This window comes from Urocitellus parryii, chromosome 12, assembly GCF_045843805.1.
Source record: "Urocitellus parryii isolate mUroPar1 chromosome 12, mUroPar1.hap1, whole genome shotgun sequence".
In the NCBI taxonomy this organism is placed as follows: Eukaryota; Metazoa; Chordata; class Mammalia; order Rodentia; family Sciuridae; genus Urocitellus; species Urocitellus parryii.
Window position 1 is genome coordinate 37,650,093 of NC_135542.1, and position 111,649 is coordinate 37,761,741.

The window sequence follows — 111,649 nt, forward strand, 5'->3', positions numbered from 1 at the left end:
AACAGGATCACCTTTCTTCCCCACCCTAGGCAGTTCCCTGAGCACACACCCACCATAGGAACCAAGTAATCCAGACTTTGGGGATGGCCCCAGAAGATTGCAGAAATGATTCTCTCTCAAATTAACAAGTGAATGTCAACTCCAGACAGAGAACACACGAATGTAGCCTTGGAGTCACCTCTTTAAAAGCCCCCTGTTCCTGTTGATGAGCAGAGTCAGAGCTTTGGGACAAGGTGTCCCCTGTGTTCTCCTTTGCTAGCAAATTAATAAACCTTCTTTTTCCTTTTTCTCAAAACCATGTCCTCATTATTTGATTGGCATCGGGGACAAGGACTGAGCTTTCTGCAATACATTTTCCCGGCATCCTCCTGCCACCGAGTCCCCCCCTCTGAGGCTGACCCCGACTGGTCGGCCCACCTTTGTCAGAGCCCTGGTGTGCGCTCGGGCCAGCCTGAGACACCTACTTCCCCAGCAGCCCTGCAGTCACCTGGGGCCTCTGCCCTGCACTTAGACCTCTTCTCACACAAGCCCTATCTCTGCCTGAGTCAAGACCCTGGCTCCAAACCCCACCAGTCCTGCGGCTGGCCCTGGCCTGGCCCCAGCTGTAGGCAGAGGGGAGAGAGGACAGAAAGCGTGCTGGCTCCTGTGGAGATGGCAGCTCAGCCATGTAGATCCCTGAGCCCCGGTAGGATGGCAGGGACACAGAGACCAGGGACAGTGGCAGGGGAGAGAGCCCCACCACCACGGGGAAGGTGGGGAGCAGGGAGAGGCAAGAGGACCCCTTGCAGGCCCTGCCGTCACCCAGGGTCAACCTTCCCTGACCTTGAAGACTCCTGAAGCACCCTCAGGAGCCTGGGCTGAAAAGAGGGGAGCCGCCTCCATTCTGAACAGCCTCAAGGCTTTTCAGGACATACAGGAGACCCTCGTTCAACCCCCAGAACTATGAAGGGGAAAGAAGACAACAGCAGTGGCTGTTGGTGTCCCTGGCCCTGAGAGAGCACAGCTAGGAGCCAAAGCCTCCCAGACATGCCTGGGACTTGCCCGGTCCACCCAGCATGGGTGTGCTTGGACTTCCTCCTTCCTCCAGCAAGTCCTCCCTCTGGGACCTGGGGTGACGCAGGGCTGCTCACAGCGCCCACACTCAGTGCCCAGCCTCCAGGAGTACCTGAGAGCAGGTGCACCTGGCACAGCCCAGCAGTGCTGGGGGAGCCGAGGACTCGCCCTGACCCCAGGGACCGGGAGGGGCCTTGCATGTCTCTGCACCACATTTTGGGCTGTGGCCTGGGTTTCCCTCTGAGCTGGCTGGGGACAGGCGCAGGATGCCTGGCAGCCACCCGGCAGGTGCACACAGTCCACAACAGGTGCCGTGGCTTCTCCCACCCCAGGAGGCAGACTCCAGGGAGTGACCGGGAAGGCGGAGGAAACTGAGCAGGGGCAAAGGGGCATGCTCACGCCCACTCCACTCTACGACACTCTGCTCACCAACTCACACGCCACACACCCCCAGCCTCGCAGCCTCGGCTCCCTGGTCTCCACTTGCCCTTCAGGGCTCTGGGATGCCCCATGTTCTGGCCACTTGCTCTTCTGTGTGTGAGCTTCTTGGCAACCAAGGTGGCACCACTCAGTGACCAACGTCCTGGCATTTTAGGGGCCAGTGAGTGTTTGCTGCGCGTAGGGTGGGTGAAGCACTTCCCTTAGAGATGCTCCTGGCAGTGGCTGGGAATCCCTCCCACTGTCAAAAAGCTCATCTAAATGACATTGAAAGTAACCTTCAAAGAAGACTCAGAGCTCACCGCTGCAGGTACTCCACAAGGACTCTGTGGTCAGCAGCAGACTGCACATCCAGTGGTGGTCCTCTAGAATGGCACGCCCTGGTGACAGCAGAGCTGTGGTGTGTGTAGGTGGCTCGGCGAGGTTTGCACAACAGATGGAAGTCACCTAGCCAGGCAGGTCTCTGTGTTGTCCTGTCACTAAGGGATGCATGACTGTGACAGCCCTTCCCTTCCTTTCACAAGGAAACACTAAGCGGGTTGTTTCCAGTGTGGGGATTTGGAACGTGGCCTGCGAGGGCTTTCTTCTCTATCTGATCCTCTGTGTTTATGTTTCTGAATTCATGGATTTTCACAACAGAGACGAAAATCCTTCCCCCATCACTGCGGGGTAGGGGGCTGATGCCCTTCCCCTCTCCCCTCTCCTCACCTCTCCTAGTCACGGGCTGTGGCTGTAAAGCCTGCCTGACAAGCTAGAAGCACCACCCGACAGGTGTGGCTTCAGCAGACCGTGAGCCTCTTGAAACCTCAGTTTCCTCTTCTGTTATATATTCCTACCTCACTGGGTTTTTAAGGGAACTGAACGAATTGGCTTTATACTCTCCAAATATAAATTTATTTGATAAAATTCAAGAGTTTTTGGTGGTAGTGTTTTCGGCCCTAGGGATTGAAGTGGGGGTAGGGGTACCCACCACTGAGCTTTATACCCCCAGGCTTTAAAAATATGTTTTTGTTTATTTTGTTTAATTTTGAGACAGGATCTCACTAAGCTGCTGAGGTTGGCCTCAAATGTGTGATCCTCCTACTACAGCCTCCAGAGTAGCTGGGATTCCAAGCATGCGCCATCACGCCTGGCTGAAATTAAAGAGTTTTTAAGATAAAACTTAAGAATTCAAAGAAAGTTCAAACCTAGAGCTCACAGCTTCAGGCTTTGCTCCTAACCTCACCAAAGCTCAGCCTTTCCCCCTGCTATGGGTTGAGTTGTGTCCCCTAAAAGAGATGTTCTTAGCCCTAGTTCTATGAATATGAGTTTATTTGGAAATAGGTATTTGCAGATATAGTCAAGTTAAGATGAGGCCCTTGGGGTGAGCCCCAACCCCACGTAACTGTGTCCTCAGAGGGAGAAGGAAATGTCATGTGGACCGAGCCCCACAGAAAGAGCACCCTGTGAGGACAGGCAGAGACAGAGGCTGGAGCCACAGCCAGGGAGCACCAGGGCTGCTGGCTGCACCACGGGAGACTCTATTCAGTCTCAGAGGGACATGGCCCTGACCACACCTTGACTTTGAACTTCCAGATCCTGTTTTCACACAGTTTGTCTAGCTTATTTCAGTAGCTCTGGGAGGCCAACACATTCCCTGACCTAAGAAAGCCCTCTGGACTTGGCCTGTGTCAGACCTAGGATCAAAGCCCTTGACCCCCTCACTTGAGTCTGGCCCCATTAGATGCTCAAGCCACTGTTTATGTTTGCTACTGTCCTCCTGCTGCTAGGTGTAGGTCCCAAGTCCTGGCCATCAGCTTAGGGGGCCCGGCCTCAGGTTGAAGCTTGCAGATCCTCCCCCTCTGAGCTCTGGAGAAGGGGTGCAGCTCAGGTGCTCACCCTCAAGTGCCTAGCAGGGAGGTCACAGGGATCAGTTAGCCCAAGACCTCAGGGAAGGGGCTACCAGAGCTTCTGCTGGCCTAGGCCACCTTGGCCTTCAGCTAGTGGCAGAGGCTGCACCTAGGGTCCCAGGCCAGACCCCAGAATTTCCTGTGCTCCTGGGTAGGGCCAGCCCCTCTTAGCAGGGCTCTGGAGCACTGCTGGGGGTGAAGACCTCCCTGCTTATAAACAAATCTGGTGATGCGGGTTGGGGTGTTGGTGGGGAAGTGGGGTTTAGGCCATGCAGGGAGAGGCAGTTTTGCTGATGGGATCTGTTTACCTGTGTTCTCTGCATCACCGTCAACTCCAGGGCTGGCTCGGGTCACCCAGCCACAGGGCCCAGTGCAGAAAAGGGGAGGGGGAGTGCGAGTCACAGCTAGGGGGAGGGGAAGGGGGAGGGGATTCCAGGAGGCTGGAGCCAGGAGGAACTGTCTGAGAATGGGCATGCTCTAGGTGGCAGAGCCCAGGTAAAGGGCCATCCTGATAAAGTGGGAAGGGGGGGACTGTCAAGGACTCTCCCGCCCCATCCTGAAGCAGGTGACCCCAGGATGCTTTGAGAGGAACACCCACACTGCTGTGGCAGCTGGCTGGATGAAAGTTCCGGGAATGATCCGGCCCAGCTGCCCACAGGAAAGGACCACTGGGCAGTCTGTGCAGCTGTGTCCGCATCTTCTCCCTGGACCAGCCAGCAAGCCAGAGGGGCACCCACAGCCTGTGACTGAAGCCCACTAGGGCAGCCCTAGTCCTGGCCACCAACCTAGCCAGGGCAGCACACGAGGCTTCAAACTGTTCTCCTGGTAGTAAAGACTGCAGCCCCCAGGACCGGCTCTGCCCTCCCAAGATGAGGATGAGCCGCCTCCTCCCTGAGCCCACCCAGCAGGGAGGGGGGTGTGGCCTGGCTCCCGGGGTGCACCCTTCCTCCAGGGGCCTGGAGAGGCCGGGCCAGACCAGCGTGCCCCTGTGAAACTGCCTGGGGGACTCGGGGCAGCAGCGGGTTCCCAGTCCCTGCCTATGCCTCCCCTCTCTCCTCCCAGTTAGAAGGCCAAGTGGGGGGCGGGAGGGAAGGGGCTGAGGGGGGAGCACCTCCTTCCCAGCAGTTCTGGAAATGGCCACAGCTCCCTGGTCTCTTCCCTTCCCACCCCCAGCGGCTGATGGCAGGGGGCCACGGTGCCTCTGGAGGACGGGGCCACCCTGGGACCCTTGGCACTCAACACTTGGGTCCTTCTGAGAGGAAATGGGGAGGCGTCCCCTCTCCTGCTCTGCTGACCTGGAGGGACTTCTCACCCATCTTGCGCTGGGCCAGGATCAGGAGTTCTCATCTGACATCCTCCCCCGTCCACCCACAGACCCAGCATCTACAAAGTCCTTTCAGAGGGTGAAAAACTTCCCCTGGCAGGATGCCCTGATGCCGCGGTGGCTTCTCCTGGTGGGCTCAGGCGTGAAGGCGGAGGGTCAGGCAATCCCCCTCTTCCCACTGGAGATCTTGGACCCGGGGACTTTCCCATGGGCTGTGATGGGCGCCATGAAGGCACAGTGCCACTAGGTGGCGCCCTCGCCCCTCACTTAGGGAGAAGCACTCTGGGACCACTGCATCAATTCAGCAGAGAAGGCTCTGACTCAGGAACATCTACCTGGACCTGAGGATGAGGGGGCCTAAGTGGACGGTGATGAGGAAAGGTCCACGAAACCCAGGGAGCCCCATGTCTGAGAGTCTTGGTACCTGGCTCTGCTAGGCCTGAACCTAGATCAGCCAGAAGGTCCTGGTTTTAAATCACTGTCCCCCAGTCATCAGGGACACCTTTTTTTCCACATCCCAGTATTTTTGCTCAACAGATAGAGTCACGGGGTCTGTGGGCAAGTCTGGAGACAGGGCCTTGAACCCCAGGGTAAGGACTTTGCCTGGGACTCCTCTTAAATGCAGTGGATCACTCTGCACATGGTCAGGGAGGACCTGAGCACAAGGGCAGAGGCAGGGACACCAGCCAAGAGCTCCTGCAAGTCTCCAGGTGAGAGTGTGTCCTGCCCTGGGGCTGTGGGCAAGGAAGTGGGCAGACAGGAGGTGCCCATCGCCCATCCCCTGAAAGTGTGTTCACCCACCGCCTGACGCTTCTGCCACTGTCTTCGCTGTTTGCCCCATGTCCTCTAAATAGCCACACAAAGATGTGTCCTCCCTGGTCAACAGCCTACACTCCCCACCGGCCCGTTCTCCCTGTCAAAATTCAGCCTTCCTACATCTCATTCTCTCGAAGCTCCGAGAGACCTCAGGAGGCTTGTGGGGCCGCTGTACCCGAAGGTCTACACACGTGCGCCCCACACGCACAGTGACATCAAGCCTGCAATGCCAGTCCACAGGAGTGACCTACCATGAGATTGCGGACACCTGACAGGCCTGTATTTTGGGACGGCTGAATGTGGATAGTAGAAGTCTTCTGAAGTTCCTCAAGTCAGAGAAATGGGCCCAATGTTACCACCAGCTTCCTCTGACACTAAGCTCTTTTCAGGTCCCAGCTGGCCCAGTGTTGGCATTCAGCCCTGCCCTGCCCCAGATCCCTTACTGCAGCTAGAAGGTGGTGCTGGTTTGATTCTAAAGCCAGGGACCATTTCGTGGCTCAGGAAGATGACGTACTTACCCGAAGGCCTGTGGCAAATCTACACCTGAGTCATCCCAGAATTGTGTAAGAGCCCCAAGACTGAGGAGGTATATGTGTTTGTTTGGCTTCATGAGAGGAAGTCTCGTAGTTGATATCTCCAGAATGGTTTCGGGAAGAGGAGCAGCCAGGTGTGGTGGCCCTGGCAAAAGGCAGAGAGGTCAGGGTTCTGCTCTGGCCACTGTGGACACTCAGTCATTTAACACTTCAAACAAGGCAGAATGATGCACCATGTCCCTCCCTTCCACTTTGACAGCCCACCTGTCTCAATATGGAAGCTGATTCCCAGAGGAACAAATCCCTGGAGAGTAGAAGCAGAGGACAAAGTGAAAATGATTGAAAACCCTGGGTGAGCCTTTACTAATCCCAGGAAACAGCCCAATCTACTAAAAAAAAGTTCAGCTGAAAGGCACCGACGGGTTTCTGTGAGAAGGGTCTGATGACAACTGACGGTGACAGCCACTAAGGACAAGTAAGCCGGAGGTCAGCGAGCCCGGCTTGAGTTGGTCTCCAAACCGAAGGTGCTCCCTCCACTGTAGGCCATACCCCAGGACCCACGGTCCTCCTTCCGTCCCAGGGAGCCGTCCCTTTGCCAGGCTGGGCTGCGGGGCTGCTCCCATCAACAGGAAGATCACCTCTGGGAAGTCCGAGGGGCCTGATAACTGGGCCACGTAAGGTCGGATGGAACAGGACCTCCATTTCTCAGTGCTAAACACCTGGGAGTCTCTTCCATCACCACAACTGTTTGGAAGGTTTCATTTGGATATCCAGGAGTTACGCACATCTATGTGCCAGTAAGTGGTCCTCCTGGGCCCCTGCTTACAGAGAGGGACCAAGCTGGCCTAGGAGCTGTGAAGCTCAGAGCACACCCCTACCTCCAGGACTGGAGACTCTACTACCTACAGAGGAAGCTCCATGGGAAAAGACCATGGCTTCTACCTCTCTGTGTCCCCCACAGGGAGTAAGTGTGATCAGGGGTCAACAAAACAAAGGAAACCCAGCCACACTCTGCTGAGTTAAGTCTCTCTTTGCCCTGAGGGAGTGGTGTATTCTCCCATTCTCATTGATGAAAATCAGCAGCAGGAAAAGGCTCCGGGTTTCTTTACCGCCTCCGGCTGTTTCTTAAGGACTGTCCAGCCCCCCAGGGCCCATACTCCCTCTGCACTAGTCTGGACTAATCCTGATATCCGCCAGTCACTTTCTGGCCTCCAGGTCTGGCCTGGACTCCCTCTCCCTGGCTTCTCTTTTCCTTTTGCAGATCATGACTTATTTTCCTTTCAAAGTTCTCTTCTCAAAAGCCTTCTATAATTCCTCTGGCCAAACTTTAAAAAAAACCAAAACAAAAAACAAAACATAATCTTGGCGATATCTACTGAACTGAGCATACGCATACGCTATGACCTAGTGATTTGACTCCTAGGTTTATACCCAATTTCCAAGAGCAAGACCAATGTTCAAGGTAGCCGTTGCTTTCCAGATGTCCATCAACTACAGAAAGGGTAAATATTTATAAAATGGAGTGCTGTATGACAATGAGAGTAAGTGTGATATTTCTACACCCCATGATGTGACTTTCCCAAAAAAACTGGACACAAATGTATATTGAATTTATAAAAGGTTCAGAACCAAACAGAACCAGTCCATGGTGATAGAAGTCAGGAGAGGGTCCACTTTGGAGGGTGACGACTGGAAGGGAACCCAAGGAGGATCTAGTGGTGATAATCTTATAATCATCTGTTTCTTAACGTGAGTCATGATTTTCGTGAATATGTCCACTTTGGAAAAATTTAACAGGTTATATGTTTATGATTTGTGAGTGGAAATAATACTCAAAAGGCAAGGACCCAAAGAGTCTTCGGCATGACTTATACAATTTGACTTTTTAATAGTTGAGATGAAAAGGTGAAGGTAGGAGTGAGCCTCCTCTTTCCCTCTTCTCCCAGCTGGATGCAGAAGATGAGGGGACCCTAGAGGAGGGGAGCAAGAGGAGGGGAGCACGGATCCCCGAGTCCCGGGGTTGGGGAAGGCTGCCCACGCCTATTAACCTCTGCCTCGAAGGAGACCTGGTCGAATTCACCTGGCAACAGTGAGGCACCCAAAGACGTTTCCATGACTAGCAGCATTTTCCTGGGAAGAATTCAAGGATACGGAAATTAACAGAATATCAGAAAAGGCTTCCTGGCTGCTGGGAGTGAAGATGTTATGCCAGAGCCCAGGGACCCCTTTGGTTCCTGCCTTCAAAGTGTCTTCCACTCAGTCTGCTTCATGTGAACCATCGCACATGACGACGCGCCATTTTCCTGAAACACCATGGCGGCTGAAACTCAGACCCCGGGACTTGAGGGGCATGACTACCTCTCAGTGTGGCAGTGGGGTCCCCCCTGGCTCCTCTTCGGCAACGTTTGTCCACCAAACTTCCAAGGGAGTCCCTTAAATGTTTTCTGTTGCGGTGTTTGGCATTTGTTGTTAGTAACATTCATATATTCTGCTGGTATTTGTGAATTGAGGCTTTTAGAAGTTTCTGGAACATAGGCCTGTTACTTCTCAAGGGCCTACTTGACATAGGGTCCATCTGGATCCTGCTCTTGACAGAGTTGGGGCTCAGGGTACCCACCAGCACACATGAGCACAGAACTCCTGCCTGTGGGCCATCCGTGGTCATCCTGTGCATCTTCCTCCTCTTCCTTCACAGACCAGGAAGCCAAGTGCAGAGAGGTTAAAGGATTTTCCCAAGGTCACACAGAGGGGAATCAGTCCATACCTCATGGTCAGAAAGAAACAAAGGTGAGATCATGAGACCAGATCTAAGAGAGCCTCCAGTGAAGTCGCAGAATCAGATGCTGGCTCCTCAGGAGAAGGAGCTGCTCCTTCCTGCAACCTAGGGCACCAAGTGAGGGGTTCAGAACTCAGACTCCAGACTCAGGCGGATTCCAAACCCTAGTGTCTGCGGGATCTTGGGTAAGTTACTCAACTTCTGTCTCTTGGCTTTCTCCTTAGTAAAACCACCTATGCCCCCACAGGGCACTGCAGTGAGTCAAGCAGACAGAGGTCAGCATGATGCCAGGCACAGCGTAGGTGTAGTAAACCTGGTTCATAATATCGTGGGGAGAGGAGGGTGCAGGCCCCTACGTGCACTGCTGCTCCACTGGATGACTGAGGGCGGGGAGGGGGGTCTGAAAGCTTCTCTGAACCTCTGCCTCCTCCACCATGGCCCCTTCCCTTACCAGAAGATGGGAGAGCAAGCCCTTTGGGAAGTGCCAGGCCCAGTGGGGCGATACCCACGAGGTGGGATCTGGCCCAGCCCCTCACTGCACAGGGGAGGTGGGCAAAGCCTCGGGAGACCTGTAGCTGCAGCTCTGCTTCCACGGCGCTTCCATTGCTGTGAGATGTTAGGACAGTTACAAAGAACGGCTCCTCCCTGGCCCTGGGTCCCTGCGCTGGGCAGACCTGTGACTCCGTCTCGCAGGGGAGGAAGCTGAGCATGCACAGATGAAATGGGGGCTCAGCTGGTCGTGGTCATTTCTGAAGCTCTTTCCCTCACACCATAGAGGACTCGTCCTTGAGAGCCTCCTGGCACACACGGGGTCTAGGAGAGTCTCTTGTGGGGGCGGTGGTTGGGACCCCAGGAAAGCCACGTGCTGATGTGCCTTCATGCACAGTTGTACTGGGAAAACACGTAGGGAACAGCTGTGGCGGGGTGGGCTGGGTGCCACGCGCCCTGGAGCAGGGGGGGGCTCCTGCTTCCGGGAAGCAACCTGGGCTGGCTGGAACCACAACTGGGCGAGCTCTGGTTCCGGTGCTAACCGGCACATACCTTTGGCAAGTTGCTGCCCTTCCTGGGGCCTCAGGGTGGCCTCTGAGAAACAAGTGAAGGTGACTGGCTGCTGCCTGTGTCTCCTGGAGTCCACTTAGTTGATGAAATCTGTGGCCAGGCAGACTCGCTGGCTGGCTCTGTTCAGGTCATCGTGTTGTTTCAAGGGGCGGGAGTGAAGGCACTGCCCAGGGCTCCCCAGTCATCTCCAGTGTAAGTGTTTCTCTGGCCTGTAATTTTCCATTTTTAATAAGACTGCAGAGCACCCCTGGGCTGTGCCGGGCCCCATTGATTACTGACCTGGTGACTGGACGGCTTCTTAAGGAAGGACTGGAAGTCCTAGGAACAGCAGAGAGGAATCAGATCTAGAGCACCGGTCTCTGTGAAACCCCAGGTCTGTGGGTCATGTTTCAGGACACAGAGACATTTTTGCTCTGTTTTCAGAACTGCTCTAAGATTTGAATCAGCAGCCATGTGGTAGGTAGTGTGGGGTGACAGGGCCTCGTCCTCAAAAGGAATCAGATACAGCGTACATTTGGACAGCCCTGTGCAGTGCACAGAACATATGCACCTTATCTCAGTCCATTCTTACTACAGCCCCAGGGGAGTCAGAAAGTCAGACACCATGTGACTTGCCAAGCCACAGGCCAACTAGAGGAGGTCCAGGATTGACCCCTAGTCTTCTGACTTCGACTCAGGGCTCTTTGTACTGTGTGATGAGGTACATTTCATTATGTGTCATGAAATTATTATGAAGCAGGCTAGAAAGTTTTTTAAAAACTATGAATTTTTAAAAATGCAATCCTCTATAGGAGGTGGGATCATTGGACATAGGTCTTAAAATGGATATGATTCTTTTCATTTTTTACTATTTTAACAGATCATTACAGAAAATTTGAAAATTATATAAGAAAATGCAAACAAACAAATAAATCAGACCATTTTGTCCCAGAGTATGGGTGCTGCCTCTATAAATTCTTTACATTGTTTTACATTGTTCCTTCCATTTTATTCTTCGCTTCCCCCCCCCTCCCCCGTACTGGGGATTGAACCCAGAGGTGCTTTACCCCTGAGCCACATCCCAGCCCATTTTATTTTTTATTTTGAGACAGGGTCTCACTAAGTTGCTTAGGGCCTTGCTAAGTTGCTGAGGCTGGCTTTGAACTTGCAATCCTCCTGCCTCAGTCTCCTGAGCTGCTGTGTGATCATAAGCATGTGTCACCATGCCTGGTTGCATCTTTTTTTTTTAATTAGTTGAACTACAATCTACGTATAGTTTGGAATCTGTTTTGTTTTTAACTTGCATTTTATCATATATATTTTGAATGATTGAATTGGGGCTGTAGCTCAGTGGTTTGAATGGTGACTTCCAATAGGAAGTAGTGGCACATGATTCAGGAATTCTGGGCTTGGAACCTGTGAAGGCAAGAAAATGGAGGGTGCATTCAGGAAGCAGTGAACAGCTCTTTGAGGCTAGAACGACTCTTTGACAAACTGAGGGTTAGTGAGGAGTCTATAAAGACGTTTTATGTCAGATGGTGGAGAACTTTGAACAATAAACAAGGAATTTTAATTTATTCTACTCTCATTAGAGAATAATACCTGTCACATTGTACATATTTAGAAAAATACAAATGGTAAAAAACATTTAAAAATAATTCATAACCCAACTGCCCAGGAAAATTGCTATTAATGTTCTAATAAATGCATATAGCCTTCTAGTTTATACGCATATTTCTTTTTTTTTCTTTTCCCAAACAGAGACACAAAAACACACATTCTTTTCCAATTTGCTCATAAATTCATTGACTTCTTTCTTGGTCATTAAAAATTCTATTGCAATAAAGGTTTTAAACATTTTCTGCCCTGGAACTCGATTTTCAACAAAATCTCACTGGGAATTTCAATGTTCAAAAGGGATAAAAATAGAGCAGCTGCCATGAGAACATGCGTGGGGGCTGTGACTCCTCCTGACCCTGTAGGACACCCTGGCCCCATTCTGGAGACCACTGTTGCATAACATCGTTTTTATAGCTGCACTGTAAGAAAATGGCACCATTTACTTAATCAGCCTGCTCAGTTGTTCCCAGTTTTTCCCTTAGTAAATGGAAGCTCCATTCTTTGACCACATCCCATAATTATTTCCCAATGAAGGTTTTTGAACATGGGGTGTGACATAATCAGAGCTATTAGTGTGAGTATCAAATACAGTAAAATCCTACTTAACTGGAATTCAGCTAACCACAATCCCTAATTAACCAATTTTCTTTTGCTCAACTTTGGGAACATAAAGGAGTCTCTCTCTCTCTCTCTCTCTCTCTCACACACACACACACACACACACACACACATACACACAGAGAGTTATGAAATAGGGACAAATTTAACAAATACTTGAAATAACTGCTTTCTAAAAACTACAACATATTAATGAGAGAAATTTAAAAAGATGAGTATGGGTGACAAGATATACTACACTCATGAATTGAAAGACTCAGTTTTGTTAAAATGCCAATTATCTCCCCAAGTTGATCTCTTGATTTAACATAGAGATATTCAAAATCAGAGCTTTAAAAAAATGAGTAAGCGAATTTAAAAAATTTATCAGAATAGCCAAAATAATTTTGAAAAGAAACAAAGCTGGAAAGCTTACTTTGCCTGGTTTCAAGGCCTAGAATGAAACTAACTATAATCAATATAGTTGGTGTTAAAGGTTGACATATCGATCAGTGAGACAGAATAGTAAGTTCAGAAATAGACCACACATCGACAGGGTCAATTGATTTTCAGCAAGGGTGCCAACACAATTAAATGTGGGAAAGGGTAACCTTGACAATAAAAGACGATGGAATAATTGATTGACCATATCGACAAAAATAAACCTTAACCCTTATCTCACAATATACTTGGAAATTACCTTGAAGTGGTTCATAGGCCAAAATGTAACAGCTAAAATTGTAGACCTTGTAAAAAAACAATCAGAAGGGTTAGACAAAGATTTTAAAAGCAGGATGTGAAAGGCAAGAACTGTAAAGGAAAATAATATTTGGACTTCTTCAAAATTAAAAATGTCTTCCCTTTTAAAGAACCATTACAAAAATGAAAAGACAAGCCTCAGCCTGGGAGACTACGTTTGCAAAACACATATCCAAAAAAGGCGTATATCTACAAAATACAAAGAATTTTCACAACTAAGTATTAATAAAAGACAATTAAAATTAGGCAGAAATTTTGAGTGGGCATGTTATCAAAGAATGTCTTCAAATGCCAAATAATCATGTGAAAACATCATTAGTCATGAGGCAAAAGAAAATTTACACAAAAGTGCATTTACACTGAAGTGCATAAAATAGAAAACATTGACAATGCCAACTGTTGGTGAGACTGTGGCACAATAGGACCTCTCCTACATGTTGATGCAATCACTTTGGAAGACAGTTCAGCATTTACTTACAAAGTTAACCATGAACTTTCCATAAGACTAAAAAATCTCACTCTTGGACATTTTCTCAACTATAGTGAAAACATATTATACAAAGTTGGTATATGAACATTCAAAGTAGTTTCGCTCAGAGTGAAATGGATTTTTTAAAAATCACATTTAAATGGAACATTACTTAGCAACTAATAGTATGAACTACTGTGGATGAATCACAAAAGCATTACTGGGTAAAAAAGTCAGACATAAAGGGCTGGGGATGTGGTTCAAGCGGTAGCACACTCGCCTGGCATGCGTGCGGCCTGGGTTCGATCCTCAGCACCACATACAAACAAAGATGTTGTGTCCGCCGAAAACTAAAAAATAAATATTAAAATTCTCTCTCTCAAAAAAAAAGTCAGATATAAAAAAAACAACTTATGCATCCATTTACATAAGGTTATAGAAAAGGAAAGCCTGTAGTGACAGCAGACAGCAGGTGTCATTGACTATAATGTTCTAAGTCACATTTTGGTAGTGGTTGCACTGTTAAGGTCTGTAAATAAGTCAAAAATAACACCTGGTATTTTGCCAGAGGAATGTTGGAGTTCGTAAACAAGTCTGGATGGTGCCTGGCAAAATGTCAGAGGGAGTGGTTTGAGAAGTAACAAAAGTGAGCCATTAAGTGTGGAGATTCCTTATTGGTTGACTGATGTATCTAGTTTATGCTAATTAAGATAAGCTGTGCAAAATGTATAAATAGCTCTGTTGCCCTACAATAAACGGCTCCCATTCCTGCTGCATCAACGTACACAAGTTATTCGTCACCCCCCGGCTATTCTGCTGCAGCTGGACTGCGGCATTGCACTACTACACACACATGTCAAAACACATCACTGTACATTTAAAATTAGTTTTGCCCAGCGATGCATGTGTCTATAATCCCAGTGGTTTGGGAGGCAGAGGCAAGAGGATTGCAAGTTTGGGGTCAGCCTCAGCAATTTAGGGAGGACCTAAGCAATTTGACGAAGTCTCAAAATAAAAAAGAAAAAGGGCTGGGATATGACTCAGTGTTCCTGGGTTCAATCCCCAGCACCCAAACAAAACAAAACCAAACCAAATTGACGAGTGTTATCATAAATGAATGATATTTCTAGTGGCACTTGGATTCATCTTCTGCTTTTTAAAAGTCATTCTTCTAGCCACATGGTAGCTTCACGTTTAGTGTTTCAGAGCTGTAGTGCTGTTTCTTTCTTGAGACACTGCTCCTGAGTTCCCACAATGATAAGTACTGGCTCAGACCTCCCATAACCTCCCACTTCCTCTCCCCTATTCTTGTCAACACAAGTATAAAACAATTTCATTCAATCAACAGTCAGGTCATCTTTATTATGATCAGGCAAATGTGTTCCTTAGGGAGCCATTACACTCTGCCTAGAACACCTTTCTTATTCAGGGCTTCACTTCACTGGAGTTATTCATTTCCCCTTCCCCCCATTTATCTGATTTCCAACATACTTACCATTGTTTTGTCCTGAGAGTGTAGTAAGTCTGCCTCGATTCTGCCAATAACGTTTTCCACAACCTCGAATACCACATTCCCTTTATTCCTGGAGGTCTTCTTCTCCAAGCCCTCCTTCCTTCATGTGTTCCCATTTACACATCAAGATGGCAAGATCCACTGTGCTCATGGAGCGAAAGATTTTGGACAAAGTAGAGACAACTTCAATCTCATACTTTCCCCCCAGAAGGGCAAAGATGATCTTTCACCTACAAAACAAGAACCAGAAAGCTTTAAAATGCCCAGAAAATGGGTTGGGTTTGTGGCTCAGCAGTAGAGCGCTCATCTAGCACATCAAGATGGCAAGATACACTATGCTCGTGGATTGAAAGACTCAATTTTGTTAAAATGCCAATTATCCCCCAAATTGATCTATAGATCTAACACAAAGATATTCAGAATCTTGGCAGAACTTTAAGATAAAATTGGTAAGCAAATTTAAAAATTGTATCAGAAGAGCCAAAATAATTTTGAACAGAAACCAAGGACTCACCCTGTCTCTTACATTTTAGATAACTGGTTTTCTGGTCCCATGTGTTCTGTTCTTGATTACTTCCTGGGTTGTTGGATGACTACCTTCCTCACTAGCTCACTAAGTTAGAGTACAAGAGGGTGGGGATATAACTCACAGGTAGAGCACTTGCCTAGCACAGTGCAAGGTCCTGGGTTCAATCCCCAGTTTAAAAAAAAAAAGATACAAGAGAAGTAAATTATTTTAGTTATTAAATATCTGCAAATGCCCTACTCTCATTTGACGGATGATTTGGCTGAATATAGAAGTGTCTGATATAAATTTTTTTTTTTTGATATAAATTAAAATATTGAAGGCATTGGTTCCTTGTTCACAAGGTTCCAGTGTTATTGAGAGTCTGCTGACTCCTGATTCTCTTTTTTTTCTCTGTAAGTTTATAACTCTTGTCTGAATCTGGGGTATTGTAAAATTTCACAATGGTACACCCGACCCTGGGTCTTTTTCATTTCTTGAGCTAGGCCTTTTGATTTGGAAGCCCGTGTTTGAGTTCTGAGAAATTTTCTTCTGCTGACTCTTTGGCAAATTTATCTCCTTTTCTCTCTTTCTGGCATTTTTGGTGGTTGACTTTCACCTTCATAGGCTTAGCCTCTTACTCTATATTATCTCTTTTCTACTATTTTCCATCTTTGGGTCTTTTCTATTTTCTGGAAATTTCTCTAAGGTTTTTTTTTTTCATGTTAAATTTTTATTTGTATCTCATGTCTTTAACTTTAAAGAGATTTTTCTTCAATAGCTTTATTTTATCTGCTTATTTTTATGTGGTGCTGAGGTTGGCTGGGTACCCAGGGCCCAGCCCGTGCTAGGTGAGCACTCTACTGTGAGCCACAACCCCAACCCATTTTTCAGGCATTTTTAAAGCTTCCTGGTTCTTGTTTTGTAGATACAAGATCATCTCTGCCCTTCTGGGAGAAAGTGTTAGTTTGAAGTTGTCTCTACTTTGTCTAAATTCTTTTTCCCCATTTATTTGTCTGTTTTGTTTTCTTTTATGTTGGAAGCTTTCCTCTATTGTCTTGAGGTTCTTGGCTATCAGCTCTTGGATTTCTAGAACCTAAGAAAGCTCTTTGCCTGTAGCCAGACTTGGGTCCTAGCAGGATGGAGTTTCAAACTGGTCGTGAAGAATCCCACAGGTCAGTCTCCCAGATCTACTGCACGGAAGACCAGCTTCCTGCTGGGGCGGGGGATAAACCTGGCCCTGGTGTTCTAGAAAGGCAATACTTGGGTTTCTATTCTGCTTTCAGCTGAGCTTGCCCCTGTCCCACCCATCCACTTTCACATTCTTCTTCAACAACCACTGACCACCACCTTCTCTCCCACATCTTTGGTTCTTGAGGGCTTACTCTTTCTTATTCTACTGTTATTTTAGTATGGGTTAGGGAGGGGAAAAAATAAATAATGCATTTATTCAATCTGGCTGCCCTTTCTCAGTACTAAGGAGCCCAAATGAGGCTAAGAGGGAGCTTCCCTACCCCACAGTCCCCCCCACCTCCCGCCCCACATTCCCAAGTCTCTGCTTCAGTCTGCATCTCAATCTCTGCATCTAGAAAACGAAAGAACAGGACTAGATGAATGTTGTAAACTCTTTCTATTAGGAAATTTTATGTTTCAAAAAAGCAGAACCTGTTTTCCATGACTATTTTATTTATTTATCATTTATTTATTTATGCCCTACCAATCCTTTTGGTCATTGTTTTGAATGTCTCCACCCTTCTCCATAACCAAAGGCTCTGGGCAAGGCTGGCCCCACAGTGTATGCCTGGCAAAGCCCCAGGATTCTGCTCCCAGAAGAATCCTGCTTGGTTTAACCCTCTTGTTAGGATCTTGAAATTCCTACCGATATCTGAACAGTGGTTCCAGAATCTTCATTTTGTGCAAGGTCTCCCAAGTTATGTCACCAAGCCTCACCACTGGGTGGTCTGAAGCCAAAGTCCTCTTTCAAAGACCATGGCCAGAGTCACAGTGTCTGTGAACTCTCCTTCCTAGGCGGGAGGGAGGAGAAAGACCTCAAGACTATAAATGAATAAACCAGCCCCCCCCCGGCCCCCTGCACCCCGCTTAGGTTCTGCAACTTGCCGAGATCCCATCATTCAAGACTTGGGGAGACTCCTGATTTATTTAAGCCACATTCTGAGTATCTCTCTCTCATTTCAGGCTGTTTTGCCCTATTCCATTGGGACTGTGCCTTCACTCCCAGTCAATGTCCTTTGACAAAGCCATGTCGCAGTCAGAGCCCTTTATTCATTCATCCATTCCCTAACTAAGGAAAATTTTATAAAGCAGCTACTCCGTTAGCAGAAAGAGTAAGCTCTTTGAAACAGGCAGAACTGATCCAGATTCCCTCTCGGCTTGCCGTGTGACCTGATTTGACCTCCTGAGCCCCAGTTTCCTTTACTGTTTAATGACCAGATAATGATTACCTCCCAACTTAGTTATGAGATAACTTGGATCAGGGGCCTGGGACAGGGCTGGGTACATAGTAGGGACCTAGCAAGTGTTTATTCTTTTACCTTCTTCTGTAACACCATGCAAATCACAGAGGGGTTCTGCTTCAGCTATGGCCAGGCCAGGCCACAAGCAGGTCTTGGAGCACTCAGAGGATCCCTTTCGGGTTGGGGTGGGAGACACTCAGTACTCTCTTCTCTCCAGCAGGGAGCAAGAGGTTCATATGAATAAGGAGTGTCAAGGATGGTGTTTGTTTCTGGAATATCCCTGTGCTTTGTGATTAGCATTTAATAGGTTCCCAGAAAGCTTTGAAGATAATAATATGTCTACACCTCCCTTTCAACAGATGATCTTGAAGTGATATATTTATGTCAGTAATGAAATTGGGAGGTTCTTGTAAGGAGTCAAGACCTGTTTCTTATCTTTAGAAAACTTAAGGTCTAGTTATGAAAATTAAGCCCACAGAGAGGAGTGGCACAGGAATTTGTCCTTAGAAATGCCTCCTTGACAAAGTTGTTTTGTGGGATGATGGAGTAAATTAAACCTAATGACACATTATGGAATTTGTACCCCATTTTTCAGTTCACAAAGTTTTGAAGAAGCCCTTGCATATCTATTATCACATTTGTACCTTCCCACCTCATAAGGTGGTTTAATAAAGCTACCATCCCTATAGTACAGCAGAGAAACTGAGACTCAGAGATGTCCAGGTCATATAGCCAATGGGTAGTTGTCAGGGCCAGTATTTAAATCTACTCTCTTAATTACAGGGGCTCTGTTCTGTGGCCTCTTTGAGATAGTACCTAGCAATTCTGTACTCCACAGAACCCTTTAAACTTTTAGCTGAGTTGTCCTGGGTTCCAAGGATGGATGTTGGTAGGGCCGGGAGGGACATAAGGAGAAGGAGTTAGAACCAGCTCTAATATGGCCACATCAGCAGATCAGGGTCCCAGCCTGGTTACAAGGTGGCCACATTCCTTGAATTCCCATGACCTGGTCACAGAAGATAATGCAGCTGCTGGGGTGGCTTCATCTGGGGCCAAATCTGTTCCTCTCACCCACTCAAGGCCATCCTGTCATCCTCCCCTTCCTTTCCTGCATCACCAACATTTCATTTGCCTTAGCACACAAGATACTGCCCTAGTTTGCCTCTTAACCCCCTCCATTCACCCACGGCTCCCTTCAGCTATTGCCCAGCTATCGGCTCCTCCTGCAGGGAATTGTGGTCCCTTGCTCTCCACTTTCTTCCTCCTCTCACCTTGCCTTGAGCCCCTCCCGTCAAACTCCTCCTTCCGGCTTGACTGAAATCACTCTGGTCAAGGCCTTGCATTTGCTGAGTCCCATGCTGAGCTCCCAACACCCTTAGGCATTGGACAGTTCTTTCTCCGCACTTTCCTCACTTGGCTTCTGGTCACCACAATCCTCTGTTCTCCTTCTCCAACATCTTTCTTTGATTGTTCTGCCCTGCTTGACTTCTAAGGCTACAGTGTCTTGTGTCCCAGACTTGGGCTCCCTTTTCTCATCTGCCATCAGCTCTCGGTCCCTAGGAGTCTTCTTTCATCCCATGGCTTTAAATCCTCCTTAGACCCTGGTGACTGCTGACTTCGCACCACCAGGCAGAACCTCTCTTCACAATTCCAGTCTCGAGTGTCCGGCTTCCTGTTCAGTAGCTCCCCTAGTATTTCTAATAAACATGTCTTCCTAATAACACATCCCAAATCTTGATATACCTCCAGGCCTGCTCACAGCCCTCTCATAGATGGGCTCCAACCCACACCAGTACGTCATCCTTGATTCTCTTTTTCTCACAGCTACATCCGGTCCATCATTGGCTCTACTTTCAAAATAGATCTGTTCCTCTCGCCCCATATGGTGCCTAGTCCAAGCACCAAGTGCCACCAACTCAAAGCCATGGCAGCCCATTCCCATTCTACCCAGGTCCTCACTGGTCTAGCCTTTACACTGTAGCCTGCATGTGACATTGGAGCATAGACTAGACTATGTCACTCCTCCATTTAAGATCCTTTGATGGGTCTTGCATGGTGGTACATACCTATAATCCCCTGACTGGGGATGCTGAGACAGGGGTATTTCAAGTGCAAGGCCAACCTCAGCAACTTAGCAAGCGCCTTATGGCTAAGGGCTGGGAATGTAGCTCAGTGTTTAAGCACCCTGAGTTCAATCTCCAGTATATATATAAAAAAAATCCTTCAATGACTTCTTTTTTGTAATAATATCTTTATTTTGTTTTTATGTGTTGCTGAGAATTGAACCCAGTGCCTCACTCATGCTAGGTGAGCGCGCTACCACTTGAGCCACATCCTCAGCCCCAACTTCTTAACACATCATAATTAAATCAAAAGCCTAACTGTGGCCTCAGAGGTAATATTCAAAATACCCATATTCAACAAGTGGAGGAATATATATCCATATGTACATTTCTATGTAAGTTAAAATTTACAAATATATTCCTGAGGCTAAGGATATAGCTCAGGGGTAGATGTTTGTGTAACATATGCAAGAGGGCCTTGGGTTCCTTCTCTAGCACTAAATATATATATTCTTTATTACACACACACACACACACACACACACACACGCACACACACACTCATATTCCTTTGTATTTTCTAAGTAAACCAAACTATATCTATTTATATAATAAAACTTCTTACAAAATTATGTAACAGCATTTATCAAATCTATATAATTCCCAAGTTATTTATTAGTTTTCATAAATTATTGGCATGATCTTTTAGCTTCACATGTTCTCACTAATGAAATGACAATGCCACCAGAGCTATGATTTGACAGAGGAAAGCACATTAAACTCCTCCAGTAACATCCCTGTTCAATCAGTAGCCACTTGGTAACTTCTAGTCTAAAAACAGAGAATTTCTATTAATAACAACAATATTGTTTATGATAATGAATCAAACTTCAGCCCCCAGCAATAGAGAACAATTACATTAATTTTTTTCTGATCCCTATGATATCATCTGAGATTGTTACATATTCAACATCTCATTACCGGCTACACGCAGAAGCCTGTTAAGGAATGCCGTGTTTAGTTAGGTGGTCTCCAGTCCTTCCTGACAGAATCTAAACACTGTGGCTAACACTGTGCTTCTACCAGGCGACTTGGTTTTGACCTCTATCTCAGCTACTGCCATAAATTTTAAAAGGCCTCTTTGAGTTTTTTATCTATAAAGTGGACTGATGATGATGATGATGATATTCAAATGAGTTAATCACCTGGCTCAAAAAACAAAAAATGCTAGCTAGGCGTCAACTCTCACTTCATTAATGTTGCTAATGCCCTTGACTCCAAGGTGTGTAGTGGGTTTTAACAAACGTGTCCCCTCAAGTGGAGGCAGATTGCAGTGAGCCACAGTGAGAAGGCTGCGTGTATCCTGAGTCCCTTCCTCCCTCCGTGGCCTCCCCATCACAGGCTGCTCATTATTCCAACCCCAATGATAGGGCTGACCTGGGTGGAGCCCCCACGGGAAAGGTCTGCTTCCCCAGTCTTCCCCCATTCTCTCAGGGCCAAATTCATGAGTTGTAATCCCCACATGCGGGCACAGGGTTGGTGGCCAGGGCAGGGCTTGCTGGCTGGCTGGCTGGCATAAGTGGACCCACCAGGAGACCCTCCTCTCTTCCCTGCCAGGGGCCCATGGTGGTGGCTAAAAGGCAGGACTTGGGGGGATGCCTGGTGTTTGTATTTTAGCAAACAGATCCAGGCTGTCTGGACGTCCTAACTGGACAGGAGCCCTTTAGGCCTGAAGACCACTGGCCATTAGACCTGGGTCCAGAGGCCCCCATCGATGCCTCTCACCCTTTGCCCTCTGGCTACACTGGCCTCCTTTTGTTACTCAGCTCCCCCTGTTCTTGCCTCAGGGCCTTTTCATCTCCCCAGGATCTATTCCCCATGTTCTTTCTCTGCTCCCCCTCCCTTCCCATCTCTGCTCTAATGGCCCTTCTTCCGGAGGGTCTCACTGGTGACCCTATAAAAATTCTCTTCACTTTCCCCACCCCAGCCACCCTGTAATCATCTCTTGATTTATTTTATAGCATTTATCATTCCGTAAAGTGATATTTTATATTGATGTCTTCTACCATCCTGCCATGGTAAATATGGCTACATGCAGATAACAAATACCATAGCAAATATTTTTTTGAAGACATAGAAAACATTGCTGAAGATTTCAAGGAAACAAGTCTTAGAACAAATGACACAGGTCTGCCATTGGAAGTTGTGCTATGCAGGTGGATAAAAAAAAGAAATGCTCCCAACACATCAGTGCTCCTGCAAACTGCTCGATTCCATTTCAATAACTGGATGCAGACAGGACTTCTTGTGAGGAGCCACCAGGGATCACATAAGCTAGGCAGTAAGTAATTTCTCTGATAAAAACAGTATTTTGTGTTAAATTGTGTCTGAGTAACCACTGAAGAAATGTGTGCTTTGACTAGAATAATTAAAGGACTCTGCAGTAAGATGCCAGGAGAGCCCTCCACTGCCTCGTTCTCCAGCAGGAAGTAGCAGCAAAGTTGAAGGCAGAAGGGCACATCCTGCTGCAGAGTGACATGGTGTCATTAATTCCATAAACACAAGGCCATGCAGACATGGTGGGATCATTGCCGTCATCTGGAATGAGCTGGTGAATGTCCATGAAAGTCCTCTGCTCCCCACAGAAGGCTGGTGGATATCTCATGGCAAAGTGCTTCCAGGACATGTTAGACCCACGGATGAGTTAAGTTACCCACCTTCTTTCTTTTTAAACAGGAAGGGAAGCAGCCCTGGGATGAAGAGAGATGTCAGTATGGCAGACCTTCTGGAATTTTGAATGCACTTGATTTGTCCCTTTGGGGTAAAGGAGAAGTTTTACCAAAGTGAGCAGAAGGCCAGGAGTGCCAACTGGCTTTATCTTTCTATCTGTGGCTATGAAGACCGACGGGCCCCTGATGCTGCCAGCAGTTTCCTGGATTTCTGATTCACCTCTCTTGTTTCCAAGAGATTTTATACCTCTGACGCCTCTTCAGGCTCACAGAATCCCGCCGACCCCCACCCTCAGCTAGGACTTGCTTCACTGGCAGCAATCAGAAGAGACCTTCCACCCGGCCTCCGGGCGGCCTCTGCCTCGCTCTCCCCTTTCCTGGCCCTGCTGCAGATGAACAGCTGTGCCGGAATCCCCATCCTCTGCCAGCTCAATGACAGCCCTGAAACCCTTGCCTCTCTCTCCTGCATCTTCCCTTTCTCCCTCCAAAGGCTTGTTTCTATCAGCTGACAAACATCTTGAACAAGCAAGCCTAGAAAATAATGAGAGTCTCTTCTCACTTTACATCATCTATAGGCAACGGCTTCTCTGTTTGCAACCAAGCCCTTCGTAGAGTGGCCCACGCTCTCCTCCCCTCTGTCTTTTTGATCACATTCTCTTCAGCTTTCATTCACAACACTCCACTGAAGCTGCTCTTATCTGGGTCACTAGTGACGCTCATGTCCGGGTCTGGTGACCGGTGCCCATCTTCCTCTTACTGCGTCCTCAGGATTGTGGGAAGGGTGATGGCTTCCTGCTTTTGTGCATGGTTTCTTCGCTTGGCTTCCAGGACACCTTGTGCTACTGGTTTCACTTCTACCTCTTGGGCTCCTTTACTGGTCTCAGTCCCCCGACCTTTTTCTTTATGGACACCCACAGCCTCAGTAATCTTGTCCAGGTTCTTGACTCTCAAGTTTATAGCTCCAGTTGTGCCATTTTCCCTGAACATCAAACCATCTATTACCACGGTATTCAACACCTCCACCTGGGCCTGGGATAGGCGTCACTTACTTCAGCATATCTCAGACTGGGATCTTGTGTCTCTTTCTAAACTCTTGCATACCCACACATGGTCTTCCTGTCCAGTAAAGGCCAGCTGCCTTTTTACAGTGGGTCAAACCCAGATTTTGTAGTCATCCCCAACTCGTCTCTTTTACAGCCCACATCCAAATCACCAGGAAAGACTTTTTGCTTATACTTTTTCTTTTGCGGTTCTGGGGATCAAACCCAGGGCCTTGTGCATGTTGGGCAAGCTTTCTGACACTGAGCTACAGAGCTACACCACCAGCCCCTGCCTGTGCCTTTGAAATATACCCAGAAGTTGTCCCCTTCTCATCAGCGTCACCACCACAGTCACCTGCCAGCATCCACATCTAGACTGTTTTAGGACCCTCCTAAGGGATCTCCTGTTCCCCTTGCTTCCTTACAACCTCTTCTCCACCCACCCAGAGGCAGCCTTCTGAAATGTAAGCCAGGTCCTGTCAGTCCCCTGCTTTCTGACTCACTGAGAATAAAACCTGGAGGCCTTATTATAGGCTACCAGGCCTCTTCCAGCTCAGGGCCCAGCCCTATCACCTTTGCCTCTCCAAAACCTCTCTCTTATTAAAGGCCACCTTCCCATCTCAAGGTCTTTGTACTATGGCTGGATCCCCCACTGCTTAAGGTCCTCTCAAATGTCACCTCTGATCAGAGGAGTGTCCCCAGGCGGCTTGTCTACCGTAGCAGCCCTCACCCCCTGCCTCCCACATCTATTCTCCACTTTGTATCCTGCTTAATTTTTCTTCACAACAGTTTTTTCTCCAAAGTATTTTGTAAATATGTACTTATGTATTTATTGTGTCTCCCCAGCTGGAGCATCAGCTTCACAAGGTGGGCATTTTTGTTGTTGTTTTATTCTCTGTGTGTCAGGCACACATTAGCATTTATTTTAAGAATAAGTGCTTGCCCTAATTAAAAATATAATAATAAGTAAATAGCAAAAAGACAAGTAGAATAGAGGAAAAGGAATAGGGGGAGGGAAAGAAAGGGGAAGAGAAGTAGAAGGAACTGAATTAGAACAAATTATATATAACTAAAAAGAACCAATAAAAAAGACAATGAGTGTTTGCAAACATCTCCATTATCATGAAACATTTGGCTCTATGTGCCTTTGCAAAGCATCTTTTACTGTTGCAACTTTCAGTAAAAGTTATTAAAATGAATTGAACATAAGACCAGAACAACAAACCTCTATATGATTCTGTGGTAAATTTAAAATAATTTTTTAAAACAGTAAACTGTTTCATTATATAACTATTACTAATATTTTCATTGAAAGTCATTATGCTGACAAATTATTTAAATATTTATGTCATCATTCTAGTATTTCTAGTATGTGTATTCTAGAATATATATCACTACAACTGACCTGCACGTGTACACAAAAACACATACACATATAATAGGAATGCATGCTCAAAAAAATTTTTGGATACATTGTATGGAGAGGAGGAGATGTGAGGATAGGAATAGACTTGGACACATGTTTTTGGTTTTGTTAAATCACCCTTGACTCTAAGAACCAAATTTTACAGTTTAGCTATTACTGTGTAACAAATTATCTCAAAATTTAGCTTGTCGGTGCTTGCCTGTAATCCCAGCCACTCTGGAGGCTGAGGCAGGAGGACTGCAAATTCCAGGCCAGTCTGGACAATTTAGTGAGACCCTGTCTCAAATAAATAAATAAATAAATAAAATGCCTGGGGATGTAGCCCAGTAATAAAGCACCCCTGGGTTTAATCCCTATACTGGCAGCAGGGGGACAATAGCCAAACCCCCAGCTACTAGGGAAACTGAGACAGGGGGCTCTCAGGCTCAAGACCATCCTGGGCAACTTAGCTTGGGGATATAGCCTAGTGGAGAGCATCCCTGGGTTGAATCCCCAGTACTGCAAACAAACAAAAAACAATAGCCATTTTGTTCACTCCCAATTCTTCTGTTCCACTTAGCAACATGTAGGGTCATTCACTTGACTTCATACTGGGTTGGTCGCTCACTTGTGTGATACCTCGGTTCTCTAGTGGCCTCTCCATCCCACATGGTAGGCTTGGGCTTCCTCACAGCACCGCTGTCTCAGGAGCTGGACTTCTTGCCATGGCTGCTGACTTTCAGGAATGAGTATTCCAAGAGCAAAACCAAAAGCTGCAAAGACATTGCTTTGAAAATCACGCAAAATCATTGAAATAGCTCTCTACTGGCCAAATCTGGGGGGGACAATGGAGGTCATCTTTCAATGGGAAGAGTAGAAAAGAATTCAAGGCCACTTTTAATCTGTTACAGGCTTCTTTTGCACATTGTTATATTCATGAACTCATTTATGTTGTTGTATATAGCAGTTTTTTGTTTTTGTTTTTTCTTTGGTAAAGAATTTAACCCAGGGGCACTCTACCACCGAGTTACACCCCCAGCCCTTTATCTATTTATTTATTTAATATTTATTTTTTAGTTGTAGTTGGATACAATATCTTTACCATATTTATTTTTATGTGGTGCTGAGGATAGAACCCAGGGCCTTGCACATGCTAGGCGAGCACTGTACCACTGAGCCACGATCCCAGCCCTCATGTCTCTTTTACATGTTTAGGAGTGGAGTTGCTGGGTCATAAAGAGCATGTATTCAGCTTTACTTCCCCAATACCTCTACCAATTTATGCTTCATCATGTAGTAGAAGAGAGTCAATTTATCTATATTCTTGCCAAATCTTGATATTGCCAGTCTTTTTACTTTTAGTCACTCAGCTGTGTGTGCAGTGATTTCTCAGTGTGGTTTTAATTTGCATTTTTATGATGAGTAATGGGTGTTGAGCACTTTTTCATTTATTTATTTATTGACCATTGTTGAGCAGGCAAAAGGTGCGACATATGCAGTCAGCAGAGAGATAAAGAATATCCACGTGCTTCTGCCCTTTTCAATGTTTTATTCACTTAGATCACTTAATACGACTTCACTCTATAGGTTCTTTTTTTCTTAATTTTTTTTAGTTGTAGTTGGACACAATATCTTTATTTTATTTATTTAGTCTCGCATGTGCTAGGCATGCTAGGTGGGCGCTCTAACCGCTGAGCCACAACCCCAGCTCCATATAGGTTCTTTTATTTATTTATTTATTTATTTATTTATTTATTTATTTATTTATTTATTTATTTATTTATTTAAAGAGAGAGGGGGACAGAGAGAGAGAGAATTTTAACATTTATTTATTTTTTCCTTAGTTCTCGGCGGACACAACATCCTTGTTGGTATGTGGTGCTGAGGATCCAACCTGGGCCTCACACATGCCAGGCGAGCGCGCTACGGCTTGAGCCACATCCCCAGCCCCTCCATATAGGTTCTTAATCAAGGAAATGATAATCCTTAATGCTAGGCACTTCAGTAGATATAATCAATTCACAGCAAACAATTCTAGATTAAGTCTAAGCACTTCAAACATACACAATCATGACAGGCTTATGACAGACTTTCCCTCTGCGTGCTAACTTCAAGTGTCAGATCAAAAGTCTCAAGCCTTAGGCTTTAAGTCCAGAAGATGCACACTCACTCAGACCATGATGATCAGATCAGAAACCAAGGCAGGCTTCTCCTGGGGTGGAGCTGACGGCTGGCTGAGGAGGTGGTCATAGGGAGATGTCCTTTTCTCACCAATGTCAAGAGGCTGCTGAAGATTTTGAGATTAGTAAGAACAATGCAGAGGATCAGGCAGATGAGAAGAGTTGGGATGTCAGTCCAGGTCCTCATCAGACTCTCAGACTTGTGTGCATCAGTGTTGTCTGGCTAAATGTCTGTTCATTTGCTCCATTATTTATACCAAATTTTGGGGCTTTTGACCTCCTTTTTAATCCCTATCAGCTGCCACTGAGTCTCTCAGTTATGTCATTTACCCTGGGGTTAAAGCATCTGGTCTGGTGGTCCCACCTTGATCTTTTTGCCCTTCCCGGTTATGGGGTAAGACTAGCATGCCAGAGGCTTCACTCTGAGTTTGTCAGGGTGGGGAGAAGTGACTTGTTTGTGCCTGAGGGTCACACTGGAGGGCTCTGTAGGTGTGCCTGGTGAGACTGCAGGTTTCAAACTGGAGTTTAAAATGGAGTTGCTTAGACTCAGGCCTCAGGCCATCCTTGCAACTGTTTAGCTTTACTCTTTTGTGAAATACCTGTTCTTTTTTTCTACTTTTAATGGAAATATTATTTTTATTGATTTTTAGGAAATCTTCATCTGTGTTTTGTTGAATTTATACATTATGAATATCTCCTCAGTCTTTAATTTGCCTTGTTGATGTCTTTCGATGAACTGAAGTTCTTAATTTAATTAAATCTGATTTCATGATCTTTTCTTTCATGGGCAATTCTTCTCGTGCCCTGTTTACAAAATCTACTCCACCACAGTCATAAAGATATTTGCCGGTAGTTTTTTTCTTTTTCTAGAAGCTGTATGGTTTTACTTGCCTTATGTAGGTCTATGATCCTTTCAAACTAATTTGTGTAAGAAAGGGGTCAATAATGTTTTGTTATGGACATTCAAATGATCCAGAACCATTTTTATTTTATTTGATTTTTTTTGGGTACCAGGGATTTACCTCAGGGGTACCCGAGGTACTGCATCACATCCCCAGCCCTATTTTGTATTTCGTTTAGAGACAGGGCCTCACTGAGTTGCTTAGCACCTCCCTAAGTTGCTGAGGCTGCCTTTGAACTCAAGATCCTCCTGCCTTAGCCTCTGGGTTGCTGGGACTACAGGCATGCGTTACCACACCCAGCCCCAGAATAATTTATTAAAAAACTATTCCTTTTTTTTTAACTTTTTGTTCAGATGTAAATGGACACAATACCTTTGTTTATTTATTTTTATGTGGTGCTGAGGATCAAACCCAGAGCCTCAGCACATGTGAGGCAAGGGCTCTACCGCACAGCCACAACCCTAGCCCCTAAAAAGCTATTCTTTCCCCCACTGAATTTTAGTAGCACTTTTGTTGTAAATCAGGTTTTATATGTACTTTTGGGTCCTTTTCCAGACTTTGTATTCAATTCTGTTGATCTTTTGTTCTATCCTTCTATCTAGATTACTCTTTATCTAGATCACACTTTCATTTACCTATGTATGTATGTATGTATTTAGTGGTGCTGGGGATTGAACCTAGAGCTTACACATGCTAAGTATTTTAGTCAGTTTTTTTTTTCTGCTGTGACCAAAAGACCTGTCAAGAACAGTTTTAGATGAGGAAATGTTTATTTGGGGGCTCAGGTTTCAAGAGATCTCTTTTTTTTTTAAGAGAGAGAGAGAATTTTTTAATATTTATTTTTCAGTTTTTGGTGGACACAACATCTTTGTTTGTAATGTGGTGCTGAGGATCGAACCCAGGCCGCAGGCATGCCAGGTGAGCGGGCTACCGCTTGAGCCACATCCCCAGCCCCAGAGATCTCATTCTATAAATAGCAGGCTCCATTTCCTGGAGCTCAAGGTGATGCTGAACATCATGGCAGAAGAGGAAAGTGAGGGGAAGCGGCTCAGGCTCAGGACATGATCAGAAAGCAGAGACTCCACTGGCCAAATACAAAATATATACCCCAAAGGCATGCCCCCGAAAAGCCTACCTCTTCCAGCCACACCCTATCAGGCTTCAGTAACCACTCAATTAATCCCTGCCAGGGGATTAATGTGCTGATTGTGTTAAAGGTCTCATAACCCAAACATTTCATCTCTGCATGTTCTTATATTATATTATTGGGGGGACACCTCACATCTATATCATGATACTAGGCAATTACTCTGTCATATTTATAGTTTTTTAAAAAATTTAAGCAACCTTGCATTCCTAGGAAAAAACACAACTTGGTTGTATTGTCTTCTTTACGTATTGATGAATACAACAAAGAACAGACATTCAATTTGCTGTTTATTTGGAACTTTTGTGGCCAAGTTTCTGAGGTAGTTCTTAATTTTGACTTATCTTGAAACATCCTTGAAGAGGTTTTGGTGTCAAGGTTATGCTTGCTTCATAACATGTGCTGATAAGTTCTCTTTCCATTGCTTTGAAGAGAGTGTAAGATGTATGTTATTTCTCTATTAAAATTTGATTGAACTTACCAGCTAACCATGCCATTGGAGACTGGCATTTTCTTTGTGACAGTATTCTTTAACTTTTGGAGTTGAAATCCTAAATAGCTGTGATTATTTAGATTTTCTATTTCTTCTTTTTTTATTATCAGTGATTGAAACTAGAGGTGCTTAGCCACCCTATTCAGGTTTTATTCTTTCTTGTATACATTTTGATAACTCATGTTTTTCCAGGATCACTCATGTTTTCTTCTAAATTGTCAAGTTTCTTGGTTGTTCACAATATCGTCTTATTTGTTTATGGTATTTGTAGTGATGCCACTTTTACTGTCTCAGTGTTGGTTAATTTTGCTTTCTTCTTGTTCAGTGTTTTCAGGTTTATTGAAATTTATCAGTCTTTTCAGAGTTAACATTAGTTTGTGAATGTTCCTTTCCATTGAATGCTTGCTTTCTCTACTAATTGCTTTTTAAATTTTTCCTTTCCATTACTTTTCAATATAACCTTCTTTTTCGAACCTTTTTTTAGATGATGATGAACCTCAATTTATGCAGTGCTGAGCATCAAACCCAGTGCCTCACACATGCTAGGCCAGCGCTCTGCCACTGAGACCCAGCTCCAGCCCCAAACTTCCTGGAATGTGTGCCTAGGTCGAAGCCCTCTTCTCCTCTCGTCCAGACCTTCCTCCATGGCCCATTTCCAGTGGGACCGGCTCCTGAGTGCCCCTTCCTTGGCGCACTCCACCACTCAACGTCATCGTGTCTCCTTTTTTCTCTTCCCACCAGAACAGCATCCCCGGGAGGGCGGCCTTTTGCTCGGTCTGAGTGCCCAGGCCCTGCACCCGTTCTGTGGACGGGCCGGACCGGGACCGGGTTCAGCGGGCCCACGAGGCCGGCCGCGCGCGCCCGCGCTCGGTGAGGCCCAACCACGAGGGCCCGCGGTCGTGCCTGATTCCTACAGAGGAGGAAACGGAGGCACGGTAGGCGGGAGGGTCGCGATCAGACCTCTAACTCAAGAGCCGCGCTCCTGCCTCCGCCTCACGGCCTCTCCCAGAAAAGTGCGGCAAGGGCGGGAACCCGGCCTGGCGTCGCCTCGCCGGCGGCCTGAGGAACGCGTGGCCTGGGGCCAGCAGCCGTCAGCGGGGTGCGCGTCCGAACCGCCCTCTGGTTCGCTGCAGGGTTTTGTTCACCGCGACCCAGGAAGGAACGTGGTCCCGGAGGCGGAGGCGGAGGCGGAGGCGGAGGCGGACGCGCGATTCACGGAGCTTCGCCCGGGAGCGCCGAAGCGTCCCACCGCGCGGACGCGGGCTCCCGGAATTCAGAGTTCGGGGTTTGCGTTTCCGGCCGGAGGGCTCCTCCGGCGACTCCCGGAAGCGGCGCTGGCTGCCCTGGTAACGGGCTCTGCGCCGAGGCGGCGCGATGGAGCTGGAGGAGGCGGTAAGGAGGTGGCTCCTGGCGGGCCAGGACCGCGGGCCCCCAGGGCAGTGAGGCTGAGGAGCGGCGGTCGCGCGACGCCGTCAGGCCCAGGGCGGGGCGAGGGATGGGGAGGGCGGGCCGCGTGCGCGGCGTTCCAGGCTCGGCGCGGCCGGAGCGGGGGTGGAGGGCGATCGGCAGGGCGCGTCTGAGAGGAGGCCGCCACGCGCTCGCCGGGCCACTCCCCCCCCGCCCCCCCGGCTGCCCTCTCCCCGGGACCACGCGTGCGTTCCCCCGGCGCTGGCGTGGGTGCGGCCGAGGATCCTCGAGGCCTTGTCAGTGCGGGGTCATTGACAGCTTTACCAAGCTGCCAAAATAAATCTGGCATTCATTTTTTACATACCACCTAAAATGCTGTATCCATTGACGTTATTAAATGAGTTTTTGGTAATTAGATCAGTGATGATAAGAAGTCCAACACGGAAGAGTTGAGCGTCGGAAAGTTAGGTCTGGACGTACAGAGGCAGTGCTGTGCTAGAAGGTCCCCCAGAACAGGCTCGCGGGATTTGGTCGGGTGGGTATGGGGGATTGAACCCGGGCGCTGTGCCACAGGACAACGTTCCAGACCTATGTGTGTATCTACTATATGAGACAGGGTCTCGCTAAATTGCTTAAGGCCTCAAGAAGTTGCTGAGACAGTCCTCGAACTTGGGAACCTCCTTTTGAGTCTCTGGGATTACTGGCCTGCGCCACCATACCCCGCTCAATCAATGTTAACTGAATGGTTAATGTCTAAATGCTAAATTGATGAACTTAATCGTTACTCACCATAAGATATACATATTTGCTACCAGTAGGTTTCCAAGTCTCTTTTGCTCACCATTGACTCCCAGCACCTAGTAAAATGCCCAGTACTCATGTAGTTGATACTTTTCATACTGTTGAATGAATAAATCAAAACTAGAAACAACAAGTATGTGTTTTTAATGCCCTAGAGGAATTTCTAAATGGTACATGTAATTTTAAAGTCTTATTTATACTTTTATTTCATCATTTTTTTCTTAGCACTTTCAAGGAGTTTTATTTATTTGTCTTTATTTCAGTTTATCCCTATCATGTTTTTTTTCCTCCTCTCACAGACTGCATATTTTAGCACGTTGTCTGCAGTTGAGTTTCATACTGCTTAAGAGATTGAGCTCTTCTCCTTGTTTACAGATATCTCTGATATATTTTCTGTGACTTTTTTTTTAATTTATAGGGTAAAATTGACAGGAACCCTCCAAGTAGAACTAATAACTGCAGGGTTTAAACTGAATGTGGTTTTATATTAACACCTTTTCCCTCTTCTATAGGAAGAGTTTAAAGAACGCTGTTCTCAATGTGCTGCTGTCTCTTGGGGTCTTACTGATGAAGGCAAATATTATTGCACTTCTTGTCACAATGTTACAGAAGTAAGTAACATGTTTTTTATGAATTTTCTTAAGTTTTAAAAATTGCAGTTTCAGCCTAGTGGTTCTCAAAAAAACTGATAAACTTTATCACTCATACAGTACCTAAATTCTAAGAATTTAAGTAGTCTTTAAATTCTCACTCTTGAATGAAGGAATTTGTAAATTAGATTGAGGATGAGCTTTTGAAGTTATGTTGAGCCATTTTCATTTTATCTTTCTATTGTGCCATACAAATTACAAAGTATTTCCTTATCTATTATCTCATTTCCTTCTTGTAACAACCTGTTGTGCCTATTTTTGATGGAGCAAGTGGGGCTCAAGAGTCTCTTTTATTTCTGTCTTTGATAATTCCTTTTATTTGTTCTGGCTGATTAAATTCACTGTGATTATTTTTTTATCTTAAAAAGTCCTGATGCTTGGGCTGGGGATGTGGCTCAAGCGGTAGCGCGCTCGCCTGGCATGCGTGCGGCCCGGGTTCGATCCTCAGCACCACATACCAACAAAGATGTTGTGTCCGCCGAGAACTAAAAATAAATAAATAAGTATTTTAAAAAAAAAAAAAAAAAAAAAAAAAAAAAAAAAAAAAAAAAAAAAAAAAAAGTCCTGATGCCACTGAATAGCTCCACATTTAAATGACTGTCAATTCACATGGAATAAATTTGTCAAGAATGTAGAGTTCTTGAAAGTGGGCAGCATATTTTTTATAAAGGCCAAGAACCTAGCTCAGAGCTTCCTTCTATAAAATAGACAAAGCTCTGTTGCAGGGCTTTGGTCTTTACTCTTGGCTTTATGGCAGTGCAGATGTGTTCATTACATAGAATGTGATGTAGTTAGTGCTCCCTGGCATTGTGTAGTATGGTGTTGAAACCCAGTGGGAGGGGAATGAGCAGTGAGATAGTGGTTATACCTTTGAAAAATGGAAATCATGATACAAATTACCCAATTTTTCTATCCCTTTCATTGTCTTCCAGCTTATTCTGTGTATGAGTCTTCTAGCTCTAGGCACTCTGTGGAGTCTGAGAAAAAGATTTCCAAATTGCTAAGGAACAGGAGACTTATTGATGTGTTTTATCCAGGAAAAAAAATTTAAGGTCTTAAATTTGGCCAACTTAAATAATAGATATTTTTATGATATTCATGGATATTTAATAAAAGTGTATAGGCTGAAATTATATAAGTTTAATAGGTTTTTAAGATTATAAGAGCAATACATGTTTATTGTAGGAAATTTTGAAATTGTGAAGATGAAAGCTTAAATGAATGATCTCAACACATTTCAGAAATTTCCTTTTTTTTTTTTTTAATATATTTTTTTGGGTTATCAGTGGTCCTTTATTTGATTATGTGGTGCTGAGAATCAATCCCACTGCCACACATGCTAGGCAAGTGCTCTACCACTGAGCTACAACCCCAGCCCAAGAATTTCCTTTTTGTCTTTTTTTCCTATGTATGAGAGAGGAAAGGGGATTTGAGATCTTTTTCTTTGTGATATTCTAAACATTTGCAGATATTTTTGCTGACTCTAAGTAATTCCTTAATATAACCATTCAGTAATTTACTTACAGCTCTAATTTTAGATATTTAGCTTTTTCTAGTTTTTTTGTTGTTTCACATTTTGTATAATCTGTATTTTGAGCCTTTTTTTCCTGACTATCCTTTATAAGTTTTACTTGTTATTGCTAGATAACTGCTTTTGTATTTACTTTGACATGTCTTATGTTCTCAGTGTGACCAACCTAGTACACTAAAATTGCTTTGAAAATATTTTCTGTGACTAGATAGACTACATCCCAAAAATCCTATCATCTTTTATTTCTAATGAGAGTTAAAGATAAATTTCATTCATTTTTGGTTGTGAGAAAGCCAGAATCTTAGACACTTGATCTTGAGAGCAGTTGGAAGAAAAAGACTTTGGTATGGGGCTAGGGTTGTAGCTCAGAGCTAGACTGCTCGCCTAGCATGTGTGAGGTACTGGATTCGATCCTCAGCACCACATAAAAATTAAATAAAGATATTGTGTCCAATTTCTCTGATTTTTCAAATGTTATATTAGACAAAATATTGGCTCAAATTTAGGGAATCTGATATAGAAACATTATGAAGGTAGGGTAAGGAGGTTGATCTAAATTATTAAAAAAATCGTAATTGATGTTACACATCATTGTTTATGTGCAAACTAAAAACTCATGCAGATAAAAATTATTAGAAATAATTTAAGAGATTAAATTTATATTTGAAGTGATTCTGTAATACTGATATAAATGGACTACCATATAAACAACTACTTCCCATGTTTTCAAATATAAAAAAAAAGATATTGTGTCCATCTTTGTCTATTTTATAAAAAAAAGACTGGTATGAACTATATTAATCAGTTAATCATTCTAAAATTCTGTAAGTTTCACTAAAAACAAAGAATAGTACTTTTATAATTTTAGACATGAAAGCAGTTATAGAGTAATATTCAAACACATGGAAAAAGAGGCATCAATAGTATGGCAAATACAGAAATTGTTTTAATGCCCAAGTGTGTTTTGCATGGAGGAAAGAAAAAAGTAAATTTGACTTTTGATTTTGTTTAATAGAGTTAATCAGTGATATAAAATAAAGTTTATTCATTTAACAGACACCTCGTGGTTACTATGTTTAGGCACTGTTTTAAGAATCAAGAAATTGTTGGGGTTGGTGATTTGGCTCAGTGGCAGAGCGCTTGCCTAGTAAACACCCAAGGCCCTGAGTTCCTCTGTGTTCCATCCTCAGCCCTGGGGAAAAAAGAAAGAAAGAAAGAAAGAAATTGTTAATGAAAAAGCAACATAAGGGCTGGGAATGTGGCTCAGGCGGTAGCGCGCTTGTCTGGCATGTGTGCGGCCCGGGTTCGATCCTCAGCACCACATACCAACAAAGATGTCGTGTTCGCCGAGAACTAAAAAATAAATATTAAAAATTCTCTCTTTCTCTCCTCTTTCACTCTCTGTTAAAAAAAAAAAAGAATGATATTTAAGAAAAAAAAAAAGAGAGAGAAAAGGAACATAAAGTTTAGCCAATATGTTACAACTTATATGATTTTCCCAAGACCACGATTGGTCTTGGCATTTGCAATTTGGTTTATTATACTTTGCAGAGCATATTTGACGCTATGGGCGATGTAAAACCTTCATAAGGTCTGTGTTTGTTTCCTGTAGAGATCTAAGGAAGTCATAAACACTGATGCTATTCCTAATGCCAAGATAAAAACCATCAACAGGGGGCTTAAAAGAAAAAGAAAGCATGGTAAGCTCATTCTTCATTTGTGCTTAACTTTTTTTTTCCTTTTAATTTTTTTAGTTATTAATGGACCTTTAATTAATTAATTAATTGTTTGTATGCAGTGCTGAAAATTGAACCCAGTGCCTCACACATGCAAGCAGCACTCTGCCACTGAGCCCCAGCCTCAGCCCCACACTTAACATTCTTCATTCACATCTTTCACTGTCATGATTTGGGGGCATGGAATGGAAGTTTAAATAGATTCTAGAGAAGATGCTAGCTTTACAGCAGATATTCCAAAATTGAATTAAAATTGGTAACTATTGATGGTAAAATTGAAAGCAGATGTATTAAAGCATATCTTTTATTAAGTCCTTATTACTGTCATTGAGTTGCTTTTCCAGTGGAGCAACTATTATGTAAAAGATAATAATAGCAAAAGGAACATTTATTTTTATCTACTGGCATATGTTCTTCTGTTGCATGTCTATTATTGATTAGAAATATGATTTTCTATGCTTTTCAAGGAAAATGCTTATTGTCCACAATCATTCAACTGTAGTTAGGTGAGTTAAACACAATAAACTTTCAGAAGCCCATTTCTCATGTTGAATTTTGAGCACACCCTTTTAAAATAGGAAGATTATTTTCCCTTAAAATAGCCTCAGCATGGGTGTGCTTGGAAAGATAATCTACTTTTAATCTAATGAGTACATATAATTAACCATTATTGAGAAGGATTGGAGGTAAAGTCCACTGAAGCATTTTATTTTTGTGACTAATGACCTAGGACCAGATTCTCAAATTTGAAACCAGGGTAATGATAATAGTAGACTTTTCTACATGAGGTAGCTGTGAAGATAACACATACATAAAATATTGTGCATATATATATAAAAATATATGAAAATTAAATATTTACATGGAATACATTGACATTCTTAGATGAATAACAGAGAATGCCTAAATATTAACTCATGTTCCCTGCTTTTAATGATGACTTTAGTATGCTAACTATTTATTTTTCTCCCTTTTAGGTTAATTTTTCAGAAAAATCACAGTTAATGAAAAACATTTAAAATCTGAAATTATACAAAATTCTTAATTTTAGCACTTGTATTTTAATTGGACTAAAACCTGATTAATTTTTCTTAAATTTTATCAGAGTAAATCCTGATTAATTCATACTTGATGTGTTTAAATAGTTACAATGTGAAGTTTAATCGTAAATTCCTCAAGGAACTCTAGGTGCTTAATAAGGGGTTAAGTGTCTATAGTCAACCTTATCTTCTTAGTCTCTTCATCTCTGAAGTGAAAAGAGTGATATCATTTATTTTGTAAAATAGGAATAGACTCAGAATTTAAAATGCCATTTTATCAGTTTCTAAGTTTCTGAAACAGCATGCTGGGACAGTGTATGGATGCATCAGAAATACAAGCTTTCTGTTACACCCTGAGATCCCTTCCAGGATGGGATTGAGTTAGTCCGGGGGGGGGGGTGTTGGGAGACACTGAGACATTCAAGTAGGGGAGACGGGTTGAGTCATCTGCCACGTGTATGGGAGAAGGATTCTGGAAGACAGTAACAGGCTTCAGAAGTTATTTTTAAAGAATTGATAACATACTTATATTTATCCTGTAATGAGGAGTAAAACACATCGTGGTGTTACAATTTTAATGTTTTCTTTAACTGGTTGCCATAGTCATTTAACATTTGCTCTGTCTGTTGCTGTCTATTGTGGCGGCATATTTCTTAATAATGTCTTAGGATGGTTTTGAGGATTCAAAAAAATAATTTACTTAAAATACTTTAGTATGCACTTGGTATATAGGCAGAGATCAGGAAGAATTAGATTTCTTGCTTTCAGTTTCTCCCTATAATGTAAAATTATATCTGGAAAAGTAGAATGCCATTGAATAGCTTATTTTCTTTGAATGTTCTTTTTGCCTTTTTCACACTCTTGGACTATCAGATCCTGACATTTGTCATCTTTTGCCAAGTAATTTGCTGGGCTATTGTGAGTGATGGAAGCAATGACTGAATGCTTTCATTTAGGATTCTGTTTGACAATGTCTGGTAAAATATCATTTCAAAAACTTTTTTCACTTTTTTAGTGTGTGCTAACTACTTATTTTTCTCCCTTATAGGTTAATATTTCAGAAAAATCACAGTTGATGGAAAACATTTAAATATGAAATTATACAAAATGCTTAATTTTAGCATTTGTGTACAAATTTTCCAGACTAGAAACAAGAGAATGTAAGAATTGAAACTATTCAGGAGCACAGAAAAATTCAAGTTACAGTGTATAAACACAAATTGTAATTATGTAGTAGCATGAGTTAGTAAATTAGGAGTGCAAATGTCTAACATGTGGTTATTTGTCATTTAGAAAAAGGCTGGGATTGGTATGTGTGTGAAGGTTTTCAGTACATACTTTACCAACAAGCAGAAGCCCTAAAGGCCCTTGGAGTGGGCCCTGAGTTAAAGGTAAGTCTTCCAGTGTCTAGATGTTACCTTTACATTTCATTGCTGGAAGAGTAAGATTCAGAGTAGAATTAAAAAGAAATCATTATTAGTGCTAGGGGTTAGGGGCTTTGATCCTGACTAGAAACATAGTCGTGTATAAGTTGTTTTCTTTCTCTGATCCTTAATTAAAATGTACAAGAAAGGGTTTAATTAAGTGATCTATAATGTCCTTTTCTTCTCTGAAATGTAAGATTAAGAAGAGCTATTCCATTTTCCCTACATACCTGCTATTATGCTATCTTTCTACTTGAGGAAAAGCAGGCATTTAGGTGAAAGCAGTATATAAAGTACAAGAGGTTCTGTGGTACATATGCACCTGAACATTTGTTGTCATAACCTAAATCACCACTCATTTCCCTTCCACCTTAGAATGAAGTTTTACATAATTTTTGGAAGCGCTACCTTCAGAAGAGCAAGCAGGCATATTGTAAAAACCCAATATATACCAGTGGAAGGAAAGCTAAGGTAAGTCACAAGTCTGAGAAGTGGGATAAAAGATGTGTAGTGAGTCAGAGCTGGAAATATGGGGTTTGTGAGTAGTTTGAGTATGGGATTGTGATGTTTTAAGAGGATTTTGGTGAAGAAGCTTTCAGTTTAGTCCAGGACAGGGTCTCTGATTTAGACATCAAAATGAATTTTGACTTCTTATTAGACTAATTAATTTTTTAGATAGAAGCTTTTTAAAAAATATTTTTGTTGTAGATGGACATAATAACTTTATTTATTTATTTATTTAATGTGGGGCTGAGGATCGAACCCGGTGCTTTACAAGTGCTAGGCAGGCAGGCACTCTACCACTGAACTGCAACCCCAGCCCTAGGTAGAAATTTTAAGGAATTTCTAAATGTGCTATTATTAAAAGTTTGTTTGTTTTCTTTTTTGTGTGTTACTCTTTTTGCTTGGATTACTTATTTACTTTACCTGGCATTTCAAGATTCAGCTCAGTTATCTCTTCTCAGAAGCCTTTTTTTTTTTTTTTTTAAATATTTATTTTAGTTGTAGTTGGACACAATACCTTTATTTATTTTATTTTTATGTGGTGATGAGGATCGAACCCAGGTCCTCATGTGTGCTAGTGAGTGCTCCCGCTGAGCCATAATCCCAGCCCTCAGAAGCCTTGATGTGAGGAAAAATAAACCCACGTACCCCGTTCCCTACATCTACTAGAGCCACTGTATTTTTGGCAGCTTGTTTTTGACTGCTTTGCCGATGTGTCATGAAACGTTTGTTTGGTTTAAAGACAGTTCCACTGCTAAGAAAGGCCAGTTTGTGTTTGATATGCAGTACTTGCCCTCCAGGACTGAGAAGAAGAGATTCTTAATCTGTTTGATTCCCATTTGCTAAGAGCTTGGGAATTTGTTCCTGTGTTTCCTTGTTTGTTCTGGTCCTCAGGCTCAACATGCAGAGTTCAGTGACCTGGCACCGAGAAGCCCAGGTCTGTGTGAAAGGAAGAGGTTACAGAGGTGAGACGAGGAGGCATCTCTGAGCTGCTAGTATCTGCAGTGCTGCTGGTCCTAAGAGTGAGAAGTTTAGAGTAAGCAAGTCATTCAGGAGACGATTATAGGGGGAAGAAAAATTAAGGAATTAGTTTGAGAAACTTCTTAAAAATGTGATACCATGAATTTAAACTCAAGAAAAATAACTTGAATGTACCAGGAAAATAATATTTTATGGTCAGAGTTATGATACATTATCCTATCTTGATATAGAAGACAGGTACTTCTCAAGAAAAGCAAAAGATACTGTATGGTTCTAAGATGACAATTTAGAAAAGAAAATAGCAGTCAAACTAGTAACAACTTGATCTTAAGATTTCATAGCTGAGATTTTTTTATATTATGTTGTTTTTTTTGTTTTGTTTTGTTTTGATACTGGGGATTGAACAGGGGCTTTTGACCACTGTGCTACATCACCAACCCACCCCACTTTTTAAAATTTTTATTTTGAGACAGGGTTTCACTAAGTTGCATAGGTCCTAAGTTGCTGAGGCTGGCCTCCCATCTTGAGATACTCCATCTCAGCCTCCTGAGCTTAGCTGAGGTATTCGTTGATTGTATTTGGGACTTGTCTAACACATAGAAAATATAAAATAGAAACCTAGGGTTCTCTGTGGCATTTAAATATTTTCAAGTTAGTGTAAGATTTAAAACCAAAAAGTTTTGTTGGTTTAAGTAAACATCTGGATAAAGCAGTATTAGTGTCACACTCAAATCTTGGTAAATAAATAAGCACAAAGAAAAATTTTAAGCTAATATATAAATTGGTAGTATAATTTCATTTGCTAAAGTACAGCTATATTGTTGTGTGTTTACGTGTGTGCTTGTATGTGTGTGTTTGGGAGTAGGTGTTGAGGATTGAACTCAAGGCCTCATACATGCTAGGCAAGTACTTTATGGCTGAGCTATATCCCTCGCTCCTATACTGTCTTTTGAAAGGAAGGGGAACCCTGACTTTTGAATTAGAAGCTTGGAGGCTGGTCTGTGACTCCGTGGTAGACCTCTTACATAGCATGTTCAGGGCTCTGGATTCTATCCCTAGCATTGCAAAAGAAAGAAAGGACTTAGAAGCTTAACCTTTTCAAACACCCAATAAATATTTTTTTGTAGTGCTTTGGGTGTGACTATTTCAGAAGCAGTAGGAGGCCTGTATTTGAATCCTGGTCCTACTACCTTGAGCGGTGGAATCTACTGGAAACTTGCAAAAGAAAACCAGTAAACAAGCAAATATATATAAATCAGGGTAAGGGGAATAAGAGTGGGACTGCAGGGAAGGATGCTGTGTTGTCAGGTGGTCAGGAAGGCCTTCCTGAGGATGGAGCTTAAGGAAGTGAGAGAGAAGATACAGGGATATGGATAAGAAATGCAGAATTTCAGGCCTCACCCAGACCAAACCTAAATCTGAATTTTAACAGACCCCTAGATGCTTCCTTTATCTACTAAAGTTTGAGAAGCACTGCCCTAGGTAAGCCCTGGTGGGGGCTGGGAACAAATGGAATCCTTGGAGATAAGTGGTTGAATCCTAGATAAACTTTGAAGATAGAGCCAACAGGATTTCCTGATGGACTGGATGTGGGGTGTGGGAGAGAAAAGGGTGACTATTATAAAGTTTTGGGCCTGAGCAGCTGAAGCAAGGAATTACTATCAACTGAAATGGCAGGTGGAACAAGAACATCAGGAGTTTAGTTTGGGGCATGTTAAAAGTTTGAGACAGGTATGAGACATCCAAGAGGAAATGTCAAGTGCAGTTAGACATTTAAGTCTGTAGTTCAGGAGAAAAGTCTAGGCTAGAGATAGAAATTGAAAGCTCTCAGTTTGCACTACCATCATTAAATCTAGAATGCTATTGTTTATAAGATACACCATTATTGGAAGTACTCAGAAAAAAAAATGCTGCAGATTAAGTCATGATGTTCCACCAATTATAATCTACATCGTGATTTCAAGGATGTTAAAATAAGGGGATAAAGTATATTTCATAATTAAAGTATAATAACTAATATTTAAAACCATAAGGCTGGTGGACATCACCAGGAAGTTAATTGATTGCAGTTGGGGCATAGATAGATTGAGAGAAGAGAAATTTGAGGTAGCACTTCAGAACTTTATTGAAGAATTTTGCTGCAAAGAAGTACAGAGAAATTGTGTGGGAGCTGAGGTCAAGAGGAAGTTTTTAAAAAAGTAGTATAAATGAGGGCATATTTGTGTACTGATGGAATGATACAGGAGAGAAGAAGTATTCACAATAGAGAGAAAAAAATGGAAATGTTATCTTTGAATAGGTAAGAGAAGTAGAATCGATTGCACAAATGGAGAAATTGGCTATAGGTGGGAGTTTGGATGATCCAGAAGAATTGGGAAGAGGGCAAAGGATAATGTGAGCTGCTCATAGGTGCTTGCTGCAGGAGCCTGGGGAAGTTTGTTTGTTTTTTTTCTTATTTGTAGATGGACAGAATACTTTTATTTTATTTACTTGTTTTATTGTGGTGCTGAGGATTGAACCTAGTGCCTTGCAGGTGCTAGGTGAGTGCTCTACCGCTGAGCCACCAGCCCATTCCCAGGAGTTTTCTTCTGATTGCTTCAGTTTTCTTAGAGTCCATGCCTTACCTTTTGTGGCTTCCCCACAGGGAGGGAGGAGTTATGCTTGACAGAAAATGCCAGCATTTTATCCCATTCCCTGTTTTTTTTTTAAGTTTCATTCTCTAGTGAGCTTCTTAAATATGTCTTATCAACTTGTAATAGGATCAAGTTTCTTGACCTGAAGGGCTAATATTGATGCTTTTTGCTTGCAACCAGTTCCTCAAGGTAAGGTCAGCTAATGAGGTTGTTAGCCAGCCAGCTGACCTTCTTAGTGACACTCTGATCACTTCATTCACACTTCGTGTGTGACCTATCAACCAATGGGATGAGATGGTACATCCTTGTCGATTATATGTTATAAACAGTAAGTGCTATAGGAATTCAAAAAATGAGAAATCATAGAAGAAGAATGGGTTGGAAAGAGCATAATAGATGAAGTAATGAATTGGAGAGAGGGAGAAGAAAAGAAAGACAGTTCAAGCAGGAGAAACAGAATGAACAAGATTAGGAAGCAAAAGTTCCCCAGGTAGGTTTTGTAGAAGGAAGCCAGACAGTGTGCATGAAGCCATTATTTGCTGATGTTTTCATTATGAGGATATTAGTGCTATAAGATAAGTGTGTGTGGGGGGGGAGGAGGAGACCCTTCTGCTCTGCTGGCTGCATTTCTTCACTCATCCTTGTCTGTAGCCCTTCTTCTTCTTCTTCTTCTTCTTTTTTTTTTTAATATCTTATTTTTATTTGTTCATTTTTATGTAGTGCTGGGGATCGAACCCAGGACCTCATGTGTGCGAGGCAAGCACTCTACCACTGAGCTACAACTCCAGCCCCTGTAGCCCTTCTTTAAGAAGCATTGCTAGGGGCTATCCGGGATTGTATTTCAGAAGTAAATACTTTTCAGAGTTAGGGACTTGGCAGCTCTCTGTAATATTTCTCTTATGGTATTTATGATGGTAAAGAAGTTCACAGAAATTAGCTGTTTTAAACTCCTGTGCAATATTTTTATTTAAATTATTTTGTGAACAGATTTTGGAAGATGACCTAAGTCAGTCGGACTGGGCTAGTGAGCCTGAGCTGCTGAGTGATGTTAGCCATCTGACTTTTGTTGAAAGTGAAGCAGAGTCTCAGCCTGATGCCCAAACTCAAAAGCCTTTCCCCATCACCAAAGCATCACAACCAGGTAAAAATCAGAACTTAAACTGTTCAAAAATTTAAAGCTAGTACTGCATCTTAAAAATAGTTTAATCCTATCTTGTGATATTCTCAGAAAGGGAATTTGATCTAATGAAGAATGACTTGCTGAATCTCATGCCTGAGAAAAAGGCAAATTAAATAAAATTTTGGTGCAGTTTTTAAAAAGGTACATTATCTCCAGGTGAGTAAATTTGTATGATTTTTGAAGGGAGATAAAGAGAAAGTAGATCCAGAAAGAAGGAAGCTAGATCAAAAAAGAATGTGTGTGTGTGTGTGTGTGTGTGTGTGTGTGTGTGTGTAATGTGGGCTTAGAATTTTCAAAGAAGTTTGTAGCAGGAAAAATGTAACTTTGCATGATAATATACAGTTTCTAAGTATAGCTTAAAGCAAGCTGAATAAAATTTACTGTGTTATGTGTATGTCTTTTTAATTCTATAACTTTAAATATTTAAGAATATACTTAAGATTATGGATATAGACCTTCTCCATAAAATATTTATTTGTTTTAGTTGTTCCTTCAGTACATTTTTTTCTTTATAAAATCATGGTGGAAAACAGACCACAGAGAACTTAACCAGGCTTTTGTTACAGGTTATAACAATCTTGATATGTGCTGATAAGATTTCTTTGGGAAATAGGCTCCAACTTCTCTGGCATTAGGGGTTGTTTATTGAAATCTTGAGTTTACAGTGGTAATATAAAATTTGAAACAAAATATTTCTTTCTTTCTTTATTTTTATGTGGTGCTGAGGATCGAACCCAGTGCCTCACCCATGCTAGGCAAGTACTTTACCACTGAGCCATAGCCCCAGCTTGAAACAAAATATTTCTTGTATGGACTGTTTCTTTGCAAACCTTTACTTGCCAAAGGTTAAAAATTGTTATCAGCCAGCATATCTCCATGTCTTGCTGGACTGCACAGTGACACAGATGTCAGATAAGTTAGTTTTTGTGTCCAAATAAGTCAAGTGTTAGAATCAGAGGATGATTGGACAGCAATGACTCTTTGGAATTTTCTTCTTCATGTTTTCAGACAACCTTAAACTCAGACAGTCTCTTACATACTGTGACTCTAAAACCATGCAAGCCTTTTAAAAGAAGATGTTGATTACTTTTAAAGCATCACAATTGTTTTGTTTACCTTTGTTAAGGATTTTTTTGTTTGTTTTTTTAGTAGATGATGATTTTTAGACCTGTTAGGTTTTATGCTAAATTCATGAATGCACCTCAATACAGAACTATTAGATGAAGATACTCACAAAGAAAATAAAATCAGGGGCTGGGGATGTGGCTCAAGCAGTAGCGCGCTCGCCTGGCATTCGTGCGGCCCGGGTTTGATCCTCAACAGCACATACAAACAAAGATGTTGTGTCTGCTGAAAACTAAAAAAAAAATATATTAAAAAAATTCTCTCTCTCTCTCTCAAATAAATAAATAAATAAATAAATAAAATCACTGGTTTTTGAACCACCCAGAAATAACCACTACTGCTGTAGTTGATCATCTAAAAGTTCTTTCTTCATGTATATATAGGGAAAGGGAAAGATTTTTGTTTTGTTTTTGCAAAAATGTAAACTGTTTCTGCTTTCTTTAAATTCTTTTTTTAAAGTATTTATTTTTTAGTTGTAGTTGAACACAATACCTTTATTTTATTTATTTACTTTTATGTGGTGCTGAGGATCGAACCCAGGGCCTCCCACATGCTAGGCAAGTGCTCTATCGCTGAGCCACAATCCCAGCCCCTTTTTAAAAATTCTTAATTAAAATTCTACATGTGTGTAATTTAGATCATTTCCAAATATTGTTATGAAAAATTGCAAAAACAGCAACAACAAAAAAGTGTATAGTTCACCATCCGCCTGAATGTTCTTTTCCCAAGAGACACTGTTTTCAATTTTTTGTAACGTCCTATATCTCCGAATCACATGCCTCAAGTGTTATCTTAATTTCTGGTTGGGAAGTTAGCTATTGAATTCCCAATTGTGGAAGATGGAGTCTTAGCTCTTTCATACATCCCTGCTGCCTCTCTTCCCCAGATCATCCCCAGAACATGATTCTGTATTTCTCATTCTCCATCTTGCCAATCCAATTATACATTTCTTTTAACTAGATCAGTATTTAGTGCTAAATGATTATAAATATAAAAATGCTATTCAGAACTGAAACATATAGCTTATATGATTTTTCTGTGTATCCTTTAATATTCCTTGAGTTAATTATTGTTATTTGATTACTTTTCTATTTATTACTAATTTATAATTTTTTCTTTTTGTACTAATCTATGATTTATTACTAATGTGTCTTTATACCTTCTCCCAGTTCTTAAAAATCTCCTTTTTACCTTAAATGTTGTATTAATTTTATCTTCTGAAAGAATTCTCTCCAGCATTGTCCCAAGACCTATGGCCTGGCCGACTTTGGAATCTCTTTTACTACCATCCTGTGATTCTGTCACTTCTCTTTTGTTGATTTTCTTATTTTCTGGATTTCACTTAATCTTTTTTCCTGGTTTATTTCCTCATTTTTTTGTGGAGCACCTTTTCTTATTTCACAGAGGATATTAATGATTTTCTCTCTGATTTGATTATTTTCACTCCTGTTTTTTATGATAGAGACGTTCTTCAGATTTTTAGTGAATCTATGGTGGCTCTTCTTAGTTAAGAATGGAGGAGGGGCTGGGGTTGTGGTGCAGTGGTAGAGCGCTTGCCTAGCATGAGCTAGGTACTAGGTTCAATCCCCAGCATCACAGAAAAATAAAGAATAAAGGATTTGTGTCAAACTGCAAATAAAAAAAAATAGAAATAAAAAAGAATGGAGGAAACAAAAGAGCTGGGGAGATTTTGATCAATAGAGGCCCTGATTTTGATGCCCAGCACCAATACAAATAAAAACAGTCCAGAAAGAGAGACACACACGAAAGTTTTGTGCATGTGGTGAGTCTTGTCAGCTCTGTTCTGTACACAGGGGTGATCTAGATGGGTTATTTTCTTAGTGAACCTCCATTGTTATCTTTAAATCTCTACCCACTTACCCCACCCCCAACAAGTTGATCAGATTCCCCAGAGAAATATCTTTGAGTCTTCTCTTTAGCAAGTGTATAATCCTGGCAATCAGTGTTCTGGGAACTGGGCAAGAAGCAGCCTGGAGGGGGTTGGGAGTTTGTTACAGTACTCAGCACATGGACTTTCACTTAATTCTCCAGTTTTGATTTTCCACCATGCAATGTTAGTGACTTACCTTATTCTAGAGACCCTTTGTTTTACTCTGTAGAGGAGAGACTTCCAATTTTATGCCAAGATTGGGGAGGGGCAGTCACATGGCTGTATAGAGTTGGGGTAAGAATCTGGGTGTGTGGGCATCTTCCTCTTTCCCTTCTTTGCATTTATTGTTAAATGCGGCTGAAGCCAGGGCCTCTTGCATGCTGGACAATTGCTGTACCACTGTAACCATGAGCTACATCCCCGAGCCTTAACTGTTTTTAAATCAAGAGTTTCAAGCAGTCCTCCTGGTGTTATCCCTGCCCTCATCCAGTTTCTAGGGGTATCTAATTTAATCAATTCCTGAGCTGCCTTTAGCGATCTCTAGTGAAAAATTAGATTGCTTTTTGGCTTTTCTGCTGCTCACTTTGGATCTAGTTTTCACTAACTGCCAAGGCAGTCATTACCTAGCCATATGCTTTCCAGCTTCTAAAATTTTATTGCTGTTATCTCCTTTTCCATGTTATTTGTTCTTGGATTTTTATAGTTTTAACAATTACTAATTGTTGTAGTGGGAGAGAGCAGAAGCTAAAGTATTTTTAATCTGCCATCTTAACTGGAGGTCCTTACATGATGAAAGGACTATATGAAAAGTGTGTGTGTGTGTGTGTGTGTGTGTGTGTGTGTGTGTGTGTGTGTGTATGTATCAGTATTTTGAGGAAATCTGCATTCTACTTCTTTTAAAGCAGTGGTCCTCAAATGTTGGCATTTGGCAGAATCTTCTGGAGAACTTTTTAAAATACAGTAATTTAAGTTTCTGTTAAGTTCTCAGATGACACTGATGCTCCTATTTCAGGGACTATACTTTGAGAATTGCTGAGCTAAAGCATTATGGAAATTATTATGGAGTATACAGTTGTGTGGAATTACTTAATTAAGTTTCTATTCTTGGTGCTTAGGTTGTTCTAAATTTTTTCATATTATTAGTAGTGCTGCACAATATTCCTTCACTTTAAATCTGTGTGAGTTTGTTTTTTTTGGTATTAGGGATTGAATCCAGGGGCACTTTACCATTGAGTTATATCCCCAAACCTTTTTATTTCTTATTTTGAGACAGGGTCTTGCTGAGTTGCTTATAGCCTCACTAAGTTGCTAAGGCTGTTCTCTGTCTTGTGATGCTCCTGCCTCAGCCTCCTGAGTCCCTGAGATTACAGGTGCTTGGCAAACATTTGCATGTTTCTGAGACCATTTCTTTAAGACAGAATCTTAGAAGTGTTGAACAGTTTGTTGCTGAATATTTTTTTTTTTTTTTTTGGTTCTACTCTGTTCTGGGCTCTGGGGACAGAATGGTCAGCAAAACTATCTGCCTTTGAGGTGTTTATAGTATAGTAAGAGGAGATAGATAATAAATGCACAGATAAAATGTTTGGTTACTGATAAGTTCTCTGAAAGAAGAATTTATAGAATTTGAAAAAGGGGTTTTTGAAAAATTATTTTCAGAGTTTCTGTTCAAGAAAACTTGGAGTTTCTTAGAGCCATTCCTAGCCCTGCTTCTCTACCCTCACCCCTTAGGTGACATCCACTAATACTATGGCTTGATCAACCACCATCATATCCTGAAAGTAAAACATTCCCTATCTTTAGTCTTTCCTCTATACTACGTTTATATTCACCTGCCTACTTACTATTGAAGATCTCACACTGAACATTGCAATTCTGACATCTTGATTTCTCTTGTCAAATCTCTTTGCCATCTCCCTTATCTCAGTAAATGGGATCTTCATTTTGTTGCTCAGGCCAAACACCTTAGATTCATAACTTGTCTTCTCCTTCTCTCTCATGAACCTTACATTCAGTCTATTACCAAGTTCTTTTGACTCTGCTTTCAGAATTGATCTAGAATCAGCCACTCTTACCATCTGCAAGTGCTTAAGCCCAAGTCTCTACCATCCTCCTCATAGGAGAATGACCAATTCCTATTCCTGCCCTCCTGTAACTCCATATAGCAGACAGAGTGAGCTTTCCAGTACGGAAATGAGATCATGTTGCTCCTATGTTCAAAACTCTCCAGAAACTTATCATACTTAGAATAAAAGCCAACATACAACTCATGGCCAACAAGGCCCTACCTGCTAGCTTTTTCCCTCTCAGCTTTCATCTCTTCCCACTTTCCCTAGTGACTGATGCCTCTCCCCACTGTTCTTGCATGCTTGCTCCTGCTGAGGCACTTGTTGTTCCTCCTGAGATCCTTAGTCTCTTCTCTGAATTCAAGTGGGTCTCTGATCAGGTGTCATCTTCTCAGAGAGGTCTCTCTGACCACCAGCATAAAATTGCACATCTCCTCCCTTCCCATCAAGGCAGACCCTGCATGGCTGTTTTCCTATATAGCACCACCGTCCGTCAGTTGCCTTTTTTGTTTATTGCTCTGTTTCCCATTACTAAAATGTAAGTTCAGAGAGAGGCATTTCCTGAGACACAAACAATTAGATGAATAAGTATTTGCTTAATGAAGGATAAGGACATAGTAATGTATGTGGTGGAGGGTACCTGGAGGATGGGATGGGAGGAGGTACTGCTTTAGCTCAAGAGTTTGGGAAGGTATCTCTGAGAAGAGGACATGCAATTTGAGGCCTGAATTAAAGGCGTTACACATTTTTTCTTTGCTTTGTTATTGTTCATCCTTAATTATTTTAAAAATCATAGACTAAGAATTTAATCCAGGGCCTTTTGAATGCTAGGCAAGCTCATTGCTGCTGAGTTGTACCCTTAGACCCAGCCCCTCCCTCCCTTTTTGTTTTCTTTTCTGAGACAGGGTTTTACTAAATTGCCCCGGTTGGTCTTGGACTTGTTTTTTTTTTTTTTTTTTTTTAAAGAGAGAGTGAGAGAGAGAGGGGGACAGAGAGAGAGAGAGAGAGAATTTTTTAATATTTATTTATTTTTTCTTAGTTCTCGGTGGACACAACATCTTCGTTTGTATGTGGTGCTGAGGATCGAACCCAGGCCACACGCACGCTAGGCGAGCGAGCTACCGCTTGAGCCACATCCCCAGCCCCCGTCTTGGACTTGTGATCCTCTTGCCTCAGCTTCCCAAGTAGCTGGGATTATAGGTGCACACCATTTCGCCTGACCTCAATTACATTTCTGGCTGATTTTCTTCTAAACTTTGATTGCTTTTTATTGTCAAATTGATCTTTGTAAAGATTATCAATTATAACTTCATTTTAGGATATTTAAAATGCCTTTTTGATTTTTTACTCCAAAATAGTTAACTTACATTTTAAAAACTCTTGCTTAATCTCCTAAGAATCAGCATCTATCTGTTCTGGATCTCTTGACGGAGTTGAATATTCAGAACGAAAGGAAAAAGGAGTTGTGAAGATGACTGTGCCGAGGACACTTGCTTTCTGCTATCTGTCCTTACTTTGGCAGAGAGAAACAATTACTCTTTCTGATCTTTTGAGGTAAGCTGAATTTATCATGTAATAATATCGATGTCAGTTATTCATGCATTTGAATATTTGAAATTTTTTGAGGAGGGACTAGATTTGGGGTTTTGATTCTGAAGTTTACTCTCCCCTAGACCAGTAATTCATCTTTTGGTTCTTTTTCTTTTTTCTTTGCAGTACTAGGGATTGAGCCCAGGGTGCTTTGCCACTAAGCTACACCTCTGGCCCTTTTTATTTTTTATTTGGAGATAGGGACTTGGTAAATTGCCCAAGCTGGCTTCTTGACTTGCAATCCCTTGCCTCAGCCTCTTGAGTCGCTGGGATTATAGGCATGCGCCACCATGCCTGGAAGGTTTTCTTACTTATATAGTGGAAATGATAGATTTTTCCTCATATGAGATACTGGAAAATTAATTATCTAAAATAAAATACTTTGAAGAGAAAAAAATGACATTAAAATACCTGAATAATAGTATTAAGTATTTTCTAAGAAAAGATGAACAGATGATCTTTACATTAACAAACTAGTAGTTACACAAAAATGTGTGTTGTTGTTGTGAGAGCTAAAATAGAGGTTATCTGTTTGTTTATTAAGAAAAGTTGAAAACAAAGCTATGGGGAGAACCTGTTAATACAGAGAGTAGGCATTTACATTTTCCAATGGCCTATGGATTTTATGTTAATGAATTGAGTAAATTAGTGTAAGAATTTCTCAATAGGTATGTCAAAATCATTAATATGTTAATTTTTTTTCTTTTTTATGTGTTCTGAATAATAATATTTGGGTTTAGTCAGTGTGTAAGGTATTTATAACAGCACAGACTTGGAACCAGACTCCTGACACTGCCACTTATTATGTGACCTTATGTAAGTGACTTAACTTCTCTCTGCTTCAGTTTCCTCACTGGTAAAGTGAGGCTAATAATAATAACTACCTCATAGGGTTGTAACTACTTTCAGTAATTAGTCTACATGAGAAGGACTTAGAACAGTGTCTGGCATGCAGTGAGAACCCAGTGCTGTCATGTTGTTTTTGTTTTCATCATCACCATCATTGTTGTCATCACCATCATCATTGGCACTAGTCCCTTTTATTAAGTAGAATGTTTCCAGTAAATAATGGTAGTGCCTTTGAATTTGGCCACATCAACCAAATAACAAGGCTTTTCCCAGGTGTGATTAACTCAGCATACAGATAGCCCATGAATCAGTGAATTTTACTCTTAAGTTGAAAACCTCATCGTGCTTTGTATGCCCTCGTTGGGTGATGTCATCTTCTCCCAAGGCTTTAATTACCATCTATATGCTGATGACTCCCAAATTTATATCTCCAGCCCAGACTTGTCTACTGAGGGCCAGACCCAAATATTCATCTATACAGCTGCCTTCTGGACACACTACCTGGATGTGTCTATGGTATCTCAAAATCAGCAGGACTAAAAAAGAGGCTTATCTTCTATCTCCTTAATGCAAATCCTTCTCCAATGTTTCCTATGTTAGTAAATGCCATGCACCCTGTTCTGCAGAGACCAAGGAATCATCCTTGGTTCTTTCCTCTCTCTACATATAGTTAGTCACTATGTCCTATCAACTATATTTCCAAAATAACTCTCAAAACCATTCTTTTTTTTTTTTTTTTTTTAGAATTTTTAACATTTATTTTTTAGTTCTCGGCGGACACAACATCTTTGTTGGTATGTGGTGCTGCTGAGGATCGAACCCGGGCCGCACACATGCCAGGCGAGCACGCTACCGCTTGAGCCACATCCCCAGCCCCAAAACTATTCTTTTTTCTATTCTCTGTGTGTCTATTGTCTCTCTCCTCACCTGGATTACTTAATAGTTTCACAACTTTTTGTCTGCAATCTTGTATCATTCCTATTCATTTTTATCCTTATAACCAGAAGCATCTTTCAAATCCACAAATATAACCATGTTTTTCAAGCTGGACAAAGGCACTAGGCATCCCACCCAAGACACTTTATCATGGGGTAACAGAACTCTCCTAAAAATCTTAGAGGTTGAAGAAAATATTTATGTGAAGTTCTGCTCAGGAAGAATCTAATGAGGGTTGAAGAATGGGAGTGAGATCCTCTTCCCCTTCATTCCCTCATCTCCCTTCCCTTCTCCTTCCTAACCAACAGGAATTCTAAAATGCCATCAAGGAGATTTGATCTAGTTGGCTGGAGGCTTTTATTTTGCTGTGAGGGGTTTACAAGTTTGGAAACAGAGCTTGGAGCAATAGGAGAAGGGGCCGTCACCATTTGATCCTAGTTCTCTTTTCTCCTAGAAAGAGCTCTGTCCAGGGTTCTCCAAGTGTAGCTTCCTGACCAACAGATTCACCATCACCTGGGAATTTACAGAAATGCAAATTCTTAGACCCATTCTAGATCTTCTGAATTTGAAACTCTGGGGGTAGGGGTGGGTAGGGCATGATAATCTCTTTTCATAAGCTCTCCAGGAGGAGGAGATTATATATGTGTGTGTGTATGTATGCATATTTGTACATGCATACATTATAATAATATAATTTGGTTAATTTTGTTCCTAGTAGGGATTCTTATGAATGCTAGGTGTGAGAACGATGGCCAAACTTAAAAAATATTTTAGTACTGTGATTTGAAGGGAGTTGTTATTACCCTGGCCAGAACACCCATATATTGTACACTGATTGTGCATGCCACTCCCTATTTAAATCTCTTCTAGCATCATTGCATAGTCTTTAGGTTAAATTCATAAGTCTTCAGATAATTTACAAGGGACCCTGCTTACCTAGCATTAATGACAACAACAATAAAAAATAGCCAACATGTATTTTTCCCACAAATGCTTATTGAATATCTACTATGTTCATGTATTGTTCTAGAGTTAGACCCCTGAGATGCAATTGTTAATCATATATGTAGGGCAAGTCCATGCTCTTATGAAGTCTCATACTAGTGGAGAAAACAGATGAGCAAGTACATAAATAAACTAGAAATGATTGGACAGATTCAGAGGATTGAAATGAGATGATGTGATGGAGAATGACTACTTGGCTACCTTAGATTGGTTATTAGGGAAGGTATAATTTGAGCTGCACTTTGAATGAAAGTGGATCCGACTGGTGAGGATGGGAAGTACTGGCATTCCAATTAGAGGGAGGTTGTTAGTGCCAAGTCCTAAAACAAGATCAGTGATTAAGGAACAGAAGGAGGATCTTGTAAGTGAAGGAACTGAATTTGAAGGAGGAATGGGAGGCTTGAAGGCCAAGAGACTTGATAAGCAGGGTATAGGCATGCCTTTATAAGTCAAATCAGAAATAGGATTTTTGAAAATTGAGGTATAGTTTATAAATTATAAGGTTCAACCTTTAAAAATATGTAATTCAGTGGTTTCCACTATATTCACAAAGATGTGGAGCTATTACTTCTCTATCAACTCCCCGTTCATACTCATCACTCCAAAGGAGACCCCATACCGATTAGGACTTTGGTCCTAATTTTTTAAAAATTTTTTAATTTTTATTATTAGTTGTTCAAAACATTACATAGCTCTTGACATATCATATTTAATACATTTGATTCAAGTGGATTATGAACTCCCATTTTTACCCCATATACAGATTGCAGAATCACACCGGTTACACATCCACGTTTTCACATACTGCCATACTAGTGTCTGTTGTATTCTGTTGCCTTTCCTATCTTCTACTATCTCCCCTCCCCTCCCCTCCCCTCCCCTCCCATCTTCTCTCTCTACCCCATCTACTGTAATTCATTTCTCTCCCTTGTTTTTTTTTTCCCCCCAAGATTAACATTAAACAGGGACAAGAGGTGGGAGGGAAAGGGAGAGAGAAGGGAAATTGCATGGAAATGGAAGGAGACCTTCATTGTTATACAAAATTACATATAAGAGGAAGTGGACCTAATTTTTAAGTATGATAGTAAGCCACTGAAAGATTGCAGCAGGAGAGACTGGTCTGATTTATATTTTTTAAAAGATTATTTAGGTAGCTATGTAGAAAATGGATTCTATAAAAGTAAGGGTGAAAACAGGGAGACCACATGGTCTTTTGCTATACTTAAGACAGGAGATGGTAATTGGGTTAGGGTGGTGGTAAGGGAATAGAAAGTGGGAATAAGTTCAGGACCCGGCTCTAATGTGTTTCTCACATGATCTGCAACCAAGAACCAGTTTATTAAATTTCCAGTCCTTCAGTTTGAAACTTCAAACAATGCAGTAAAACTTTAAATAGAAACAGTGTCCAGGGGATGTGGCTAACATAGTACTATTGGTCAGGAGAGTCATACAGGAAGATTTTAGTCTGTGCGAATTCTTCTTCAACTTCCTAGGTTGATCCAGAGAAACAGCTGAGGAAAATAGATTGTTCAGAATTTTGATTCAGTAGCTATCCTTAGTTTTTTCTGCATCTGTAATTTCAGCAACTTGGGAGGCTAAGGCAGAAGGATTGCAATGCAAGTTCAAGGCTAGCTTCAGTAACTTAGCAAGGCCCTAAGCAACTTAGTAAGACCCTGTCTCAAAACTTAAAAAAAAAGGACTGGGGATGGGGCTCAGTGGTAAAAATGCCTCTGGGTTCAGTCCCCAGTACCAAAAGTATGTATGTATGAATGAATGAATGAATGAATGAATGAATGAATGAATCAAAATTCAAATTTGAAAAGAAAAACAAACTTTTGAAAGAGGCTAAGAGCAGCCCTGTTTACAAATGGTGACAAACTGTTAAAACTCCAGACACTCAAGATCTGCTTGGGGAGTGCATGTCTGCTTCTCCTGGGCAGGTTTCTCTTTCCTCTGCTCCTAAGAGGCTGAGTGTTCCCCTCTGGTGGCACTTATGGTAGCGTGCTTCCTGGCTTGTCTGCAGGCTGTCTGACATTTGGGGGTAGGCAGACCATCTCTTCCTATTCATCTCTCAGCTCCTAACCATCCACAGAGTACTAGCATGTATTATCCCATGAGGTGAAAACTAAATAAATTATCACTATATTACCATGATGAAATTCTAGGTAGTTTTAAAAGTGGTAGGCATACATTACACTTTGAATATAAAATAATTTCAAATCAAAAATATAGATCCAGATTAATATGAATACAGATTATTATGCACAAATATTTTTATGTAAACTAAAGAAACTAATGAAAACCTAATTGGGGGAGCTTTACACCATTTTTACATAAAATATTTAATTCTCAATTTTCAGTAAACTAAAAAGTTAAATCACATTTTTAATTTGAAACTAAACTTGGACCAGTCTTTCTTCAGCTGCTGGAAGGTGACGGATGCCAGCTCTGCTCCAGCAGCAGCACTGAGGCCATGGATTTTGTGTGCTCATTCCTCACCTGGCCTTACTTCCCTAACAGTTTCCTTGTTTAGGAACCTGACATCTAAGACCCCCATTCCCACTCCCTGTGCTCCTGCCAGGCTTTATTTTTCCCCTTAATACTTTCTCCTACCTAACATACTGTAGATTTTATTGATTTTTATGCTTGTCATCCTTTACTAGAGTGTAAAAGAATTGGAAAAGAATTTTTGCCTGTTTTGTTCACTGCTGACTTTCCATAGTCAAGGGTGGCGTTGGATATACAGTACCCAATACATTTCTGTTGAATGAATGAAAGAATTATAAATAAAAATACATATAAATAACAAATATATATATGTGTGTATATATGTATATATATATATATATGTGTGTGTGTGTGTTTATATATATATATATGTACATATGTATGTTTATATATGTGTGTGCTTTTTTCGTCCAGTTCCGTCTTCCTGCTATTTACCAGACAGTGGGATGCAGTGGTGAGCAAACTGACAAGGTTCCTTCCTTAATGGTCTCCTTCAGCGACTAGCATCTGCCATGCACTGGGATAGGTGTTAGGGACAGAAGGTCAGATAAGGAAAACAGGGGGCAAGGAAGGTCTCCCTAAAGAAGTGATTGACAAGATGAGCAGGAACTAGGGATTAAGGAATGCTAGGCTGGGGAGGCTGGTGGTAAGCTGACAGAGAAGACCCATATTTCCTAGATGTATTAAATCTATTTCATAAGTTTTAAGAGACTCAGATAATTGGCTAAATAGTCTCACACATGGATACAAAGAATAATAGATATCATCGGATTTATCCTTAACAAATATGTGGGAGACAGAATATGTTTAGCTAATTCTTTCCCTTTGAAATAAGAGACTTTCAGAAAAAGTTCAAGTCAATACCGAGTTCTAACGGAAATGTTTTCTTTTAAAAAAATATAGATTTGTTGAAGAGGGCCATATTCCCTACATAAATGCATTCCAGCATTTTCCAGAAGAGATGAAATTATATGGGCGTGACAAAGGAATTTTTGCTATAGAGGTAAGTTATTTTACTTTTAGTTAGTAATAAGACACAGTGATTTCTCTTCTTTGTCTGACTTAGTATTTGGTGTTGGAGTTTTTTAAATTTCTAAAATCTTGTTTTGTCCAAACATGTAATATTAACTTTAATTTAATGAAGAGTAGGATTATTATTTATTTTTCTTATGTAGCTTGTTTGAAAAAGATGTTTTTTGATGTTATTTGTACATTATGTTGCTTTGAGGAAAGAAAAGAAAGCTAAACCTTATTTCAAGAGGCATTATGTTAATTCTAATACTTTCTAGGCCAACCTGAGTAACTTAGTGAGATCCTATCTCAAAACAAAATTTAAAAATGGATGGAAATTTAGCTCAGAGGTAGAATGCTCCTGGTTTTGATCCCTAGTAGCTCAAATAACACCGAAAACAACCAACAAAATCATTATTATTATTTTTCTGTGTCACAGTGGATTCTCATTCTCTTGTAAATACTATAGTCAGGAAGAGGTCCAGCTTCTAGAGATGGTGGAGTAAAGAAGCTGCAAATCTTCTTCCTCAAAAACAACTCAGGTCTTGGGAAATTGACCAGAGGCAAATAATAAATTGAGAAGTATTCATTAAAAACTCTTGAACTTTGGGTAAGAACTGTGAGTCTGTGGTATTATTACTTAAATTTGCTCTCATCTGTCACCCCAACCTTACTCCCAACTGGTGCTTCCAGGAAAGGGTGGCTGTTACTGTAGTACATTAGAAATGAGTATCTGACAGAATTAGTGTAGGCACTCTGTCTGTGGCTGCTGTTACCCATAGTTAACTATAGTCCAATATTAAATGAAAAAAAAAAAAGAAAGGAAACCTCATACATTTTAAATAGCATACCACTTTGAATAATGTGATAAAATCTCAAGCCATCCTGCTTATACCCCCAACCCCCTGCATAGGATGTGAATCCTTTGTACAGTGTACCCATAGTCTTTATGGCCTACCCACAGGATAGTCACTTAGTAGCCATCTTGATTATCAAATCAACTATTGGAGTATCAGTATGCCAATGCTTGTGTATCAGTATCAGTATGCCTTACTTTAAATGGCCCCAAGTCACGAGTTCAAAGCCAGCCTCAGCAAAAGTGAGGCACTAAGCAACTCTGACACTGTCTTGAAATAAAATACAATAGAGCTGGAGATGTGGTTCAGTGGTCAATAAGATATTTTGAGCAAGACTGCATTTACATTACTTTCATTACAGTATATCATTCTATTTTATTATTAGTTATTATTAACTTTACTCTGCCTAATTTATAAACTAAACTTAATGACAGGCATGATGTATAGGAAAAACACAATATATATTGAGTTTGGTTCTGTCAGGGGTTTCAAGGCATCTACTGAGGGTCTTGGAACATGACCTCTGTGGTAAGAGGGACTGTTGTAGTTTATGTTGGAAGAAAAGCAAGTTAATAAGAGGGACGCTATCAGTGATTAAAAAGAGGAAATTTGAATGCCAAAGAATTAAGAGAGTTCCTGGCAAATCGGATGTAGCTCTTCAATAGTTTTGTAAAGCGATTGATTCTCTTTCTAATTGTGTTATCATGTTTGTGTTGGATACCAGTTTTGTCTTGGTTAATAAAAAAAAAAAAATTATTCTCAGGGCCTGGCAAAGTGTTGTACACCGGTAATCCTGGCTACTTGGGAGACTGAGGTAGGACAATCACAAGTTCAAGGCTAGCCTGAGTGACTTGATGAGATCCTGTCTCAAAATAAAATGTTTAAAAAAAGGGCTAGGGGGTGTAGCTTAGTGGTTGAATGCTTATGCAGGGGTCAATGAGTTCAATCCCCAGTACTGAAAAATGAAAAAATAAAAATCTCCCTCTCTTATGTGTCTATCCCTGCTTTCTTCCCCTACTTTCTTCCTCCTTCCTCTCCTGTAATTGCCAGCATGTTCTGTATCTCATATCCTGACGGACTGGGGTTTAATGTGATTTTTCACAGCCATTTACTACTCAAGTTATATGGATAATTTTTGCTTTATTAAGGTTATTTGTATGTTTTGCTGCTACCTGACAGTATTTTGTTGTCTTTAATTCCCTAACCAAATTGTATGCTTCTCAGGAATAGATACCCAAATCTTTAATGTAGAATCATGCACTATTAAACATGGAAGGAGCCAGGAGCAGTGATTCACACCTGTAATTCCAGCTACTGGGGAGGCTGAGGCAGGAGGATCTCAAGTTCAAGGCCAGCTTGGGCAACTTAGCAAGACCCTATCTCAAAATAAAAAATAAGAAAGAGCTAGGGATATAGCTCAGTGGTAGAGCAGCCTTGGATTCAGTCACCAGGTGGGTCCCCAACTCTCCCTTACCACACACACACACACACACACACACACACACACACACACACTAAAAGACAACTGGAGGGAAATTTGGATTTGGAGATCAGTTAGTCTGCTTTTTTAATTTTTCCAATAAGGAAACAGACCTAAGAAGAACTATGATTTGAGAATGACTAAATCTGTCCTTCATTAGAAATGTCCTTCATTTTCAGGAGAATTATGTGAGGTAATATAGGCAAAATGCAGGCGCATCATGGATATTCAAATGATAGCATCTCCCTTTTAGGCCCTAGGATGGAGGAACTTTTCCCCTGAGGTGGGGATTAAGTTGCTTGTAAAAAAAAAAAAAAAAAAATCTATGATTTTTGAAAAGTAAAGGTTTCATTTTAAAATTCTGTTAACTTGGGGCTGGGGATGTGGCTCAAGCGGTAGCGCGCTCGCCTGGCATGCGTGCGGCCCGGGTTCGATCTTCAGCACCACATACCAACAAAGATGTTGTGTCCGCCGAAAACTAAAAAATAAATATTAAAAAAAAAAATTAAAAAAAAAAAATTCTGTTAACTTTTTAATGTGTCCATTTCTAAGTTTTCTCAAAGAAAATTCCAGAAAATCCATGGATATACAAAGGGATGGTATATCTTGCTTCTTATTATGGTATTTTATACTTTGACTTATAAAGGATATTGCTTCCTAAGCTGAATTTATATACTTGGGATTGGCATCTAACTGGCAGTTTCCTTTGTAATTAGGAAATTTAGTTTTATTTTCTGTATACTCACCTAGAAGCTCAAATTTTACTCTGCAAACATAATTATTTTCAAAAATTATTTTCCTTGTCCTTTCAAATACTTATAAATCCATTGTTGCTAAATATTTAATTGTAAGAGTGACTTACAATACACAGAATCAAGAGATTGTTTCTGTAACAGCCATTGTGGCTCACATTTCTCAGTAGCCTAGCTTAATCCTTTAGTAAGATTTATACTTTTCTCTAGTATGGTAAGCAGTACCATTGGGTATTTTAGTCACATTTATTTTTGGTGATGATTCAGGATTTCAGACTGAAATATTATGTTCTCAGTACTCCATTACATCTAAGCTATTCTCTCCCCTTCCTTTAACAATTTGAGACTTAATTTTATAAATTAAGAGGTGAAATGAGTTATTTTTTTTTAATATTTATTTTTTAATTGTAGTTGGACACAATACCTCTATTTCGTTTATTTATTTTTATGTGGTGCTGAGGACGGAACCAAGGGCCCTGCACGTGCGAGGCAAGCGCTCTACCGCTGAGCCACAACCCCAGCCCCCTCTTGTTTATTTTTGTTCTGAACAAATATTCATTTTACTTATCATATTAATTATAGTTGGTTCTCCTTGTCCTCAGTTCTCACATCGTAGATCAAAACTATTCTAAAAAGAATTGAGTCGTTCCCTATGCAATATAGTATACTAACTATTTACAAAGCATTTATATTCTGTTAGGTATTATAAGCAATCTAAGGATGATTTAAAGTGCTATAGAAGGTGTGCATATATTATGCAAATCACTGCACCATTTTATATAAGGGACTTAAGCTCCACAGATTTGGAATCCACAGGGGTTCCTAGAACTAACCCCGCTACCTTAAAGAGATGACTGTACTGAGAGGAATGTTGAATTCTCCACATATGATGGCAACTTTTTCTTCACATTCTCTCAGTTTTTACTTCAAAAATTGGACCTTTTGTTACATGTATAATACTTAGGATAATTTGTCTTCTTAATGAATTGACTCTTATCATAATGTAATGTCACTTCTCCCCCCAGTTATATTTCTTTTTTAGATATCTACGTTGTCTAATATTAACATAACCACAACTACTACTACTACTACTACTACTACTTCTACTACTTCTACTACTACTACTACTACTACTACTACTACTACTTCTACTACTTCTACTACTACTACTACTACTACTACTACTACTTCTACTACTTCTACTACTACTACTACTTCTACTACTACTACTACTACTACTACCTCCTTCTTCTTCTTCTTCTTCTTCTTCTTCTTCTTCTTCTTCTTCTTCTTCTTCTTCTTCTTCTTCAATGTTTCTACTCTGTATTTTTTTGAATCTTTTATTTTTAACCTCTGTGTCCCTATATTTAAAGTCGATTTCTGGGAGAATTTATATTTTTTTAGTTGTAGATGGACACAATACCTTTATTTTATTCGTTTATTTTTATGTGGTGCTGAGGATTGAACCCAGTACCTCACACATGCTAGTTAACTGCTCTACCACTGAACTACAACTGCAGCCCCAAGGCTTGACCTTTTATCCAGTCAGATAACTTCTGCCTTTTAATTAGAAAATATAAGCTTTTTACATTTGATGTAATTACTAATATATATGGTCATGTTTGAATCTACCACATATTATTTATTCTTTCTGTTCCTTATTCCTTTTTTCCTGTTTTTTTTGCTTTCCCTTGGATTAACTAAGAATGTTTTATAATTCTATTTTATCTTTACTATTGATTTATTAACTGAATCTCCTTGTTTTCTTTTTTTCGTAGTTGCTCTAGAGTTTACAGTATCATCATTAACTTATTACCGTCTACCTCAACTAGTGGTAAACACTTATGGGTATAACCTAAGACCCTTACAACAGGATCATTCCACTATTTGCCTTCATCTTTTAGCAGCAAATATTTCACTTTGTTATAAATCCTCTAGTGCTTTGGGATTATTTTTCCTTTAAACAATTATTTGTCTCTTGAAGAAATTAAAAATGAAAAAGCATTTTATATTTACATACATATTTGCTATTTCTGGCTTCTTTTTGTTTAAACCCATATTTCTGTGTAGAAAATGACCTTTATATTTTGTATAGTAGAAATTTGACAATTCTTCTGTTTTTTCTTGGTCTAAAAAGTCTTGCCTTGGGTCTGGGGTTGTGGCTCAGGAATAGAGCGCAGGCCTGGAGGAGCTGGGTTCATCCTCAGCACCACATAAAAATAAAGAAAGAAAGATAGATATTGTGTTCAACTACAACTAAACAAACAAACAAAAAAAAAAACTCTTGCCTTACTTTTGGAAAGACATTTTCACTAAGTGAATTCTGGACTTATGTTTTTCTTTCAGTTTATTTGATAAATATGTCATTCCATTGTTTTCAGGCTTGATTTCTTTCTTTTTAGTTAACTCATAAAGGGTACCTGGCCAGCGCAGTCAGTAGAGTATAAGCCTCTTAATTGACATGATATTTGTAAATTCTTATAGGTTACAGTGTAATATTCTTACACATGTATCCAGTGCATATGGTAAGTTCAGGTAGTTGGCATACCTGTCACCTCAAACATTTACCTTCTCTTCAGTTGAGAACATTCAAGTATACATCTTTACTAACTATTTTAAAATATTTGATCATTTTTCATCAGCCATAATTACTCTACTGTGGCACAGAACATTAGAAATTATTCTTCCTTCCCAGCTGCACCCCTGAACCTGTTAATCATCCTCTTTCCATCTTCCTTTCCCCAGTACCCTTCCCAGCCTCTGTTAACCACTCTTCTACTCTACTTCTGTGAGTTTATCTTTTTAGCTTCCACAAATAAATGAGAACATGTGGAATTTAACTTTGTGTGTTTAACTTAATCCAGTGCCTTCTCAGCTTATCTCTGTGTCATGCACTATAGGATTCCATTCTTTTTTTACAAGTGAATAATATTCTTTTGTGTACTTGTACACATTTTCTTTATCAATTTATCTGACAATGGACATCTTGGTTGATTTCATATCATTCTAACTGAGGGTAGATGCTATTTTGGGGGGGGGGTTTGATTTGCATTTCTTTGATGATTAATGATGTTGAGCATTTTTTAATATACTTGTTGGCCATTTGTATATCTTCTTTTGAGAAATGTCTGTTTAGATCACTTTCTCACTTTTAAATTGGTTATTTGGAGGTTTTTTGTTGTTGTTGTTTGTTGTTGTTAAGTTCCTCGTACTATCTGTGATATCGTCATTTGTCAGTTGAGTAGCTTGCACACATTTCATCCCATTCTGTAGTTTGTTTGTTAGCTCTGTTGATTATTTCCTCTGCTGTGTGGAGGCTTTTCAGTTTGATGTAATCCCATTTGTCAACTTTTGGCTTTGTTGCCTGAGTCTTTGGGGTCATATATATATAAAAAAAATCACTGTTCAAACCATTGTCCTAGAGCATTTTTCTTATTTTCTTCTAATAGTTTCATAATTTCACATTTTATAGTTAAGTCTTTGCTTTTTGTTAATGATGAGAGATAAAAATCTAGTTTTTTCCTTTGTATATACATCTCCATTTTTCCCAGCATCTGTCATTTCTCCAGAGTTTGTTCTTTGTGCCTTTGTCAAAAATATGTTTGCTATAAATTTCTGGACTTACTTCTGGCTTCTGTATTCTGTTCCATTGATCTTTGTGTCTGTTTTTTATGCCATTATCACACTTTGGGCTACTGTAACTTTGTGTAGTATGTTTTGAAGTCAGGTATTGTGATGCCACCAATTTTGTTCTTTTTTCTCAGGATTACTTTGGTTATTTGGAGGTTCAGTGGTTCCATATGAGTTTTAGTAGTGATTTTTTCTGTTTCTGTGGAAACTCATGTGTGTCTGTGTGTGTATGCGCGTGAGCTAGAGATTTAATCCAAGGATGCTTTGCCACTGAGCCACATCCCCAGCCCTTTTCATTTTTTATTTTGAGACAAGGTCTCACTAAATTGCTTTGGTCTCACTAAGTTGCTGAGGCCGGCCTTGAACTTGGGATCTTTCTGTCTCAGCTTCCTGGGTTGCTGAGATTATAGACATGCACTATCAAACCTGGCTATAATTGGTATTGTGCTAGAGATTACATTGAATGTAGATGACTTTGGGCAGAATCTGTAGATCACAAATGGACATTTTAACAAATTTAATTCTTTTAGTACATAGATATGGGATGTCTTTCTTTTCTTTTTTTTTTTTTTCTTTCAGTGTTGGGGATTAAACCTAGAGTCTCCTGCATGTTAGGCCAAGTATTCTACCAGTGAGCTACCACCCTAGCCCATGTCTTTATTTAGTTTTTAAAATGTATTCAGCTAGTCTATATTTTAATTCATTTATATTCAGGTGTTTTTGTTTTTGTTGGTACTAGAGATAGAGCTCTGGGCACTCAACCACTAAGCCACATCCCCAGCCCCAGACTTATTACTGATAGGTAATAATCTACACTTGTCATTTTAATAAGTGTTTTCTGGTTGTACATTGTTTATACAGTAGTTTGTATATTTTTTATTCCTTTCTTCTTATTGTTAATCTTTGTGGTTTGGTGCTTTTCTGGAATGATATGGTTTGGTTCCTTTTCCCTTTCTTGTTTGTGTGTCCACTCTACCAGTGAGTTCTATACTCATGTGTTTTTCGGGATGGCAGTTATATCCTTTCACTTCTAAATCCTGGACTCAATCCTAAGTCCTTCTTAAACAAGGGATGTAGTGGTGATGAATTCCTTCAGCTTTTGCTTGTCTGATTATGATGTAAGTGCCTTGGAGAGCACCTCCTTGGGGTTGAGTTCTTTGGGGTTTTCTTTGAACTCCATGGATTTGGATATCCATATCTCTACCCAGATGTGGGAAGTTTCTAGCTCTTATTCTTTAATATGCTCTCTGTGCCTTTCTTGGTCTCCTCTCCCTATGAGACTCCCATGAGGAGGACATTTGGTTGCTTAGCGGTGTCACAGGAGGCTTTCTTCACTCACCTTCATTCTCCCCGCCTGCTCCTCTGATGAGTTTCCCCTCCAACTTTCGAGTTAACTCAAAAGACCTGTCTTCAAATTTAGGAATTCTTTCTCCTGCTTGATCTAGCTTGTTGTGGCTCTCACATTTTTATTTCATTCATTGAATTCTTCAGTGGTAAGATTTTTCTTTGGTTCTTTTTTATAATATCTCTCTCAGTGTTGTATTTCTCCTTCAGATCATGAATTGGTTTCCTTCATTGAATTGTTTGTATTCTCTTTATCTCACTGAACTTCCTTAAGATCATCATTTTAGATTTTTTTTCTTTTTTTAACATTTTATAAATTTCTTTCTTTCTTTCTTTTTTTTCTGGAGTGCTATTTCTGGGGAATTATTTTGTTCCCTTTGCAAGTGTCATGCTCATTTGCTTTCTCGTGTTTCTTGTGCAGTAGTCACCTTGTCCAATTTTATAGTGGCACCTCCCCCAACTTCCCCCAACCTCACCAGGAGAGACTTATTCCTAGGAATGCTCGCTAGGGTACTGTTTGGTAGGTATGTTAGTTTTGATTGTGGATGAACTCAGTCGTGTGGTCTCTGTGCAGGAGTCCTTGTCAGTGGTCTCTGGTTTTATTCGTGGTGTGCAGCTTTGGGAGTTTGTGAGAGCGGTGGTGTAGCAGTTTTGCTGGGGCAGGGAAGCTGCTTAATCAATGTCAGGCTGACCTGCAGCTGCTGCTGACTGACTGTGCAGCAGACCCTCTGGTGGGTAGGACCACTGTCCAGCTGGCTTTTAGCTGGACTCCACCTTATGGGGGCACTGAGGGCTGACCAGCTGTGTGCTCCTAACCAAAGGGCAGGGACCACCACCTAGATGACTGTCAGGTAAAGCTAGTGTGTGCAGGTATTATAGTCCAATTGACTTCTTGTGAGTTCTTGGGAGAAGAGCAGGGATGCCACTTGATTGGCTGTGGGTACATGGGGGCCTGTCAGGCCAACCAGCTATGTAGTGGGCTTGCTGGGGTGTGGTAGGTCCACCACTGAGATGGCTTTCAGGCTGGGCTTGGATGCTTATGGGTGCTATGAGCTGTTAGCCAGGTTCACCTGCTGACCTTCTGATGGAAAGTCATTCTGCTGTCATTCCTGTTTTTGCTTTTCTCAATGTAATATGCCTTTATTTCTTCTAACTACTTTTAAGATTGGATTGTCCTGTGCCTTGTCGTAGTTTTCTTTATGTTTCTTCTGATTGGGGTTCATTTGCCTTAGGGGGTTTTGTTGTTGTTGTTGTGTTAGTACTGGGAATTGAAACCAGGACTTTGCACATGCTCGGCAAGCACTGTACCACAGAGCTACATCCCCAGCACTCATTTTTTAGATTGATGGGTGTATAATTCATCAGATTTGGAATTTTTTTATCCATTATTTTTTGAAAGATTCTTTCTGTCCTCCTCTTGCTTTTTTCTGGAATTCCAGTTAAATGTTAGACCATTTGACGTTGTCCCACATGCATTAAGGCTTCTTGCTTTTCTTTTCTCACTTCCTTTTCTTTCTTTCACTTGTTTTGTTTTTGTTCTTAGTTTTCTTGTTAGTGTGTTTCATTTTGATTATTTCTATTAACGGTCTTCAGATTCACCTATCTCTACCTCTTGAATGAGTATTTAATCCATTGTTAAATGGATCCAATGTATTTTTTAATTTAAATACAGTAGTTTTCATTTCTAAAACTTTTAATATTGTTTTTTTTTCTATTTCTCATTATTTCGTGTTTTCTTTTATATCCTTGAGTGTATTGATAGTATGATAGATGTTTTAAGGATTTTGTCTACTATTTTCATTGTATTATTTCTAGGTCTGTTTCTATGGATTGGTTTTTCTAAAGCGCTTGTCTAATGACTTCAGTATTAGGACGTTCCTGTAGTCTGGCTGTTGGCTTTTGTGAACTCTCGACTTTTGAACTATTGCTTTCCCCCCTCTTGCCTTAGTTTTTTCTCTCATTTGCATAAATCAATACTCACCTGAAGACTTGAGAGGACCCTTTTGCAGATCTCTGGAGCTCTTTCTACATCCAGCTTTATCCTCTCAGGTACTCTGCCTGCACATCTTAGCCATCTCAATTTCCAGGAATCCAGGCTCTGAATCTCCACTGTACCACTGAGCTGTTTCACGCCCACTGCCTTCAGGCAGCAAGATGGGGTTGTTTGTTTCTCTTCTATGAAGATTTGAGTCCTGTGCTGCCTATGTCATGCCGGAAACCTTTTAGACACGTTCTATACAGTGTGTTAGTCGGCTTTCCATCACTGTGACAGAATACCTGAAACAATTTAAAGGAGGAAAGATTTATTTGGACTTAGGGTTTTGGCCCCACTACTGTGGGCGTGGAGTGAGGTGGAAAATCATGGTGGGAACGGGAGGCAGAACAGAGCTGCTCATTTCATGCAGCAGGGAAGCACAGAGATAAGAGGAAAGTCCAGGGACAGAATGTGTCTTTCAAAGGCATGCCCGGAGTGACCTACCTCCCCAGGTCTCCACCACCTCCCAACAGCTGGAGGGCAAGCCTCAGCCCATGAGCCTTTGGGAATATTCCACTTCCCCACTTATGACACCAGTTCTCTATTGTTTATGGTGGAATGGTGCTTTCCATTGTAATTAATCTTTGGTGGGCAGAAACAGAAGAATTTAAATACTAATTTTTAGGCACTTGTAAATAGGTTAGTATTCAAACGCTTTTTAAATGTTACCTAAACAATTCTTTCTCAATTGCCTGAAAGTATCTCATTACTTATTCATTCACAGATTTTTTTAATTGTAGTCTATTTATTAATATTATCACTAGTCTGATCTTTGCTGAAATTTTTGCCCCCAGATAGAACATGTTATTGGAGGGTCCTGGTTTTGTTTATACAAAATACTTGCCCTAGTAGTAATCCCTTTTGTTGACTATTTTTTCTTTTGTTGTTAGCAGATTTTAATTGATAATTCATAGTTGTATACACTTACGGGATACATTATATATATATGTAGCATATAGAATGATTAATCAAGCTAACTAACATACATATTGCATTGCTTTACCTGTCATTTTTATGGTAAGACATCTGAAATTTGCTCTTAATTATTTTGAAATAACAGTACATTATTATTGACTACTCCCATTGCTGCACATAGATCTCAAAACTTATTTCTCCTGTGGGTCTGAAACTTTGTATCCTTTCGCCAACAATGCTGCATTTCCTCCCACCCTGCCTGCATCCACCAAACTCGGTAACCATTGTTTTACTATACTTCTATAAGTTCATCTTTTTATAAGTGAGATCATTTAGTATTTGTCTTTCTTTGCCTGACTTATTTCACTTAGCATAATGTCCTCTAGGTTCATCCACATTGTCACAAATGACAACATTTTCTTCTTTTTAAAGGCTGAGTAGTATTCCATTTTAAATGTGTATCACATTTTCTTTATTTATTCATAATTAATGGATTCTTTTTTTTTTTTTAAAGAGAGAGTGAGAGAGGAAGAGAGAGAAAGAGAGAGAGAGAATTTTAATATTTTATTTTTTAGTTATTGGCAGACACAACATCTTTGTTTGTATGTGGTGCTGAGAATCGAACCCGGGCCGCACGCATGCCAGGCGAGCGCGCTACCGCTTGAGCCACATCCCCAGCCCCATTAATGGATTCTTGACTCTGTATCTTAGCTATTGCACACAGTGCTTCAGTGAATATGGAAGTCCACCTTTCCTTCAGCATATTGATTTCAGTTCTTTTGGATATATATACCCCATAAGAGAATTGCTGTTTTTTTGAGGAACATCCACACCATTTATCATGATGGGTCTACTGATTTATATTTCCTCCCACAACTCTTTGAATACTTGTTATTTTCCATCTTTTTTAAATTAATCTTGAATGAAGGCAGAGATAAAATAAGATTTCTTATAGAAATTTTGATGGAAAGTACAAATACGAGAGTACGTCTTGAAACAACCATTGCTGTTTGCTTTTTTCATTTATTTTTTGAGGCTTTTTTAAATAAACTTTATTTTGGAATAATTTAAAATTCACAGAAAAGCTGCAGTAATCAAAATAGTTATGTAGCCTTCTCCCAGATTTAGTTATTGTTAGCATTTTTTTCTCTTTTGTTTTAGTATTTTGCCGTTCTTCCTGTCTACTTATAAATCTACATAATTGTATTTCTAAGTCACTGAGGTTTAGCCTTTTTACACAGAATACTTCAGCAGATGTTTCCTAAGAATAGAAATATTCTCTTACATAATATCACAATTGACTTAACTAGTTCTTTACTGATAGTGGTTTTGTGATTAAGGAGAAAAGGCTAAATAAGGTACCTAGGTAATCAAACATACAAAAGTAGAAAGAATTCAAATGTCTATAACAGAAAAATGAATAAAATGTGTTATATTCATACAGTGCTACATTAAACGACTACAAAAAATGAACTGCTGCAAGCACTGTGAATGACATCATGTTGAATGTGAAAAAGAGTGCTCCGAAAACTATGCAATGGGGTGCCATTTTGACACACAAGCAAGTTAATGATGGTGGAAATCCAGGATACTCTGGAGGGGCGGATGAGTAGGAAAGGAGTACATTAGGTAGGTACATTTCCTCAGTCAGGTTGTTCCTCAGATTTAGGGTTGTTATTGAATATCATATTTTAGAACTTACAAATGTGTTAAATATATTCTGTATTTTTCAAAATTTTTAGGGTAGCTAGAGGATATCGTTTAAGTAGAATTTCTAAACAAGAATAGTAAAAGGCAGTATGTGATGGGAGAGTTTTTGCATGAGTATTGTACCCCCAAACAAAAGGTTTTTTTGTTTTTGTTTTTGTTTTTAAAGAGAGAGAGAGAATTTTTTAATATTTATTTTTTAGTTTTCGGTGGACACAGCATCTTTGTTGGTATGTGGTGCTGAGGATCAAACCCAGGCCGCACGCATGCCAGGCGAGCGCGCTACCACTTGAGCCACATCCCTAGCCCCAAACAAAGTTTTAAACTCTTTCAGAGTGGGGACTATATTTAATGATTCTGTTTTATGATCTGTATTCCCTAATGTACTTGTTAAGGATTCAGTTTGTGTGTATTGATTAAAAGATTTAAAATAGTTATCAAACAATAAATATATTTTTATACTCGTGGGATTTTTCAAATTGATTTCCTGGAATTCTTTCCACCTAAGTAGGAAGTATCCAGACCTGCCTCTGAAGTAGTCATGTAATAGACTGAGGGCCATGAAATAATGGTATTTGACTAAAAATGAAAAGCATTTTGTCAAATTTTAATGGTAGATGTATAAGGGATATTAATTCTGTTTATAAGCAAGGACTTTAATAATAAGAGTTATGGGTGTGCCAGTATCACTCATATGAAAATCAATGTATGAAATAAATAATCTTATCAGTTAATTTGTATTCTCCACCAGTATACTGAAACCAATAGTCAATTACTCAGGTTAGAAAAAATGTATCTGTGAGGCTACATTTATGTAGGAGAACCGTACTTCATATTCTCACGTGGATTTGGTATCTGTAATTTAGTTTGATCCTGGGCTAGTACCCTGTACCTAACCCAGCATTCTCAGCCTACAGTTTCCCTCCCCAACTTACTAGGAGAAGAGAATGGAAACTTGGTTTTACAGTAATCTAAGCACAACCAAATATTGACAGTGGTAAATCTGCTGCTAAAATAATTGGATAACCCTTCCAAAATCAAATACAAATTGGTTGGAGATTATCTACTCTTCTGGACAGCATCTTTTAATCTCCTGTAGTATTAATCTGTAAAATTGAAACATAGTTATAGATCAATCAGCAGAATCTTTGGAGAATAGACAAATATTAAGGAGGTCTTCAAAAGGTTTTTCCCAACTCTGATCCTGGGGCCAAAAGAGATTACCGTCTTCTATTCAGTTGGCAAGTCCTTAATGGTCTTTATTTCATAATTCTGCATTTGTTCATAAGGCTTTTATTTGTCTGTATAAATTAACAATATGCTTGTAAATATTTCTCACCCTCAAGACCAAGACTGTGTTTCACATAAAGTAATGTGTTTAACACAAACTGAAACCAGACTTTAGAAGTAAAAAAGTATTTTTTGTTACTACATGGCAGATTTACAATCATTAAGATAATTCTTTTTAAACAATATTTTTAGTTGTAAGTGGACACAATACCTTTCTTTTTCTTTCTTTCCCTCTCTCTCCTTCTCTTTCCCTCTCCCTCCCTTTCTCTCTCCCCCACTCTTTCTCTCTCTCTCCTATGCCTCATACATGCTAAGCAAGTGCTCTACCACTGAGCTACAACTCCATTCCTCATTGAGATTATTCTAACAGAATAGGTATTCAAGATAAATCATAATATAAATGGAATTTATCCTTCCATAAATAATATATTACAGTGCTTTGTTATCATTATTATAGTTTTATTCATTTTCAATTTTCCTTTTAATAAAGAAGTTGTGATGGTTTGGATTAACAGGTGCATAATGCCTTAGCTTTTCAGCTGAATTGCTTCAAAACAAAAATAAGAAGAAGGGTGCGGCGTGCACTTTTTTTTTTTTTTTTTAATAGCTCAGCAGGAAGTTTGCCTCTGACAGGGTATTGTAATCTGCTTTATCACAGGAGCCTGCTGTTGTGTAACAGAAACTCTAGCTTGTCCTTGCCTGTCTTAAAGCATTGCTTCATGAAGGAAAATAAACTCCCTGGAATATTTGTGATATTCAATTAAAATGCTTTCCCAAGCACTCCATTTTAAATGCATGCTGGAACAATTTATTATAGCTTTGTGGTCTTTTACATAACATATTATACTTGTGATTTCTTACTGTTGTAATTAAATGGATCTGTATCACTCTAGGAACCCTATGTATCATATTCATTGTATCTTTTATTTATTTTTATTTTTTAAAGAGAGAGAAAGGAGAGAGAGAGAATTTTGATATTTTTTATTTTTTAGTTTTCAGCAGACACAACATCTTTGTTGGTATGTGGTGCTGAGGATCGAACCCGGGCCACACGCATGCCAGGCGATTGCGCTACTGCTTGAGCCACATCCCTAGCCCTTCATTGTATCTTTTAGATACATCTGTAGCCAAGTGGAGTAATAGTCCCTCCTTCCCCACCCTGCTTTTTTATAGAAAAAGGGGAAGGTTTGAGATGCCTTCAGTCAACTATTGATTTTATTAACAGGCAGCCTTTCTTCATTGTGTGCATTCACTGTTCTATAGTATGTTGAAACTTTTAAATGGAAATGGCTTTTCATTAACAAAGAAAGCATTTTCTTACCCCCTTCCATGTCTTTACCTTCTCCACTAAGTCTTGGCTTCTTGGGCAGCTGTACCTCCACCAGAAATGACAAAAGGTGCAATTGTGCTCAGAGATGGCCATGAAGATAATGCCAGGGGAGGGGGGGCTGTTCTTCTATCTCTGTTTATTTTTGTTATTCCATAAAGCTGAGCACACCTTGAAAACAACCCCCTCCTCCAAGAAAGCTTTAAAACCCCTCTCAAACCTTATCCTGGGTAAGCCATCTCTTTCCCTTAAGTTGTTCTGTAGTATTTAAGAGGGCACCTATGTCTCAGTAACCACAAAGCTATCAAAATTCACCTAAAACGGGACGGAGAACAAAGTACAGAAGATGTTAGTTATCCTCCTTTCCACACAGGCCAGGAGGTTTTTCAGTCGGTCTCCTGCCCAGCAGTCAGGAGAGGAGGTGGGTGGTACGCACGAAGCTTCAGGTTCTCCCAGGCGTGTCCTCTTCTGTGCTGTGACTTCCAGCCCAGTGGACAGCCTTTGCATTTTGTTTATTTGTTCATTTAATTTGAAGGTGATCTCCTTCTGCTCCTTTTTCTGCCTCTTATGCTTCTCTCTCTCTCTCTCTCTCTGTAAACAGTGCCCGGGATCAAATCCAGAGCATTATATATTTGCTGCTTCACTTTTTGCTTCTAGTAAAAATCTTTTGGTCCATGTGGTAGACCAAGCTGAAAATCTAGTCTCTTTCATAGTCTCTTTCAGGGGTACCATTTCTATCAAAGGGTTAAATCACTGGTAGAACCAAAGTATTGGGCTTAAATACACTTGTCTCTATTAAATACAATTTATTCTGTCAATGATAGGCAGGAGGGCTACTTTGGAGTTCAGTCATGATTTTTCTTTATTTTTGTAGATTTTAAACCATCAGACCAATTTCTAAATGAATAATATGTAGCGTATTATTCTACAACAATCCTTGGCAGTGTTTCCAAATTCTCTCAGAAATTAGTTATTTCATCATCTCTCTCCAGATTCGTCAAGAAGGGATAAAGAGGAAACTGGAAGTTCATTCTGAAGCACATCTCCAGTATTTCAAATGTTGATAAACAACATTCTGATCTTCTCTCTGAATGAGTAAAATGTAAAGACACGGAGCTGGCTCAGCCAGATCCACTGAGCGGGCACTTTGCCATGATGATTCATTTTGCCTCAAAGCAGTCTTACAGCCTTTGTGAAACTGGGTCCCTTTTGGCTGAAGGAAGAAAAAGACTCTTCCAGAGTTGTCAGTCATATCTTAAGCACCTCCAAATGAAGGTCTTATTGGATCAAGTTTTAAAACACTCTTAGACTTCAAACTGTACTCTAGATTTGTCTGTCATCTTAACTCTGTGGGCCACTGGAAATCCTTGGGATTGTTTGTGCAATCTTAGAATAATAATCTGACAGTTTAAAATCTACCCGAGGGAAATTAAGGTGAGTATAATGATAACAGGTGTTCTCAGTTCCTCTGGTTCCCACTCCTCCCTTCCAGAATTGCTACTGCCAGATGGCACTAGTAGAAACCAGTTGATGTTGTCTTTTGTTCCTGGCCTTTCTTGACATCTTAACCATCACTGCAATGCATGTGTGTGTTTCTCTTTTCAAGCTCACAATGTAAAACCATCTGAGGGTTTCTGCTAATCTGTAAGAAAAATAAAGATGGAAGGCCCCTATATTTTCACTTACTTTTTGCTTCCCTCAACTGATACATTCTGTTCCCTGGGATTCACAGCAATATCATTAACCCTACAGGTTCTCAAGCTTTAGTATACCTAAAAATATACTGAAGACTCATTTAACTTGCAGCTTTTTGGACCCAGGGTCAAAGACAGATTTAGGAAGTCTGGTATAGTGTGGGATCTAAGAAGAGGTGTTCTTAATAAGTGTCTTGCACATGATTCTGAGGGGGATGTTGTGTTGCTTCTGTCTTTCCTTTGTTATTCCACCTTGTTTTTTGAAAGATTTGAGGTAGTAGTAGACTCATTAGCCCACGGGTCAATATAAAGCAAAATGCTGTTGTACTTTACTAAACATGCAAAGTTTTAAACAGGACTCTGTGAGACTCTTATTTTACCAACTACATCAGATTCCATTTACTTAGTGAAAATATACTGCAAATCCACACAGCTTCTAAAATCCTTCCCTTGAGTGTGTTTTTATAAGACAAATGCATTTTCTACAAGTCAGTCTAAAATAGTCACTGAAAATAGTTATCTTATGTGATAGTTATCCATGTTTTAGAATCTTGTAATTTTTTAGTTGTCAATGGCCTTTATTTTTATTTATTTATATGTGGTGCTGAGAATCGAACCCAGTGCCTCACACATGCTAGGCAAATGCTCTACCACTGAGCCACAACCCTAGAATCTTAATCTTTGTGAGATAGTTATCTATGTTTTAGAATCTTATCAATATTAGAAACTGACTCTCCACTCTAGACTAAGAACAGTTTGACAGAGACAAAAATGTTTCACAGTCCTCTTATTCTCTAAAACCATGCTAAGCAGCCTGCCCCAGGCCTTGTGCCAAAGGTCAGATATTTTGATGAGCAGGCAATGCAGGCCCCCTAACTGGCCTGGCTCAGTTATACTGGGTGCACAAGTGGCATGGGGGATTTCCATAGCCAGGCCCTATAGGTATAATCGAGATATGTGCTATTGGTGGCAGGAGGTAGCATTCTGATGCTTTTGATGACATCCCCTGGGACAGAAATAATGTGCAGTGGTGATATCCAATCATAAATATCTAACTTTATTTGAGGCATTAAAAAACAAAGCCCTTTGGTCTTATATTAGAATCACTAAGTGGTAGGTATAATTTCTGGGCAAGAGATTCTACACATACTATATTATCTTTCTGCTCAGTAAGTTTTGTCTTCTGGGAAAGGCAGACCCATATCTTGGTGATATATACTTAATAGTTTAATAACTCCATCTCCCATTCCCTGTTACTAAGAGATTTTATATGAAATAAAGGTAGATATGAGCAAGTAATGTAGATTTTAAATGTATATAGATTTTATGTATGTTCAATTTTTTAAAAATCTTCAGCTTTACTTAACTTTTTTTTTTCCTGGTACTGAGGATTGAACTCAGGGGCACTTTGCCACTGAGGTACATTCCAGCCCTTTTTTGTGTTTTATTTAGAGACAGGGTCTCCCTGAGTTTCTTAGAGCCTTGCTAGGTTGCTGAGGCTGACTTTGAACTCTCCCTAGCTGCTGGAATAACATGCATGCCCTACCACATCCAGCTTTACTTACTTTTAATTGTGACTGTTCAAATATATTGTGAGTTTTTTCCCCTTTAGGCAAATATTACTTAGGTTCATTTTTTATACTTTTTTATTATGCAAAAATATGCATAACATGGAATTTAACATTTTCATCATTTTTCAGAGTGCAGTCCAGTAGCATTGAGTATATCACATTGTCGTGCAACCATCACCACCATCTATCACCCAGGCTTTGCCATCTTCCTAAACTGAAACTCCACACCCATTTCATAGCACTGATTTCCTATTCCTCATATGCTCCAGCTCCTGGAAATAGTCTACTTCCTGTCTCTGAATTTGACTACTCCAAGTAACCCATATAAAGGGAATCATATAATATTTTTCTTTTCATGTTTGATTTATTTTACTTAACGTAATGTCTTTAAGGAATATCCATGTTGTAGTTCTGTCAGAATTTCATTCTTTTTTAAGAGTGAATAATCCTGTTGTAGGGATATGCCACATCTTGTTTATCCATTTGTCCGTGGACATTTAGGTTGTTTCCACTTTTTAGCTATTATGAATAATGGTCCTATAAATGTCAGTATACAGATATCTGTTCGAGTTATCTGCTTTCAATTCTGTTGGGTAAATATCCAAAGAAGTGCAATTGCTGGATGATATGGTGGGTCTATTTTCAATTTTTTTGAAACACAACAATATACTTTGTTTTTGTGGTGTTAGGAATTAAAGTCAGGGCCTTGCACACACTAGGCCAGCTCTCTACCACCAAGCTGTGTAATGTTTTTGAATATTATTTGTTCTTATTGTAAAAAGTAATATGTTCAGAATGATTAAGAAGAATGTTGAACATAATGAGAAGTGTGATAAGATAAAAATCATCCCCAATCCAATTTCTTATGGTTACCATTAACATTGGGTATTTTTAAAAATATTTTTTAATTATAGGAAGACAATACTTTTATTTATTTTATTTTTATGTGGTGCTGAGGATCAAACCCAATGCCTCACACATGGGAGGCAAGCACTCTACCATGAGCTACAACCCCAGCCCAACATTTGGTATTTTTTATTGTCTTATTTAATATTTATAACATATTTACAAAATTAGGATTGAAGACTATACACAAATTTGTCTACCCTTATTTAAACTCAGTATTTGATATAAAATATGTATTTTCCTAAGTCACAGAACAGCCTAGCAGAATACTTTCTAATAGCTATTTAGTATGATATGTATAACATCTAGTGTAGAAGTTCAGTAGTGAAGAATTCATAGAGGGAAATATTTTCCAGTTACTGAAAACTATATATTCACAGATTATCTAATAAAATTAGAAAATTTTCACAAAATGTGTCATGTAAAAATGCAGAAGATAAAACTACCTAATTTACCTTGTAAAAAAGCCATGAACCAAGGCTGGGGTTGTGGCTCAGTCATAGAGCACTTGCCTTGCATGTGTGAGGCACTGGGTTCAATTCACAGCACCAAATATAAATAAATGAATAAAATAAAGGTCCATCAACAATTAAAAAAAAAAAGCCCTCAGCTAGAGGGGAGTGGTCTAAGAATAATGTAAACTATTAGAGGGATTTTTTTTTTCAGAGAGAGAGAGAATTTTTTAGTATTTTTCAGTTTTTGGCGGACACAATATCTTTATTTTATTTATTTATTTTTTACGTGGTGCTGAGGATTGAACCCAGCGCCCCACGCATGCCAGGCGAGTGCGTTACCGCTTGAGCCACATCTCCAGCCCAATTAGAGGGATTTTAATCCGGTAGTGACATACCAGATTTACATTTAAAATCTCACTCTGGGTTGAAAAGAAGCAAAAGTGCATCTGGCGCTATCCATTAGGAGATTGGTTGTCCATGTTGGGGAGGCAGTTTGGAGGCTTAAAGTAGTAGTGGAAGTAGGGAGAAATAGTAGCATTTAAGACCAAGCCTTGACCATTGTGGAAAACACTGTGTGGAGGTTCCTAAAGAAATTAAAAGTAGAATAGCCATATGACTCAACAGTCCCTCTGAGGGTCTATACCCACTACCTCATAAAGATGTCCCTACTCCCATGGTCACAGCAGCCAATGTACAGAAACACCATCAGACAAATGAATAAAGAAAATGTGGTTTACAGTATTGTTCAGACTTAATAAGGAGACCTTGCTATTTGCCACAACATAAATAAACCTATAGGATATTTTGCTAAGTGAAATAAGCCAGTCACATAAAGGAGAAATTATATGAACATACTTATGTGTGGAATAGTTTTTAAAAGAGCTTAAAAACACCCACATGAGGTGAATAGAGAGCCTACAGAATGGGAGCAAACTTATACCATATGCACATCAGATAGGCACTAATCTCTCGGATGTATAAGAACATAATAAAATTTATTTTAAGAAGACCAAAAAACTTAACACCAAAAAACAAATAACCCAATCAATAAATGGGCCAAGGAACTGAACAGGTATTTCTCAGAAGATGATATACAATCAGTCAACAAACATATGAAAAATGTTCAACATCTCTAGCAATTAGAGAAATGCAAATCAAAACTACTCTAAGATTTCATCTCAATCCAATCAGAATGGCAGCTATTAAGAATACAAACAACAATCGGTGTTGGAGAGGATGTGGGGGGAAAGGCAGTGGGACTGCAAATTGGTGCAGCCCCAGTGGAAAGCGGTATGGAAATTCCTTGGAAAACTGAGAATAGAACCATATTTGACCCAGCTATCCCACTTCTCAGTCTATACCCAAAGGATTTAAAAACAGCATACTACAGGGACACAGCCACATCGATGTTTATAGCAGCACAATTCACAATAGCTAAACTGTGGAAGCAACCTAGATGCCCTTCAGTAGACAATGGATAGAGAAACTGGTATATATACACAATGGAATATTTCTCAACAATAAAGGAGAATACAATCATGGCATTTGCAGGTAAATGGATGGAGTTGGAGAATATAATGTTGAGTGAAGTTAGCCAATCCCAAAAATCAAATGCTGAATGTTTTCTGTGATATAAGGATGCTGATTCATGGGCTGGGGATGTGGCTCAAGCGGTAGTGCGCTTGCCTGGGTTCGATCCTCAGCACCACATACAGAGATGTTGTGTCCGCTGAAAACTAAACAATAAATATTAAAATTCTCTCTCTCTCTCTCTCTCTCTCTCTCTCTCTCTCTCTCTCTCTCTTTAAAAAAAATATTCATTAAAAAAAAGGATGCTGATTCATAATGGGGATGGGTGGGGAGCATGGGAGGAATGAAGGAACTTTAGATAGGACAAAGGGGAGGGAGAGGGCATGGGGGTAGGAAAGGCAGTGGAATGAGGTGGACATCATTATTCTAAGTACATGTATATGTATAAAGACACAAATGGTGTAACTACATTGTCTACAACCAGAGATATGAAAAATTGTGCTATATATGTGTATTATGATTTGTAATGCATTCTGCTGTCATATATAACAAATTAGAATAAATTTTAAAAAAACATAGACAATAAAACAGTGATTATTATGGGGGGGGTGGTAAAATGTAGGTCAAAGGATACAAAATAACAGGTATGTAGAATGAACCAGTGTAGAGATCTACTTACAACAGGAAGACTAGAGTTAATAAAACTAGTATATTTGGGATTTTTGTTAATTAAGTAGATTTTAGCTGCCATTGTCACACATATTTTAAAAAATGATGTGAAGTGATAGATATGTTACTGTGCTACACCATGGGAACCATTTCACTGCCTACCTATATCCTGTAACATAATGTTGTAGTCTTCAAATATATATAATAAAATTTATTTTAAGAAGACCAAGCTTTGTTGGGTGTGATGGTGTGTGCCTGTAATTCTAGCTATTTTGGAGGCTGAGGGAGACGGATCACAAGTTCGGGCAACTTAGTGAGACTGTGTCTCAAAATAAAATAAGAAGGGCTGGGGATGTAACTTAGTGTTAGAGCATTTGCCCAGCATCAGTGAGGCCCTGGATTCAATGCCCAGTGCCACAAAAACAAAACAAGTTTTGAGGTAGAATATGCAGTCTATATAATGGAATATGTGAAAAATTCGTGATATGTGAAAAAGAAGATGTGTCAAAGATGTTCCTAAATGTTTGGGTTTTGGCTGGGTAAGGAACGTCATTGGTAGGGTAAAAATAAAATAAAGATATTGTGTCCACCTACAACTAAAAATGTATATATTAAAAATTAATTTAAAAAGAGGTCTTCTCTAAGTTGTGGTCTATTTTTATTAAATTCTGTATAATTTATATTTCATACATTTTAATATGTACTACAAACATATATTGCTAAAATACATTCACAACTTAATATATAATACTGATAGAAGACTGGTTTAAAAAATTAATGGAATGATATTGAAAACCCTTTGGCTACATTTTTTTAATTAATTTTTTTTTTTTTTTAGTCATTGATAGACCTTTATTTTATTTATTTATATGCGGTGCTGAGACCCGAACCCAGTGCCTCACACATGCCAGCCAAGTGCACTACCACTGAGCCACAGCCACAGCCCACCTTTGGCTACTTTTAAAACAATATTTTTAGTTATTCATTAAGGGAAAGTTAGCTCTTTTTAAAAATAAATGAAAATTTTATAAGCAAAGTCTATAATACTGCATTGAGAGGAGGATAATCTAGAATCCAAGCCTTGGGATAAATGTGTTGATTTGTTATTAATAACTATTTTCCCCTCAACATTTGAAAGAATGATGTCCTACTTGTCACCAGAAGCCTAGTTTGATACACCAGCTTTTAGTGTGGCAGTTTTGAAAACATACTGAATCTTATTAAACTACCAGATTGCTATTTATTAATGATTCACTTTTCATGAATTTATCATCCATTAAATCATTTTTTGAGATAATTATTCTTCTAAAGGAATATTAAATGCTCTCATGTTTTATTTATTTGCACATAGAAATATGTAATTTCATCTCTCATTTGCACTATTTTAAGGGATTAGGGCTGCCGTAAATCTCATTAGTAATATTAAAATTGTCTTCCTTTGATGGATGCTTCATGTTCTATCTAAATGAACAAAGTTTATAAAGAAAAAGGAAAGCTGGGTTCTGTATTTCCCAGCTACTCAGGATTTTGAGGCAGGAGGATAACAAGTTTGAGACTAGCTTCCACAATTCTTTTTTTTTTTTTAAAGAGAAAGTGAGAAAGGAGAGAGAGAGAGAGAGTGAGAGAGGAGAGAGAGAGAGAGAGAGAATTTTTAATATTTTTTTTTTTTTTTAGTTCTTGGCTGACACAACATCTTTGTTGGTATGTGGTGCTGAGGATCGAACCCGGGCCGCACGCATGCCAGGCGAGCGCGCTACCGCTTGAGCCACATCCCCAGCCCTAGCTTCCACAATTCAATGAGACCCTGTCTCAAAAATTTTTAAAGGACTAGAGGTGTAGCTCAATGGTAGAGTGCCTCCTAGGTTCAATCCCCCATATGAAAAAAAAAAAAAAAGGAAGACCTTCCAAAATTGCTGAGAATTTGTTTGCCTTTTTTCCCTTTTAAGTTCACAGATTAGAATGTAAGTAATAATATTTAGTGTACAAGTAGAATTTATGTCAGTATTAAAACAAACTTTTAATTTTGTATTGACACAGATTTCCTTTGTATTCTACAGGTATAAATTAATCATGTTAACATAGCATAGATTAGAATGCCTTTTTTACTAATAACTCCATGGGGCTGGGATTGTGGCTCAGTGGTAGAGCACTCACCTAGCATGTGCGAGGCCCTGAGTTCGATCCTCAGAACCACATAAAAAAATAAATAAATCAATAAATAAGTTTTTTTAAAAAAAGCCCTCCAGAGTCTAGATTTGAAATAACTATATCAAAATATAGTTATAATATATATCTATAAGACAGAGAGCTGGTAGCTTCATGCAAAGCAGAATTAAATTCTAGATTAAAAAATTTAAAAATTCTGGAAAATAGTAGTATGATTGTTTCCTGTAAACATATATATTCTTGTAACATTATAAAGCATATCCCTGTTCTTTATTTTTGCCTATTAGCTAAATTTAAGAAAATGAAATTTTACAGAGAAATAATAATTTCCTTCTTTTGGCTCCCAAACATAGTCACACATTTAGCAGATGGTGAGACATGACTTAACAGCAGTATTTTCCAAAACAACTTGGGGGTTTCATTGACTGTAAGCTCAAACTGGGAAGCAACTTTTCCTTAGACTAAGGAAGAACTTTTTAATGATTAGAACTATTAAAAATGGAATGACTAAGGTGGAGGTATAGCTTAGTGATTGAACTTGAATGTAGGGTGTGCATCATGCTGGGTTCAGTCCTGCATATACACAAGAATGACTGGCTTTGGGGGGATTGTAGTAAATTCCTGTCACTAGAGATTTACAAGAAGGACCAGACATGTTCCTGCCAGGGACTTTGTATAGGGTGTAGACCACATACTTCTCAAGATCTACCCAATTCTGTTAACAAGTTAGATTATTTCTCTCATAAAAGTGATACACAAACAGTTACTTAACCTGTGATGCCCTTCCTTTCTCGCATTCCCTCTTTTTTATTGGTTATTGAAATAAAGTGGACATCTGGAAACATGCACATATCATAACTGTCAGCAGCATGGTGAGTGTCACAGCCTGAAGAGTCATGCATCCAGTCCCTCACTGCAGGAGCATCCAGCGGTTCCACTGAGTGCTCCTTCCATTCACGAGCCACCCCACCCTGGAGCCATGGCCGTCCTGACTTCTAACAGTACTCAGGCTTGAGACTGAGCTGCTTTATAAATGGAATCATTCTTTTTTTTTTTTTTTTTTTTGGTACCGGTGATTGAATCGAGGGCACTCGACCACTGAGCCACATCCCCAGCCCAATTTTGTATTTTATTAGAGACAGGATCTCACTGAGTTGCTTAGCACTTCCCCTTTTCTGAGGCTGGCTTAGAACTCACGATCCTCCCACCTCAGCCTCCTGAGCAGCAGGGAGTACAGGCGTGTGCCACCGCTTCCAGCTGGAATCATTCTCTTTTGTGTTTGGCTTTGTATGTTGTATCTTGAAGATTCATACCATCACATGTAGAGCTTTCATTTCATTGCTGATGTGAAACTATCAGAATTGATTTAATGGGCATTTGAATAGTTTCCTGCTTGGGGATTTTTTTTTTTTTTAACAAATAGTATGTTGTTATAGACAGTGACACACCTCACCATATGCACCATGTATGCATGCTTCTTTGGGGCTCATACAGCTAAGAGTAGAATTGCTTTGTTATTGAATGTGCACATACTCAACTTGCAGTTACTACCAACTGATTTAAAAGCATTTGTATTCAGGACCAATTCTTTGTGTGTGCGTTGTACTGAGGATTGCCCAAGGATGCTCTATCTCTGAGCTACATCCTCAGCCATTTTTATTGTATTTTGAGACAGAGTCTCACCATGTTGCCCAAGGCAGCCTTGAACTTGTGGTCAGTTGACTCAGGACCAATTTTAACAGGGTCTTACCATATCAGAAATGTTAATTTTCCTGAAATTTATGAGCATTTTTTATACCTTACAATATTTTGATAACTTTGTATTTTGAACTATGGTTGTTTTATACATACACCTTATCTCCCTTTCTACATTGTAAGCTTCTTGAGAGATCTATCTCATTTATCTTTGTATTTTCCAAAGTATCTTGCACAGTACCTTGCCTAAACTAGGCTCCAAACCTGATATTTTTATGCAGGTGGATGAATAAATTAGGAAAAGTATATGTAGTATTGATTTTAGGAATGTTCATACATTGAAAAAATATAAACAGAAGATGCAAAAACAACAAGGGCAATTTTCAAGGACTGAACAGAGTTAATTTATTGATATTTATTCCTATTTTTCTGAATTTTATAAGCTTTTATATGTGAGAAATTACTATGAAGTTGAGTTGTGGATATCAACTAGTAGAATTAAAGCCTGGTGTTATCTTCCACATATGCTGCATTTGTGGAAATGGATTTGAAGATTAATGAGAGGATGCAGAAGAGATGAGAGTTGTGTGTTAGAGTAGTACTGACAACACCATAACCCTGGTTGAGTCTCAACTTTATCCTTCCTCTAGATCCTTCTGAGGCAAGAAGTAATGATTTCATTAGATATGGTAGGAAGGCCAAATTTTATGAGCCAAATAGAATTTTAGTAGCTTTTTAATGAAATATGTTAATGTTGAAAATTGTTAAGTTAGAATAGTAAAGATTTACAGGTGCTTTCCCTTTTCATATTTTTCTCCATATTCCAGATTCTATTCAATTAATACATATTACTTTTAATTCAGAAAACTTTAAAAATAATTTTTGTTACAAGAATTGCTTTTCTAACTGCCTTTCATTTATTTCAGTCTTGGCCTGACTATGAGGATATCTATAAAAACGTGATTGAAGTTGCCACATTTTTAGATTTGCCTCGTTTTCCAGACATAACTGAAGCCTGCTACCTTCATCCCAATGTCCTGAGTATGAAATACCTAATGGAAGTGAATCTCCCTGGTAAGGTGTGGTGTCTATGGTGAGGTGTGTCACTGCTGAGATTGTGAGAAGTAGAATGTAGAATCCCTTTGCAGTCATAGACTACTTAGAGCCACCTGAAAGGGTCCATAGTACCTTGAGGCTTCATTACAAAATCCTTTCTTAAAAGAATTCAGAAATTTAAAATGGTTAAAGGACAACTCTTAAGAAACAAAGGTCGGGCTGGGGATGTGGCTCAAGCGGTAGCGCGCTCGCCTGGCATGCGTGCGGCCCGGGTTCGATCCCCAGCACCACATACCAACAAAGATGTTGTGTCTGCCGAGAACTAAAAAATAAATATTAAAAAAAAAAAGAAACAAAGGTCTATCTTAGTGTGAGAGATTTATGCTTGAGAGAATATATGTGGTATTTATAGCAAGTTTGCTGAGTGCAAGCAAAGTAGCAAATATTTTAGTATGTGTCATTAATGACCTGCTTTTAAAAAATGTAGCACTTCTTTATTTGCACGAAGCATTATTACTACATAATGAGTTCTAACTTTAAAAAAATCCCCGAAGTTAATCTGTGGTAACGTTTTTGTTGTTCGATAGCATTTGCTATTTCCAGTCTCTAAAGTAAACAAAGATGGGAGTCTGGTCAGATCACAATGAACTCTCTGAGGCACTGACAGCCTTTAAAGAGAGCCTCACTGTGCCTTGCTCACAGTACACCAAGACACAGGTAACCCTGATGGAATCTGCTGATGGAAGCCAGCCCTGAATTTCTTGCTAGACTAGAAATGTGAGAAATTCAGGACTTTTATTAAGAGAAAATGCAAACATGTTATGATTACATCATTGTTTAAGCAATATCAGAAATGTGATTCAATGTATTTTTGTTTTAAAATTGGGTCTTATGGGTTGCCCAGAGTGGTCTTGCATTTGTGGGTTCAAGAAATCCTCCCACTTCAGCCTCCTAAATAGCTAGGAAGATAGGTGTGTGCTACATTCGCAGTTGGAATGCATTTTAGAGGAAGGAAAATGCATATGTGAAAAAAATGCCTATAATCAACAGTCTATATACATTAGCTAGCTATGAAAGTAGAAATGTTAGTAACAAATATCAATGTCTATAATTTTAAAATATTTTTTAAAACAGGAACAAAAATAATTTAAGCTTTCCAAATGTATCATTTATAAAGCTAAGAAATGTGATTTAAATGAGATTTGAAAAGACACTATTTGATCAGAACTCCAGAATTTGGAAGATCTTATTTCTGTATTTTGATGTGTAACACAGATCAAATTACTCTTTGGCACTGTTTTGTAAATATTTCTTCGATGGTTCTCACAGGGATGGAAAGTTTTTGTGTTTTATCACATATTCTAAAAAATTTGAACTTATAAAAATAGGTTATGGAAGGGACACATGGATTACCAAAATATGATAGTCTGGTTAATAGCTAGTGTAGTTCTCATGTTTGTTGTGCAGAAAGAGGGTAACAGTGTTTTCTGGATGCTATTGTATAAAAGTATTTCTTACCTGAATCTTCCTGAGAAGAATGAGTAAAATTAAATATACTTTAGTATATGCAGAGAGACATTATTGTCATTTGGTATTTATTAATTGATTTTGGTGGCAGTATTTTAAAGAACCAGAGAAGAGAAATTTCACTTCTTGAAATCTGTTCAACAGAAATAATTTGAAATATGGGAAAAAATTATATATAAATGTTACTGGTCTCCTTATTTATAATACTGAAAAATCAGAAACAATTTAAAAATCCAACAAAAAGGTAGTATTTACATAAATGATATGTATATATAATTATTGCAACATTATCTAGCTTTTAAAACAATGTTTATGAAGAGTTCATAAAAGATGTTTGTTATTATAAAAAAAAAAAGCCAAATTATAAAATAACATGACCACAGCTACATGAAATGAAAATATTCATAAAACACCAAAATGTTAAAGGGGATATTTCTAAGTTATATTTCATGATTTTGTTCCCTTCTTCCACCTTTAATATCCTACAAATGTCCTATATTGAGTTTATTTTATTACTTAGCAGGGGAAAGTAGTTAGCAATTTTTTTAAACAAAATAGATCTACAAAATAAGATGTGATAATCCTTGAACTTTAGGATTGAGATTTAAAAATGTCTGAAATTGGTCGCAAATCACCCATTCTTAAGATTATAAGAGGACCTCTGCAGTGTGTTCAGAATTCATAAATACTCCTCTCAATAGTGCATTCGGTTGTATGATGCCATTGACCAAAAACCAGAGAGCTATGAATTTGGTGCTGTTACATAGACACACTCCTGGGCCCCTGGAGGTGACTTAAGTATGCTGAGGCAACAAACGCCCTTCATTTGTTTCAATATTGATTGACTGATTATCTCAAGTAATGGTTGCTTATATGGATACACATGTTAACTACAATCTAGTTAGCCAAAGAATTTAATTCACATCTTATTGTTTTGTTCTTCAACAGATGAAATGCATGGATTAACCTGCCAAGTGGTAAAAATGACTGGAATAGGAGAAGTAGATTTCCTAACATTTGATCCCATAGCTAAAATGGCAAAAGCTGTTAAATACGACATAGAAGCTGTCGCTGTCATTGTGGTTGTATTGAAACTGCTCTTTTTATTGGATGACAATTTAGAATGGTAAGTCTGTGTCAGTCATACAGCAAGTAATGCTTTCTTATGCCAATCTTAGCTTTTCTTAAGTGGTAGGATAAACATTGCTTTTACCTAATAATTCAAAGTAGAGGATTCCATGTGTTATCTCAGTGAGAAACTGTAGATACTGGCTAGTACCATGTAGTGACACATTCTCAGGTAGTGCTTTGGCTTCATTGATGTCAGTCATTTGACCATATTTCATTCATATTCTTTAGGTAGCAGCATTTCTCATTATCCATACTTCTGAGTTTTAAAATATTATCATAAATCCTAAAGAATCATTTCAGCACTTCATCTAGATACCTTTAGGCTTCTGGCATTGTCTCTTAAAGATTGTTTTAGAACATAGAGGAATTTTACAGTGTTACTCCTTCCAAATGCCAACAGAGAGTAATAGTGTTCATAGGGTCTTCTTCCCTGCTTCAGTGACTGCTTCTCCACGAAGATTTGACATCAGTTTCAAATTACTGTTTTATACTTTTCTTTAAGAAGAATTCAAAATTTAACTGTCTAAATACATGATTTCTAAGTAAATTGATTTATTATTATCTCCAGGTCTTTGTCTGATCTTGCTGAAATACATAATGAAGAGAACAAGCAAGGTACTTAATTTATCAGTCAAATGCCAAGTGAATGTAGATGATGGATTAAAAGATGAAAGAAATGTAGGCGAAACTTGAATAATACACATGTGCACATATTCGTCTATACAAATGCACCTTGTTTACCAGGGTTATTTTTTCATAATTATCTAATTATATCTGTGGACTACTAAGAAATTTCAGTGACTCTTTACTTTCAACTTCCCCTCTTTAGCCCGGCTAGACAATGAACTTACCATCAACTTTCTGACAGACCACCCTGTCTGTTCTGAGGCCTCAGCCTTTGCTCCTGCTTCTCCCTCTGCCTGAGTGCTCTTCCTTCTTATCACTCCGTGGTAGTACTCACTGTATATTCTTCCTAGAATGTGTGCAAAATAAAACACTTCTTTCTGTACAGTGCACATGTTGGCATCTATATAAATTGAAAGATGGAACTAGATGTTTTCTAATGTCCTTTGTAATGCTAAAGGTGATCCACCGACTGTGTAATGTGGGGGTAAAGAAAGCACTCAAACCTGTCTTCCTTAGAGGCCTCAGAATCATTACTGTCAGCAGGGCAAGGATTATTGTTCCCATGTCTCTGTTCCCCTGTTGTCCTCCATTCCCTTCCTCCCCTCATTGAGGAGGAGACTGAGAGTCAGAAAAATTGTGATTTACTAAGGTCAAAGAACTTTGAGTTGTATTAATTATTACAGTTGTCCTCTATGCTCAGTTCTTTTGGTAGTTTGCTTTCCCCTCTGGCTGTATACCTACAAGGCCATATTATTTTAGGTCAAAAATGTTTTTAGACATTAAAGACACTGTCTTTGTTGGAGAATAGTGGAGAATAATCCCCCTTTATCCTTGACTGTGCTTAATGCTGTTGTACTTAATGTTGCTGCATTTTGAACACACACCAGTACAGTCCATTTTCTTCCTTTTCTCTAGAATCTGAATTAGGATTAGAAAGAACAGAAATAGTTGCTGATGAAACTAGAAGTCTGTATTCAGCTGTTATAGCACATTTCACACATTTATCATTTGCTTTTCAATTCATGTGTTTGCTGAACATGTTGGAGCAGCGTCAGACTGTGTGTGTTGGCTATTGGAATTGGGGTGGGGAGGAGACCTGATTGGGTAGTGACAAACAAAATGTTCCATTCTCAAGGAGGTAACAGTCAAGTGTAGGAGAAACTGACACTTCAGAAGATGGTTACAGTGTAATATTGGGGTGGGGGGCACAGTACAGGTAGGAACTTAGAGGAGGAGTGACAAACTACTCAGGAAAGTCACATTAGAGTATGGCAACAGTGACTCCATTCATCATTTCCAAGTGCTATTATGTAAATCTTTCATTAAACATCAGTGAATAAAGACCCAAATGAACAGTGTATGTTATTATTATGTGATTTATTTTGCTAATAATCATGGATTTCATTTATTTCAGATAAGCCATGGTTTGAGTTCAGAAAGTGGTATCAAGTCATGAAGAAAGCCATTGATGAGAAAAGACAAAAATGGGAGGAAACAAGAGCAAAGTATATTTTCTTCTCACTTTAGATTCACCTACTTTATTTCTGTGTCAGTTACTTTACATTTGAAAGCTGAAATTTCTATACTTTTCAGTACTGTGACTTTTTTTCCTAGAAATATCATTGTAGCCCTATACATTCTAGTTAACTTTTTTTTTTTTTTTTTGGCAGTCCAAGGAACCAATCCAAGGGCCTTGGGCATGCTGCTCATGCCCTACCACTGAACTATACCCCAGGCCCTATTTTCTCCATTTTTCTATTACTAATAACTAGTAACCAACATACACTCCCCTTTTATTTTTTATATTTCGCCAGTTTTTCATTGAAATCCACAGGGTACCACATTGTCCTTAGTACTTTGCTTTATACAGTTTGCATGAGTCTTGCTTGTGTTTCTAATACTCCTCCCTCTTCCCCTTCATCAAATTAGTGATTTCCCATCTATGCCTCCCGTTATTACAAAGGTTACAAATGAAATGAAACCCTGTGATATATTTACTTGGAATGTTTCCCCAAAATAATGATCTCAGTGAAAATCAAAAACAAAGGGAAGAAGACAGCAAGTATATTTAATTCAGTTAACCTTGTTGCTTGATTTCTCTTTGATCTGTCATTCAGAGGTAGGTCCATTGTGATAGAAAGGAAAAAGCAACCCTTTAGGGCTAGATAGTGCTGGGTTTGAGTGTGACTACATTATAGACTAGTGTGACTCCACTTTCTAGCCTCAGTGAACTGAAATTCTAAACACTATCATATAAAGTACATTTCCATTTATCTCTCACATGGTTTCATATATATTCCTAGAACTTTAAATATTTATGAGATGTTGAAGAAAATGTCAACATCTCTGTTGTTTATGTAAATGTATACTAGTACTAATTCTATCAAGTAATTATGTCCTTTGGGAAATATTTAAATTCCTCAAATTATTTAAAAGAATAATTTACTCAGCTTTAGTTTCCTTATCAGTAAAATAGGGCTCTTCAGCTTTCATAGCAGGTATGCTTCAGAAGACCACTGGTCTTGTGGGACTAGCTGAATGTGAGAGTCCTTGCAAGAGGCAAAGAATATTGTACACAAAGATTCTTGATGTTCTTGATCAAATTTCTAAAAATGCAGCCATGTAGAAAATATACAGAACAGGTTACAAATGAGAAGCTGGGTTTGATTAAAGCAGAACCAAATGTTAAAAAATTAGAAAGCCAATTTCGGTTTACCTGCTTTAAGCTGGAAATGAACTAAGTCCGGCAAGAAAAACAGTACAGTGGCAGTCATTAGTGGAAGTGCCTCCCCGCAACTAGTGGGCATGACTAGTGTAATCCTCATTACATGTCTTTGATTGCTTGATGGGAAACTAATATAATTAAATGTATTATATTAAAAATATTTCCATATTATTGACATCTTACAATCAAGAAGACTGATATAGGACATGTTTAGGAAACTTGTTAAAATTAGTGGTTATGGTAATGGGGTCTTTGGAATCAGTTTTTTTTTTTACTTGATCATATTCACTCAGATTATTTCAAAGATGGTAGTTCTCTGAATAGAAAGGTTATAGGAAGTTTTGAAAGTTAAGTAAAATTTTTCTACATATTTTCATAAAGAGGACATAATTGAAAGATGAAGTTTCTTTAGTACTATCTTTAGCATGTTACTTTTTTAAAAAAAATTGTTATTATCTTGAGAAAAAAAGAAAAGGTACTTTAATGTAGTTATTATCTAAACAAATTTGTTGGTCACTGTTTGAGTGAAGATACTCAGTTATGAGAAAAATGGTAAAAATAGTTTGTGATTAAAATTTTAAAATATGGTTAATCTCCTTGGCTATAATCCTGTGTGTAAAATAAAATGGGTCTTAGTAGTTACGAGAGCAGCAGCAAGAGCAAGAGACCATCTTGGAGAGTCTTTGTTCCTTCTGTGGTGTGTATTGGGCCCAGTCCTGATGATTCTGAGGGCCCGGAGCTCGAAGGCCATGCTGCCCAGTGTCTTGGTGGTACTGAGGTATTACTTACCCAACCCACTTCACACTTCAAACATGGCCCTGTTCCTATTGTACTGTTACAGTCAGTGTAGACTTACAGACATTTTGCTACTTCAGGGGAGAATTTAATAACTAAAAAAAGTAAATCTGTGTATAAAATGCCATTTTCCCTGGGGACTCCAAGCCCCAGGGAGGTTGTCCAAGGGCTGTCTTACCACAGTCCTCCTTCATAGTGTGTGCTGCCGACTAATCCACACGTGTGGTGTGAACACCACTGACTGATTTTAATCACCACCACCTAATGCTGTGCAGTCACCTCCTGTACCTGTCTCTTCTTCCCCCTCTCTCTCCATTTTAAAATATCAATTTCTTTTTTCCTTTCCTTTTGTAGTTTGTTTGTTTTCAGTGCTGACAACTCTAAATTTCTAATTTTTCTTTCTGTTCCTCTGGATATCATCTTCCATGTTGTCAGATGAAAATGATTAAAACACTTTCTTCAGCTAATCATGGGTCCCTATGCATGAGGTGATTAAAAAAAAACACTAGTAAACAATAGTTGGAAACCCCAAAAAGATTACTAAGCTGCTTTAGTGACTTATTTGTCATAGGATGTATTGAGAAGAACATGGAGGAACATTTTAAAGCATGTAGAAGAGCCCTGTGGCCTTTTGGGTTAGGCAGAACTTTCTTATATGATATCAGAATCATAATTTATGAGTGAAAAATATTGATGAATTGGACTTTATCTGAAGAAATTTTCCTCAAAAGACACTTAAGAGAATAAGAAGCCAGATATTGAAAGAAATTATGTACAAATCACCTATCTGATAAAAGATTTTTATCTATAATATAATAAGAAAACAGCTCAGTTTTTAAATAAACAGACCAAAGGTGATGTATTGATGGCACATGAAAAAATACTCAGTATTATCAGTTAGTAGGAAAGTACAAATTAAAACCACATACAATATCCATTACAACAGATTAGAATGACTCAAGACAAAACAAAAACAAAAACTAATCATACCAAGTGTGGGATTGCAAAATGGTACAGCCATTTTGGAACATTTGGCATTTTCCCATAAAGTTAAGCATACATTTAATTACAATATCAAACACTTTCCACTCCTAGATGTCTACCCAAGTGAAATGAAAACTTATGTTCATACAAAAAAACTGTACAGAAATGTTTATAGTGGATTCATTCATATTCATCCCAAACTGGCAGCAATCCAAATGTCCTTCAGCTGGTGACTGGATGAACAAACTGATATTTCCATACAATGCACCACCCTTGAGTAATGCAAAGGAACAAATCTACATCCAACAGTGTGAAAGACTCTTAAATGCATTACACTAAATGAAAGACTCAAAAAGTTACCCTAGCATGATTCCATTTATATTATATTCTGAGCAAGGCTGAACTTATAGGAACCAAAAAAGCAGACTGATCATTGCTCAAGGTCAAGGTATAGGAAAGGACCTGGAAGATTTTTGGAGTGATGGAATGTTCTGTATGTTAATTGTAGTGGTGATTATATAACTATATGTGTGTGTTTGTTTTATTTTGATACAGGATCTCACTAAGTTGACTTAGGGCCTTGCTAAATTGCTGAGGCTAGCTTTGAACTTGCAATCTTCCTGCCTCAGCCTCTCCAGCCACTGGGATTACAGGCACTCAGTAATGTGTGTGTTAATGCTAATCATAAGTACACTGAAAAGGATGAGTTTACTATATGTGAATTATATTTAATTTTTATAGTTATAGATGGATAGAATGCCTTTATTTTATTTGTTTATTTTTATGTGGTGCTGAGGATTGAACCAGTGTCTCATGCATGCTTGACAAGCGCTCTGCCACTGAGCTACAGCCCCAGCCCTAATTATTTTTTTAAATAGGAAAACAAATCACATAGAGATGAAGAAAATATGCAAGTGTCTTCCAGCTAGAAAATCCTAAGGCCTTTGTGGCATTTTTTTTTTTTTTTGGTAGCTTTATGTAATGGGAAGAGGTAGGTACAGTATAGCAAAGTTTTGAAGAAGCTGTAGTTTCAGAGGGGTTGTCCAGACAGTTGAGCATTGTTATCTTAAGTCTCCTTTCCTATCCTCTGGGCATGTGACTCTAAGGAAGTAATAATGCCTCCTTGATTCTACTTGTGGAGGTGTTTATTATAAATGAATAAGAAGCACCTATCTGGGCTAGGCATTCTTAAGAAATGTTTACAGTGAGTACACCCATGGACTGCGATTAGACTGTTGAGTTTAGGAAACTTCTTTATTACTCTAAGTTTTGTTACTTTTATCATTTAAGAAAATAAAAAAAGTGAAGACAGACTCAGCTACCATAGGGTTCAATGACAAGCTCTCGGATTTATTTTATTTTTTTAATATTTATTTTTTAGTTATAGGTGGGCACAATATTTTATATTTATGTGGTGCTGAGGATCGAACTCAGTGCTCCACGCATGCTAGGCAAGTGCTCTACCTCTGAGCCACAACCCTAGCCCTCTCTGATTTATTTTAAATGTGGTATGCTTCACCAAATTTTAGTTTATACATAATTTTAGGAAGATTATCTCCTATGTTATATTGATTACAAATCTCTACTGCTTCCTGATATTTAGAGAAATTCATTTCTTTTCTTCTTTCTCTCTTGTTTTTTTATTTGTTTTTTTGTTTTGTTTTGTTTTGTTTTTGTACTGGGAATTAAACCCAGGGACACTTTACCATTGAGTTACATTCTAGTTTTTACTTTGAGATCGAGTCTTGCTAAGTTGCTGAGGCCATCCTTAAACTTTCACTCCTCCTGCCTCATCCTCCTAAGTTGCTGGGGTTATAGGCATGTGCCACTGCATCTGGCCTAGAGAAATTTTATTTCTGTTCTTAACATTTTAAATCACTGTGGAAATTTAAAGTAAAAAGTTAACCTCTCTCTTTTATGTATAGTCATGATTATACTGATTTGATTAAGTATTTCTTAAATCCTTGAAAATTTTCAATTTTTCAATTCATTAAAGCAATCATTTGCTATCATCGTATTGTTAAAACCCCTACTTTTATGAATATTTTCTTTCCCTTGTTAAAAAGAATGGTAAAGGGACTGGGGTTGTGGCTCAGTGGTATAGCACTTGCTTGGCATGTTCGAGGCACTGAGTTCAATCCTCAGCACCACATAAAAATAAATAAATAAAATAAAGATATTGAAACCATCTACAGCTTAAAAAATATTTAAAAAATAAAAAGAATGGTAAAAATTACCAATTGTAAGATACCACAGGTAGATAAATACAAATCCTTCTATTTCTGACTTCTTATTTCTTATCATCTTTTCCAGAAAGTCCACAGATAAGAAAGTGCCTACTAGCCAGGCAGTTAAGAAATATCTAGTTGCATGTAGTGGCACACACCTGTAATCCCAGCAGCTTGGGAGGCTGAGGCAGAAGGATCACAAATTCAAGGCTATCCTCAGCAACAGTAAAACCATATCTCAAAAAATAAAAAGGGTTGGAATGTAGTTCAGTGGTAGAACACCACTGGGTTCAAGCCTAGTACCACAATGAAAGGAAAGAGGGAAGATCTAGATAATAAAAGGATTTAAAGAACCTGTACGTGTATTGTCTAAATTATTCCTCACAACAGTTCTGTAGTAAACTAATTAGAGATGTTAAATTAATTTGCTTATTCATTTATTCAATAACAGATATTTAAATGAGTCCCTATTGTATGCTATTCCTTCTCAACACTAGGGACATAAAGAAAATTGAGGTTGTCTGTGCCTTTGAGAATCTCCATCATTTGTCACTTAAGGTCCCTAGACGTTTCACTAGAAAGTGGCAGAGCCAGGTCCTCTGATTCAATGTTCTTTTCATTGCCACAGGTTATGAAAGTCCTTCACTTCAGGGAACTCAGAATGAAAATGAGATTTTTAAATGAACATTGTTATCTTTGTTCCAGAGCTGCAGCATCTGCTTGGCAAAGTTTAGCAGTTGTCACTATAACCAGAATTAAACATATCACTTCCCTTTGGCCTGAGTTTAGGCCTGGTCACTGATAATCTATAGGAATGTGAGATGACTCTTAGTCTTGCCCCTGAGGGGATGCTGCAGGGCCCGCTCAATCCCACATCCCTGTTTTACAATGAACCTCCCTGACTGGCTTTCTCTGGCAAGAATAGGTTGAGTCAGTGCAGGGAACACTAGTAGGGCTTTACCATCCTTGTTTTCACCAGGAATAGGATAGATTTCCAAAAAAGACTGACATTTATTGTCTACTTTATGAGTTTCAGAATCAGAAGTACCACTAATTTAGGCAAAGGGCAGTCAAGGCAAAAGCAATAGGAACAATCATTTATTAGATGGCTTTACTTTATCAGAATATAGATAAAGACAGAATATAGACAATATAGATTGTCTTGTATATCTCTTTTACAAATTGTGATAAAAAGCAAGGGAATTTTATAGTGAGAGAAACCTGTTTTGTTTTGTGTAACTAATAGCTTCTTCAGGATGCAGCAGCATGGTAGGGGGAGCACCCCATTCTGTTGGCCTGCTCTTACTTAGTTCTCCTTCTGGGGTGTGAGCTCTATAGACAGTGTAGACATGTGCCAATAGGCCATTCCAAGCCAGAGCTGTTAAACTGAATATCAGAAATTCCAGATACTGCCTGGAGAACTGTCCTGAATTGTGCTGAGGTGCATTTTTTTTCTACCTTGCACAGGTACATGTGGAAAAGTGAAAAACCACTCTACTACTCACACATTGACAGACCAGTAGTATATAAAAGAAGAGGTGAGTTGAATTGTTTCTCACTCATGCAGGGTAGCTAACAACACAATCGTAGAATAGCTAGATATCTTGACTTGAAAAGTGAATGCATAAATAAATTTCCTACTTCTTTGAAATGTTCTAATGCACATATGCAGAGGAGCATCTCCCTCTGCAAGGAGTCTCCGTAGGAATCTCTTTATTTGAGGAATGTGTCGTTATTCAAAACAGAGCTTAAGTTCCCATCAGAATCTAAAATCCTATATTTTTATGACTTCTAGAGAATTTCCCTTAGATTGTCTTGTATGTTCTCTTTTACAAATTGTGATAAAATATATACATATATAATTCACCATTTTAATCATTTTTAAGTAGATCCCTTATGCCCCCATCTAGTTTCAGTTTTGCTTAAGTTACCATCATACGTTAGCATCACATGTTTGTCAAAACTGAGAACCCAACATTGCTATCAAGGGAACTCCAGGCTTTGTGATTTAATGTTAGTTTTTGTTTTATTCCTTTGTTCTTTTTCCTTCATTTCCAGAAATGGTGGTAAATCTACAAAAGCAATTTAGTGCACTGGTTGATTCAACACCAACTATTGAAAAAAAAAGCCCTTCAAGTTTTCAGTTCAACTGGGCTAAAGAAGATGCTGATAGAACTTGTTTCCATGGACATAGCCTCCAGGGAATCCTGATAAAGAAAGGCCAGTCGCTGATGACCAAGAATTCATTATACTGGCTTAGTACCCAGAAATTCTGTAGAAGGTACGTGATGCTTTTAGAACACAAAAAAACAGGCATGATGAAATCTCCAGTTTGGCCTGAAGGTATAGTCTTTCTGATTAAAAAAAAAAAAAAAATCACATATGTAAAAGAGCCAGAAGATGCTGGTAATTAAACCCAGGCCCTTGAACATACTAAGTAACCACATACTCTACCACTGAGCTACACCCTCAACCCACCAGAAGATGGTAAGCTTATAGTCAAGAAAATCAGAATTATGGACTGGGGCTGGGGCTCAGCCATAGAGCACTTGCCTAGCATGTGTGAGGCCCGTGTGAGGCCCAGGGTTCAATCCTCAGCACCACATAATAATAAATAAATAAAATAAAGGTATTGTCTCCAACTACAACTAAAAAATATCTTTAAAAAAAATTAGAATTATACGTTGAGTCTTATGTAAGAATTTAGGAAACCTGGTAAAATCAAGAAATGTGATGTCTCACAATTAACACAAGCTATTCCCACTAGCTAAATTAACCTGCAATGAAGCTGCCAAGCAATAGAAGTGTCAGTGCTAATTCAGAGAACCCACTGTATTTTTAAATACATATTTTTTCTGAATGACATATATCATTCCCCTTTACGTCTTGGTGTTTCCTTAAGTATGTCCTGAGAATAAAGATATTCTGCTAGACTGATCTGATAGGTCTGTGCTTTTCAAAGGGTGCATGGGCAGATGTGTGGATATTCTTAGAGTTCATGCCATGTAGACCATAGTGAGCTATAAGGAGACCTTGACATAATTAAGGTTGAATAGTCGAGGTTTTCTTCTCTGCTTCTCTTCCTCAACGGTAACTTCTGTAACTTAGATAGTTTCAGTAATACCATGATTTTATGTTCCACAACTACTGCCCACTTCGCCTAGTTGAGACCACAGTCTAGAAGCACAGGGTGAACAAAAAAGCCTTCATCCAAGCAATCAAAATGTCACAAAAACCACAAAAAATTTATTTATTTCTCAGAGAGCTTGTAGACTGCCTCCAAGTGTGTTTCTGTCCAGCTGAGCTGTCTGATTTCCAGAAGCCTAATAATTGGGAAAAAAAAAATTAGAGGGATCTAATGGGTACTCTGCTTATAAATCACAACAAACATAAATGACAAACAATAGAGGAGCCAGCATCAAATCCAAAGCTGACAAAGGCACTCAAATTACAGTGGTTTGAAGTCCCTTCACGACATATAACTCATACCTCCATGTCACTGAGAAGGTCTGATGGTGTCTACTTTAACACAGAACTTGTCCTACAATGCTGTGTGCTTGCTTTGGATTTGTTTTTTGTAGCCATATTTGCCATATTTTCTAACTTTTACAATAAAGCAGACAGCTTGTAATAATATAAGGCTTTAAAAAAATAATAATATAAAGGTTTTAAAAAAAACTACAATATGCTAATATGCTTAGTTCAAGATAGTCAAGAAAGCTGGGTGTAGTGGCACATGCCTATAATCCCAGTGACTTGAGAGGCTGAGGCAGGAAGAGCACAAGTTCTAGGCTAGCCTCAGCAATTTAGTGAAACCCTAAGCAACTTAGTGAAATCCTGTCTCAAATTTTTTTCTTTTTAATTTAAAAAGGGCTGGGGATGTATGTAGCTCAGTGATTAAGCATCCCCTGGGTTCAATCCCCAGTACCCATAATAATAAGTAATACATAATTCATTTTTTTTAAAGATTTCCTTCCAGGTGGTTAAAATGAAGTCTTTGATGCTAAAGAAAGCAGACCTTCAGCTATATAGATAATTTTTTAGACAGGACTCACTTCTGAGGGTTTGGAAGAGACACACTTTTATTGTAAAATGATGGTGAGAGCACTGGTGCTTGGAACACTAGGCAGAGCAGGGCCCCAGCAGCACTCCAGAGGGGAGAGTGGTTTGTTCCTCCCAAGGCAGAGCTAATATTCTGTGAATCTACACCCTCACTGTTGTTCACTTGATAGTAGCCCCCATGTTCAGGTAGGCCAGTTATGACAACTGGGAGGTCAGAAGAGCAATCTTGACCTCCCTGTAAGGGGCAGATGGTTCACCTCTCTCCATAGGAGGGAGTGGAGCTGTGGTTTTCTAGTTCTGTTCCACAGGAAATGGAGGTGCTTTGTGGGTACCACAAAAATTTGATTTGAATATTTAATTGTTCTTTTAAAGCTATAGTAAAAAGCAATACTCATATATGAACATGTTGGACACCACCAAAACATTAATTTGTGCTACCCAGTTTGCTTTTTGTGTACATTCAGAGACTATTCCTTATTTCTTTCCCATACATTTGAACTTACCCTCTCTCTCTGGTACTGGGGATTGAGCCCAGGCATGCTCTACCACTGAGCTACATGCCCAGCTATTTTTATTTTTTTTATTTATTTATTTATTTATTTAATATTTTTAGTTGTTGATGAACCTTTATTTTATTCATTTATTTACATGCAGTGCTGAGACGCAAACCCAGTGCCTCACACGTGAGGCAAGCACTCTACCACTGAGCCATAACCCTAGCTGTTTATTTTTATTTTGATACAGGGTCTTGCTAAGTTGCCCAAGCTGACCTCGAACTTGTGATCCTCCTGTCTCCTGAGTAGCTGAGATTATAGACATGTACTACCAACCTGCATGCAAATGAACCTCTAAGAAAGGTTATGCCTTTAAAGCACTATTGTCTTATAAATTTAGACCTGTTTTATTGGGCATAAAATTGTTTATATAAACATTTTGGGCTGGGCACAGTGGTGCATGCCTGTAATCCCAGAAATGCAGGAGGTTGAGGCAGGAAGATCCCAAGTTCAAGGCCTGCCTAGGCAATATAGCAAGACCCTTTCTCAAAATAAAATAAAAATGGCTGGGATATAGCTCAATGGTAGAGCACCCCTGGGTCCAATCTACAATACCACACACACTTACACACACATAAGCAAAACAAAACTTGAAGCATCTATTTACCATACTCATTTATGTTACATGTCAGGCAGAGCTCAAGAGACGTCACTTGTTCTACTCACTGCAGAATGAATGGCAATGAGAAGTTAATAATGTGCTGCATTTTGTTTTATAGCTTATAACTTTAGGGAAGATTTCTGAGTTTATGATAAAGCAGGTATCCATTTAAGTTGTCAGTGGTTTAACTTGGAAATAACAAGTTCTTAGTGTATCAGGGATATCTGATTCCTTTTCTTGTCTTTCTAGGGTAGAAATAGAGCTTTCCTTATGGTCCGTAAGTTCACTTTTTTTGTGTGTGTGTATGATAACATTTTGTCTGAAAAAATCTCAATATAACTGAAATTAAAAGGGAAGCAAAACAGGGCTTGGGATGCATCTCAGTGGTGGAGTGCTGGCCTAGGGTGTGCACGGCCCTGGGTTCAGTCTCCAGTACCCTCCCCGCAAAAAGGAGGAAGGCAAGAAATCACTGCATTTGGAGGAATTACTATACATGGCTTATGTTTGATCTTTATTAAACCAAGCAGTGAACAGATGATACAACTTTTAAATTCCCTACTAGTTGACTTTATTCTGTATTATTAAAGTTACCTTAAGATTTTAAGTGGAAATGAAAAATGTTTAAAGTGAACATTTTTGAGCCCTTAATATGTGCCAGGCACTAGGTTAAGTGCTAATATGTATTCTTACTTAATCTTTTTATCAACCTTGAGAGGTGCAAATGCTGTTGTGTTTTTTTGTTTTGTTTTAGGTTTTTTTCCTAATTTACAAATGAGAGAACTAAAAGCAGCTATCTAGAGCCACAGATGATGGTGGCATAGCTTTATGATGCATATGTGATTCAGCAACATAGGCCCCATACATTATGTAAATCATAATATCTCAAATATTATTTGTTCACTTGCTTTTTAAACTGTATTAGGGCTGGTTCAAGCATATTCAAAAGTAGAGAGACAAGTATAATGAACCCCCTATGCCCAGCACAGCACTTGTGGGCATGGCTAGTCTGCTTCACCCAAACACAACTCACTCCTTCATCCTTCTACCCCCATGGTATTTGGAAGCAGATCATAAACATTATAACAGTTGTAAAAATAAAACCCTGATACTATTAATCAGACATTAAAATTAATAGTAATTTTTAATATTATCAAACATGCAGTCAGTGTTTAGATTTTTAGTTATCAGTTTTGTAATGAGTTTCACTCAGAATCTAAGTAAGGCCCATCTATTGCAAGTGGTTGACATATCCCTTCAGTGTTTTAGTTCCTATAGTTCCTCTCTTATCGCACTCCCCATCCCAACCCCTTACAATTTACTTATTGAGTAATGCAGGTCATGTGTCCTGTACAACTTTCCATAATCTGGACTTTGCTGATTATAGGTCGTAGGAAACCATTTAACATGTTCTTCTGTGCCCTGAATTGCTAATACTTTGGTGAATTGGAGATTGGTAGCATTAATTAGAGATTTGGTGATAGTAAGAGATTTGATCAGATTTATTTCTACTGTTTTAAAGTATATGAAAGTTTATGGTAAATTCTTCTGTCAACATTCCATACAGTATGGCACTCAACATTATAGGTCTGGGATCTTATTTTGGATGGAAGTTAGGAATTACTTGTTTTCTCTTGTTAGCTTTTAAAAAACGTGCAATCCCAGCTACTTAGGAGGCTGAAGTAGAAGGATCACTAGTTTGAGACCAGCTTGGGTAACTCAGCAAGAACCTGTCTCAAAATTTAAAAAAAAAAAAAAAAAAAGTGAGGGTTGTTGCTAAGGATGTAGCTCATTAGTAAAGCACTTGCCTAGCTTGAGTGAGGCTCTGGATTCTCTCCCTGACTGTTTTTGCTTTCTTTAACCATGTTAAGAAGGGGGACAGGGGCCAATGTGGAGTGGAAATAACTTACACACTCATGGTGGGGACTTACAAGGCCTGGTTCTTCATACACTTGTATCCCTTACATAGTGATTGCAGACAATGTGAAAGTGCTTTTTTTATATAATTAAAAAGTTTTACCAGATTGATCTAAGTTTTCTTCTAACCCATAGTACTATTTTAAGGATAACTATATATACTTGCTAAGTTATTTGGGGGATGTGCAAAGGATAGGTGCATACATTTATGAATTACCATTTAAAGACAACTTAATCCTTTTTCTTCCCCTTCTAGCTACTGTAAACATGTGACAACCTATGAAGAATCAAATTTTTCTCTGAGTTATCAGTTTATACTCAATCTCTTCTCCTTCTTGCTGAGAGTAAAGACATCTCTTCTCCATGAAGAAGTGAGCTTAATTGAAAAGAAACTTTTTAAAAAAAAATATAGTGAAACAAAACAGAAATTTTCAAGATCCAGGAAAGTAAGAAGACATTGAAAAAATGAAATAGAAATTTTTTGGAAAAATACTTCTAAAGTGAAGTAATGTCAAATTGTAACATAATATATAACATTCTAGGGTATTATGAAAAATATTACTGAGCGTGCGCGTATGCACACATACGCACATCAATTGTGTATAAAAATATGTATGGTAAAACAGGCGAAGGGCTGGGGAAGAGCACTTGCCCAACATGCACAAGACCCTAGTTCTTTGAGAAATTTAAAACAATAAATTATATAAATGGTATCTAGAAATTGTATTCATTATTCTTTAAAACTAAATGTGCTTTTAAAACTAGATTACTTCCTTACCCTTTATTACCACAACATAAATCCCAGATGGATCAGAGATATAAACATTACAATCTTTCACATATACATATGTAAAAGTTTTATAAGGAAACGAGTATGAATACTTCAGTGATCTTGGAATTGTGAAAGATGTCAAGCGTGCCACAGACCCAGAATCAAATGAAAGGAAAAGACTGATAACATGACTACACAGAAGGTGACAAACTGGGAAAATATATTTGCAGCATATGATGGACAAAGAAATAATTTCTTTAATATATCAAAAGTTCTCACAAAGAAATAGGAAAAAGACAAACACTGAGAGATATGTATGAAAAGATAGTATTCTGAAAAAAAGAAATAGAAAGGCATATCCAAAAATCAGGGAGTCAGTCTCACTCAAATTCAAAGAAATACAAACCAAAATAAAGGATAGGACCCACATATTGGATTGGTTAAAATTGTTAAAGGCTTATATCTGATAAGGACTTTGGAAAATCAATCATTCTTGCTCAAAGAATGTACAAATCTTACCTACCAATTTCTGTATTCCAGTGACTAATTCTAGACACTGGGGATACAGCACTGAACAAAATCACTGCCTTGAGGATCATATGTTCTAATTAGGAAGGAGCAGATAGGAAACAACTACATATGAATGAAATACAAGGAGGAAAAAGCAAAATAAAAAATCAAGGGATAAGTGATAAGGTGGGCCATTTTATAAAGGGTCATTGAGGGGGGATTTTCTGGGGAGGTGACATTTGAGCAAAGGCCAACTTTTAAGAAGTACAGTAGAGAGAGCAAGCCATGTAGCTATTCAGGGGAAATCATTCCAGGCAGAGGGGAAAAGGGAGAGGCTCTGAGGTCAGAGCAAACATGATGGATTCACCTACTTGTTCAGAGTGGCACAAGTATGACAGCTGAAGGGGAGAGAGGTGGCAGAAGGGATGGAAGAGGTTGCCATGTGATTTCAAGGTGATGGTAAGGATTTTGGCTTTTATGCCAGGTGGCATCATGAGATGCCATTTTATAAATAGCAAAAGGTTGAAAAAGCACATGCCTGTAAATTCCAGTAATTTGGGAGACTGAGGCAGGAGTGAGTTCAAGGCCAGCCTGGGCTACTTAGCAAGACCCTGTGACCCTGTCTCAAAAACTAAAAGGACTGGGGATATGGCTCAGTGGTAAAACACCGAGTTTAATCCCCAGTACAAAGGGGAGAAAAATGTTGAGAAGTTCCCCATCTGATCAGGAGTTGATGTCCTTTATTTTCAAACACTTTTTCTGCTTGAGTCAGTTAATAAGATAAATTACATTGAGTTTCAAATGTTAAACCAACCTTGCATTCCCAGGATAAACCTCACTTGGTTCTCCTCCATTTTTTACATTGTTAAATTTTATTTTCTAACATTTTGTTACATATTTCTGCATCTGTGTTCATAAGTCATATTCTGTAACTTTATTTTCTTGTGATTATCTATTTTTTGTATCAAGACAATGCTGGAATCCCAGAATGAGTTGTCAACACTTCCTTCTGTTTTTATTTTTTTAGAAGCACTTTTGTGGGTTTCTTTTTATTTATTCCTCAGCTGTTTAGTAGTAAAGTCCATCTGGAGCTGAATTGGGAAGGCTTTGTTTTGGGGAAAGTTTTTTTTTTTTTTTTTTTTTAAAGAGAGAGGAGAGAGAGAGAGAGAGAGAGAGAGAGAGAGAATTTTCAATACTTATTTTTTTTAGTTCTCGGCAGACACAACATCTTTGATGGTATGTGGTGCTGAGGATCGAACCCGGGCCGCACGCATGCCAGGCGAGCGTGCTACCGCTTGAGCCACATCCCCAGCCCTGGGGAAAGTTTTTAACTGTAAATCCACTGTCTTTAATAGAGAGCTATTTGGGTTATTTCTTCTTGAGAAAGTTTCTCTCTTCTAAGACTTATGAAAATGAAGTCAAACCACAGGCTGGGGAAAAATATATGCAAAACATATCAAACAAAGGACATATTTATATAAAGAAATATCACAACTCAGTAAGAAAGCAAACAACCCAATTAAAAATGGACAAAAGGCTGGATGTAGTGGCACACAACTATAATCCCAGGGGCTTGGAAGGCTGAGGCAGGAGGATTGTGAGTTCAAAGCTAGCCTTAGGAACTTAGCAAGACCCTAAGCAAATTAACAACATTCTTTCTCAAAATAAAAAATCAAAAGGGCTGGGGATGCTGCTCAGTGGTTAACCATCCCTGGCTTCAATCCCCAGTACCCCCCCTCACAAAAAAAAATAGGCAAAAGATTTGAACAAAGAAAATACACAAATAAGCCCATGAAAGGTGCTAAGTTTTACTCATTATTGGGAAAATGCTAATGAAAACCAGAATGAGTTACCACTGCACACTGACTAAATGAATTTTTCTAAGACTGAATAGAGTTAAGTTGGCAAGAACTTGGAGCAACTTATGCTCCCACAGGCTGGTAGCCATGTAAAGTAGTACAACCACTTTAGAAGCAGTTTGGTAGGCTGGGGAAATGGCTCAGTGATAAGCACTTGCCTAGCATGTACAAGGCCCTGAGTTGTTTGATCCCCAGCACCACCAAAAAAAAAAAAAAGAGAACAAGCTTGGTGGTTTCTTTTTTTTTTTTTAAGAGAGAGAGAATATATATATATATTTGAACCCGGGCCGCACGCATGCCAGGCGAGCATGCTACCACTTGAGCCACATCCCCAGCCCCAAAAGAAAGGAATCTTTTGTGTGTGTGTGTGGTGCTGGGGGTTAGAACCTAGGGCCTTGTGCATGTGAAGCAAGGACTCTACCAACTGAGCTATATCCCCAGCCCTTGGTGGTCTCTTAAAAGTGAAAATTATACCTGCCATATGATGCAGCATTCTATGACTAAATATCTATTCAAATAGAAAAAACATGCTCCCACATAGACTTGTACACAGATATTCATAGCTTTATTTGTAATAATCAAAAAATACATAATTAAGTGAAATGATCATCAGTAAAATACTACTTAGCTATAAAAAGAAACTGTTGATATGTGGCAATATTCATGCTTAGGAGTAGGATTTGGGGGAGAATCAAGGAAATATATCTCTTATAGCTGAAAACGTTCTTTTCTAAAGATGTGAACTGAAAAATCTTTTTTTTAATATGATGAATGTTATGGAATCAATATCATTACTTGAGGTGCTATGGCTCCTTTAAGTTTAAAAACAAATTGAAGGGGCTGGGGATGTGGCTCAAGCGGTAACGCGCTCTCCAGGCATGCGTGCTGCCCGGTTCGATCCTCAGCACCACATACAAACAAGATGTTGTGTCCACCGAAAACTAAAAAATAATAAATATTAAAATTCATTCTCTCTCTCTCTCTCTCTCTCTCTCTCTCTCTCTCTCTCTCTCCCCCTGTTTAAAAAAATAAAAATAAAAACAAATTGAAGTTGCAAACAAGGTCTGTATGCTTAAAAATATCAAAACGGTGAAGCTCTGAAAAGTTTTGGGCCACCCATAAATATGAAATAAGATGAACAAGGGCAGAGAGGGAAGTGAAAAATAAGGCTCTGCGGGGATTTCAAGTCTTACAAATTAACATTTGAGCCTTAATTTGCTCTAAGGGGGTCAGTGTTTTCACATTTAAAAACGTATTCAACCATAGGAAAAGTGTCTTTGTCTACTACAGAAAAGGGAAGAGGGAATTATGACAGTGCCAGCACATGTAGGTGGTATTAGGCAAAAGGCAGCCTGCTCTGCAGCTCTGTGGCCGTGCTGCCATCCTTGTGTAACAGAGGAGGAACTAAGGGTTAGTGATAGTTCATAGCCCGTCCAAGAGCTAACGCAAGACTGAGCTCAGATTTGAGCCCAGGTCTGAGACTCCAGATTCTTGATTACATGTTTGAAAAGTCATCAACGGTGGACTTCCTATTGCTTTAGCAGTTTGCCCGACCCCCTTTCCTTTGCATCCTTGGGATAGTGGAAAGTTTTTGGATATTGTAAATTTGTTTCAATAAAAAGTTTGTAACTGTTTATGACAGAAGTGCTGTCTCTGGACCAGGATCATCAACATTGCCTTGCCTGGGAACTTATTAGAAATACAGAATTCTCAGGCATTACTCCTGACCTCCCGTGCAGAAACTCAAGACATACTACTTGCAAAGAGAGGAGGAACATATTCTCAAACCATCAGGAAGACCTTTTGGAGAATTTCCTACTGTGGCTGCTGTAAAAATTCTGTGCATTATTTTATAACTGCAAATAGTAAAGTATTTTTATCTTGAGTGTGTTGCTGGTAACCTTTTTAAAAAAAAAAACTTAAAATACCTCTGTGTTCTTGAAAGCTGAATAAATTCACACAGTATTTGGTCTCTCACAAAGTACCTTCGAGAAGCTCTTATTGTATGTTCCCTTGTTTTGTGCCCTTGTGAAGTATTTAAGCATAGACTGATTTTAGTGCCAGACTTACCTGATAATATGCTATGACCTGAGAAGAGCTTACAAAAGAGTGCTTTTATTGACTTTATAAATTAAGCACCTGGTATTTCAGCTCACTTGGCCTTTTGCCCTTCTGGAACAATAATTTCCTTCTGGAACAATTAATGCATGTTTAATGGATATTTGTGTTGAACTGGGTAACTCACAGATTCTCCCATAGGAATTTTTAAGTCAGATTGCCACTTAAATTTTGTCACCATTGACCACATTAATTGCATTAAGTGATCAAATTAAACATTACCTAAAATGAAAAAATGTGATTTTTGAATTTAAAAACTCCCAGAAACTCTATACATTTCAGTGTTTTTAATATATTTTTTTAATTTTTATTTCAAATGCAGTATTGTGAACATTAAGAAACTAGAAAATGCACATAAGCCAAAAATAAATAATAAAAAGATCCCCATTCCATCACCCACTGATTATCACTATTAAATTCCTTTTTAAAAATATTTTATTCATGCATTATAATTATACATAATAGTGACATTCATTCATATATATTTGTATCTGCGCATAGCATAATTTTGTCGCTTTCATCCCCCCTTAACTTCCTTTTCCCTTCCCCCATTCTCATCCTCAATGCCACTGGCTTCCCTTCTATGAGAATATATTTCTGAAGTGCTAAACCTTTGCAGAGGAATGAGTAGCATGACTAACTTACCTATTGCTGTCAATCTTAGATAAGAATGAACAGTTTCATGATAAATTTTGTATTTTTATGCATTGCTTGATGTTTTTGTATATTTTAAACTTTGAAAGAAAAATACCCTGAGGTTAAAAGTAGGAAGATATTTTTTTCTTATCTGTTTTTAGGAGTTCACACCACAAGAAAAATCGTCCTGTTTCAGGTCCCAGGCAGTTGCCCTGCTGAGGTTCTGGGACTTACAGAGGGGATCCAAGCCGCCTCTCCCTCCCAGCTCAACCAAGCCAACTCCTCTCTACTCCAAAGTGGGTTTGTTTTGTTGTGGGTTTTGATTTGTTCTAATTGCTTCTTACTCTATCCAGTGTCTCTTCACAGTGCAGTCCAGGGACCTGCATCAGTCACAAATAGTGCTGGTCAGGAATGTCCCTGGGGTCCCTCCTCTGCCACTCGCCCCAGCCTGAGGGGCAGTGCAGGTGGGGTGGCTCCAGCACCTGCTCCTTATCACCACGCCCTCCCACTAGCCACAGGCTGCCTCCAGGCATAGGCTGCTGCTTGGCTGCTTCCTCCCCTGCAGCTCACTGGAACCTCAGACCTCAGCGCTCCCACCCTCTTCCTTCAGTGTTCCATTCTTTCAATCCCACGGCACCCGCAGCACATCCTTTTTTGACATTTAGTAAGTCCTTCTTTTTGCCTAACTTGGCACCCTTTCAGGGGCTATTTCTCAGGGTTCCTTAGAGAATCTGGTACCAAATAGATATTTAGTGTGTTTTTTAATAATAATAAAAAGGGGAAATTTGCAAAGCGCATCCTACTTTCATTATCAGTTACTGCAACGCAGTTTTCACTATTTAACAAATGGACTTAATTGCCCTCCAAATGTTAGTTTTGAATCAAGGTGAAGTACTTTGAGTTCAGAAGAGGGAAATTGCGTAACTTTTTACCCATGCCTGTGGCCCATCAAATAGCTGTCTCTACTTAGAGTGCAGGATACTCTCCTAACACATCATATGCAGACTCTTTGTCCTCCTAGCACTCCTAGGATGTGGTCATTGTATTATTTTCCAAGTGAGGATACTGGGACACAAGAAGTTAAATGACTTGACCAGGGTCACACAGGAAGCTACCAAAGAAGGACAAATCCCAGGTAACTTGGCTGTAGAGTCTTTGATTCCCAGTGCTGCCTCTCAGAGACTTTAGTCTTCCGTGATGTCTGTTTGGAATCTTGGGATCCCCAGGGCTGGTCTGGGAAAACACTGGCGTTTATGACTGGTGTACCTCCTCGTCAACCCCCAACGTGCCTCCACCCTAAACCTGTTCTTCCTCTGTGTTCCCTGCCTCTCCATTACAGCACCACTCTCCTAATGGCTCCAGCTGTAAATCTCTAGCCCCTCCCTACCTGTCACCCCAACTTCTCATAAGTCTCAGATCTGACACTTGGGCCCAGCGCCTCCCATCAACACAGTCACTGCTGGCTCAGACCCTCTCACCTCTCTGGGGGATTGCAAAACCTCTTTCCTCTCCAGGCATTTGTCATTCCTCAGCCAGTTATTTTCCAAAAATAGATTTAATAACACTGGGTTCAAAATCCTCTGGTGGCTCCTCGTTGTCTACAGGCCCGATGGCTTGGCCTGAGAGGTCATCGGATTGTGGCTCCTACACCATTGTTCCTGTCTCCTTCCCTGCATGCTTCCTCCATCTCAGGCAAGCCATGGCATCTCACACCCTGGGGCCCTTGCTGGGGCCAGATTCACTATCAGGAAGGGCCTTCTCAGAGCAAGATCGCTTATTCTCCCTTAGGACCCTGCTCAGATGCCATCTCCTCCATTTCTACCTCCATCTCGGCTCCTGCAGGCAGCGTCCCTGATGTCCAGAGCAGCCTGAGAGCCGTGCTGGCGTCGGCTGTGTGCACACAGATGGGGGCCACAGAGTGGCAGTGCAGCTTGACGCTCTCCATGACTCCAAGGGCCCTGAAGACTGAGATTTAAGAAACTTGAGAAAAAGGAAAAACAGTTCCCATAGATAATATAAAGCAACATACCAAAGAAGCCTATCTAGGACATTTTCCACATAGAATTTATGAAAATGGGTTTTATGTGGTTAATTTCCATGCACTCCCACAGCTCCTCAGAAACTGCAGGATTGCTCGAGCCTTAAGCAGAATATAGGCACTCTGCCTGGCCCTCCGCGGACTTCCTGAGTTGGTACCTCCCTTCTGCTGACCTCAAGAGCCTTAGAGCAGAGTGAACTGGAGTTTCATGAGGCTTTGAGAAGTTTTTGCTAAAGAATTAAAGGATATCTCATCAGTACTGCTCCACAAGCCCCCAGCCCACAGCAGTGCGGCCGGAGCTGCAGCCGGCTCACTAGCACCAGGCGCCCCTGCTCCCAAGGGCATCCTCGGGCTCTGCCACCTGCTCCCGCTTCTTCCCGGCTTGATACTTATCACAGAATTCTCTGGATTTTTCCCATCTCTTTTTTCAACCACTAGTTATTTTTCCTAAGTGTCACCAACAAGAATAACATAAAATTCAATAACATAAAAATAACAATAAAATTCCAGATATTAGAATTGCTAGCCTCATGGTTGAGAAAAGACAGATCAAAAATGAGCACAAAAATACGGAAATTTTTAAAAAGGACATTGTCAGCTGGGGACATCAACTGTAAATGCCAGGTTAGAGAAATGTCAGTTTCAGGCGAGTGACTTAATCCCTCTTTGCTTGTTTCCTACCTTTAAATTGAGATAATCTCTCGTTTTAAAACATGGAGATACTCCAACAATTTTAAATGGATGTTATTTTATAGCAAAAGTCTCTGACCCATTCTTCTAAGAGTAAAACCCACAAATGTGAGCCAGCAAGCCTCCCATGGCCTCTTGACTCTTGTCTGGTGTTTTCTTAAAGTGGCAGTGAGCCTAATGGCTACGCCCAATTCGTTGTTAATCACGGGTAAGGGAGGTTTACTGGAGGTTAAGACAGTGCTGCTAAGCCTAGGGCTTTATGTAGCTGTGTTGCAACTGCTGGTCCTTTGCTGGAATGATCGATCTACAGTGAAGCCATAGGAAAAGAATGTGAGGTATCTAGGCTCTGGTTGCTAGCAGGTGGGTGACGCCCAGTTCGACGCAGCTTCTGCCTCCATTCACAAACAGGGAGAGCTGCTGGCTTCTTGGTGACCCAGTCTGGATCAAGGCCCAGGTCCTTGACAAGACTCAGCTGAGACCACAGTCACCCTGGCAGTGGTAGACAGGCATTGTGGTAAGGGACACAGCCTTCATATGCATACTCATGACTGTCACCAAAGACGTTTGAAAACAGCGTGTATGGTTAGCAAAAAGTGGAGAGACGATCCTGAGAGTCAATGTGCTCTCTAAGCTTGAGCATCTACTTAGAGAACACCTCAATGCCGTCTCCCAAGCCAGACATTATCACAGGAAGCACTGGTCACAGCCCTCCCATGTTTAATGGGTCCAGGAGTGTTACAACGAGGCCACAGTCTGAACCCAGGATCTCAAGCAGGAATACTCTCTTGTCTGCAGTCCTGCCAACTAGAGAGAAAAAAAAAATTGGGATGTAGAAACAAGATGAAGAGGTTCAAGTCCCAACCTTACTTGTGAAGAGACTTTGAATACATCTTGTGGTCTCTCTGTACCTAGTTTCCCCTGATATAAGAGGAGCATAATCCTGTCTGCTTTGAAGTGTTGTTTTCAGACTCATATGAGCTGGGGTATGTGATCCTGTCAAGACTGAATATTACCGGAAGGTTAATATCACTAACCCTCCTGAGAAACAATATATGCTCTGTGTTAGATGATGAGGATTTTTTAAAAATGTGAGATAACATTCTTGTCCTTATACTAGAATGAGGAAAATGGGGGAGGTGGGAAAGTTTAGTATTTACTGAGTCCCTGTTACATGCCTGGCATTGTTTGGGACACTTTTCAACAAAAATTAAGAAAACCCTTAATAATAGGAATTCTTATCCCATCGATCACAGTTGAGGAAATTGAGGCTAGAGGTTAAGTAACTTTCTGAAGTCACAAGGCTGCAGGTTAGGGTGGAGATCCTGCTCTCCTTTCCTTCAACACTCTTTCTCCACAGTGGAAAAACTTTCATCTCACACCGACCAAAGCACGAGACACAATGGCTCTGGGGAACTGGGTGGGACGGAACGTTGGCTATCAGAGCACGGAGGCTCTGCCATATCTTTTAACCACTTGGGATGTCCCATCCATCAAGCTGAAGTCCTGAGTGTGATGAGCCCTGCAAATGGCTGTCAAGTGGCAATGAGGTGGCATCTAACCTGGAAGACTGGACAGGTTCCTGCCCTGCTAACCTTTAGAGAAGATGGGAGCCATCTGTCAAACATGCACCTGCCCAGAATTGTGTGAGGTCCTTTAAGTACATTCTCTTAATTAACTTCACAACACTCGATGCTGTTTTCCTCATTTTCCAGATGGGAAGACTGAGAACTGGCAGGGGTATAGGTGGCTCAGGATAAAAACAAGAAGCCAATCTCAAAGTTGAATCTAGATCTGCTCGACTCAAAGTACTTTTCTCGAACTGAATCAACTAAAAAGCGACGTGTGGTAAGCAGTTTAGTAAAGGGAGGTCCAGGTACTTGGAGAGTGAATCTAATGGTTTTAGAGTTTGGCTTTAAAAGAAGTCCAGTGGAGAGGGGCCTGAATCCAGGACATGGGGTGCAGGGCCTTGGGGACACAGGGGCCAGATGGAGAAGGAACTAGAATGCCCTTAAGGAGGTTGGACTTCAGCATGTGGATTGTGACGGTTCTGACCGCAACAACCAATCTTAGAGCCATGGGGCAAGCTTGCTGGAGGGACCCATGACCTGTCCAACCATTTCCTTTTACAGAGGCACAGAGAAAAGCAGCTCTACTGAGGTCACCTTGCTGGT

The 111,649-nt window shown here is 39.8% G+C and overlaps 1 protein-coding gene across 2 annotated transcripts; it reads left to right on the forward strand.

The window, feature by feature from the left end:
* Positions 1-31,082: 31,082 nt before the first annotated feature.
* Positions 31,083-101,568, forward strand: Taf1b (TATA-box binding protein associated factor, RNA polymerase I subunit B). 2 transcript variants are annotated; one of them, XM_077791765.1, is made up of 16 exons: positions 31,083-31,155; positions 32,484-32,582; positions 35,765-35,852; positions 38,222-38,319; positions 38,728-38,823; positions 43,458-43,611; positions 50,127-50,283; positions 56,521-56,620; positions 83,578-83,725; positions 86,183-86,360; positions 86,934-86,980; positions 88,407-88,497; positions 95,192-95,262; positions 95,783-96,005; positions 99,191-99,218; positions 101,112-101,200. In XM_077791765.1, exons 1-16 carry the CDS (start codon positions 31,138-31,140, stop codon positions 101,118-101,120), a joined length of 1,605 nt encoding a protein of 534 aa, XP_077647891.1. In that variant the 5' UTR covers positions 31,083-31,137; the 3' UTR covers positions 101,121-101,200. The 2 variants fall into 2 exon arrangements, with proteins under 2 accessions (XP_077647891.1, XP_026263550.2); XM_026407765.2 differs by lacking the exon at positions 99,191-99,218 and having other exon boundaries at positions 101,112-101,568.
* Positions 101,569-111,649: the final 10,081 nt, after the last annotated feature.

Coding starts and splice junctions, on each gene's coding strand:
- Taf1b (XM_026407765.2), top strand. Junction 35,853..38,221: donor TAAAAGAAAAAGAAAGCATG/GTAAGCTCATTC, acceptor TTTGTCATTTAG/AAAAAGGCTGGGATTGGTAT. Junction 56,621..83,577: donor AAGGAATTTTTGCTATAGAG/GTAAGTTATTTT, acceptor CATTTATTTCAG/TCTTGGCCTGACTATGAGGA.